The sequence below is a fragment of the Pinus tabuliformis genome, chromosome 6 (assembly GCF_031772625.1).
Source record: "Pinus tabuliformis cultivar Carrire ecotype Pingquan chromosome 6, CPIR1, whole genome shotgun sequence".
NCBI lineage: Eukaryota > Viridiplantae > Streptophyta > Pinopsida > Pinales > Pinaceae > Pinus > Pinus tabuliformis.
Window position 1 is genome coordinate 270,392,520 of NC_142292.1, and position 144,179 is coordinate 270,536,698.

Sequence of the window (144,179 nt, forward strand, 5' to 3'; positions counted from 1 at the left end):
CATGATTTTCGCAGATGTTTTTGGACGCGATGGTTTTCGGTCCATGGTTTTGGACGTGATGGTTTTCGGTCCATGGTATTGGATGCTTCAGCATTTATAAATATGTATTATAAAATTGAAAGGAATATAATGAAAAAATCAAGTTGGTAGTCCCAGTTTTGGGATCTAGGGGAAAATCTCTGTGTATATGTGTTTTATGTGTGTGCTCTCGCATTGTTTATTTTATGTGTTTTATAATTCGTATGTAAGTAATTTCTGTACGGGTTTAAAACCTACACTGCCTCACTATAGTTGACTGAGGTTTCGGTCGCAAATTCAGTTACGAATCCTCCTATGGCGCGATCGAGCCAATGATCAACAGCATGGGCGATATTATCCTCCGATGCTTCCAACCTTCGCACTAGCTTCGAGGTCCACATAATATGACCATCAAGATTCCACCTTCCTTGGTTATCTACTAGCTTCACGATCCACTCATATAGCTCAATCGGAAAGGAGCAGAAGAAGATCTCATGGATCTCTGTATACAGGTACCTGTCTAGCCATTATTCCTTTGTCAATCGCGGGTTTCTATTCTCCTGTTCCGTGAATTCGTGGATCTTCCTATCAAACCAGTCTCCAATCTCTTTCCTAGTCAGATTCTAGTGATACGAAATCATACATCTCTTATGTGGATTCTAGCCCCAGCAACAGAACCATTTGTTGGCTTGAGGGGCCCTGACCTAGTTCAATGTTAATTAGCCAAACAAATCCCTACACTACTCGCCCTTTCGGCATCAACCCACGGAGCGCGAACTGAAGTCTCATCGAAGCAGTATGGGGGGATGCTGGAACCAAGTTTTCGCACCCTAAGATGGTTGTGATGTCTTTTTATTCCTTTTATTCCTACCTTCACGCAGGTCACTTCGCTCTAGAGCTTGGCAGACAAGCCCTCTATTCCGTTCTTCAATACCTCTGTGAAAGGGTGCGGGTGACCTTCGCGCAACCCTAACCCTTGATCTAGACACTTTCGCACTACTAAGGTAGTGTACCATGCAGATTCCTAAACAAGTCCAAGCATCTTACTTATCTTATTAGATACTCACAGTTAGCATCGCGTAAACAGATATTCTTATATGCATTCAATTATCCAACATAATCATACACATTCACGCATCATATAAGCATTATAAAGGAAATTCATACATAAAATGATAAGATGCATTAATTGGAAAAAAGACACAGAAATTGCAGAATACTTCTCTTTATTAATCTCTTTCAAGTGATTATAGACTCTATCCACCCTGCGCACACAGCTGCACGGGACTGCACACTTAGCTGCGGAATTCTACCCTAGGCCTCTGCGCACTCAGTTGTAGAGCCTCTACCTACGCTATGACCTGAAACTTAGACTTCTTACTTCAGATCTATCACTCTCTTATCTTGTGTCTCTCAAAAACAACTTAGAGCTTAGCTCTTTTTATACAATCCATGGTCCGCGGACCATGGGTAGATCTCTTTACAACCGTCTTTACTTGACAAAACTAAGGGCAGACAACCCTTTATGACTTATGACACTTACGCGCTCCACAACCACAAAATGCGGAGTCTTTACAAAATTTGACTCAAACATGGGCTTTTAGCCCCAAAACTACCCTTTGGGGGATCTCGCTCCCAACACCTAGTCTTCTTACCAAATTGACATGACTTGCAGATTGAATTAACAGACCTTGACAGTCTTGGAAAACCTCTCACATCTCCCAGCTTGCTGACTCTTATCAGACTATCAAAATTCATATGACCAAGTCTCCTGTCCCATAGTTTTTCTCCATTTGTCTTGCTCAAATAGAATTTTACTCTGGAGTCACCAAACACATATACATTATTGTGAGTTTTGACTACATTTCCCACCAACTTTCCATTTTTCTCACTTCAGATCTCACAGTCCTTGGATCGAAAGGTCACAATATATCCATTATCACACATATGGCTTACAGTAAGCAAGTTATTCTTAAGACCTTCCATATACAACACATTTTGGGCTTTTGTCTTTTGATCAAGACTAACTATGCCCTTATCCTTAATTCTTGTTGGGGCATTATTTCCAAAAGTGACATTGTTCCCTCTGTCTTTTTATTTTAGCAATAGAAATTTTCTCTTATCCCCAGTCATATGCTTGGAACAACCACTATTCACATACCATTTGTTCTCTTTAATTTGTGTTGATAGAGCAAGTCCATATTTCATGCCCTTTTCAGCTTTTTGTTTCCAATTCTCCTTATCCTTTTGAAAAGTTAGATGCCAAGTGTTCTGGGACTTAGATGGGTACTCAAACCTGCATCCACACTCACTTTCCTTGTGCCCAAAATTATTACATTTGAAACATTCAACATCACTTATTAGGGGAGAGAAGGCATTTCGATCTCTGAGAGGAGAGTTTTGAGATCTAAAATTCTAATACTTATTGTACTTAGGATTTCCATCATCCTTCTACAATCAGTAGCCTTATGTCCAAAGATGTGACATTATAACAATAACCATAAAATAAATAAGTGTACCTATTGTTAGAAGGTTCATGAGTTTGTGCATGATGGTACTTATGTCGTATGGCTTATTGATTCATTCTTTATTGGTGTGGCTCCTTGGGGTGGATAGAGTTATTATTCGAGTGATGATCTCCTCTTTTCCTTGCTACCCTTTTGTCTTCATTTATTCTTTATTGATACATATGTGCATAGATTTGTAGTTCATCAATTCATGTGGACCTGAAGTTTATCTTTCCTATAGAAGTTTCATGTGGTCTAAAGTATCCCAGGCCTATTTTATTTCCTAAAGACCTTTGACTGTTTAGAATCTGATCTAGCTTTCTTGTTCCTTCTGTAAATTTTTCATTTATACCTTTCTCAGTCTCCACTCTCTCAAGATCTGTTCTCAGGGAGATGACCTTTACCTCGAGACTATGACAGTTTTCTTCCCATTCATGGATCAAATCATGAAGAACTTCTTCCTTTCGCTTAGTTTCTTCTAATTTGATTTTCAAGGACAGAATTTCATATTTTCATGTTTTTTAGATTGTTTCTTTCTTTACCTTGAACAACTCTTGTTTTAAATTATTGTTCTCTTCTTCTAGTTTCTCACATGTTCTCTATTTTGCTTCTAGTAGAAGGGCTAAATCTCTTCTTTTAATGGCTTCTTCATGTTTTTCTTTTTTATAAACAAACTCCTAAATGTTTGAGTTGCACATACCTTCTTTATCATGTTGTAGTTGTTCTTTTAGTTTCCTGTTCTTTTTCCTGCCCTTCTTTAACTCATCAAGAGCACTAATGAGTTCCCCTTCAAATTCCACTACTCCTACTTCTTCTTCTTCCTCTTCAGAGTCAGTAATATTTTGTTTCTTGGAGTCTGCTCCAAATTCCATGAGTAAATACTCAATTGAATTATTTTATGAAGAGTTCTCGCAGTCTGATTCTAGTGTTGAGCTATTTTTTTGGAGTAGAGCCCTTTTTTCTTAAAGAACTTCTTCTTCTGATGTTTTTGAGATTTGTTTCTAAATTTTTTATCATCTTCCTTTTCTGTCCTTTCCTTGTAAGGGAATTTGGACGAAAAATGTCCAACTCTTCCACAGTAAAATAATTTAAAGGGAAACTTCCATTTATACTTTCTTGGGCAACAATTTAGTTTCCTGTAAAATTGAGCTAGCTCTTGATCAGATTCGTAGTTGGAGAAATCTTGATGGTCTTTGTGCTCCTTGGCCTTCTTGGACACTTTGAACATTATTTCCATGGGTTCATAATTCTCTTTTCCTGCTCTCATCTCATCGGTTGTGAGAGTACCAAGCAGTTGGTCCATCTTGATATTCTTTAAGTCAACCATCTCTTCAATGGCAGAGATTTTGGCATTAAATCTCATGGGTAGAGATCTTAAGACCTTTTGAACAATTATATCTTATTTGACCTCTTCACTGATTCCTTTAATCATATTTGTTACTTCATCAACTTTGAGGAAATTTTCTGCTATACTTTCTTATCCATTCATTTTTAAGCATTCAAACCTCATTCTAAAGGTTTTAAGTTTGTCCTTCTTGACTTTATCATATCCTTCGTGACTCTAATTGAGCTTCACCCACACTTCCTTGGAAAACTTGCAGTGCATAACCTTTACAAGTTCGGATTGACTAAGGCCAAAGAGAATGGAATTTTTGTCTCTAGCATTATTTCCATACAATTTTATATCATTTTCATCAGTGGGAGAAACATCAATGACATCATAATCTACTAGTACGAAGATACAAACATCTACTCCTAGGGACATAAGATAATCTTCCATCCTTACTTTCCAAAAGGCGTAATTTGTCCCATCAAATACTGGTATTTTTCATGAGTAAGCCTCTTGACTCTCTTCCATAGACATAATTCCTTATGGATCTATCTTCTAGTGGTTAGATTGTTCATAAAGGAACCATATCCGATAACAATTATTGGAATAAGGAATTACTGAGAGGGGGGTTGAATCAGTAATAGTGAGGTTCTTAACACTTTTAAGAATAACTCTTCAATTCTTTCCTCTACTGTCAATTACTTGTGAGATCATTCATACACGATACAAATTAATAGCAAGACAAGGAATTTGTAGAAATTCCCACTGTAGATCAACAGATTATGCAATATACTAAAACACAATACAAGATCTACTTCTACAACACTTTTCGGAAGCTTAATCAAATTGAGCAAGATCTAGAGAACACATATAACTGAGAATGAGAAATCAATCACACATAACACAGAAGAAATATCACAAGGAAAGCCTCAGCCTAAAACCCCAACTCTGTATTATCATGCAAGTGGAAAATAGTCATAGAATTACACAAAGCCTTAGCTTTGAAGCCAACCAGCTCTCAGTATAATCCCTCTGTTGCTCATAGATAGTAAAAGACCTCTCACAAACCTTCTCCTCTGCCCTCCAAGCCTCCTATTTCCTTGTGCAGTTTTTCTTGGGGTCCTGTGCTTCCACACATGTGAATTCCCACCTCACACTGCTCACTTGGCCCAGTAGTAACTGCGCAATCCTGAAGGAGATAAATCCTTATGCATAGATGAGTTTCCTTTATAGGAAAAATCCATCCAACTGATAGTACATTGTCCCTCCTCTGATCTCAACTGGGTCTCTATCTGAACTGACATACGTGAGTTATTTATGAGAGAATATTCAGTTATCTAAAGTGCAGCAGTTACATGCATGGAAGCATTAACTAACTGAACTCACAATTAATTCAAAAAAATGTTTGAATTAATCTAAATGGACTTGACTTAGTTAACTAAGTCAACTAATTACAACTCATCCTTATCTCTTTAACTGATGGATAAATTCCTCAATTAATGGAGAAACCATTGCATGTCCCCACATAGACTTCATGTTTCATTTTCTACAACTAATTAACTCAAGATGAATTAATTAATTATTTTACAAACTGTTGCTAAGATCAAATTCAAATTTTACTTCACTATTTTAGTATAGGGACTGACTAGAAAACTAATATATCCCGAACTGCTAAAAATAACAATGCTATTTTTAGCAATTCCATTTTTCATTCCTTGTTGCTTAGTTCAGCACTGGTAACTGAACTGCTATTTATAGCAGTGCTATTTTTAGCATTTCTTGTTGTCATTTTCAACACTCCCTCTCAACAAGAAAGGCTTCAACTCGAACCTGATCCTGAACCTTTGGAATGTTCTGCATGCAACACTTCTTCCAAGTGTGGACGCTCTAGCAACTCTAGAAACAAAAAAAACTCCCAACTGACCTCTCTGTTCATCTAGAAACATACTCAGATGCTGAAGCTCCCTCAGTTGTTGACAAGTTCTCTCTCTCTGACCTTTGAGCTGCTGCAACATCTCCATGCATCTCGCACCATTTCACACCTCTTTGTGACATCCTGCACTGGTGCAACACTCCTGTGCCTCTCGCATTGTTGCACCCTGCTAGCTCTGCACTGTATTGGGATTCTTGCACTGTAGCTCTCTCTGCCACTCCATTCGCATCTCCCTATACCCACTTAGCCAGTCCTGCTACTCCTCATTGGGGCTGTCATAGCAAAGTCAAATCAAATAGGTTGGGTACCTCAAGGATCTTGCCCCTATTCCAGCCTTCTTAGGACTGTCACTCCACATCGCCCCACCTCCTACCTGGAGGTATGGATGCATATGATCCCTCTGCGCACTTGGCTCGAAATTTCCCCCTACTAGAGATCTCTGCATGAGTGGATGCCTCCACTCTATCTCCTCTCTGCTTCCCCAGTTGTGGCCGCTCCACAACCTCCTGAAGCTGCTTCACCAATCGTGGCTCCTCCACAATCGTCTGAGACTTCTCCTGTGGCTGCATGTTGAGAGGTAATGTACTCTCCCTCTCAACCACCAAGTCTCCATCAGTTGCCTTGCTCCTCAACACTTTGCATGCATCTTGAACCTCAAGAGCATACATGTTCTTGACCTGTGAACCGATATGCTTCACCTGTCTCGTGATGATGTGTCTAAGGAAAAACTTTACCATACTAAAGACTATATCATAGCCTCTGTCTTCCAGTATCGCGATCGACACCAAGTTTTTCTTCAGTCCTGGTACATACTTAACATCAGTCAAGGTAATGCGAGCTCCATGCTCCCTCTTAAAAACAACTATGCCTACACCTGAGACACCATACTTTTCATCATTACCCATCACGATCCGCATCTAGATATCCTTCTCCTCCAAGGTATTCAACAAACTCTTGTCGCCAGTCATGTGGAAAGAAGCTCCACTGTCAAGAAACCAACCACTTCCCACCATGGATGAAACGATGCATGCAAAAAGTGTGAAATCCAACTCGAACTGTGAGGCCAGTGCCTCACCTTCTGATCCTTCCACAGATCCCTTCTTGGATTTCCTCAGTGGAAAATTTGTAGCAAAATGGCCCACCTCATGACAACGAAAGCATCGCACTTTCGATTTGTCAAACTTCTTCCCACCATGGGAATAACTCGAATTGGAATGAGAATCCTTCTCCTTCCCTTTCTTTGCCTTACTCGCTAAGGCACAATTTTCTTCATCCTCCTTAGATGAAGAAGATCCATCTCTGGTGCTTATTCTTATCACCTCGTGCATCAGATCCGACCAAAGTCATTCCCAATCTGGTAGTTTTTCTCTTGCATTAACTGAGACTTGGTAGCTATGCCAGCTCTTAGGAAGATCAAGGAGTGCAAGACTCACCATGTCATCATCAGTAGTTGTGATCCCTACACTTCCAAGCTCATCCTTGTAGGTTGTGAGCTTGTTCAGATATGTAGAGATCATGTTTCCCTTTTCACACTTGATCTTTCGAAGCTTTTCTTTCAGTGCCAACTTCCTCTGATCACTACTATTCTAATATAGATCTTTCAATGTTTTCCACATCGAAAATGATGTCTCCTTCCCATGGAGGCTCGAGACAATGTGGTCACGAACTTCCTCCAGGAGGATTCTCCTTTCTCTAGCCACACATTCCTTCCATTCCACCAGTTGAGTAGCATCAGTCGGCTTGGGGACTTCTTGATCAATGAAGTCCTTTAGACCGTTATCCTCTAATACTGCCTCCATGCGATCCTTCCAGGCTATATAATTTGAGCTACCATCAAGGGCATACTCGAGTCTCAAACCATTGAACACCATTGGTGAAATTGAGATGTGATAAGAACTCGATTTCTATATTCAGGAACCACAAACTTCAAACTTCTCCCTTCTTGTATATTGTTCTTCTCCTTTGATCACCTTTGCTCTGATACCATGTAGAAATTCCCACTGTAGATCAACAGATTATGCAATATACTAAAACACAATACAAGATCTACTTCTACAACACTTTGCGAAAGCTTAATCGAATTGAGCAAGATCAAGAGAACACATATAACTGAGAATGAGAAATCAATCACACATAACACAGAAGAAATATCACGGGGAAAGCCTCAGCCTAAAACCCCAACTCTGTATTATCATACAAGTGGAAAATAGTCATAGAATTACACAAAGCCTTAGCTTGGAAGCCAACCAGCTCTCAATATAATCCCTCTGTTGCTCATAGATAGTAAAAGGCCTCTCAAAAACCTTCTCCTTTGCCCTCCAAGCCTCTTATTTCCTTGTGCAGTTTTTCTTGGGGTCCAGTGCTTCCACACATGTGAATTCCCACCTCACACTGCTCACTTGGCCCAGTAGTAACTGCACAATCCTGAAGGATATAAATCCTTCTGCATAGATGAGTTTCCTTTAAAAGAAAAATCCATCCAACTGATAGTACATTGTCCCTCCTCTAATCTCAACTGGGTCTCTGTCTGAACTGACATGCATGAGTTATTTATGAGATAATATTCAGTTATCCAAAGTGCAGCAGTTACATGCATGGAAGCATTAACTAACTGAACTCACAATTAATTCAAAAAATTGTTTGAATTAATCTAATTGGACTTGACTCAGTTAACTAAGTCAACTAATTACAACTCAATATTACAACTCATCCTTATCTCTTTAATTGATGGATAAATTCCTCAATTAATGGAGAAACTGTTGCATGTCCCCACATAGACTTCATGTTTCATTTTCTACAACTAATTAACTCAAGATGAATTAATTAATTATTTTACAAACTACTGCTAAGATCAAATTCGAATTTTACTTCACTATTTTAGTAAGGGGACTGACTAAAATAGGAATCTATCTCGAACTACTAAAAGTAGCAATGTTATTTTTAGCACATCCATTTTTCATTCCTTGTTTCTTAGTCCAGCACTAGTACCTAAACTGCTATTTATAGCAGTTCTATTTTTAGCACTTCTATTTTTAGCATTTCTTGTTGCAATTTTCAATAGAATTCACATGTACATACAATCCATCACAAAAGCATCATACACATATTGACACAAGTATTTTTTCTGTGGAAACCCAAACGAGAAAAAACACCAATATGTTTGTTGTTATGATGCGAATTAAGAACCTACTTAATTACATTGATTTGTTTTTTAGCACCCACTCATAGGAGGCACCAACCCCCTTAAGATAGTAAGCCCCTAATTTCCAAGAGGCACCATCCTCTTATGGATGCAAGTCACCACCTATTCTAGCTATTGTTCTTCCTTTCATATAATTTTCAAACTAAAAACAGGGGCAAATACATATACAAAGAGGTATAAATCTGATTCACTGCAATACCAACCTCTTCCCTTTAACATTGTAGATCTCCTCTAAACTGTGCTCCTTGCTACTCCTTCATCTCTAATCACAACCCTCTAAAAAACTATGTCTCAATTTAACACTTGGGCCATTTGCACAACTTTCGCATACTCCACTCCACACTCTTAATCTCACACACAAATATTGTATTCCCTTGATTTTCTCTTCTGAAATCACAGGTTTTGTTCCCCTATCACATAGTGAATGATGCAGTCCTTGACAACCATCAACCTGCTATACACGTAGCCTGAGTGTGTACTCTATGAATGGCTCTCCATACTATTATAGTGTCTGAATTCATTCTACTGCAATCATCTTAAATGCAAAGCATGGGATTCTGAGCATTTTATCCTTCTTAGCTACTCAACAACTATAGTTGCAGCATAATCAATTTAGAGAATGCATCACTATGTGATTCTCCATGCTGAGAATTAAATCTCAGCCAGTTTGTACTCCTAGGAGGTTCTTCCATGCTTATTATTTTGTCACAAAGATTGAAATGTACTTTACATGGCTTCTTTGAACTGTGATCATACCTCGAGTCCCTAAGGCTTTGTTCTTCATTTAATTCAATGAAGCATGAATGAGAGATTAGAGGTATATTATTTCAACTCAAGACAGGCCCAACACTCTTCTTTGAAAATTGTGGTTCTCATCGCCCTTGACTTAGCGATCTTGACAGTCGTTATTTATTCTAGTGACCAACTCTTATGCGCATATTCACTCATAGTTGTTGACTCATTCATCCTCCATACACCTCTGTGTTGCAATCTCAGAGCCCCACATTTTGTAACTTTATTAAGGTGACTATGTTCCATGATATTACGAGATCATGAGATTATGAGCCTAGTCTTTAGCCCCTTTTGCTTCGCCTCTTATTTTTTTTCCACCAAATGACTGGGTGTTGTGACCAGGGCCATAGCACTTAGGTGATAATCCCTTCAGGATCCTATCAGGGGCCTATCTCCTTGTGTTCTTTCTCTACATCCCTGGTTCTTTGGGATCCACGAACAAACGCCAACAACATCGAAAGATCCCTGGTATTGGAACTTTCTCAAAGTGAAATTATAAAGGAGTTACGAAATCTCTAACCTCTGAAATTTACTTCTAGGATGCCATCATGCTCTTGTCATCAACCCCATGTGGCGTCTCCATAGTAATTAGGTGCTAAGCGCTTCAGTATCCTTTCGGGGGCCTATCTCCTTGTGTTCTTTCTCTATGCCCTTGGTTCTTTTGGCTCCACGACCAAATGCCAACAACATTGAAAGCTTCCTAGTATCAGAACTTTCTCAAAGTGAAATTATATAGGAACTACAAAATCTCTTACCTCTGAAATATACCTCCAGGGTGACATCATGCTCTTCTCATCAACCCCACGTGGCGTCTCCTTAGTGGTGACATGTGTCACCAAGATTTTCCCCATTAGGCCACTCAATAATGTTGAATCTGACTGCTATGTTTCCTCTGTACAACCATGTCATGTTGATGTCATCTGCCATCATCAGATCCTGAGGGCCAATCAACTGAAGCTATGTGTCTTGTCTGAGGAGGGAGAAAGGGTCCCTCGATCCTTTTTTTTGCAAACGATTTACTTTGTAAATCCATTCTCCTTGCAACCCTTAGTGCTTTTAAAATAATTCATTAATAAGTTACGAGGTTTCGAGGTTTTGAAATTCAGGGTTCCAATATTCTGACCTTCTGTCATCTAGAGATTCTGACCCACCAAGTTCCTGAGACTTTGAACCTCCGAAGTTCTAGAGTTCCAAAATTTGGGGTTTCGATATTCACCCTACTTCCGATATTTTACCTTCCCTAGTTTTGAGGTTCTTAGGTTCTGAAATTCAGGGTTTCGAAATTCGGGCTTCTAACATTCTGACCTTCAGATGTATTGAGATTCCAACCCTCTGAGGTCCTATGGCTCTGACCCTCCAAATTTCCAAAGTTTTGAAATTTTAGGTTCCAAAATTTGGCCTACTTCCCTGGTTCTGAGGTTCTAAAATTCATCTTGCTCTTAAGGACTTCAAGATCCTTACTTCGGCTATCAATAAATTTTGATCTCGAGATCCATTTATGGACTTCCATATACTGTTGGAAATATTTTTCAAAGAAATTTCCAGTGGAGAAGGTCTGATGCAGTCCTTGAGCCCATTTTCTACCTGAAACATGGCTGCAAACTCTCTTCCATTCTTTGCACCTTGACTCTTCTTCTTGTGCCTGGAATCCTGGACTCCCCGGCCAGCACAATCATCTTTTTATGGCTTTTCCAATAAGCCTTCTACTATGATGATTCTCTACTAGAGACTACAACAAACATGAGACTCCCCCCAGAACAAACGTGCTCGTATCAATTGATCTGAAATCGCCCGTAAATGACCTCAAAAAAATAATGAAGTTATTACAGACTCAAGTGTTGGGGTGTGCCTATGTTATTTTATGCAACAGATCGATAAGATTGTGAAATACACAGACACTAAAACAGTAAGAGAACACAGTAAGCAAACACATAAACACAACAAATTTAATAAGGAGTTCACCCAATCCTTCTGGGCTACGTCTCCTGGTCCAGCCTTCAGTGGTGGCCTTTCTATTGTGTCTTAAAGTAGAGTTTTTACAATAAGGATCTCAATTTGATCTCACTTTAACAGATGATGATCAGTAGGATTGTACTTGGATTCCCCAAGTCTCTAGAGTACATAGACTCCCCTTACTGAATCTTGACCTCAACTAGTCTCAGTGCTATGAGTCCAATTTGGTACTGCACACCTGACAGGTATACACAAATGAGTTGCTTGAACCTCCCAAGCCTTCTCTGGAGTTCACAGACTCTCGGACTCTCTTTGTCTTTATCTGCTCGACGTTGCCTTTGCTCTACAGGTCAGCTCGGCTTCTCTCTTCTCTGCAATTCACTTCTTTCTTGCCTTTCAGCTTTCTGCTTCTCTTTCTCTGCTCCCTTTACTCTTTGTCTGTTCGTGACTTAAAGCCAATCTGCTCCCTAACTATTCGTTTCCGCTTCCTAGCTCTCTAGATCTCTTGCCTCTGTCCGCTTGAATTCTCTTGCTCTGCATCATCATCATTGTGTAACGCTTCATAGAGAGGTGGCCACTTGTTTTCTCACAAACTGAGTGTCAGTTCTCTTTGAACAATCGTTATTTCCATTGCTTCAAGATTTCCCGCAAAACAGATTCCTCTGCCAACTCATCGGTCATGTTGGACCTCAAATCTTATATGGCTCAACCTATTTCCCCATCGAATCTGGTCATTCATCGGATCATTTCTCCGCCATTGATCTGGAGCCTCCAGATCCTACCGTCTTCGTTCATATCACACAAGTAGCATGACCTTTACCTACGCGATGTGAGCGATTTTCTCTCTCATCCATTGGACGCGTGTCATCCAGTGTATGGCATCGGGCAAGACTCAGTCGAACCTGCTTACCGCTTGAAGCCCTTCCGATATCTTGCCAATTTTAGCGCGGGACCCGCCTTCTGATGGAATTAGTGATTACGGTTTTATGCTTTTTCTCGTGACCGAGCACTTGGGGGCTTTCCTTCACTGAGGGGGACACCCTGTGATACACAATTAGCACTATCAGAAACTACCTCTGTTTTTGTATTTGACCTCCCGTTTGTCAATTTGTGCTAGTGCGTGGTCACCATGGGCCAACGGTCTGCGTGCTTTGATCGAGGGTCCTCATTGTTCTGTGCTGACAACAAATTTCCATTGTTCAGAGGTAATTTCTGATAAGCTTCGACATCCATAATACTTTGAAACTTCGGTATGAGTTTTACAGAGTTCAGGGAACTTTAAGAGTGTTTAAGGATCCAATTTGGATCACGACCTTCCCACTGAAAAAGCTTTTGGACCACCAAAAGTTGGTTTTCAAGCATCGACTAAGTGAGGGTATAGTTATCTCACTTGTCCAATCTCCATCCATTTTGCAATGCTTGGCTTTGAACCCTTGAGTCCAATCCTGAGGTACCCAACATCTCCCTTGCCCTAACCCTCCTGTCCAGAACTATGTCTTCCTGCAATTCATTGAGATATTCAGGTAACAGATCATCAATAGAAGGCAATTGACTCTTCTCTTCAGGATCTTCAATTAATGAAGGTTCAAATAGTCTCAAGTTGTCTGCATTAACGACTGAGTAGATGTGCATGTAAGCTAGTAAATCAAGGTGAAAAGCATTCTCACCAATTTTCTCAAGTATCTTGAAAGGTCCATACCTTATTGGCTTTAGCTTTTTACCTTCACCTTGCATTTTATCTTTGCTGATATACAGCCAAACTTGATCACCAACTTGGAAACTATGCTCCGTCCGATGCTTGGTATGCCTTGCCTTGTATTTGGCTTGGCTCTTTCCCAGCTATTCCTGTACTGCCTGGTGAATCTCTTGGATTTGATCAATGAACTTGGTTGCCTCATCCACATCACTGTGTCCATCAACTGTTATGTCTTTACCAAAGACAAAATCCAAGGGAGACCTTGGTGTGAAACCAAAACAAGTCTCAAAAGGAGATCTTTGTGTAGAAGAATGTTTTTCTTGGTTGTAAGCATGTTGCACATAACACTAATGTTCATCCCAAAGTTTGGGATGCTTGCTGCAATAGCCTCTGAGCAACTGGATCACTATCCCGTTGACCACTTCTTTCTGGCCATCTATTTGTGGATGAAAGGTTGTGCTTTTCTTCAGTTTGGTGTCCATCAGTTCTCACAAACTCGACCAAAACTTCCCAACAAATTGGGTGTCTCGATCAGATATAATGTAAGTGGGTAATCCAAAATGAACCCATACATGCTGAAAGAACAACTTTGCAGTTTGTTCAGCTGTAATTTGTTTGTTACAAGGTATCAAAACACACATTTTTCTAAACCTATCCACAACAACATATAAATAGTCATGACCTTTCCTAGATTTAGGCAGTCCTCTAACAAAGTCCATGGAAATACTTTCCCAAGGATGAGAAGGAACTGGTAGTGGAGTGTACAAGCCTAGTTTTCTATTGTTGGGCTTGCTTTTACCACACATGGTACACCCTCTTACATATCTAGAAAATTTCTCATTAATTTTTGGCCAATAACAAAATCTTTGTAGCTGTGCAACAGTTTTACTTACCCCAAAGTGACCTGATATTATAGAAGTGTGTGCTTCTCGAATTATCTTTACTCTTTCAGTTTGTGGAATGCATAGCTTCCCACAGTGATACAGGAGTTGGTCCTTAATGTGATAATCTAATTTTTCTACTCATTTGCCTTGACTTAAAGTTTCATATACATATTTAAAATCTATATCTTGAGCATATTTTTCAATGTAGCTCTCATGCAATACTAAGTTATGCTTAAGTATAGTAGGTGCATTTATAATTGGTCTCGATAACATATCTGCAACTTTATTGTGTATTCCATTTTTATATCTGATGACTAAATGAAATTGTTGTAGAAAACCCATCCATCTATAGTGTCTTGATTGCTGCAACTTAGTTTGGGAGTGTAGATATTGAAGTGGTTGATGATCAGTATGTATAACTGTCTCTTTGCCCATTAAGTAATGTTTCCACTTTTTCACAATCTGTACTAATGCATACAATTCTTTATCATATGTGGGATAGTTAACTACTACAGAATTAAATGTCTCAGAATGATAACATATGGGTTTACCGTGTTGTATCAACACTGCTCCCATGGCATAGTCACTGGCATTCATTTGGATCTCAAATGGTCTTTGAAGATTGGGAAGTGCTAGTACTGGTGTTGTACAAATCTTATCTTTCAAGGTGTTGAAGGCTTTTTTTTTGTTTGCCTCCCCACTGAAATACCTTGTTCAATCCTGTTAAATCATGTAAGGGAACTGCAATTAAGGAAAAGTTAGAAATGAACTTTCTCCAATATTGTGTTGCTCCTAAGAAGCTTCTAACTTCTGTAGCAGATTTGGGTTTAGGCCAGTTTACAATGACTGCCACCTTAGAGGGATCTATCTTGAATTCACCACCCCCGACTATATGTCCCAAATAATTAAAAGATGTTTTGCCGAATTCACATTTTGAGAGTTTAACATAAAGTTTTTCTCTTTTAAAAACATCTAGTGTCTGCTTAACATGCTTTAAATGTTCTTCCCATGTTTTGCTAAATATAAGAATGTCATCCAGATATACAATAACAAAATCATCAAGAAAAGGTCTGAGTACATCATTCATTATTCTCATGAAAGTAGCAAGAGCATTAGTTAAGCCAAAAGGCATAACCAGCCACTCATACAATCCCTGCTTTGTTTTGAAAGCAGTCTTCCATGCATCTTGTTCTGCAACTCTGACCTGATGATATCCACTATGCAAGTCTAACTTGGAAAAATAAACAGCTTCCTTTAACTGATCTAATAGATCATCTATGCGAGGAAGGGGATAACGATTTTTTATTGTTATCTTATTCAGTGCTCGGTAATCAATGCACATTCTCCACGAGCCATATTTCTTTTTCACCAAAACGATTGGAGACCCACATGGTGATGTGCTAGGTCTAATGAACCCCTTCTCGAACAACTCCTACACCTGATTCTTGATTTCTGCATTCTCTAAAGCAGACAACCTGTACATTCCAATGTTAGGCAATGGAGCATCTTGCTGCAAATTAATATCATGCACTATTTCCTTTTTGGGTGGTAGACCTTTAGGTTCTTGAAACAAGATATCATATTCTGAAACAACTTTTTCTAAATCAGCTTGCTGTTTAGCATCACATCCCTCAAATACATTGGTTTTATCAGGTTTCTTTTCCTTTACAACCATCAGTAAAAATTGTTTGCATGAATTTACAGTTCGTTTCATCTACCCTAAGTTTATGAGAGTGTAATTATTCTTTAGCTTATGAGCTCTTACAATATATTCGATTCCATCTTTAACGAGGAGATACTTGTTCTTAGCTCTATAGAAAATAGCTTTTCTGTCATACAAGTAGGGACTTCCCAAAACAATTCCACATATATCCAAAGGAACTATATCTAACTGAACCTCATCTACAAATGTTGACCTGAAAGAAAACTTAAGTTTACATTGTCTAGTCACTTGTGGTTGTGCTTTATCACTTAACCAACCTAATGGGTATGGTTTCTTGTGAGGTGTAGTCAGTAATCCCAACTTCTTTACAATTGCGTCAGAAATTAAATTTACTTGTGAACCACTATCAAACAAAGTATCAATCTTTTGATGCTTGGAAATAACTCGAATATGGAAAAGCTTATGTCTTTTTCTCTAATTTTCTTCATTATTAGTAGATTGTGTAGAATTACTAGTAGATGCTTCAGAATTTTTACCTGTTATACCTGTGGCTACAATGGTTGTTTCATATCCTGAGTCTGACCCCAAATCTTTCTGAATAGTTGCAGCAGTCTTCTTCTTCGTGCCCTCGAACTTCTTAGGTCTCAACTCCGGATGTAGAATCCAACAGTGCTCATCATCATGCCCATCCTTCTTACAGTGAGTGCATGAAGACTTTCTTTTCTATGCAGTCTTGGCCTTCCTCTCTTTCCATTTCTGTTTTCTTTTCTCCTTATTCTTGCTTGCAATGGGCTTGGATGATCCTCCAACTTTTGGGTTCCCATTCTTTCCTCTAGCTTCTAGATGCATAGCTTGAACAGATACCTCATCTATACTAGTGGGATTAAACATGAGGATAGTGTGCCTCATGTAGCTGTGTAGACCACCTATGTACTTCAATAGAGTCTCAAGTGAGTCTAATGAAATTCCTATAATCAAAGCTCTTTTCCTAAATTCTTGGGTGTAGCCTTGTACACTTTGCCCTTTCAATTGGCGAAGAGTTTTCCAACTCATTGTGGCTTGCTGCATGTAAGCTAGTGGATAGAAATTTGATTGTAGAAACAAATTCACTCCAGATAGAAAGAACTTACCATGTTTCTTCATGTCAGCTTGTGTCCTGTCTTCCCACTGTACCAAGGCAGTGCCTCCGAATCGTAGGCTGGCCAGTTGAATCTTACTCTTGTCTGAGTCAATATTCTGCACTCTGCAATAAACATCAATTTTTCTAATCCAATTATCCAGCTTCTTTGCATTCAACTCTCCATCCTATATTGGTAAATCAAATTTAACATCTAATTTAATCAAATATGTCTTCTTTTGTGTTTAGGGCTATTAGGAGGTGTGAGAAAGTTTTCTTCTTTCCCTTTGCTTTTTGAGTGGTCATGGAGGAGAGATTATTCTTCTCCTTTATCTTGCTTGGAGGCTGATGAATCTTCATCTTTATGTTTCCTAAAGTCCCTATACATTTCCTCTACCATGGACCTCATGGCCAGGAAACTATCTATAAATTGGGGGTCTAGTCCCAAGGGACTTTCTTCTGACATTTTCTTCTAAGGATAGACTCTTCCAATTTCAGGGTTAGTTTCGACCAACTCTCCTTCTCCTAATTTAAGCTTTGATCTAGTTAGCATTCAATAACAAAATCCAGCGCAAGCTTGTATAACCTTAACAACCTAGAGCTCTGATACCACTTGATCTGAAATCACCTGTAAATGACCTCGGAAAAATAATGAAGGTATTAAAGACTCAAGTGCTGGGGTCTACTTATGTTATTTTATGCAATGGATCGATAAGATTGTGAAATACACAGACACTGAAACAGTAATAGAACACAGTAACCAAACACATAAACACAACAAATTTAATGAGTTCACCCAATCCTCCTGGGCTACGTCTCCTAGTCCAGCCTTCAATGGTGGCCTTTCTATTGTGTCTTAAAGAAGAATTTTTACAATAAGGAGCTTAATTTGAGTATCACTTTAACAGATGATGATCAGTAGAATTGTACTTGGATTCCCCAAGTCTCTAGAGTACACAGAACCCCTTACTGAATCTTGACCTCAACCGGTCTTCGTGGTATGAATCCAATTTGGTACTCCATACCTGATAGGTATACACAGAAGAGTTGCTTGAACCTCTCAAGCCTTCTCTGGAGTTCACGGACTCTCAAACTCTCTCTGTCTCTGTCTACTTGATGTTGCCTTTACTCTACAGGTCAGCGCGGCTTCTCTGTTCTCTGCAATTCACTTATTTCTTGCCTTTCGGCTTTCGGCTTTCTGCTTCTCTTTCTCTGCTCCCTTTACTCTTTGTCTATTCATGGCTTAAAGCCAATCTGCTCCCTGACTGTTCATTTCCGCTTCCCAACTCTCTGGATCTCTTGCCTCTGTCCGCTTGAATTCCCCTGCTCTGCGTCATCATCACTATGTAACACTTCATAGAGAGGTGGCCACTTGTTTTCTCACGAACTGAGTGTCAGTTCTCTTTGAACAGTCATTATTTCGGTTGCTCCAAGGTTGCTCGCGAAACTAATTCCTCTGCCAACTAATCGGTCATGCCAGACCTCAAATCTTATATGACTCAACCTATTTCCCCATCGAATCTGGTCATCCATGGATCATTTCTCCATCGTTGATTTGGAGCCTCCAGATCCTATGGTCTCCATTCATATCGCGCATGTAAGTAGCATGACCTTTACCTGCGTGATGTGAGCAGTTTTCTCTCTCATCCACTGGACGCGTGTCACCCAGTGTATGGCATCAGTCGGGACTCAGTTTGTTAGTGTCAGCCTTTGAAACCTTCCTCCAGTGATCAAACATGCTCTTACAAAGTGATTTTAAGGTGTCAAGGTCAAATTTTGTCATTTCAGTGAGTCTTCAAGCAAAATTTAGTCACTAGGTATTAGGTCTAGGGTTTGTTTTCACTCCTCTCAAAGTTGTCCAAATTTCAGTCCATGTCACCATTCAATTGAGTGTACCATCATTTAGAGGGTTTTCATCATCATGTCAGGTTCCAATGGGTCATTTTACACCTTGTCCATGCTTCAGTTGTCCCTAGGTAAGGTTCATTTCCCTCTCCTAGGGTTTTGAAGGTAATTTCTCTTGGATGGTCAAATCATCAACAAAACTTGTATCCTGATCTTCATACACATTCCCCTATCCTTAATTTACCTTATTAAACACTTCCCATCACTAATATCCCTCAAATTCCTCATTTTCGCACAAACCCTAGTTCCTTGCTACAATTTGACAATTTTCTAGGCTAGGCATGTCTTTTTCCCTTTTGGACCCCTTCCCCTTACTCAATATTTGAAATTCCACTTTCCCCTACTTCCTAACATCCCTCCCTACTTCCAAAAATTTTCTCAAGAATTTAGAAGCCCCTTATCCCCTTCATTTCACTTCATTTCGACAAATCCCCTGTTCCACACATCGGGATAGGTTTTAGTCCAATGATGTTTCTAAGCAAGAAAAGATGAATTTGGGAAAACTAAGAGAGGTTTTTGTCCACATATGCCAAGGAAAAAAAAATATCCTTCACTTTTTATACATATTTCATGGTTTTAGAGAAATGTCAAAAATACGGTTGCCTCAGGAGAATTGATGCACCTCTGAAGTGACCTTGGGAAAATCAAGATTTCTCCTAGCTTGGTTGGAAAAATTACTTGCTTCATAAGTCAAATGATAACTAGACACAAAAATATTTCCATTGAGCTATCATGACCTCAATTTGGTCTTGAGGAATACCTTCAAAAGTTTACTGCAACAGCACTCTGCCTTTAGGTAGCCTCATTTTGCACATTTTGACCAGTCTTGGGATATTTGACTTTTGACTAGGCAAATGAACTCCAAATTGAAAAATTAAAGTTTTGTTGGAATGTAGACTCAATAATATTTCCAACTAGCTATCCCATGCCTAATTTGGACACCGGGAAAGCCTCCAAAACTGGTCTGCAAAAAGGCACAACACACCTGGGTTGAGGCGTGGCGCACAGGGACTCAAAAAATACATTAAAACTTCAACTCACGCAGCGCACCTGTCTTTCAAGCTTGAAATTCATCCAAACGACCTCATCAACTTTACCAAGCTCCAAATCTTCCAAACTTCATCCTTTCAAGTAAGTGGAAACTCCCATATTTCCATTGCAAGGGATTTTCTTCTCTTTCATAGTGTGTAAATTGGTGAAAATTGAAACCCTAGTTTGTTGCATAGTGTATTGAAAAATTGCCTAGGGTTTTCAAGAGTTGTCATTATTGCTGTTATTCCCCTGCATCATTTTTACATTCCCCTCCACTCCATTTCCCAATTCTCATTTCCCTTTCCCTCTCTCATTTCCACTCATCCTACCCGCCTATCCCTAAAACCCTAATACCTAACAAATTTCCACTATTCCCAAACCCTAATTTGCATCTTTAAACCCTATCACTCCATAAAAACCCTACAACTAGCATCAAATCCTCCCCTCATCAGTCCCACTCATCCATGGAGCTGCAAAACATAAGAAAAAAACTGGCAAGCATCCAAGAGGAGGAAAATCAAGTTGACACCACTAGAGCAAGAGATTGAAGCTGATCGAGAATCTTGGCTTGAAAGGGAAAACATGCACTTGGAGAAGCTTTTGTAAAAGGCCAACAAGGAGAAAAATATGTTGAGGCACATGGCCTATCACTACTTGGCAAGAAACAAAATTTGCAAAACAAGAATAAGGACCTTGAAGGCCAAGTTGAGGAAAACTTTGAGGAGGAAGAAAGAGCAAGACAAGCTCAAGATTTTGGCTGAGGATTCCTTAGCCCAACATAGCACTTGATGCAGGAAACTCAGCCCAAATTTCAAGAAATTTGGGATACTTTTGTCAATTTTGAATTTTTGGAGCAAAACACAGGTTTTTCTGCCTGGTGCATCGCGCCACCTAGCGCGTGCTTTTGCTAGGGACCTCCTTTGGAGGAAAACTCAACATTTTTGGATTCCTCAGGCAAAAATATGAATGCCCACAAATGGCCAAGAAATTTTGTCAAGTTTTGAGCTTCCAAAAGGGTCAAAAACACCTCAAAAATGCCCTTTCTGCCCCTTTTTGGCCACACAGGAAGCAGTGTTAGGAGAACTCACCTTTGGAGCGGCAAATAGACACCAATTTCAGAAATTCCACCTGTTATGGAATGTAGACAAATAGACCTTTCCAAAAAGCCCACTTGGAGAAAATTTTATTCACAAGAAGGCCTCCAAAATAAGCTTCAAAAAGGTGCTATGCACAGGGATAGTGGCATGGCGCACAGGATGGAAAATTGTCATTTTTGCCAAAAAACTCTGTTTTTCGCCTAGTTTTTTCTCAATTTGACTTTTATCTCTCTCGTGGTCGAACTCATGATGTAAATGGATGTAACTTGAAGGAATTTGATGTAAAAATGTTAAAAATTCACTCATGGAGGTAGATACATCATGAAAAGGTAGTTTTGAACTAAATGAATCAATTTCCTAGGTTTTAGAGGCAAGTTGTTCCACTGCCTATTTTTCAGTTCTTAGTTTAGATCTTCTTGAAACAGCTCCTAAATTCATGAATTCAACCCCTAAAGCATAGCATGAGTTGTTTTTTGCCTATATCTAGTAGTTTTTCATTCATTTGTAAAGGTTGGACTCTTGTGAATGCTTTGAGCATTATTGTACATTCATCTCTACAATTTGGAAAAGGAATAGACTAGGGTTTGCAGCACTTTATGGTATTCTTGTGGAAATTTGATTTGGTATTGTTTTTCCTTCTGTAATTCAAGTTTGCATGTGTTTATGTATGCCATCATCTCTTTTTGTTCAACTTAACTAAATAAATCAAGGATAAAGGTAGAATTCATTAATGTTGCAGTGCTCTACCTAGGGTTTGTTTAGTTATTTATGTTTTCAGTTGTTTGAAGAGGATCCCTGAGAATTTCATGCCCTCTCCAACTCCTCACCAGTCTTAAAGCTCTCCATCTCACTCAATTTGAAGTACTAAGCCATTTTCCTACCTTGCCCCATAGAGATCTTTGCAAGACTGTGTCCATTCCCCGGACGCAAATCTGCCTTTCACATTTGAGCCAGTAAACCAAAATTAAATTCAATAAAACTCCTTTGAGCATCTTAAGCCTTAATGATCATATTCTTCTGAGATTTACAAGGAGAGAGCCCTCTCCCGACCTGGTAGGGCTAGCTACCAGGTTAAGCGTGGTTTGATGTCACCCTAGATCCTGCCTTTCTTAGCCTGAGGTAGATTTAGGCCATAACACAGTTGAACCCGCTTACTGCTTGAACCCCTTCCGATATCCTACCGGTTTTAGCGCGGGACACACCTTCTGACAGAATCTGATATTTCCATACGGTTTTATGTTTTTCCTCGTGACTAAGCACTTGGGGGCTTTCCTTCACTAAGGGGGATGCCCTGCGATACGCGATTAGCGCTTCAGCGCTAATCGCGTATCAGAAACTGCCTCTTTTTTTGGATTTGACCTCCCATTTTTCAATTTGTGCCAGTGCGCAGTCACCATGGGCCAATAGTCTACGCACTTTGACCGAGGGTCTTCGTTGTTCTGTGCTAACAACAAATTTCCATTGTTCAGAGGTAATTTCTGATAAGCTTCGACATCCATAATACTTTGAAACTTCGGTATGATTTTTATAGAGTTCAGGGAACTTTAAGAGTGTTTAAGGATCCAATTCAGATCATTAATGCTAACATCTTCTACTTCTAACCTTTATCCTATTCTAGTTGACATCAATGCCAACATACCAAATGCCACCAATCAATTAGACAATGTCAATTGTCCAACATTCGTTTGAGCAAATTTCTTCTCATTTCTATCTTTTCCATTGGAAGATTTCCTGTTTGTGGTCTTGATACCATTTGTTAGTTGTAAAATACCCACTCCTTTTTTTTGTGCCTCTATAGCTTGTGAAGCATTGTAAAAGTTTTTGACCTTATCTTCTTCCTCATCAATGGTCAGGGTGTATGGACGTTTGTACTTTATTTTCCTGTACTGCTCTGTAATGAGATCCCTAGAATAATATCTATGGAAGCTCAATTCACCAAACTTAAAGCAGTCTAGATCACTAGCTTTTGCCTTTTCGTCTCTAAAACTTCATATACCATAAGTTCCAACATATGTCGTAGTGCATATTGTAACCTACTCTACATTTCTTTGCATTCATGCTTAAGAGACCCTATTTTTACAAAGGCAAGGCACCATGTTTCATGTTTGAAAAGGGGGACCTAAGAAGAGCTTAAAAACAGAATGCAAGGGAGCAGACTGCAAATCGAAGGCAAAACACGAGCTCTCAAAGACCCGAGAGTCTTCCTTTCCCCCCCCCCGCCCCCCGGTTGTGACACGTGGTGGAAAGTGGTAGGCTCCTAAATCTCTTACCAGACCTAGGGACCTTGGAATAAATTCACAATTAAAAATTGTGCAACTTCTGGGCAAATCGTTGCTCCTCCGCCTTGTCGCTTTCCAGGAGCAGTTTGGAGGGGCAACTTGCTTGAACAATAAACTTCTTCGCCCCTCCAGATTTGACTAGTCAAATTTTGATCCGACGGCGGAGATTAATTCCAGGGGGGTTGAAGAGATGTTTGTCTTGTTGTTTTTCAACCCCCAGAAAAAGGTGGGGACCATGCCAGCTGGCAGGTTTCACCCATTGGCACTATGATTCATAGAAAAAGTGAAATTTGAAATTTTTAACAGTAACCCAAGTCCCCCCACCCCTGCTCTTGTTCACTGCCTCGCCCGCCATCGTTGAATCCTATCATGATGTTTGTCCACTTTCTATGATTTCATTATGATGTCACCCGACCGGTGGCCCCACTATTTATAAAAATGCTTCCCCTTGCTCGAATTTTTTATTTTTCTTCACTGCTTCTCAGTGTTCCTCCCACATGCAACCTTCTCAGAACGTAGTTTTCACACCTAGTTGTCTCCGCAGCTCATCCCAGTGTCATTTTCATCCTCCTCTATGGTGACCCGGGAACTTGCTCACCTGTACTCCATGTTTTTCATAGGATATCAGTTTAAAATCAGGAAGTGACAACCTCGAGGTGCTCCAAAGCCCCAAAGGCACCAAAAACCTATGAGCCCAATCCCTCGTCAAGCCTTGACGCCCTCATGAACATGGAAGCACAAATAGATGACCCAACCTACTCCTACAACCTAGCCAACCTCTGAGCTAACATGTTTGACAAGTATGTTAGGGGAGAAGACCCTTTCCGAGTGGTGGACTCGGGGTTGTACTACTAGATTTTACCCTCCATGTATTACTTCCCATAGTTTTTCTCCTAGCTAGCAGTGACCTATGTCGACAAAAACAACTACTTCATTACCTCTAATGCAATCAAAATCCTAGAAATCACCCGAGTACTGATTCAGAGAGCATTGATGTACCCTTATCCCCTTGACCTTCTACAGTTCAGTGACACCACCTTGATGTATTATTATTCTACTCTCCTAGCCACTAAGTAGCAACCTTTCTTGCAAATGTTCCTATCTCCTAGGCTAGATACATTTCCTGTTGCTGACAGTTTCCCCATCGCCCTCTATGTAGAGCCTATCCAACCTATCTTGTCCATTATTACTCATGTACTGGGAGAATAAGATGCCAACTTAGCCAACAAAGCCACATTGGGCTTCCTCAAGAAAATGTTACAACCTGTGTGCTTCACATTCTAGCTTACTTGGATGAAGCTATCAGGTTCCATATGCATCACTTCTCCACCACTTCATAATTTAGATACTACTCCTTGTTTTTTTATCTTTTTGTATACTCTCGTGTTGAAGGATTTGAAATTATGGGCCTAAACTTGGTCTCTAGGGACAATAAAAGGAACTTAGTTTTCGATTGGAATGTGGCTATTAGAAAAAGGCCAGAGTCTTAGAACTATTCATAATTAATTTCCACCTATATGGCCATTTCCTATACGACCATTCATTGTGTACCTCCTCCCATAGTTCTCCCCTAGCAAAAAGAACTCCTTCAGCTCAGAAAGAACACCAGGGTAGGGGGCTGGTATTTGTTTGAAGACCACACAGAGATTAGAATCTATGGGTCTGAACTGCCCCCCTACCACCTACTTCATTTCATGCCTATGAGGATATTTGCTTTATAATTCATTAGGAAGAGTCTATCTACAAACCAACTTCACTTTTTCCACGCAAAGAAGGTGTTGGGTCCCTATAATACTAGTGATTACCCCATTACTATTGTAGTTATACCCCTTATTTATATTGTTGTGTCCCTATTACCCCCATATTGTTATTTCTGTGCCCCATAGAATCCCTCTATTGTTATTTTTGTGGCTTTATATTATTATTGTTAGGTCGGCTGGATTATATTGTGACTCCTTAGACTCCTATATATAGAAAGGAGGTTTTGTCATTTGAATCATCCAAGAATTGTTCATTTATGTAATGTAAAGGAGGTTTCCCCCTCGAAGAGGCTGAATTCTAAGGCGTTGATCTATCTTTTCTATCTTTTCTTGAGCTGGTTTCATAACATTTGGTATCAGAGCTTTGGATTCTAGGGTTTCGCTGCTCCAAACAGGTCATCGTGGAATTTTCGCTATAACTTTTTTTCTGTGACGTTTCAGAAGTCACAAAAAAAACCCATTTGAGAAGCAATCGCGTTGAACCTTGGGTCCAAATTTCAGAGCTTTTCACGCGATATTTACAGAGATATGATCTGAGGAAGTTGGTCTTTTTGCAGACTCCTGAATTACATTCAAAACAGTTGACCTGGGGAAAATCGTCATAACTTTCTCTCTGGGGATCGGATTGAAATTTCGTAAGAAGGTACAGAAATAGGACGGACTGTAGTTTCTTGTATGCATTTTTTAGATCCAAAGATTGAAACAGTGACTCGTGGCATGTCGTACAAGTTCAATCTACTGAACTAGTCTATAATCAAGTCATTGTGGGAGATTTCGCATAACTCTTCCTTGGAGAATCCAATTTGGGTCAGACTTGTGGCATTGGAAAGAGGACGCAGGGGGCTACTGTAGATCACAAATTCAGAACTAGATGATCGAAAAGTACAGAGATACATCAGAGGCAATATTGAGCTCCTACAAAGTGAAAAAATGTGTGTAGATTTTCTTAAATTTTTGCTTAAGATTGGTTTGAAAATTTATTTTGAAGGAATTCAAAGGGCATAATAGAGCATTATTATCGGTAACTGATGCCCCGAGGAAAGAAAATGCAAACACCTAGTAAGGAAACTAAAAGCTCTAGCATGACTCATGAAGAAGAAGAAGAAATGTTATATGATATATCAAAATTACAAGAACAAGTGCAACGAGTGTCACTTGCACAAAAAGCAACAGAATCTAAAATGGATGGTTTAAGGAAAGATGTAGAAGCTAAGATGGATGGTTTAAAGAAAGGTGTAGAAGCTAAGATGGATGTCATGGAAGCTAAGGTGAATGGCATGGACGCTAAAATTGATGGCATGGATGATAAGATGGAAGAATTGAAGATAAATATGAATAAGTTGCTACAAGAAATGGTCACTAAGGGTGAAAGGGTACTAAAGGAAACTCATGATGAGAACAAAAGAAATGTTAATCATGATTCCATAGACTCTAATGTTGGATCAAAGAGTCACCATGTTCCAAAAATCGATATGTGGAAGTTTTATGGCAAGGATCCCGCCACATGGATATTACAGATGGAGCAATTCTTCAATCTCAATAATGTGCAAAACGCACAAAAGGTACGTATGGCAACTGTATATTTGGAACCAAATCAGTTTGTACGGTATCAATGGCTTTGTTCTCGTAAACAATTTATCACTTGGGCAATTTTTACGGAAGAATTGATAGCACATTATGAGGATACAAAAAGCAACACTTTTTTTAGCCAATTGATAAGTCTCAAACAAAAGGGTTCAATAATGGAGCACATTGAGGAGTTCCAAAAATTGAACATAAGGGTAAAAGATATTCCAGAGGAGCATAGGATTGATGTGTTCATAGGGTCTTTAAAGGATAATATCCAACATGATGTTCGCCTTTGGGAACCTGATTCATTAGAGAAGGCATTCAGGTTAGCAAGAAAAATGGAAAGCAAAATTATGGCAACTAGGAAGCATACCACTCACAACTATAAAGACGGAAGTGTTGTTGCCCCTAGTCTTCCACAACCTACAAGGTTGACACCACAACAATTGGAAGAAAAAAGAGCAAAATGGGCTTTGTTACAGTTGTGATAGCAAATACACAAAAGGTCATAAGTGTGCTGAGAAGAAATTATTCTACATAGATTGTGAAGAGGAAGAAGAAAAGGAGCAAGAAAGGTCAAAAGAAGAGGATATACTCCAAGAACAAAGCCTAGATGAAGAACAAATAAATCTGACCATATCTTGTAATGCATTGGCAGGAATTACCACTCCTCAAACCATCAAGATAGAAGGACAAATCAAGAAGAAAAAGGTAATAGTGTTGATTGATTCGGGAAGCACCCACAATTTTATTCATTGTAGGGTAGCAAAAGAATTGAATTGCTTCCTATATCTACCACCAGAGTGTCAAGTGATGATTGCAAATGGAGGAACAATAAATTTCTCTGGAAAGTGCCATAATATCAAGCTATCCATGGGAGAATATGTATTGACTAGCCCAATGCTTTCCATTCCAATGGGAGGTGCTGATGTTGTACTAGGAGTCCAATGGCTACAATCCTTGGGTACAATAGCTTTTAATTTTCAAGAACTTTTCATCAAATTTTCTACGGAAGGAAAGGAAGTTGAATTAAGGGGTATTGCAGGGAAACCAGGAAAGATAATCAGCTCTAATGGCATGACTAAGCTTCTAAAAAAGGAGCAAAGAGATGTAATTGCACAATTATGTTCGCTAGATGTTTCCACATTGGAATCATCTATTTCTCCAGATCTCCAAAAAGTCCTGGACAATCATTCCAAAGTATTTGAGACTCCCAAAGGTCTCCCACCTATGCGTGATCATGATCATGCTATTCATCTGATTCCAGGAAGTGTTCCTCAAAACATCAGGCCGTACAGATATCCCTATGTCCAAAAAAGTGAAATTGAATGTATGGTTGCAGAAATGCTAGAGGCTGGTATAATTCAACCGAGTCAAAGTTCTTTCTCAGCTCTAGTAGTATTGGTGCACAAGAAGGATGGATCATGGCGCATGTGTCCGGATTATAGGGAGCTCAACAAGCTCACTATTAAAGATAAGTTCCCCATTCCTGTCATTGATGAATTACTGGATGAATTGCATGGATCAATTTACTTCACCAAGTTGGATCTTCGTTCGGGATATCATCAAATCAGAATGAAGATTGAAGACATTCCAAAAATGGCATTTAGAACTCATGAGGGTCATTATGAATTTTTGGTCATGCCTTTTGGCCTTACCAATGCACCTTCAACATTTCAAGGTTTGATGAATTCAATTTTCAAACCTTTCCTTAGAAAATTTGTGTTAGTATTTTTTGATGATATACTAATCTACAGCAAGTCTTGGAAGGATCATGTTGAACATGTTGACAGGGTGCTACAACTATTGGAGGAGAAACAATTATATGCAAAAAGATCCAAATGTTTCTTTGGAGTCTAGGAGGTGGAATATTTGGGTCATATTGTATCTCATGAAGGAGTTAAGGTAGACCCTAGCAAAATTAAAGCCATTAAGGAATGGAAAATCCCCACATCCATAAAGCATCTGCGAGGATTTCTTGGGTTGACAGGGTATTATCGCAAGTTTGTTAAGAATTATGGGAGAATAGCAGCACCTCTAACAACATTATTGAAGAAAGATTCATTTTCATGGACTCCGAAAGCAACAAAGGCCTTTGAACATCTTAAAGAGGCAATGTGCCAAGCACCGGTCTTAGCTACACCGGACTTCACAAAAACCTTTATTGTGGAATGTGATGCTTCAAGAAATGGAATTGGTGTTGTTCTAATGCAAGATGAAAGACCCATTGCTTTTGAAAGTCGTCCAATCAAGGGAAAGTTTTTAAGCAAAGCTATTTATGAGAAGGAAATGTTGGCAATACTCCATGCACTTAAGAAATGGCAACCCTACCTAATGGGAAGGCACTTCAAGGTAAAAACGGATCATGATAGCCTTAAATACTTTTTAGAACAAAGATTATCCTCTGAAGAGCAACAAAAGTGGGTCACAAAGATGTTGGGTTATGACTTTGAAATCATCTACAAAAAAGGGAAGCAAAATGTGGTGGCAGATGCACTCTCAAGAAAGGATGAGGATGTGGAAGCATTGTTGTGTGCCATTTCTATTATCCAACCAAATTGGATAAACGAAGCAAGGGAGGAATGGAAGAATGACAAAGAAGTGTGGGCACTTATTCAAAAGCTACAACAAGATTCCAGTACTTCTGATACATTTAGCTGGCAAAATGATTCGTTATGGTACAAAGATCGCTTATACCTCTGTAAGAATTCCCAGCTAAAACAAAAGATTCTTATGGAATTGCACACTTCTCCCTTAGGAGGGCACTCAGGATTTTTAAAAACTTACCACAGGGTTAAGAAGGAATTTTTTTGGGATGGCCTTAAATCAGATATTCAAAAGTTTGTGGCGGAATGTTTGGTTTTCCAACAAAATAAAGTTGAAACAATTAAGACACTGGGTCTATTACAACCTTTATCCATTCCAAGCCAACGTTGGGAGGAGGTTTCAATGGATTTTATCACAGGCTTACCCAATTCTGAGGAAAGAGTGTCATCATGGTGGTAGTTGACAGACTTACCAAGTATGCACACTTTTGTGCATTATCACATCCATTTAAAGCCAGTACATTTTCTACTGCATTTATGGAAACAGTTCAAAAACTACATGGAAACCCAAAGATTATTGTAAGTGACAGAGATCCCATTTTCACTGGAAATTTTTGGACAGAATTATTTTCTTGTCTTGGTACTTAGTTAGCTCATAGCTAATCTTATCATCCTCAATCGGATGGGCAAACTGAGATAGTAAACAAATGTTTGGAAGAATATCTTCGTTGCTTTGTATCTGATAAACAAACACAATGGGTCAAATGGTTGCCTCTGGCTGAATGGTGGTATAACACTTCCTTCCATACAGCAACAAAAATGACCCCATTTATGGCACTTTATGGGTATCAACCACCATCCATCACATCATATTTAAGAGAAAATTCTAAGGTTCAGGCAATGGAACATCACATCGAACATCAACAACAAGTCCTCCAACTCTTAAAGGATAACCTCGTGTTGGCACAAAATAGAATGAAACAACAGGCAGATCAACATCGTAGTGAAAGAAGTTTTGATATAGGTGATTGGGTATTCCTACGGCTACAACCATATAAGAAAATGTCCCTAAAGTAATCTAAGAAGGATAATAAATTATCACCAAAGTATTATGGTCCGTACAAGTTGTTGCAAAAGATTGGTACTATGGCATACAAATTGGAGCTTCCTGCAGCTTCTCGATTGCACCCAGTTTTCCATGTTTCATGTTTAAACAAGGTTATAGGCGACAAGCTCCCAATTCAAACAATATTGCCAGAACTTGACGAGGAAGGAAAAATTATATTGGAACCGGAAGCAGTCACAGAAACAAGAACTCGACAGCTACGAAATCGATCAATTTCAGAGTATCTTATCAAGTGGAAGAACTTATCCGCTGAAGATTCCACATGGGAGGATGAGAATTTTATGCAAAAGTATCCAGAACTACTCAAGCGTTGATGACAACACTTTTTTGAAGGAGAGGGGCATGTTGGGTCCCTATAATACTAGTGATTACCCCATTACTATTGTAGTTATACCCCTTATTTATATTGTTGTGCCCCTATTACCCCCATATTGTTATTTCTGTGCCCCATAGAATCCCTCTATTGTTATTTTTGTGGCTTTATATTATTATTGTTAGGTCGGCTGGATTATATTGTGACTCCTTAGACTCCTATATATAGAAAGGAGGTTTTGTCATTTGAATCATCCAAGAATTGTTCATTTGTGTAATGTAAAGGATGTTGCCCCCTCGAAGAGGCTGAATTCTAAGGCGTTGATCTATCTTTTCTATATTTTCTTGAGCTGGTTTCATAACAAAAGGGGCATCTATTAAAATTGGGAATGCATGTGGGACCGTTTTTTGTGAATGTCAGGCAGGCCTTCAAGACAATTGAGGCCTTGCTCGAAGAGATGAAATTTGTCTTGGGAGAGATCTGGCACTATGACTCTCATGGTGTCATTTCTCAAAGGAGATAAAATAGAAATTATTCGAATTATTTGCATGAGTCTAAACCTGAGGTAGAATGGAAAGCTAACATTGAATTGTGGCCTCTTGAAAAAAGGATGGAGACTAATGCTCTGACCGATAAAAGAAAAGTACAACTGAGGCCCATGGGTCATATTGGAGATATAGAGATCGTAAAGGCATCCTCATCTAAAAAGGCTAAGACTCAGGAGGCAAAGGAAGAAGAGTTGGATACAAGGATAGTGGAGGAAGGTCCAAACCAACTAGGTTTTCATGTCTCATTGGAATATCTAACACAGTGCACTACCTCATCTTCTTCATAGATAGTTGTTTTAGTTGCAAATGCTAGCACATCAGTCACAAGATCAATCTGGTCTGCATTCCAAGCCATTGAAGAAAGCAATAATAAAGTGAGAGAGGAGGTGCAGCAGTAGGTGGCATCTCATTCAAACCCCTATCACACCAGGCTACTGGCTACAATGGATTTGGAGAGGAACAAAATGATATTCTCCTTGCAACATCGTTGAGCCCAGTATTTTCCCTCAGGTTCACAATTCAAAACTACAAAATGGCTAATTATTTCTTAAAAAAGACAAAAAATTTCATATAAATGACCATTTTTCAGTTGTTGACCAGTAGTAGCTAATTTACAATATCTTATAACGCGACCAACTTTTATTCGTTTGTAACTTAGTCATCAAGTAGTTATCTCAATTTAATCATCTAGTAGTATATTTAGTCATAAATTTGGTCATTAATTTAGTCATTTATTTAGTCATTAATTGTCAAAGTTAATGACCAAATAAACAACAAAATATATTACTATATGATCATCTAAGAAAACCAATTACTAACCAAATAAATATGATCAAAATGTTGGTCATGTCATAAGATACTGTAAATTAGCTACTAATATTCATATATATGCAAATTATAGTCATCATTTGAAACCAATCAATGACCAAAGAAATATGACTAATTTTTTGTCGTGTTATAAGATACTGTAAATTAGCTATTAATAGTTGTATATATGAAAAAATTAATCATCATTTGTAATCACAAATTTATTATTTGTAGTATTCATTTATATTTTTTTTTGTAGTTTCATATTCATTGTATAAACGACTAATTTATTCATATATTCATTTTATTTGTATTCATCATTAATCAAAATGAACTATTAATTTAGTAGTTTTAGATTGATTTTATGTGTTCATTATTAGTCAACATAAATTAATTAGTATGATTTTGTGACTAAAATAAAATAAAATAAAAATATCATACAATGCACATGTTCATCTAATGTAAAAACACAAAGTTACATATGTTTATTACAATACTACATAATATCAAATAGAACTATAAATATTTTCAATCACACAAATTATATTATATGAAATTTCAAATAATACAATACGAGTTTTCAACTTAATATTGGTTGGACTACAATTCACACATGAAATCGTGTTTCATCACTTCAAAACATTATCATTATTTTGCCAAGAAAATGTAGGTGAATTCACCAACTCTAAAAAGTTGACCATCAGTCTGTATGTGTGTGTCTCATGCCAAATATTGGCTTTAAGGGCATCACTAGACTAGTTCTCTTCTCTCTCTTTTTGCATTTTTCACTCTAGTGTTATTGTTCTCTTTCTTTAATTCCTGCTTCTTACCATCAATATTGAGTTCATCTTCTGAAAATGAGAGAAGATACAATGCAGAGTATAATACATCAAATACGATGAACATTGAAATATAAACTAAAGTAGAGTATAGAGGATTTATACGACATATACCTCAACGCCAATAATGTCAATACCATTTTTTCCATAGAAAAGTAAGAAACTCAAACAAGTTTTCTTTAGTTGGGCAATAGTTTTTAGTTGGGCGATAGTGGCCACTATGCAGCTAGATGACATGTATAAGCAAAGAAAATAAAATGTTACCATAGAAAATAACATCTTAGGAACTTAGTATTCAACCTTCAAAAAAATATTAGGCACAATCATACCAACTAAGTTACATGCTAAGAATATCAGAGAGTAGATAACTTGTGAAAAAAAAAATCAGTGTAAAAAATCTCCTTATTGCTTGTCCTAAAAGAGTCATGTTCCTTAAATTCAGAGATGCTTTTTCCCACAGTAAAAGTTCTTATCAATTATGACCTATGTTTTTAAGATCATGAGATTGATACAACATCATATTTGATTGTGGAGAAAAAAATGATTCAACTTTCCAAGATGAGTACTTCACTTAGCTGAATGAAGGTGCTAGCTATGAGCAGTGTCAAAACCTTAGGGAAGCATAACACTAAGGCCCAAGAAAATATATCACCACAGTCCACTAAAAGAAAAAATTTCAATCCCACAATGGCCTCTGGTAGTACATTTCGTTGGATGGATATCACACTCTGAGATATTATTGTCTAATATAATGAGAAGTGTACATATATTGTCATAATGCCCCTCACAGTCAGACCCTATAGTTGTGTCCTATAATATTAATCATATTATACTATTTAATTATAAAATTATGACTATCAGATAATTATTAGTTTGAATAATTATTTTGAAATTGCATTTTGAGTATTTATGTATACATGAAAATATTCGAAAAAAAAGTACTTTTGTGACTAGTTAATTTCGAGTGAATCTAAATACACAAGAAATTATGGTGCCTCAATGTTTCTCTAGTGGTTATCCACTCATTGTACCAATTTCTCCCATGTCCTCTACTGCTTTTGGTGAAGTCCTCTTTGATGATTTCCAATGCCAATGCAATGGACATTTATCCTAGATGTTTTTCTAAGCCAAAGGGAAGCTCCAAAAGTAACAAACAATAAGTAGCCTCAAATATATTATTGGGGGCCAAAATGGAGTAATTATATGACAAGCTAAGAAACACTACACGTTAATCATCTTCCCTTTAATATTTATTAATAGTTTCTTTGCTTGATCATGTAATACTAAAGTGTCAAGTAGGGACATTTAAAGTTATTCATCCATCAATATCACCTTTGAGAGTGCTTAATAGTCAATACTTCCTATTACACACACAGATTATCACCAACTTCAAGGATAGAAATATAAACATGACAAAAATGAAATTAAATGGAATGCCAGGAAGTCAAATGAGAATAATCTTGAGTCAATAAAATACCAAGCCCTTCACATTAGCAGGGCATTCTTAGGCACTAAAACAGAAAATCCTTCCATTGCACCATTTTCACCTTTTCTTTAATTTCCTTAATTCAGAACACAACTTTCATAATTAAAAATAAATAAATAAATAAAAATCATTGAAAAAGGTCTCAAAATCCTAACAAATGTTAGAGTGATTGTCATATCAATTAAATAGAAAGGAAATTGTTTGATATGCTTTTAACTTGCGAAAGAGATCGAATAATATGAAGCTTTCTCATCCCTTGGTCCTAATCAAATTGTAATTTGTGGGTTCCAATCAAGTAATCACTTTCCCTCCAAGATAGTTAAGAGATCACTTTGGAGAAGGGCTTCTAGAAACACTGGGATAGTAGAAATGGAATTAACTAGGAGGAAAATGAAGCACTTTAGTGGGTGCTCCAAAATATTTGAAGGCAACTAAAAATTATTTTATACTCCCTCCACATATTTTAAAACAGAAACCCTTCAGTTGCATCTCATTTATTTTCCACCTTTTCTGTAATATGTAATTCTTTGAGAAAGAATAGAGAATTCATAAATATTTTCATGAAAGAGGACTCTTCATAATCCTAATGTTAGGATATTCCGACACATAGGAAATAGTTAAGTATAACTTGTTATAGTATAGAGTTAGGTAAAGTGTGTTTCTTTACTATGTACATTTTGTAACTTACAATCTGACGGTCACGATATGTAGTGATCCGACGGTTCATTCTCTCCTCGGTATTACCGACACTTGATCCGTGGCTTACCACCCGATTGGTCCATGATCTCTATTTAAAGAGCATGGAGGGTCATTTGTAGGTTAACTGTTCATGAGAGAAGCTTATGTAAAATTTCATTCTTTTATTAATAAATTGCCTGAAGTGGCCGCATTGGCTCAGGCAGTGGACTGTTTCCCTCTTTGAGGGTTTTAACCACGTCAAAATATTGGTGTATTGATCTGTGATCTGTGTGTGAGCAGTGTCCTTTGGTGTTCTGTCTGAGGAACTTACCCTGTAAATTCCTACATGGTATCAGAGCTATTTGAGGGCCGCGTCCGTTGGTGATCCAAATCTGAAGCCGGTAGAACTGCATCTGACTGTTGTTTCCTAGATCTACTGATTCTGACTACTTTCGGGCCGAGAGGACTACTCTATTGTGTTGGGAGCATCTGTTCCAGTGAGGAACCCCTTTCGTTTCGTGCAAAAAGGTTTCCGGTAGCCCTAGCTACGTCATTTTTAAGATCTGGAGGTATACAATGTTTATTTGCAGTTTACAATTATTTTCTCTCTGTTTATTTCGATTTCAGTTTATTTAGCCTTTTTTATTACCGGATCTATACCTTTCATTTCTGTGTATGCTCTTTGCCCCGCGACTCTCTGCAATCTGGGAAAATCAGAAACAGAAAGGAAGGATTTTTCTCATGTGTATGCTCTTTTCCGCTGCGCCTTAGTGTGATCTCGGAAAATCAGAAACATTGAGGAAAATATTTAGTTTCCAGCTAAAGCTAACTTCGAGCTGCAAGGTTCATTTTTTTGTATGTCTGCGTTGGGTTTTGTGTTTTTTGTTTTGTAGGGAAAAAGAGCTCTCTCTCTCTCTCTCAAACTTTTTTTATCTCTCTCTCTCTCTCTCTCTCTCTCTCACTTTTTATATAGCTCACTTGGTCCAAAGCTAATTTATGAGAGTAGAGGTCTTGAGTTCAAGTCTCTTTTTGTGGGGGCGGATTTTTCATTTCCGCACATTCCCGCACTTCGTTGGCATCTTCATCAAATTCTCTCTCTCTCTCTCTCAAACTTTTTGTATAGCTCACTTGGTCCAAAGCTAATTTATGAGAGTAGAGGTCTTGAGTTCAAGTCTCTTTTTTGTGGGTGCAGATTTTTCATTTCCGCACATTCCCACACTTTATCGGCATCTTCGTCAAATTTTCTTCAAAAAGCCATAACTTCTTCATCTGGAAGCCGTTTTCAGAACCGTTTTTTTGAAACAGCCTAATTTTTCGAGATCTTTCCATTGCAACACTTAGTTTTAGCATCTATGGCTTCATTTTCTGTTAAAATGGAAAGTCCATGCCAAGTTATTCTTGACAGCACCAACTACTTCCAATGGTGGTCCTACATTGTGGATTTACTTAGAAGTAAAGGTCTCTACAGAATAGCCTCAGGCCAAGAAACCAAACCGAAAGATGAAGATAAGGCAGCTAAATGGGAAAATAGGCAAGATCAAGCACGTGGGTTGATAGGGATTTCTATTTCTCCAGATCTTAGATTCCATATTGCAGAATTTGATACTCCTGAAGAAGCAATGAAATAGATCACTAAAGTTTTTGGAATTAAAAATGAACTTAAAGCCCATCAACTCGAAAATGAGTTGCTTACATTGGACCCCAATAATTTTTCTTGCATTGAAGATTTTTTGTCCAAGTTCAAGACCCTTAGACTTCTCTTGGAAGGTGTTAAGGTTAAGAAAGAAGATAGTAGCCTTATCTACTCCATTCTTACTAAGTTGGGACCAGCCTATTCTGTGTTTGTTTCCACCTTCCATTCTACAAGAGAAGCCTTCATTTCTCAAGAACAAGCCTACAAGTCCCCTTCCTTTGATTCCTTTTGTGATTCTTTAATAAGAGAACAAGAAAAACTCTTACACCTTGGTCTTCTTCATCTTGGAAACTCTTCTAAGAAAGTGTTAGCCGCCCAGCAGCAACCCAATTCAAAGAATCCTAAGAAGTTGTATCCTAAAAGGAATGGTCCTAAACCAAACAAGGGTCCTAAGCAATTTCAGCCTCAAAATGAAAAATCATTTCAACAAAATGATAAGACAAATAAAAACAAAGGGAAGAAGACTGATGGACATTGCAACTTTTGTAATCAAGATGGCCACTTAGAATCCAAATGCTTTAAGAAGATGGAAGCCTTGGAAGCAGCAATGAAGAAGCATAATATCCATTTGGAGCACTCTTCAACTTCAACTTCATCTTCAGGAATGGCACTTTTTGCATGTGGTTGTCAAGCATCTCGATCTGGCTATGCACTAAATGTATCTTCTTCTTCTCATTCTCATGAGTGGCTCATTGATTCTGGAGCTTCTTATCACATGGCCCAAAACAAAGCCATGTTTTCTTCTTTAAATGATTGTAACACCAAAAATATATATGTTGGTGATGATAGATCTCTTAGTGTTGTAGGGACTGGAACTGTTCATATAGACAATGGTCAATTTAATGATGTATTATGTGTTCCAACCTTATCCTGCAACCTTCTATCTGTATATCAGATAACTCATTCAGGTGAAGGTAAAATCGTTGAATTTTCACCTCACGATGTTGTAATTAAGGACCTAAGAGATCCTAGACAGATTTTAGCTACAGGCATTGCTGATGATTCTACAAGGTTGTATAAGTTTCACAACTTTGGGTCATCAAATCTTCCCTCAGTATTTGTTGCTCATAATGATGAAGTGAGCAAACTTTGGCATGAGCGATTTGGTCACTTAAACTATCGCTCCCTTCAGAATCTATGTAAAGAAAATATGGTGACAGGTCTTCCAATGGTATCTTGCAGATATGGTGTTTGTTCCGGATGTGTACTCGAAAAACATCATCGGGATAGTTTTGAAAAACATGCCTCTTGGCACGCCTCAGCCCCTTTACAGCTCGTGCATAGTGATTTATGTGGTCCACTTCCAGTTGTTTCATTCTCTGGCTACAAGTATTTCTTAACTTTCATTTATGATTTCTCCAGACGCACTTGGGTATACTTCTTAAAACTCAAGAGTGAAGTATTTAACATGTTCTTGGCCTTTAAGGCCTTTATTGAAAAACAATCTGGACATCAAATTCTTAAGCTAAGATCTGATAATGGCGGAAAATATGTTAACAACAAATTCATCAACTTTTGCACTGAGAATGGCATTCAAATGCAACATACTGTTCCATATACTCCACAACGAAATGGTGTAGCTGAAAGGAAGAATCGCACCTTAAAGGAAATGGCTAATTGTATGCTTCAATCTAAAGGACTTAGTCTTAATTATTGGGCAGAAGTAATTAACTGTGCAAATTACATAATAAATTGCACTCCTACTAAGGTTTTAAAGAATATCACTCCAGAAGAAGCATGGAGCTCAATTAAACCAGATGTAAGTCACTTTCGTGTTTTTGGAAGTGAAGCATGGGCCCATATTCCAGATGAGAAACATAAAGCTTTAGAACCTAAGAGTGAAAAATGTATTTTTGTTGGATATTCTGAAGATGTCAAAGGATATAGACTTATTCCACTTAAGTCCAAGAATGTTATCATTAGAAGAGATGTAAAGTTTGTTGAAAATATATCGGCCTACGAGCCTAGTTCGGCGGATGTGCCACCTCTTCCTATCTCTTCTACTTTTGAAAACATTTCTTCTTCAGATGATGAAAGTGAGGATGACAATCCTCCCCCACCTTCTCAGGATCCTCCTTCAGCTCCTCAGCTTCCAAAATGGGTCCGTGCTACTCGGGATGCAGCAGGTGATCTTGCTGGTGATCCTACAAATCAGCGACGTACACGTTCTCAGTTCGATAGAGCCTCTTCTTTACTGGCTCAAGCTTTAGTGAATTATGATCCTGACACCTTTGCAGAAGCTTCAGGCCATTCAGATTGGGAAGCAGCTATGAATGAAGAATATCATTCATTATTGGCAAATGATACATGGGATCTTGTTCCTCTACCAAAGGGACGAAAACTTGTTAGATGCAAATGGGTTTACAGAACCAAGTATGTACCAGATGGGAAAGTTGATAAACGTAAAGCTCGTCTTGTTTCTAAGGGTTTTTCACAAGTTGAAGGCATTGACTACATTGAAACCTTCTCCCCTGTTGCCAAAATGAACTCTATCCACCTTGTTCTTTCCCTTGCTGCCTCTTCCAAATGGGAAGTCCATCAGATGGATGTTAAATCTGCCTTCTTGCATGGGGACTTGCATGAAGAAATCTATATGGAACAACCTATTGGCTTTATACAAACAGACTCCAGCCTTGTATGTCGGCTTAAGAAATCCCTTTATGGTCTCAAGCAAGCTCCTCAAGCTTGGTATGCCAAAATGGATAACTTTCTTTTAGAAAATGGCTTTTCTAAGTGTCATTCTGATAATACTGTCTACACCAAGAAAGTGCGCAAGTATCTTATCATTCTTTTTCTTTATGTTGATGATCTTATCCTGACTGATAGTGATCCCAACCTTATAAACCATGTGAAGTCTAGCCTTAAAAGGAAGTTTGAAATGACAGACTTAGGACACTTACATTATTTTCTTGGTCTTCAAGTCTTGCAATCCAAGGAAGCCCTTTCCTAGTCCAAGTATGCTTGTGATATTTTACGCCATTTTCACATGGAAGATTGTAGCCAGCCCCTTCTCCCTTTCAGTCTGGAGTCAAACTTTCAGTCACTTGTACTTCTCCTGAAGTTGATGCTACCTTATACCATCAACTTGTAGGAAAACGTTTGTATCTAACCGATACTCATCCTGACCTTTCCTTTGTTGTTGGCCTTGTTGCTTGGTTTATGCAAAACCCACATGAAAATCATTGGAAAGCAGCTAAAATAATACTTCGTTATGTTCGAGGTATAGTTCAGTTTGGGATTCATTACAGTGGCAAAGCAGCTCCTCTATTGGTTGGTTTCACTGATTCCGATTGGGCTGGTGACCCTGATGATTGGAAGTCTACTGCAGGTTATGTGTTCACTCTTGGTTCAGGACCTATTACATGGGCTTGCAAGAAACAAGGTGCCATTTCTCTTTCTTCAATAGAAGCAGAGTATCGTGGTGCCGTAGAAGCTAGTAAGGAAGCCTTGTGGCTTCGTCAGATCCTGTCAGAGTTTGGCTTTTAGCAGCAACATCCGACTACACTTTGGTGTGATAATCAAAGTGCCATTCAACTATGCAAAGATCCAGTCCAACATCAGCGCAGCAAACACATTGAACTGCACATGCACTTCATCAGAAAGCTCATTCACGACCATGTTCTTAAAGTGCAATATTGTTCAACAGATGATCAAGTTGCAGACATCTTTACAAAGGCTCTCACAGAGGCAAAGTTCACTAAACTTCGATTTATGGTTGGAGTTCAGGAAGTTGTCACTAAGGGGGGATAGGCTCTAGTGCCTCCTTCCTTCTCCTATTGTGTCATATTTGTAAATCCTTCAATCCTATCCCAAGCTGTTCTTAAGGGGGGATGTTAGGATATTCCGACACATAGGAAATAGTTAAGTATAACTTGGTCTAGTGTAGAGTCAGGTAAAGTCTGTTTCTTTACTATGTACATTTTGTAACTTACAATCCGACGGTCACGATATGTAGTGATCCGACGGTTCATTCTCTCCTCGGTATTACCGACACTTGATTCGTGGCTTAACACCTGATTGGTCCATGATCTCTATTTAAAGAGCATGGAGGGTCATTTGTAGGTTAACTGTTCATTGGAGAAGCTTATGTAAAATTTCATTCTTCTATTAACAAATTTCCTGAAGTGGTCACGTTGGCTCAGGCCGTGGACTGTTTCCCTCTTTGGCGGTTTTAACCACGTCAAAATATTGGTGTATTGATCTGTGATCTGTGTGTGAGCGGTGTCCTTTGGTGTTCTGTCTGAGGAACTTACCCTGTAAATTCCTACACCTAATAATTTGGGCTCTAACAACATGTAGTAAAGAAAACTTGCATGATAGATCCCAATTCTTTGTAATGAAAAATTTATTCTTTATCTTATTACAACATAGATAAATTTAAGAGTACATACATATTTCCTTATCTTAGACAAACTTTGAACACATTTCGAGATTTCATACAAAATATAATGATACGATTTACCTATAGGAAATGAGAAAGCTATCTACATCTACAACCCGACACTGGAGAATAGTGTTATTGAGACACCATATCATGGTATTAGAACCATGAATATAGATAGTGTTATAGAGAGTCCTTGCAACACCTATTTAACACTACCTTCAAGCTTCAAACTCATCAATTGATTTACCTCAGTAGCAAATTCTAGTGAGATCGCATTAAATACAACCCCTCAAAAGCCATTTATGATAGTTGTCACTACCTTCTCTGGATCCATCCCCCTCTGGAAATAGAATAACTAATCTTCCCCAATTTTTGAGGTAGTTTTTTCATGTTCAACATGGGATGTTGGCTTATTCACCTGGAAAAAGTTGCAAATATTAGATGCATAATGGAAACAAGCATGCAATTCAAGATTGCTCCTAAAGTATCTTGCTTGAATTATAAAATACCATCCAGTTAAAACTACCTAGCCAAGATCCCACATAAGAATTCAAAATGTTGCAAATAGGAAATTTCTTAAACAATATTGACTATTTAAATGCATAATCACACTAAACTGGGCAAACCTCTAAAATATTGAAAAGTGTGGAAAAAATGAACTTGGAATATTATAGTTATGTCAGGGTAGATATAACTACCTAAAATTTAGCTTCTATATAACATTTGAAATAGCCTTTTTCAATCATTTAAGAGACTAATATTTTTTATATTGGGTTAATAACTTAATACTCCACCAAAAATAGCAATAGTTCTCAATTGGTTCTATTCACCAACCAAGGGGAAATTTTAAACCAACGTGAAAATGATTACTCATTCCCCTGCCGTATTTATGATATTTTATTTGTGTGTGGATCTAATCTACTTGTAAAGTAACTTCTACATATTTGACAGTTTTAAATGTAAAAAATTACCCACGATAAAGTTATGATTAACATATGCACAATATGGTACAATATGCATCAGTTGTAACTAATATGAAGTTTATATAAATTCTACGTATTTGACAATTTATAAATGTAAATCATTAACAAGACTGAAGTTATATGATTAACATATGCAAAATAAGATACAAGAAGTTATATGATTAACATATGTAGAATAAGATACAATATGCATCAGCTGTAAGTAATATGAAGTTTACATGCTATATTAAGAGGAACGTAATGCAACTTCTACATATTTGACAATTTATTTTTGTGTTAGAGCCTAAATTAAAAAGAAGAAGAAGAAGTTAAAAGTTAAAAGTGATATTGGGGATGACTGTAAACATTTAAATACTGACTCAATTAATAATAAAAAGTTAAATTAATAAAAATAATAAAATTCAACTTGTTATATTTTGATTTTGTTATTAACTTGTGAATAGGCTTTGTTATAATACCATGGGTCATCAATCAAATCATAACATATTTCACAACCAAAATTTTTCTTAACCATGGATATTCACCCCCACATTACCATAGATATTATTAACTTGTAAAAAATAGGCTTTGTTACAATACCATGGGTCATCAATACCACATGCCCAAAAACATAAATTATTTCACAATCAAAATATTTTATAACAATATGACAAGATTTTTAACCATGGATATTCACCCCCACTATTCCATTGATATTATGAGCTTGTGAGTAAGCTTTGTTACAATTCCATAGCTTATCAATGCCACATGCCCAAAAATCAAAACGTTTTTTACAATCAAAATATTTTATAACAATATGACAAGATTGTTAACCATAGATATTCACCCTCACTTTATCATGGATATTAACTTGTAAATAGGCTTTGTTACAATACCATGTACCAATACCATGGATTATTAATACCACATGCCAAAAAACCATAACTTATTTCATAGTAAAAATATTTTATTTTAATTTAATTTTATAACATTTTTTTAATTGAATCTAGAAGAGAAAATGTTACAATTCGAGATATATCTAAACCCTCTATCCTGACGACTACTAAAAAGATTCCCATAGAAATTACATTAAGGTTTTAATAAAATTAAGCTAAGATTGATCTATGTTGGTTAAAGAACCATATAGATCCATCTTAGCTAAATATATATAAAGAACCAGCATGTATCCATCTTAGCTAAGGATCCAAGGGATGAGAGCAAGAAAAGTGAGTAGCAATAATAGATTAAATATAGTGCATGATTTTTTAAATTTTTTCATTATTTTATTTTCTTTGATATGATTGATCCAAAATATAGGTTTAATATTTTACAACCAATTATTTTTTTTTAATTTAGATAATTTCTTAAACACAATACAATGTGATCAAATTTAAGAGAGAGATTAGGGTTGGGCAGAGGGGGAGAGAGGGAGGGAGAGTGAAAAAATTGGAGGGAAGAGAGAGAGAGAGAGAGAGAGAGAGAGAGAGAGAGAGAGTGATGGGGGAGAGAGAGAGTGAGGTGGGAGACAGGGAGAGAGAGGAAGGAAGAGAGAGAAGGATCAAGGGAGAGACACAGAACGAGAGATGGAGTTGGAGGCGGAGAGAGAGGGAGGAAACAACAAAGACATAGAGGGATAGAGGTGAATATAGAGAGATAGGGAGTGAGAAGGGAAAGATGGAGAGACAGTGAGTGAGAGAGGAGACGAGGGAAGAGAGAGAAGAGGAGAGGAGAGAGATAGGGAGAGAAGAGGAAGGGAGAGAGATAGAGGTGTTAGAGTCAATATTTACATACTACCATTAGTGATCAAAGCTCCTCTTTTATATCATATTAGTGTCCCATGTTGAAATTTTTATCATTCCACCTAGGTCATCATGTAAAAATTTACTTGTTGATGGTAGCCCAAGTTGAAACCCCATCCCCTCTCAAAAATCAAAATTTGTTGGCAAACCTTCATGTGTCTTGTTGAGCATATATTGACTATAAAAGCTCATTTCATCATGTTTTGTGTCAGTCAAGTCCACCTAGATTTCAGTCATTAAAGGTCCCATTAGGTCACTATGTTTCATTTTCCAAGGTCCAATAAAACACCATTTCACTGCATAAGGCCAACAAAGTATGAGAGAGAAGCAAATAATATCCCCTTTCCAAATAAATAAGGGTTTACAAGCATGTAACCATGGTTGCTAAAATTCCAATTTTGATTTTAAGCAAGAAATTCATTCCAGTTTGTAATTTTTATTTCAAAAGAGAGATGTAATAATTTTTATTTATTTATGTAATTTTATGTTTATCATATGTAATAAGTCACTATTTTTAGCTTTTTACTCAAATTCCATTGCCAATATCATCCAAATAAAAGTCAAAAGTGAATATTGCCAAAGCTTTAGCATCATCCACCTCCAAAGAAAAAATCAGAAAGCAAATTAGCAAAGAGGTTAAAAAAGGGGTCAAATGAAACATTAGAAAGTGGGTTTGAAAAGCAAAAGATCAAATTCACTCACCTATAAAGGAATTCTTGGCTTCGGACTTAGCTTCATTTTCTTCCTAACACTCATTGAGCAAACCCCAAGAGAGCCTTTCACAGTTCTGGGTGAAATCAGCAGAAACATGGCAGGGGTTGCATGTTTCCTTATGGCACTACATGTTCTCTTTTGGTGCTACGCATTTACCTGCGTTGCACGTTTCCTTAAGGCATTGTGCGTTCCATTAAGGCGACGCGCGTTCCCTTAAGGCGATGCACGTTTGCCTAAGGCATTGCATACTCTGCATTGGTGTTGTGCGTTTGTCCAACAACGCTCCAGTCACCTCCTCAGCTCCTCCAAAACACTTTCAACCTCAATGCAAGTAAGTAGCAGCTAAGGGGTATTCTTTCCCCCTCCTCAAGACAATTCCTAAGTGTTTGAAAGGTTTTACTGAATATTTAGCTTAATTGTTACATATAAACCCTAGATTTCCCCCAAAAACTACCTTCCACTCTCATTCCCTTTTATACACTTCCCTCCACCCTCCTTCCCTTTCCCTAAATCTTTATATCCCAGATACCCTCTAACCCTTTGTTCCAAAACCTTAAGTCGTAGGTGATACAACACTACCGAGGCTCCCAAACCCCTGTATTGTAAACAAATTTCCCCATCCCCAAACTATCATATTACTAACCTATACCCCTCTCCAATACACATATCCCTTCAGCCATCATCTTCATATTTTCCCTTCCCCATTTACTATTCCCTAAAAAACTACATTCCCCCTACCTTACACCTCCCTATGGTTTGATACTAAACACCATGGCAGAGGAGGAATACAGACCACATAGTGAGGAAGAGGAAACAGATAGAGAAGAAGATGGGGAACAGAGGAGGCCACACAAGGAGGCTAGATACACAGGTTTGAGCCCACAGATCTCAGGGAACTCTTAGCATCCCCTATGACTGTGACATCCTTCAAATGGCTAGGCTGTTATGATTTCTGTGAGCAAGTGCAGGCAGTCCAACATCATCCTGAGTTGACTAGGCTCTTCATTTCTAAACTCCAAGACAACCAGGTCACTCTAGTAGGTATAACTTTCACTTTATCTACTGCCAATATATCAACTGGCACCGAGATTCCAAATGTTGGGGAAAAATGGTTTAAACAAGGTGATTTGGAGAGGCATTATTATGAGCCTTACATGAAACCAAGGTATAGAAATGAAAGAAGGGGTTATTTTCCTTTTTCACACCTCCTTGACAGATATGCCCCAATGATGAAGATTATTATGAAATATTTTTCATGTGAAGGTAGATTCTCTAGGGTCTATTCTTATCATATATGGCTCTTAATGCATTTCACTAGGGTAAAAATGCTCAATATACCCTACTATCTTTTCTGGAGTGTTGAGAAGATGGCCTACATTGCCCAAAAGAGGGAGTACAAAGATCAAATGAAGAGCCTATTTCATCATTCCCTCATTAAAATCATAGTCATTTACCATCTCAAGGAACTCAACATTGCATGGAGTACCTTCATAGCTAATCCCATATTCACTCGTGCATCTAATCATAATATTCAAAGCATCCCTTCATCATCTCATCCATCCACCTCCATTCCTCCATCTCAGCCCATACATCATTCATTCTCACCTGATGAGTTAGCCTCACCATCACCTCTAGCATCACCATTCATAAGCCTATTCATTCACATATCAGAGATGAAGGCAAAGAGCAAGAGCACATTGAACATGGTGACATTAGCAAACCTAAAAGGGTTGGTTTGGGTACCTTGATACATACCTATCAGAGAAGGCATAGGAAAGTGTTTGCCCCATATATTTTGGGAGGGGCCTTTCCTTCTTCATCAAAAAAGCAGGTACAGAAGGGCTAGGGAAAAGTGACAGAGCCAAAAATCCAGCAGCAGCAGGAAGACCTCCATGAGACAAAGCAAGATTTTCACTTGGTTGACCTAAGTGAAAATGATGACAGTGTCAACACAACCATTTCCCTCAAAGAGAAAGAAGCACTCATATGGGAACTCCAAGTCAATTTGTAGAGGGAAAAATATACCATCACATACTATGAGCAGGAAAACAAACAGTTAGAGACCAAACATGAGCTCATGGAGATTCAGATCATCAAGGCAAAGAGGGAGGCTGAAAAGGCTAAAGCCTTACTTGATGAAGCATATGGAGAGTAAAGTGATATGTTGGAGGAACAGGTTCCAAGAAAAAGGCCAAGGACTAGAGGCATAAAGAGAGCTTTGGAGCTAGAAAAACAAAAGGAGGTTGAACTAGCTAATGAGCTCACCCTAAATGAGCAATTTGCCAAAATAGTAAATGAGAACTAGGAGAATTGGCTTGAGAGGGTGAACACACATCTTGAAAGCCTCTTAGACAAGGCCAAAAGAGACATTGACATTTAAAGAAGGATGGAAAAATATTACTGTCGAAGAAACTAAATAGCAAGGGCAAAGCTCAAAGCTGCTAGGGCAAGAATTGAAGCCCTAACTCACCATGAGGAGAAGAAGAAGCTTGATATACTTGCAGAAGCTTCACTCCATGCCTAGCCACCTTAGAAATCAGCCTCTTGAACAATTTTGAAGACCCTTGACTCAATTTTTGTCATCTTGCTTTTCCTATTTTTTTAAGGCAATTTGTATATCAACAGTTTGGTCAAACATGCAGCGCCTTAGACGTTGCGCACTTTTTGGAGGAACGGCCACCACCATTGGATTCATAAGGACCAATACATCCAGGAAAACCATGTTTCCAGCCTTGGAAAACAAAATTTTTGGGTGAAAAAGGAAAAAACCACCTAAAAATCATGTTTATGCCTCATTTCTGGACCAGGCGCTGCGCGTTTGAGTAGTCTTGGGAGAAAGGAATTTTGGAGAGGAAAATCAAGTCCATTTTAAAAAATAAGTGTGTTTTTGGAAACTAGATAGGATAATATTTCCAATGAGCTATCATGGGCTAGATTTGACATCAAGAAGGTAGGTAAAAGTCATCTTGAATATGGCATTGCGTGTTTGACAGCTAGCCCACATTTTCACTATTTCTCTCCAAATTGATTTTTACCTATGTGAAATTAGTGTTTTACTGATGTAATTGATAAGGATGATGTAATTATTATGTTTTTACTATTACCTAAGGTAAATACATTAGTTAAATGGCCTTTATGACTTGTAATGGATCGAATTTCTTAAGTTAGGGATGAGTCACTTTGACCACCCTACACTCTAGCTATCAATTCAATCTTTGTTGCAATTGTTCCTCCTCTCATGGATTCAACCCTTGAGGCTAGGATGAGTTGTTTTGAGGCCTATATTATGCAATTTCTCAGTCATTCTACTGGTTGGACTCCACTGGATATTATATTAGTGTTTCAGACTTTGGCATGGAATATATTGGATGAGTTGCAGTTGTTTTGGTGGGATTCCTGTGGCATCGTATTTTGATATAGTTTCTTCTTCAATTTCATATGTATGAATGTTTTTTACTCTAAGTATGTTTGATTTTCATGGTGTGATAATCAAAATTCATCTTGTATTCTTTTTTTTGGCAAAATCATCATAGATTGTTTCATTTCTTCAGTTTAAAAAGAATTCATGATCTCATTCTCACCTCACTAGTCTAAACCATCTCATCACTATACTAAAAATTGTTAAAGTAACTTACCTACCTTGCCCCATCAAATGTATGCAATTTTGATTCTCTTTTGCCCTGACCTAGTACACTCTCTGACCTAATTCACGCATCCAGTGACTACCCCAACCAAATCAAATCAAACAAACATTGAGCTACTATAGCTAGCCTAAAACCATAATCTATCCAGCCCTCTTGGCTGTGATCCTTTGGAGAGAGCCCTCTCCGGCTTGGTAGGGCTAGCTACCAAGTCAAAATATTGGTCTGTGGTTACCTCAGCTGGACTCTTCCTCAGCCTTGGAGATTCGGAGGAGTGATAACATATTGGTGCCATTGTCGGGGAATGAAAGGTTCATTTTCCCTGGGTGTACGACTAGTTTTCATTGGAGTTTGGTCCTTTGGATGATGGGACTAAGCTTCATAAAGGTTGATTCAGTAATTGCAGTGTCAAGATTGTAGAGCTGGCCTCAAGGAGACAAACAAGACAAATTCTGCATCCTGATCCAGTTGATTCAGTCAAAGACAATCAGAGTTTGTTCAAAAATCAAAGAAGGTTACAAATCACAAGTTCGATCAGACATCCTTCCATTAGTAAGCTCTCAATCATTACCAATTTAAGATTTTCTATTGAAGACTTTCCTTTGAAAATATCTCTATTCAACTCAAAGCCTTAGGTCTTTTACTTCATATAGTTTGTGACCCTATTAAGATACTGGCTCCGAAAAGATATACCAGGTCAAACCCTGACCCAAATCCTCCTTCTCCGGTTGATAATCCTGAAAGATTACTAAGAAAGACTAAAGTCCCTTTCCTCAAGACTGAAACCACAAAATTGGAAAGGACCACTTCCTTGCCAGATCAAATACATAGTATTGAGGATATACTTTCGACATTAAATTTGAGCTATCCCTATTCCGTTCAAAATCTAAGTCTTGTCTTATAGAAGAAGCTTTTGATCCCATAATGTTTGACTCATACCTTCCTACCTCAAAGTCTTTGTTTAACCAACCTTCTACTGCTTCTCAGTCTTCAAAACTTGAGCATGAGGTTTGGTCTAATTTTGAGAAACTTCAAAGCCTAGCTGATCAATTAAAAATCACTGCTGAATAGGCCTATATTTAGTATCAACTTTAAATCTTAACTTCTTCCATACCCTCTACTACACCTCCAAAAAAATCCACATCACCTCCTCCATCTTCATCTCAACCAACACAACCCATTGCAATTCCCATTCACCATTCTCCAGGAGTTATGGTGAGGTTTTCACCCTTAGTATTACCTGGTCAGTTGGCAGCTTTACCTCAGACCTATGGCTAGAGACTTCCTTTGTTTGATGGCAGCCTAGGAGTCACAACGTAGCAACATATTGATAAGATGGCTGATTTCATTGACTTAGAGGAAGTCGATGAAGATGATGCTAAAATGAGACTAATGGCTCAAAGTTTTTTTGGAGATGTCAAAAAATGGTTTTGTGGTTTGGCAGCTCACTCCATTGATACTCCTCAGAGGTTGAATGAGTTGTTCTTAACCAGATGACGGGAAAAGAAGAATCCATTGCAGATCTTAGTGGAATACAGCACATTGAAAAGGAATCCTAACGAGACAGTTCAAGAATTCACTATAAGGTTCAATCAGATCTACAATTCCATTCCGGATAACATAAAGCCTCCACCTGATTTGGCACTTCAGCATTACCTGGATGCATTTGATCCAGAGATGGATTATCAATTGAGAGAAAGAGATCCCACAACTTTGGAAGACATGCAGAACAATGTGGTAAGTGTGGAAGCAAACTTGATGATTAAAAATTCTCAGTTGAAACATGATAAACCAAAAAAGAGAGTAACCATCAAAGAAGAGCCTTCTTCTTCCACCAATCTTAAGCTAGATGCACTGATCAAAACCATGGAGAGAATGGCCGACTGGATGATAAATTTAGATAGACCTCAGGAGCCCCAATTTAGAAATCCTAACTTTAGGAATTAGCAGAAACCTCTGTACAGAATAAAACAAAGAGAGAAGAAAGCTTGTGAAGCATCGACATCTCAGCAGCCAATTCGGACACCCTTGTAGAAGAATTATGCTCAAGGACAATTTGATGATGAAACGGACCCGATTGTTGAGGAAAATCACTTCTTTAGGGAAGATTACCATCCCATTTTCTTTACTGAAGATGAGAAGTATGTCGAGAAGGTGGAGTATCCTAAAGATGAGGACTACATACTGGCAAGTGACAATGCATTGGAGACCCAAACCAACGATTATTAAAGAGGATATTTGAACACACTTAGTTCTCAGCAAAAGCAATATTCTTTGAGGAATAGAGATGTCCCAATCACTCCTATTCAGAAAATGACATCAAAGCAGGAAGATACCCAACAGAAATCAAATCCTCAAGGTAATCAAAGAAAAGGTAAAGAGATGGCAGCAACCGATCAAAGCAGAGCAAAACAGCCATCTACAAGCAGTCCAAACAAGGATCATGACAGTCAAAAGAAGGATCATATACCAAGAGATCTGCCCGAGAAGAGAGACAATGTCCAAAGAGAGGTAGATAAATCTAGTTCTTTCAATCTAGAAACTAAAATTTCAAAGTTGAAAGTATCAATCCCTCTTACTGAACTAGTCAAAAATAGCCATTACAAGTCTAATATAATTAAAATACTCAAAGTTGATCCTATGTCTGACATGGTTAATATTGAATATGACCAACCTGAATTGATTTTTGGTCCATCCATAGATGGTCAGTTAGGAGATGGTGATGTTCCTCCATTTTATCTTAGTTTAAGGATCCACCAATTCATTCTTCACAACTCCATGCTTGACTCCAGAGCCTCTCATAATTTAATGCCAAAAGCCATCATGGAAAGGTTGGGTCTAGATATAACTCGTGAGTACCATCACTTGTATTATTTTGATTCCGGTAAAGTCCATTGTCTTGGTCTAATCAAAGATTTGGTAGTATCCCTGAATCAAATCCCTGCAAATAATGTTTTAATGGATGTGGTGGTAGCTGATATAACACCACGTTTTGGCATGCTATTGTCGAGATCCTGGGAAGCAAAAATAAGAGGCACACTGCAGTTAGACTTCTCCTATGCCACCATCCCGGTTTTCGGTCAATTGAGAAAGTTGTATCAAGAAACAAAATTAAGTTCATGATAACTAGCCAGGAGAAGCCCAATAATCATCCTATAAATGTTGTACATACAGATTTAGAGTCATTTATTTTATATAATGATGGTGGATTAAACGATGTAGATAGTCATCTTGTAGAAATTAAAGATGTACCCAATATTTTCAACACTATAAGGATTGTTTCAGATCAAGAAAAAGAAGAGTTGCCAAGTTCATCTGCACATCCATCAGACAAGGCAAAAAAAGGTTCAGAACATCCATCAGAGAAGGTAATGGAACCTTCAAAAAAATCCAAAGAGAAAGTTCTGAAAATTGACCCAAAACAGAAAAAAGATAAACAACTCTTGGAAGAGGAACATGACCTTTGGACGATGGACTTTGATGGTGCTCTTGGGAAAGACGGAGCACATATTGGCATTTGGATTCGAAGTCCACATCATCAGCAAGGTGAGCTCCCTCAGCATGTTAGATTATGCTCATACAAGTTAGCTTTTGATTGCACTAACAATGAGGCGGAGTACGAAGCGCTAATCATAGGTTTAAAGATCTTGAAGAGGTTAGGTCCATGAAGAGTTTCTATGTATGGTGATTTAGAAATGGTGATCAAGCAAGTTAAAGGTGAATATCAAGCTCACCATCTGCGAATGAAACAATATAGAAATGTGGTTTTAGATATTCTTAGGATGTTTCTTGAGTATAAACTTTCAGTTGTACCAAGGACTCAGAATCTTATGGTGGATTCATTAGCTATAGCTGCAAGTAATTTTAAAATTCCCATTTTTTCAAACAAAAAATTTGAGATTCATGTGAAGCATTGGCCCTCTATTCCTGATAACTTGTGATATTGGCAAGTATTCTGGGATGACAAACAGGTGAATAACTTTCTTCAGAGTGAATTAGAGTTTAAAAATTGTTCTATGGATGATGTTTATGATGAAGATGATCAATTCATCGAGGCAACTCAAGTTGATATACTATAGCTGAAAGATAACAATATTCCAAAAGGTCTTGTACCTTTGGAAAACTTGTTTGATCAGGATGATGTAGCAAGGAAGCCTACATTGGTTCCTACAAAGAAAGGTGTCAAACACGTGCACATCAGAACAGGAGACAAACCAAAAATGATCAAGTTTTGTAATCATTATCTATCGAGGTAAAATAAAAATACATTCATTTATTGTCTGAATTTTCTGATGTTTTCACTTGGGATTATGCAGATTTAAAGGAGTATGACAAGAAGATAATTCAGAATACCATCCCAATCAAGCCTGATCAAAAGCCCTTTAGACAAAAGCTAATAAGGATCAATCCAAGATTGTTGTCATCTATAGAGAAATAAGTTAACATACTTTACAAGGCGGGAATAATTGTTCCTATCATATTTTCTGATTGGATATCAAATCTAGTCCCAACAAGAAAGAATACCGAGGAGATTAGGCTCTGCGTAGAATTTAGAAACTTGAACAAAGTATCTCTAAAAGATAATTATCCACTTCCCAAAATGGACCATATCCTTTAGAGAGTTGTGGGTGCTTCCCGGATGTCACTTTTGGATGGCTACTCAAGTTACAATCAAGTTTTAGTGCATGAAGATGATCAGGAAAAGACGACATTCACCACACCTTGGGGCACATTCAAATATGCAAAGATGTCATTTGGTCTCAAAAATGCAAGGGCCACTTTTCAGCGTGCCATGGACATAGCCTTTTCAGATGAAAAAGATGTTTTCTTGGTTGTATACGTAGATGATGTAACCGTATTTTCACATTCAGATGACGAACATTTGCATCATTTAAGAGTCATTTTTCAAAAGTGTAGAAAGTTTGGAATCTCTCTTAATCCAAAGAAAATTTTGTTTGCTATAGAGGAAGGCAAACTTCTCGACCATATCATTTCGAAAAACGGCATCCGGATTGACCCTTCACGAGTAGAATCCATTCAGAAAATTGGTTTCCCTCACAACAAGAAAGAAATCCAAGCATTCAATGGTAAGATGAATTTCTTACGCATATCTATTCCTAATTTGGCTGAACATCTTAGAAAAATGACCAATATGTTTGAAAAGGATAATGAGGTGAAGTGGTTCGAAGAATCCTGAAAGTCCTTTCATGCAGTAAATCTTACCTTAACCACTCCCCCTATTTTAATTAGTCTGGATTACTCTGATGGTTTTGCTATATTTTCATTTGCTTCTGAGCATACCATGGTAGCATTACTAATGCAAAAAGGGATGAAACCGAGCTGCCAATAGCATTTTTCAGTTGCAATATCAGGGATGCAGCCCTTAAGTACAACATCATTGAGGAACAGGCCTTGGCTTTGGTAAAGGCGATCAAATATTTTAGAGTTTACATTTTACATTTGCATACTCTTGCTTATGTACCTAATGTAGCAGTAAAAGAAGTCCTTATGCAGAATGACCCAGAAGTAAGAAGAGGTAGATGGATAGCAACATTATTAGAATATGATCTTGAGATCAATCCAACCAAGTTGATCAAGGGTCAATGATTAGCCAAACTCATCGCCGAGTCAAACCTTCATGCTCTAGACATAAACCTTGTAGTAGCATTGTCTGACAATCAAGAAGACGTGGATATTATTCATGTATATGAAATCTTTCTATCATCTCCACGATATTCTGATATTATTTATGTGCTACAGCATCTAAATCCCCCTCCAAATATGTCTAAGGCTAAGAGCAGGTCATTGAAGTTGAAGGCTTCCAAATAATGTATCATGGACAGTGAACTTTATTGGAAAGATCATGGAGGTGTGTTGTTGAACTGTTTAACCGAAAATGAGTCCAAAGAAGTAATAAATGACTCCCACAAAGGAGATTTTGGAGGCCACTTGTACTGGAAGACCACTGCCAACAAAGTACTGAGAGTGGGTTACTATTTGCCTACACGTTTTGCAGATATCTACAAGGAAGTGATGAGTTGTCATGAATGTCAAGTTTTCCAAGGCAAAATAAAGCTTCTTCCTTTGCCTCTACAACCAATATCAGTTAATGCACCTTTTCAGTAGTGGGACCTACATTTCATAGGTGAGATCAATCCATCATCGTCCGCACAACACAAGTGGATATTGACAGCTACGGACTACTTTACTAAATGGATCGAAGCAATCCAAACCGGGCAAGCAACAGATTCAGTTATCATTCAGTTTTTAGAAACTAATATCTTGTCCCGTTTTGGTTGTCCTAATAATATTATCACAGACAACATGGCAACATTCAAGTCCAAAAAGATGACTGAGTTTTGTGACAAATACAACATAAATTTCGGGCATTCTACAACATACTATCCGCAAGGAAATGGTTTTGCGGAGTCCTCCAATAAATCCTTAATCAACATCATCAAGAAAATATTAGAGGCCAACAAAAATAATTGGCACAAAAAGTTGATCAATGCATTGTGGGAAAATCGGGTGAGTAGTAAGAAATCTCTTGGGATTTCTCCTTTTCAGATTGTGTATGGAGTAGATACTACTTTTCCTTCATCATTAGCAGTCCTGGTCATGAAATTGTTACAAGAAGAGGGAAGTGAAGAGAAAGATATTTAGCACCGGATCAATCAAATGGTTCACTTAGAAGAGATATGAGATGAGGTATTTAAGAACACCTCCAAGATTCATGAGAGGATAAAGAGGATCTATGATCAGAAAACAAAGGAAGATGATTTCAAAATAGGAGATGTGGTGCTTTTTTGGGATGCCAGAAACAAAGACAAGGATAAGCATGGTAAATTTGAGAACCTATGGAAAGGCCCTTATCAGATTTCAGCTTTCCGAGAGAAAAATACTTTCTTGTTGGATGAGATGAATGGAGAACCATGCTTAAGAGGACCAGTCAATGGTAGGCTCTTGAAGCATTATCTTTTTTTAATTGTCCTGGTTTCATTGTACATACATTTTAAATTTTCTGCAAGTGTGAATGTTGGGTCCCTATAATACTAGTGATTACCCCATTACTATTGTATTTATACCCCTTATTTATATTGTTGTGCCCCCATTGCCCCCATATTGTTATTAATGTGCCCATAGAATCCCTCTATTGTTATTTTTGTGGCTTTATATTATTATTGTTAGGTCGGCTGGATTATATTGTGACTCCTTAGACTCCTATATATAGAAAGGAGGTTTTGTCATTTGAATCATCGAAGAATTGTTCATTTATGTAATGTAAAGGAGGTTGCCCCCTCAAAGAGGCTGAATTCTAAGGCGTTGATCTATCTTTTCTATCTTTTCTTGAGCTGGTTTCATAACATTTGGTATCAGAGCTTTGGATTCTAGGGTTTCGCTGCTCCAAACAGGTCATCGTGGCATTTTCACTATAACTTTTTTCTGTGAAATTTCAGAAGTCGCAAAAAAAACCCATTTGAGAAGAAATCACGCTGAACCTTGGGTCCGAATGTCAGAGCTTTTTGCGCAATATTTTCGGAGAAATAATCTGAGGAAGTTAGTCTTTTTGCAGACTCCTGAATTACATTCAAAACAGGGGACCTGGGGAAAATCGTCATAACTTTCTCTCTGAGGATCGGATTGAAATTTCGTAAGAAGGCACAGAAAGAGGACGGATTGTAGTTTTCTTTTATGCATTTTTTAGATCTATAGGTCGAAACAATGACTCGTGGAACGTCGTACAAGTTTTCTCTACTAAACTAGTCTATAAGAAAGTCATTGTGGGAGATTTTGCATAACTCTTCCTTGGAGAAGCCAATTTGGGTCAGACTTGTGGCATTGGAAAGAGGACTCATAAGGCTACTACAGGTCAAAATTTCAGAACTAGTTGATCCGAAATTACAGAGATACATCAGATTCAATATCAGGCTTCTACAAAGTGAAAAAAGGTGTGTAGTTTCTTTTTTAATTTTTGCATAAGCTTGGTTTGAAGGAATTCAAAGGGCATAGTAAAGCATTATTATCAGTAATTGATGCCTCGAGGAAAGAAAATTCAAACACCTAGTAAGGAACCTGAAAGCTCTAGCATGACTCATGAAGAAGAGGAAGAAATGCTACATGATATATCAAAATTACAAGAACAAGTGCAACAAATGTCACGCTCACAAAAGCTAACAGAATCTAAGATAAATGGCGTGGAATCTAAGATAAATGGCATGGAATCTAAGATAAAGGGCATGGAAGCTAAGATGGATGATTTGAAGACAGATTTGAAGACAGACATGGCAAATTTGAAGACAGATTTGACAAATTTTCTACAAGAAATACTTACTAATGGTGAAAAGGTTGTAAAGGAAACTCACGATGTGAACAAAAGAAATGTTAATCATGATTCCATAGACTCTAATGTTGGATCGAAGACCCACCATATTCCAAAAATCGATATGAGGAAGTTTGATGGCAAGGATCCCGCCACATGGATATTACAGATGGAGTAGTTCTTCGATCTCAATAATGTACAAAACACACAAAAGGTACGTATGGAAACTTTATATTTGGAACCAAATCAATTTGTATTGTATCAATGGCTTTGCTCTCATAAACAATTTATCACTTGAGCAATTTTTACAGAAGAATTGATAGCACATTATGAGGATACAAAAAGCAACACTTTTTTTAGCCAATTGATAAGTCTCAAACAAAAGGGTTTAATAATGGAGCACATTGAGGAGTTCCAAAAATTGAACATAAGGGTAAAAGATATTCCAGAGGAGCATAGGATTGATGTGTTCATAGGGTCTTTAAAGGATAATATCCAACATGATGTTCGCCTTTGGGAACCTGATTCATTAGAGAAGGCATTCAGATTAGCAAGAAAAATGGAAAGAAAAATTATGGCAACCAGGAAGCATACCACTCACAACTATAAAGACGGAAGTGCAGTTGCCCCTAGTCTTCCACAACCTATAAGGTTGACACCACAACAATTGGAAGAAAAAAGAGCAAAAGGGCTTTGTTACAGTTGTGATAGCAAATACACTAAAGGTCATAAGTGTGCTGAGAAGAAATTATTCTACATAGATTGTGAAGAGGAAGAAGAAAAGGAACAAGAAAGGTCAAAAGAAGAGGATATGCTCCAGGAACAAAGCCTAGATGAAGAACAAATAAATCCTACCATATCTTGTAATGCATTGGCGGGAATTACCACTCCTCAAAACATCAAGATAGAAGGACAAATCAAGAAGAAAAAGGTAATAGTGTTGATTGATTCGGGAAGCACCCACAATTTTATTCACTGTAGGGTAGCAAAAGAATTGAATTGCTTCCTATATCCAGCACCAGAGTGTCAAGTGATGATTGCAAATGGAGGAACAATAAATTTCTCTGGAAAGTGCCATAATATCAAGCTATCCATGGGAGAATATGTATTGACTAGCCCAATGCTTTCCATTCCAATGGGAGGTGTTGATGTTGTACTAAGAGTCCAATGGCTACAATCCTTGGGTACAATAGCTTTTAATTTTCAAGAACTTTTCATCAAATTTTCTACGGAAGGAAAGGAAGTTCAATTAAGGGGTATTGCAGGGAAACCAGGAAAGATAATCAGCTCTAATGGTATGACAAAGCTTCTAAAAAAGGAGCAAAGGGGTGTAATTGCACAATTATGTTCGCTAGATGTTTCCACATTAGAATCATCTATTTCTCCAGATCTCCAAAAAGTCTTGGACAATCATTCCAAGGTATTTGAGACTCCCAAAGGTCTCCCACCTATGCATGATCATGATCATGCTATTCATATGATTCCAGGAAGTGTTCCTCCAAACATCAGGATGTACAGATATCCCTATGTCCAAAAAAGTGAAATTGAACGTATGGTTGCAGAAATGCTAGAGGCTGGTATAATTCAACCGAGTCAAAGTTCTTTCTCTGCTCCAGTAGTATTGGTGCACAAGAAGGATGGATCATGGCGCATGTGTCTGGATTATAGGGAGCTCAACAAGCTCACTATTAAAGATAAGTTCCCCATTCCTGTCATTGATGAATTACTGGATGAATTGCATGGATCAATTTACTTCACCAAGTTGGATCTTCATTCAGGATATCATCAAATCAGAATGAAGATTGAAGACATTCTGAAAACGGCATTTAGAACTCATGAGGGTCATTATGAATTTTTGGTCATGCCTTTTGGCCTTACCAATGCACCTTCAACATTTCAAGGGTGCTACAACTATTGGAGGAGAAACAATTATATGCAAAAAGATCCAAATGTTTCTTTGGAGTCCAGGAGGTGGAATATTTTGGTCATATTGTATCTCATGAAGGAGTTAAGGTAGACCCTAGCAAAATTAAAGCCATTAAGGAATGGAAAATCCCCACATCCATAAAGCAATCTGCGCGGATTTCTTGGGTTGACAGGGTATTATCACAAGTTTGTTAAGAATTATGGGAGAATAGTAGCACCTCTAACGAAATTATTAAAGAAAGATGCATTTTCATGGACTCCGGAAGCAACAAAGGCCTTCGAACATCTTAAAGAGGCAATGTGCCAAGCACCGGTCTTAGCTACACCGGACTTCACAAAAACATTTATTGTGGAATGTGATGCTTCAGGAAATGGAATTGGTGCTGTTCTAATGCAAGATGAAAGACCCATTGCTTTTGAAAGTCATCCAATCAAGGGAAATTTTTTAAGCAAAGCTATTTATGACAAAGAAATGTTGGCAATACTCCATGCACTTAAGAAATAGCGACCCTAGCTAATGGGAAGACACTTCAAGGTAAAAACGGATCATGATAGCCTTAAATACCTTTTAGAACAAAGATTATCCTCTGAAGAGCAACAAAAGTGGGTCACAAAGATGTTGGGTTATGACTTTGAAATCATCTACAAAAAAGGGAAGCAAAATGTGGTGGCAGATGCACTCTCAAGAAAGGATGAGGATGTGGAAGCATTGTTGTGCGCTATTTCTATCATCCAACCAGATTGGATAAATGAAGCAAGGGAGGAATGGAAGAATGACGAAGAAGTGTGGGCACTTATTCGAAAGCTACAAAAAGATTCCAGTACATCTGATACATTTAGCTGGCAAAATGATTCATTGTGGTACAAAGATCGCTTATACCTCTGTAAGAATTCCCAGCTAAAACAAAAGATTCTTATGGAATTGCACACTTCTCCCTTAGGAGGGCACTCAGGATTTTTAAAAACTTACCACAGGGTTAAGAAGGAATTTTTTTGGGATGGCCTTAAATCAGATATTCAAAATTTTGTGGCAGAATGTTTGGTTTCCCAACAAAATAAAGTTGAAACAATTAAGACACCGGGTCTATTACAACCTTTATCCATTCCAAGCCAACGTTGGGAGGAGGTATCAATGGATTTTATCACAGGTTTACCCAAGTCTGAGGGAAAGAGTGTCATCATGGTGGTAGTTGACAGACTTACCAAGTATGCACAATTTTGTGCATTATCACATCCATTTAAAGCCAGTACAGTTTCTACTGCATTTATGGAAACAATTCAAAAGCTACATGGAAACCCAAAGATTATTGTAAGTGACAGAGATCCCATTTTCACTGGAAATTTTTGGACAGAATTATTTTCTTGTCTTGGTACTCAGTTAGCTCATAGATCATCTTATCATCCTCAATCTGATGGGCAAACTGAGATAGTAAACAAATGTTTGGAAGGATATCTTCATTGCTTTGTATCTGATAAACAGACACAATGGGTCAAATGGTTGCCTCTGGCTAAATGGTGGTATAACACTTCCTTTCATACAGCAACAAAAATGACCCCATTTATGGCACTTTATGGGTATCAACCACCATCCATCACATCATATTTAAGAGAAAATTCTAAGGTTCAGGCAGTGGAACATCACATCGAACATCAACAACAAGTCCTCCAACTCTTAAAGGATAACCTCGTGTTGGCACAGAATAGAATGAAACAACAGGCAGATCAGCATCGCAGTGAAAGAAGTTTTGATGTAGGTGATTGGGTATTCCTACAGCTACAACCATATAAGCAAATCTCCCTCAAGCAAGCTAAGAAGGATAATAAATTATCACCAAAGTATTATGGTCCGTACAAGGTGTTGCAAAAGATTGGTACTATGGCATACAAATTGGAGCTTCCTACAGCTTCTCGATTGCACCCAGTTTTCCATGTTTCATGCTTAAAGAAGGTTATAGGTGAGAAGCTCCCAGTTCAAACAATATTGCTAGAACTTGACGAGGAAGGAAAAATTATATTGGAACCGGAAGCAGTTATAGAAACAAGAACTCGACAGCTACGAAATCGATCAATTTCAGAGTACCTTATCAAGTGGAAGAACTTATCCGCTGAAGATTCCACATGGGAGGATGAGAATTTTATGCAGAAGTATCCAGAACTACTCAAGCATTGAGGACAACACTTTTTTGAAGGCGAGGGGCATGTTGGGTCCCATTGATACTAGTGATTACCCCATTACTATTGTAGTTATACCCCTTATTTATATTTTTGTGCCCCCATTGCCCCCATATTGTTATTAATGTGCCCATAGAATCCCTCTATTGTTATTTTTGTGGCTTTATATTATTATTGTTAGGTCAGCTAGATTATATTGTGACTTCTTAGACTCCTATATATAGAAAGGAGGTTTTGTCATTTGAATCATCGAAGAATTGTTCATTTATGTAATGTAAAGGAGGTTGCCCCCTCGAAGAGGCTAAATTTTGAGGCATTGATCTATCTTTTCTATCTTTTCTTGAGTTGGTTTCATAATAGTGAACCAAATATCATTGGAGTTCGGAGCCCGAATTGAAGGTCATGGAGCTTCACTGGTTTTTTTCCATTTTTAGTATTCATCCCTTAGTCATGTAAGTCAGTTTTGAGTCAGTTTTGAGTTAGTATGAATTATTTGAGTTGTCAACATTTACTCATGCATTCCAGTTTGTGTTTTTGACCCTATTGGCCCATATGGTTAGGCATTTGGTCTACAGTGTTCTTGGCACCTCCAAGGAGCTTCCATCCCCAAATAAGGCCGATGTTAGAGTCATTATTTGCATACTACCATGAGTGATCAAAACTCCTCTTTTATATCATATTCGTGTCCCATGTTGAAATTTTTATCATTCCACCTAGGTCATCATGTAAAACTTTACTTGTTGATGGTATCCCAAGTTGAAACCCCATCCCCTCTCAAAAATCAAAATTTGTTGGCCCACCTTCATGTGTCTTGCTGAGAATATATTGACTATAAAATCTCATTTCATCATGTTTTTTGTCAGTCAAGTCCACCTGGAGTTCAGTCATTCAAGTTCCTATTAGGTCACTATGTTTCATTTTCCAAGGTCCAATAAAACACCATTTCACTTCATAAGGCCAGAAAAGTATGGGAGAGAAGTAAATAATATCCCCTTTTCAGTTAAATAAGGGTTAAGAAGCATGTAACCATGGTTGCCAAAATTCCAATTTTTATTTTTAAGCAAGAAATTCATTCCAGTTTGTAATTTTTATTTCAAAAGAGAGATGTAATAATTTTTATTTATTTATGTATTATGAGAAGGTTACTCCAGGAATGGAAGTATCTGGATAGCAGGTTCATACCTGAAAAACAAAAACAGCTGTATAAGGAAGTTTTCAAGAAATATAAAGAGAAAAAAGGAGAGCCTCCGGATAACCCAACCATGACAGAAAGCGAACAGGGGAATGAGGATAAAGGAATGGCCAACTCTGGCAAAAACAGCAGGAAAAGAGGCCGAAAACCAATGAGTGAGACCATCCAGACGGTGGGGGAAATTTTGATAAACTCAGGAAAGGTGATACCTCTGTCGGAGGTATTCTTCCCCTCTTACAAAAAGTTTTAAATGATAGTGATCAGTTGGAATATTAGGGGTTTGCACAGTAAAGGCAAACAGAGGTATCTGAAGGATAAGTTGAAAAAGGAGAAACCTAGTGTTATGATCTTACAGGAAACAAAGATTTTGATCCAGCAGCTCGAAGAAATAATAGAAAAAAGTAGGTTACAGTATCAAGTGATTGGACAAGATGCAATGGGTTCTGCATGAGGTATTGCAGTCCTGTGGAACCCCAATGAAATCATCATAGAAAACTGGTCCAGTATGAGTGGCATCCTCACTGGGCTAGGCAGGATAGTCGGAACCAATCACCAGGTGGTCATCTCAGGAGTCTACGGCCCTCCGACCCCTGGGAAAAAAGAGCAGTTCATAAACAGTTTCAGATCGGTCCGCAGACTTTACCCTGAAGCTGCTTGGATCACCGGGGGAGACTTTAACCTGATCAGATCCTTGGAAGAGAAGAAAGGAGGGACTAGGAAGAGGGATCACTTCATGGATAATTTCAATGATATGATAGCAGAACTTAGGCTTGTTGACGTCCAGACCATCAATGGGGTCTACACGTGGAACAATAGAAGGGGAGGTAAGAATCAAATTGCTTCCAGATTAGATAGATTTCTGGTATCTGAAGACATCATGAACAAAGATGTTTTCGTGGAGGCCAAAATCATTCCATCTCTGGGATCAGACCATTGGCCGATTAGATTAGAGGTAGATATCAAGAAGATTCAGGGGAAAAGACCTTTTAGATTTGAAGCCTTTTGGTTGAGGGACCCTGATTTCATCAAGAAAGTAGAGGAGTGGTGGAATCAATGTAATAGTCAAGGCAGATGTAGAATGCATACGTTCCAGCTTAAATTGAAAGAGCTGAAAAACAAAATAAAAAAATGGAACAAAGAGGAATTTGGCAATATTTTGGAAGATAAACAAAAGCTGGAAGGGGAAATGGCAGATCTGCAGCAGAAGATAATTTTGGAAGGCAGAACAGAGGAAAGCATCAACAGGGAGGGGGTAATCCTTGGCAGACTGGAAGAGAGACGAAAGCAAGAGGAGATCCTATGGCGCCAGAAATCTAGGATAAAATGGTTAAGAGAGGGGGAGAAAAACACAAAATTCTTCCACCAGTCAATGATCAAACACAGGCAGGGAAACAGAATCCTTTCGATTAAGGACAAGAATGAGAAAAGGGTGGTAGAGCAGAATGAGATAGAACAGGTTCTGATGGATTACCACAAAGAGATGCTAACAGAACCCCAAGTGGATAGATCGGGAGCCATTCAAGAGATCTGCTCAGCCATTCCTAGTCTGGTCACTGAGGAACAAAACAAAGCGCTTATGAGGGCCGTGACCTTAGAAGAGTTGGAGGAAGTTGTGAAGACTATGAAAAAAGGGACTGCTCCTGGGCCGGATGGCTTCACAGTGGACTTCTACCAGGCAGGCTGGCACTTCTTGGGAAGAGAGATACTGGATCTAGTAGAAGAATCAAGAATAAATCAAAAGGTATGGCCTGCTCTTAACTCTACCTTTTTTGCCCTCATACCTAAGGGAGACAACTTAGAAGAGGCTAGTGGCTTCAGACCTATAGCTCTTTGTAATGTCATTTACAAAATGATAACATCCCTGATTGCCAAGAGACTAAAACCTCTCTTGGACAATCTAATCTCGGCTGAACAAACTGGTTTCGTGGAAGGAAGGCAGATACTTGATGGGCTGGTGGTAACACAGGAGGTGATCCACTCTCTAAAGGTTAAAAAACAAAAAGGAATGCTGATCAAATTAGATTTATCCAAAGCATATGATAGGCTTAACTGGAAGTATCTAGAAACTGTCCTGGAGAGATTTGGTTTTCACCAAAGATGGATTGCTTGGATTCATAACCTGATCTCCTCTCCCCACTTTTCTATTCTGGTAAACGGAAGTCCCTCAAAAACTTTCAATGCCTCTAGAGGCATTCGACAGGGTGACCCATTGTCTCCTTTTCTATTCATTCTAGCCGCTGAAGGACTAGGTCGATTTATTAAACAGGAAAGAGCAGCAAACAGAATCAAAGGGTTGCAACTTTGGGGAAACAACCTGCCTCTAACACATCAACAATTTGTTGATGACATTATGCTGTTCGGGGAACCAACGGTAAGAGAAGTTCGACATCTTAAGAGAATCCTAGACTTATTTGCCAAGGCTTCTGGGTTAGAAATTAATAGGGACAAATCATGCATCTTCATCTTCAATACAATGGATCAGGTCAAATCCCATCTAATTAGAATTCTTGGATTCAAGAGGGGAGAATTACCTACTAAATATTTAGGTAATATTCTGGACCTCACCTCAAAAAAGGTGAGAAACTGGCAAGGGGTTCTTGACAAACTAAATAACAAGGTCTCAAATTGGGCTTTCAGAGTTCTGAATATTGCTGGCAGAGTTGTTCTTGCCAAGTCGGTCCTTCAGGCTATTCCTATATACCCATTAGCGATTATGGCTGCCCCAGCAGGGGTTTGTGCTAAAATCAGGGAAATCATAAGGAAATTTATTTGGAGTGGTTCTGATCAGAAGAAAAAATGGGCCCTGGTCTCGTGGAGTCAGCTAATAGAGCGAAAAGAAAAAGGAGGTTTAGGTCTAAGGGACCCGGAAATTCTTAATAGGGTTTTGGGAGCTAAACTGTGGTGGAGGTGGCTCAGTGGTGGAAATGATCTCTGGAAAAACATATGGAGGACTAAATACAGAATGCCAAATTCTCCGGCCGATATCCTAAGACAGCAGGAAATCCCCAAAGGCTCCTCTATCTGGGAACTTGCCTCCCAAAACAGAGATCTAATTAGCAAACATACTTTCTGGGAAATTAGAGGAGGCAGTGAAGCCAACTTCTGGGAAGATAGGTGGCAACAACGAGAAAGGCTAAATAACAGTCAGGACCTCCTGCAGATCCGAGGTAGAATTGAAGGAAACAGATCCAGTGTTAAGGATTATTGGAAAACAAATGAACTGTCGGAGGGATGGAGAGTCTGGGAGGACCCGACAGAGTGGGATCGCGAACTTACCCCAGAGCTCCAGGATCATTACAGAAAAGAAATGGGATCAAGGAAAATCAGAGAACGACATGGGAAAGACATCCTCCGATGGGGATACTCTATGAAGGGAATATTTACAACGAAAGAGGCTTATTACTTAATGGATTCTGAAGACAGAGGTGACAGGAATGTGGAATGGAAAACAATCTGGGAAAGCAACTGGTGGCCTAAGGTGTCCATCTTTGTTTGGCTAGCTTCAAAAAATAAAATTCTGACCTGGGATCGAATTCAGAAGAAGGGATTCATTGGCCCCTCCCGATGCTATCTATGCAACAACGATACTGAGACTAGAGATCATCTGTTGGTCAAATGTTCCTACACAGAGCAGCTTTGGAGGACGACTAAACGACTGTTCAACAAATCAGGATTTAATACCAGAGAATTTACTGAATTGGTTTTCCAGTGGAGCAAGGAAACCTTTCAATGCAAGGTTGTCCAGAGGGCATGGAACCTTATCTCTCCCTTCATACTCTGGATGGTCTGGAAGGAACGAAATAGGAGGGTATTTCAGAATTCTGCGAAAGGTCCAGAGGTTATTTGGGATCGGGTGATCGAGAGTATGCGAGAGACTATCCTTGTCGAGAAGTGGGAGAAGAATGATTGGAAAACTAACTCGGAAGAACAGGAAATTTTAAACACGTTAAATCTTAAAATGGAGATGGTTCACTTTAAATGTTCGACCAGCCAGGACATGCGAACTCAAAGTCCAGACAAGTTCAGGTATCCGCGAGATCATTTTATCAAGCTCAACTTCGACGGGGCCTCGAAGGGGAACCCGGGCGAAGCTGGCTTCGGGGGAATCTTCAGAGACAGCAACCACCAAGTAAGATGGATTTTTGCGGACTGGGGAGGGCAGATGACCAATAATGAGGCCGAGTTCTGGGCCCTGCATCAAGGTTTACGTATTGCCATTAGGAACGGCTATACCAACCTGGAAATTACAGGGGATTCGAAGATTGCTGTGGACATGTTGAGGAGGCTCAGTAATGGGCAGGGATGGGAGAAAGTCACCAAAAGCTGGCGCACTGCGGGCATTATTCAAGAAATTGCAGGCTTCATTAAGCGCATCGATTATAGACTCATTAGCCATGTTCGTCGAAAAGGGAACCAGCCTGCGGACTGGCTAGCTAATTGGGGCTGCCGAGGACGTGGCAACATCATGGATAGCCAATGGAGAGCTGTGGAGGGTAATCAGGAATGGAAAGAGCTGGCAGATTTAATTAAGGCCGATCATGATCATGCCACACATGACAATGAGCGGATCAGTGAGCTGGACAAATAAGGGGAGGCGGAGGCCTCGTTTCAAGGAAAGGGTTCAAGTAGGATTTTCAAAAATCATCATTGCAGATTGCAGGGTGAGGGATCAAGACCTCGGTGGCAGTACAGCGACGGCGGATGGAGCGGTTGGGCAACAGTACACACAAGGTAAGTTAATTAATGTTCGAACTATGAGAGGTGAAGGCTGCGGTACGCCGGACCTCACAGCAGAGGGGATTAATAAGGATATGATGGCAGAGTGTAGTGGTTCACCGGCGTGCTACCGGCGGCATTTGACAACCGGAACAAGCGGTTTCCCCAAGGAAAAGATTTTGATATATACCCAAAGCTGGATGAATGCCAAAGCACTGTGCGTGTTTCCAATTTGGGTAAGTGCGGAGGTTCCCATCGAGCACCACCAGAGAGCAGTGAACACACCAAGTAACCAGAGAACGAGGTGCGTCCGACCGTCGGATATTATGGAAACCAGACAGAAGCTAAGGAAGATGGAAGAGAAACAGAGTGACGGGGAGGATGGCAGAAGCCGTAAAGGCAAAGTTATTATGCAGCAGGACCCACCTTTTTCAGTTTTGGAAATTGAGGATGATTCGGAAGAAGACACAGCCCTGGACGCAGGAAGTGAGCGCAGGTACCACCACAAAAACTCGGCGGAGGAAGGAAAGGAGCAGACGAAGGCAGATTTGACTGATTTACAGGACTCGAAGGTCCGTCGCTACGGCATGAGGAAGCGTAGCTCGTCAACTGACAAGGAAACAGACCGGGACGGAAAACGAACCAGAAGCCAAAAAGGTCAAGACAAGGTGGAAGGGGAGACTTCCAGGCGTGACCAGGGGAATAGAAGAAAACAAAAAGAGACTGTCATCCATAGAATCCGCAGGGCCGAAAAGGCCTTCATCCGCAATTCCAAACCTGCAGTCCGCAGACTCATGCAACATCTGGAAGAGGAATCGATTCAGGAGCAATCTGACGAGGAGATGGAGGAATGGGATTTTCTTATCCCCGACCCGGGTCACACTAGAGGGCGCATGTCTTTATTTAAACAGTCGCTCCACATCTACTGGGTCATGAAGGGGCTCATGGCCAAAGCGATGGAGCAGGTGGCAAAAGAAATGGTCACTCTGGCTAAGGGGGGTCCAGACATTCGCTGCGAATTGGCCTTCCTTCGCGTAGCAATGGTCAAACAAGACGAGAAGCTGGAGGCTATCCAGCAGATGCTGAATCGAGTTCACCCAGCGCCAGCGGAAGCAGCAACTCAGCAACCTGATGGCGGCAAAGAATGATATGAGATATGTTTAGTAACTGTAGCAATTTTTTTGGTTTTAGCTTTGTACCTGTTATAGATAGTAAAAAGCATACAGCACAGAGCAGTAGTTTTAGGCATAGTTTTAGTAAGGCTCAAGACTGTATAGTTTATCTAGCTCAGACAACCAGACTGCGGGCCTTCTATTTTTGGGCTGCTTTTAAAAATTATAGATGGAGTTATGACCCGGTTTCCCCTAGAGGGCGAGCAAAGACTGATTCTGATATGATGTAATGTTCTTTTGATCGAGTAATAGAAAGAGTACCACCCTAGCTTACAAAAAAAAAAAAAAATTATTTATTTATGTAATTTTATGTTTATCATATGTAATAAGTCACTATTTTTAGTTTTTTACTCAAACTCCATTGCCAATATCATCGAAACAAAAGTTAAAAGTGAAGATTTCCAAAGCTTCGGCATCATCCACCTCCAAAGAAAAAATCAGAAAGAAAATTAGAAAAGAGGTTAAAAAGGGGGTCAAATGAAACATTAGAAAGTGGGTTTGAAAATAAAAAGATCAAATTCACTCACCTATAAAGGACTTCTTGGCTTCAGACTTAGCTTCATTTGCTTCCTAGCACTCATTGAGCAAACCCCAAGAGAGCCTTTTCACAGTTCTGGGCAAAATCAGCAAAAACAAGGCAGATGATGCGCGTTTCCTTCTGGCATTGTGCATTCTCTTATGGCGCTGCACATTTACCTGGTGCTACATGTTTCCTTAAGGAGTTGTGCGTTCCCTTAAGGCATTGCGCATTTGCGTGAGGCGTTGCGCACTCTTCACTGGCACTGCGCATTTGTCCAGCAACGCTCCAATCACCTCCTCAGCTCCTCCAAAATTCTTTCAACCTCAATGCAAGTAAGTAGCAGCTAAGGGATGTCCTTTTTCCCCTCCTCAAGTCAATTCCTAAGTGTTTGAAAGGTTTTATTGAAGATTTATCCTAATTGTTACATCTAAACCCTAGATTTCCCCCAAAAACTACCTTCCACTCTCATTCCCTTTTATACACCTCCCTCCACCCCCCTTCCCTTTCCCTAAATCTTTATATCCCAGATACCCTCTAACCCTTTGTCCCAAAACCCTAAGTCCTACGTGATACAACACTACCTAGGCTCCCAAACCCCTATATTGTAAACAAATTTCCACATCCCCAAATATCATACTACTACCCTCTACCCCTCTCCAATACACATATCCCTTCACCCATCATCTTCATATTTTCCCTTCCCCATTTACTATTCCCTAAAAAACTACATTCCCCCTACGTTACACCTCCCTAGGGTTTGATACTAAACACCATGGAAGAGGAGGAATGCATACCACATTGTGAGGAAGAAGAAATAGATAGAGAAGAAGACAGGGAACAAAGGAGCCCAGATACACAGGTTTGAGCCCACAGATCTCAGGGGATTCTTAGCATCCCCTATGACTGTGACATCCTTCAAATGGCTAAGTTGTTATGATTTTTGTGAGCAAGTGCAGGCAGTCCAACATCATCCTGAGTTTACTAGGCTCTTCATTTATAAACTCCAAGACATCCAGGTCACTCTGGCATGTATAACTTTCACTTTATCCACTGCCAATATATCAGCTACTACCAGGATTCCATATGTTGGGTAAAAATGGTTTAAACAGGGTGATTTGGAGAGGCATTATTATGAGCCTTACATGAAACAAAGGTATAGAAATGAAAGAAGGGGATATTTTCCATTTTCACACCTCCTTGACAGATATGCCCCAATTTTGAAGATTATTATGAAATCTTTTTCATGTGAAAGTAGACTCTCCAGGGTCTATTCTTATCATATCCGGCTCTTAATGCATTTCACTGGGGTAAAAATGCTCAATATACCCTACTATAGTTTCCGGAGTGTTGAGAAGATGGCCTACATTGCCCAAAAGAGGGAGTACAAAGATCAAATGAAGAGCTTATTTCATCATTCCCTCATTAAAATCATAGTCCTTTACCATCTCAAGGAACTCAACATTGCATGGAGTACCTTCATAGCTAATCCCATATTCACTCATGCATCTACTCAAAATATTCAAAGAATCCCTTCATCATCTCATCGATCCACCTCCATTCCTCCATCTCATCCCATACATCATTCATCCTCACCTGACGAGTCAGGCTCACCATCACCCCCATCATCACCATTTCATGAGCCTATTCATTCACCTAGCAAAGATAAAGGCAAAGAGAAAGAGCACATTGGACATTGTGAGATCAGTAAGCCTAAAAGGGCTTGTGTACCTTGATACATACCTATCAGAGAGGGCATAGGCAAGTGTTTGCCCCACAGATTTTGGGAGGGGCCTTGCCTTCTTCATCAACAAAGCAGGTACAGAAGGGCAAGGGGAAAGTGACAGAGTCAGAGAACCAGTAGTAGGAGGAGGACCTCCATGAGACAGAGCAAGACTTTCACTTAGTTGACCTAAGTGAAAATGATGATAGTGAGAGCACAACCATTTCCCTTAAATAGTAAGATGCACTCATAGGGGAACTCTAGGTCAATTTGCAGAGGGAATAATATATCATCACATAGTATGAGCAGGAAAACAAGCAGTTAGAGACAAAACATGAGCTCATGGAGATTCAGCTCATAAAGGCAAAGAGGGAGGCTGAAAAGGCTAAAGCCTTACTTGATGAAGCATGTTATGAAACTAGCACACAAAAAGATAGAAAAGATAGATCAACGCCTTAGAATTCAGCCTCTTCAAGGGGGCAACCTCCTTTATATTACACAAATGAATGATTCTTTGATGATTCAAATGACAAAACATTCTTTCTATATATAGGAGTCTAAGGATTCACAATATAACCCAGCCGACCTAACAATAATAATATAAAGGCACAAAAATAACAATAGAGGGATTCTATGGGGCACAGTAATAACAATATGGGGACAATAGGGGCACAACAATATTAATAAGGGATACACCTACAATAATAATGGGGTAATCACTAGTATTATAGGGACCTAACATGCCCCTCTCCTTCAAAAAATTGTTGTCCTCAATGCTTGAGTAGTTCTGGATGCTTTTGTATAAAATTCTCATCCTCCCATGTGGAATCTTCAGTGGATAAGTTATTCCACTTGATGAGATACTCCGAAATTGATCGATTTCGTAGCTGTCGAGTTCTTCTTTCTGTGACTACTTCTGGTTCCAATATAATTTCTTCTCAGCACACTTATGACCTTTAGTGTATTTGCTATCACAACTATAACAAAGACCTTTTTCTCCTTTTTCTTATAATTGTTATGGTGTCAACCTTATAGGTTATGGAAGACTAGGGGCAACAACACTTCCCTCTTTATAGTTGTGAGTGGTATGCTTCCTGGTTGCCATAATTTTGCTTTCCATTTTTCTTGCTAACATGAATGCCTTCTCTAATGAATCAGGTTCCCAAAGGTGAACACCATGTTGGATATTATCCTTTAAAGTCCCTATGAACACATCAATCCTATGCTCCTCTAGAATTTTTTTTACCCTTATGTTCAATTTTTGGAACTCCTCAATGTACTCCATTATTGAACCCTTTTGTTTGAGACTTATCAATTGGCTAAAAAAAGTGTTGCTTTTTGTATCCTCATAATGTGCTATCAATTCTTCCGTAAAAATTGTCCAAGTGATAATTTGTTTATGAGAGCAAAGCCATTGATACCATACAAACTGATTTGGTTCCAAATATAAAGTTGCAATACGTACCTTTTGTGTGTTTTGCACATTATTGAGATCGAAAAATTGCTCCATCTGTAATATCCATGTTGCGGGATCCTTGCCATCAAACTTCCTCTTATCGATTTTTGGAATATGGTGGGTCTTTGATCCAACATTAGAGTCTATGAAATCATGATTAACATTTCTTTTGTTCGCATCATGAGTTTTCTTTACTACCCTTTCACCATTAGTAAGTATTTCTTGTAGAAAATTTGTCAAATCTGTCTTCAAATCTGCCATGTCTGTCTTCGAATCTATCTTCAAATCGTCCATCTTAGTTTCCATGCCATTCATCTTATCTTCCATGCCCTTTATCTTATATTCCACGCCATTTATCTTAGCTTCTATCAGCTTTTGTGAGAGTGACATTTGTTGCACTTGGTCTTGTAATTTTGATATATCAGGTAGCATTTCTTCCTCTTCTTCATGAGTCATGCTAGAGCTTTCAAGTTGCTTACTAGTTGTTTGCATTTTCTTTTCTCAAGGCATCAGTTACTGATAATAATGCGTTACTATGCCCTTTTAATTCCTTCAAAATAATTTTTCAAACCAAGCTTAAGCAAAAATTTAAAAAAATCTACACACCTTTTTTTCCACTTTGTAGGAGCTCGATATTGCCTCTGATGTATCTTTGTAATTTTGGATCAGCCAGTTCTAAAATTGTGACTTGCAGTAGTCTTCTATGTCCTCTTTCCAATGCCACTAGTCAGATCCAAATTGGATTCTCCATGAAAGAGTTATGCCAAATCTCCCACAGTGACCTGATTATAGACTAGTTCAGTAGAGTGAACTTGTACGACGTGCCACATGTCCATGTTTCGACCTTTGGCTCTGAAAAATATATACAAGAAACTAAATTCTATCCTCTTTCTATAACTTCTTACAAAATTTCATTCTAATGCTCAGAGAGAAATTTATGACGATTTTCCCCAAGTCACCTGTTTGGAACGTAATTCAGGAGTCTGCAAAAAGACCAACTTCCTCAGATCATATCTCCGCAAATATAGCGCGAAAAGATCTGAAATTTGGACCCAAGGTTCAGTGTGATTTCATCTCAAATGGCTTTTTTTTTTCACTTCTGAAACGTCGCAGAAAAAAATTTATAGTGAAAATGCCACGATGACCTATTTGGAGCAGTGAAACCCTAGAATCCAAAGCTCTGATACCAAATGTTATGAAACCAGCTCACAAAAAGATAGAAAAGATAGATCAACGTCTTAGAATTCAGCCTCTTCGAGGGGGAAACCTCCTTTACATTACACAAATGAATTATTCTTTGATGATTCAAATGAAAAAACCTCCTTTCTATATGTAGGAATCTAAGGATTCACAATATAACCCAGCTAACCTAACAATAATAATATAAAGGCACAAAAATAACAATAAAGCGATTCTATGGGGCACAGTAATAACAATATGGGGACAATAGGGGCACAACAATATTAATAAGGGATACACCTACAATAGTAATGGGGTAATCACTAGTATTATAGGGACCTAAAAAAGCATATTGAGAATACAGTGATCAGCTGGAGGAATAGGTGCCATGAAAAAGGCCAAGGACTAGAGGCCTAAAGAGAGCTTTGGATCTAGAAAAACAAGAGGCTAAACTAGCTAATGAGCTCACCCTAAATGAGAAATTTTCCAAAATGGTAAATTAGAATCGGGAGCATTGGCTTGAGAGGGTGAACACCCATCTTGAAAGCCTCTCCAGGCCAAAAGAGACACTAACATTCAAAGAAGGATGCCAAAATATTATTGCCGAAGAAACCAAATAGCAAGGGCAAAGCTCAAAGCTGCTAGGGCAAGAATTGAAGCCCTAACTCACCATAAGGAGAAGAAGAAGCTTGATATACTTGCAAAGGCTTCATTCCATGCCTATCCACCGCAGACATCATCTTCTTGAACAATTTTGAATACCCTTGACTCAATTTTTTTCATCTTGCTTTTCCTGTTTTTTTAAGGCAATTTTTATATCAGCGGTTTGGTCAAACACGCAGTGCCTTAGACGTTGCGCACTTTTTGGAGGCACTTTTTGGAGGAATGGCCACCACCATTGGATTCAGATGGACCAAGACATCCAAGAAAACCATGTTTCCAGCCCTGGAAAGCAAAACTGGTGGGTGAAAAAGGAAAAAAGCCACCTAAAAAGCATGTTTTTGCCTCATTTCTGGACTAGGCGTTGTGCGTTTGAGTAGTGTTGGGAGAAAGGAATTTTGGAGAGGCACATCAAGCCCATTTTGAAAACCAAGTGCAGTTTTGGAAACTAGATTGGATAAGATTTCCAATGAGCTATCCTGGGATAGATTTGGAAATCAAGAAGGTAGGTAAAAGTCAGCTTGAAGATGGTGCTACATGTTTGACATTGGCACTACGTGTTTGACAGTCAGCCCAGATTTTCATTGTTTCTCTCCAAATTGATTTTTACTTATGGGAAATTAGTGTTTTACTGATGTAATTGATAAGGATGATGTAATTATTATGTTTTTACTATTACCTAGGGTAAATAAATTAGGTAAATGGCCTCTATGACTTGTAATGAATCAGTTTGCTTAAGTTAGGGATGAGTCACTTTGACCACCCTACACTCTAGCTATCAGTTCAATCTTTGTTGCAACTGCTCCTCTCATGGATTCGACCCTTGAGGCTAGGATGAGTTGGTTTGAGGCTTATATTATGCAATTTCTCAGTGATTCTACTGGTTGGACTCCATTGGATATTGTAATAGTGTTTCAGACTTTGGCATGGAATATATTGGATGAGTTGCAGCTATTTTGGTGGGATTCTCGTGGCATGTTATTTTGATATAGTTCTTCTTCAATTTCATATGTATGAATGTTTTGTACCTCTCATGATTCATTTCACTCTAAGTATGTTTGATTTTCAAGGTGTGATAAGTAGAATTCATCTTGTATGCTTTGTTTTTGGAAAATCATCATAAATTGTTTCATTTCTTCAGTTTAAAAAGAATTCACAATCTCATGCTCTTTTTAGCACCTCATTAGTCCAAACCATCTCATCATTATACTACAAATTGTTAAAGTAACTTGCCTACCTTGCCCCATCAGATGTCTCCAATTCTAATTCTCTTTTTCCCTAACCTAGTTCACTCTCTGACCTAATTCACACATCCAATGACTACCCCAACCAAATAAAATCAGACAAGCCTTGAGCTACTATATCTAGCCTAAAACCCTAATCTATCCAGCCCTCCTAGCTGTGATCCTTTGGAGAGAGCCCTCTCCGACTTGGTAGGGATAGCTACCAAGTCAAAAGATTGGTCTATGGTTACCTCAGCTAGACTCTTCCTCGGCCTTGGAGATCTGGAGGAGTGATAACAAGAGGCATAGAGATGAAGATGAGAGAGAGAAGGAGAGGGGGAGGGAGATAGTGATAGAGATCGACAAAAGAGAGAGAGGGGGGGGAGAGTGATTAGGGGGAGGAGATAGAGGGAGGTGGAAGAGAAGGGAGAGAGAGATGGAATTGAAGGAGGCAGGAGAGGGAGGGAACAATAAAAACATAGAGGGAGAAAAGTGGAGAGAGAGGGGGGTGACAAAGGAGCCATGGAGAGAGGGAGGGAGAGAGGAGAGCGGGAGGCAATAGAGAGAGGGGGAGAGAATGGGAAGAGAGAGAGTGAGAGAGAAGGGGAAGAGTGGGAGAGGGAGAGTGTGTATGTTTGGGGGGTGAGATAGAGAGAGGGAATAAAAAAGAGACACAAATACAAATATAGATATTATATAGTATTATATAACCAATCTAGATCCATCTTAACCCCAGATCTATCAAGTGCCGAGAGGGATCCAATATCTTGAGGTGCAAACCTTTCCTCAAGTTTTTCACTAAAAAATGAAGTTTGCACCTCGAGATATTGGATCCCTCTTGGTGCTTGATATATTTGGGGTTAAGATGGATCTAGGCTGGTTAATATGAAATTAAAGTAGTTTTTATTTGATATTATAGTCTTAAAAGTTAAAATTTCTCTTCAAATTAATTTCAAATTCGAAGTAGATCCAATTAGATTCAATGAATAGATTTTTAAAAAATACATAAAACAATTAATTTTTTATTAAAAAATATAGTTTTAAAATTACAAACTATTAGAGATAAATATTGCAAAGTTGGCTCAGCTATACGCCATTTGAGGATGAAGAAGTATTTAAGGAATGATAACCTTTAAGACAATATTTAACAACCTTTCAATCCTCTATCACTTGTCAGTTTAAATTGCTTGACACAATTAAAATAACTAACATAAAAAATTGATTCATATTATTGTAGTACTTGTTAGGTAGTCATATTTTTGTTCCTAGACTAAATTAGTCATTCATGTTAGTCATTTTTAGTTGTATTAGTTATTAGCTAGTCATATATTTTAACCCACGACTAAATTAGTGATTTATGTTAGTCGTTTTTAGTTGGGTCACTTAAGATTTCTCATTTTTGGCAGTATTTCACTTGGAAAAGTTGTGGTGACTAACCTTTTTAGTCACCTAGTCACTAAAATATCATTTTCTACTAGTGGCTGGATGTGTCTTTGGATATGGAAAGTATTCCTCTCCCAAACAAAATCAATTTCCATAGGCAGGTTGGGGAAATGCTATATAGCGAGCTGAATAAGAATGCCTTGACCATCAACAAGGCAGAAACGCTACTGGAGAAAGTTGCACACATGTTGAAGTAAGAGAAAGCCAACTCCCATGCTCTTCACATACAGAATGAAAAATTCAAGGATCTGGTGGTGAAGCTTGGGGTAAATCCTGAGGATAGGTCAGCTATTGAGAATCTACTTAAGGGTTCTCAAACATAGATTCAAGAGCTAAGGCATAAGGTAAATATGTTAGGCAGCGAACATGCCTAGTCTAAGGAGCTAGCATAGGTAGAAGTAGAAAAACAGATCTTGGCAAATGAGATCATTGACAGGAACAATGAGGTCATATCCCTCAAGCGGCAGATATTTGAGCTACAACAGAAGATTGACTCGCATATATGTGCATTCATCATCCTTGAGGATCCCCAAACCCTTACTGAACTTCAGCTTTCATAAGGGGAACTGGAAAAGGTATAAAGATATCTAGAATTTTCCCAAAAAAACTTAGCCTAGAAGGAGGAACAAGACTAATGTTGAGATCCTTAGTAGAGATCTATAGGAAGCTAAAAAAGGATCTCGAAATTAAAGTGTAAGTTGAAAGGGAGTATGTCATTGTTGTAGGCTAAACAACTGGTGTGGGATGAGATCATTGAAGAAATGGAGAAGAGATGGGAATTCATAAGTATGATGCATGAGTAGAAAATAAAAGTTAAAGACTTTGAGCACTACATCATGTTAGCTAAGGACGATGGGTAAAGAAATCCCAGATTGCCCAAAAGTTCATCAGGTTCATGAATGAGAGGCCACTCAATGAGTTGAGGCCTATTGATGTGGTAGATAGAGTGGGGGGCATCATGGAGATCATTAAGATGACCCAAAAGGAGGAATCCAGAGTCAAAGTTGAAGAATTCTTGGGGGTAGTGAAAAAAAAGGTAGATGCTTTCAATTAGGAGTTTGAAGAACTGATAAGGGAAGGGTTTCCTAGTTGTTGGGAACTGGGTGACTTAAGCCCTTTGGATTAATACAAACAATGACTGGTATTATCTCAAGTAAGCCCTCCCATAAGAAGACTTCCACTTTAAAGGGAAGAACAATGGTCAATCATCTCAAGAAAGACTTCTAGTTTCTTGGATTGATAAAAATGTTACTCAGGGTTAGGCTGGGTTATTCAGACCTAACCAATTTGAAGATCTAACATCATTTTTTCTTCCAATCTCCTCTCTCAAACTCGGTATTGTGGTAGAGGTGTTAGAAATTCATTGATCCACCCATGCTCCAGATCATCGACCCCATGATGCAGCCTCCACCACCTTCCCATAAACATTGAAGATATTGCATATTATGTCAATCATGACACTTTTACTTTTACTTCTATGTAAATATTTTATTTCCGAGTCAGTTATATTTTTTGTTGCAAATAGTTGTGCTATGAGGCATGCTTAATTTTGACATGATGACTCTCTGTAACAAAATCAAGAAGGAATATTTTTTGTAACGGGTTCTCCTTAAGAGGCCCTATAAAGACAATGAGAATATATTTTAAGAGGGTTCAGAACTTTTGTGAAATTTTTCTTTCCAATAGAGAAACATTGTGCATTGTTGACGTATCATTGCTCTGTTGAAGATTAATACATTTTTTTGGCAATTCTGACTCACCTGAGTTTATAGTATGTGTTATGGTTATGTTACCTTCATATGTGTTCCATTTTCTTCTCAAAATATATCATAAGTAGTGTTGGATGTTTTATCATGAATGTATGGATTCGCTGAAGTCAAATATTGATGTATAATGTCTATATGGACATGGAAATAAAATCATTAAAGTGCATACTATGTATCTTTGCACCCCGTTCACTATATTTGCTTCATTTGTTTCACTTTGATATTTACTACATAGGATTCTTAAATATAATCCCTGTGTATTGAATTTCCTTCTAGTTTAATTCTTTTATTCCATATACTACAATGGTTTATTGAACTCCAGACCCAGGTGATGAAGGTCATCGTATGGTTGCATTGATGTTTATGTGAGTTAATGTTTCATCTAATGGTTATATGTTTCCTCTGGAGGAGGATTCTAAATTACTTCTTTTCTGTGACATATTAATTACTGAGTGTGTGTGATAGCTCTTGCAAATTTTCAAGTACTCGTCTAGGATGTCCTAGGCACTGGTCTTTCCTCCAACTCGGGGGTTGTCTATAGGAGGCTGATTCAAGCCGCAATAGTGCCTTCTTTGCATGAACTAGAATTTTGTAAGCCCTATTGTGACCTAGTATGAAACTTCCTATAATACTATTTTATCTATAAAAAAAAATTAGAAAGATGGTGAGGAGGCCTGCAAGCTATAAATACCCTGATATACATTTAATTTATGGGTGTCAACCAATCAATGATATACTTTAAATTTTCTCTAGCTCTATCTGACATCCATGGAGATTTCGTGTCAAAAAGTATGAGTTATAAGGTGAAATAAAATTATCGACAATTTGATGGTACAATCCCCTATAGCGAGTGTCCCATAGAATCATGCAATAGATGTGGACAGATATTATGTCTAGAGAAAAGTTCCACCTCCATCCTAATTAGTTGAATTGACATCTTACACATATGGCATCCAACATGTATGATTCCATGTAAAACTTTGGTTGTTGAACCTCTGGTGGCTTTTGGGCTCATTTTAATTTTTTTCTTCATGGAGGCTGCTAGAATCTTTGCCTATCTAAATATACTCCCATCTTAAGAAAAAAATGTATATCATTGGTACCCAATTATATTTGAATAATTTTGAATGTTTCCTAACATACCATTTTCAACACGTTACTTCCACCATCTGATATGCCTTTCTTGGTAATTTGGTCTTGTAGATCCCATTGGAATGGTGTCAAAAATTACTGGGCTCTTGCCACCAAGTCTTAAGGATATCCTTACTAGCTAGAGGAAAAGTACAAAACTATTTAACTATAAGGGATAACTAGTAGCTTGGAAACTTGTAATATTCGACGATGCAGGGATATATGTATGTTGCTACATCTAAACCATGGTTATCCTAGACAATCATATATTTTGTATCTAACCGCTTAATTATCCATTCAATAGTTTCAACACATGGTAAGATGACAGTATGTGTTGCTACCTTGTGGAGCCAAGAGTTCTTGACATTATGATACATTTCATTGCCATCTACATATTTGGGTACCTCCTTTTGAGCAAAATATTGATAGATACTAAATCAATTCATTGGTATTTATTTGTCTATGTACGAGGTTATGTCTGCATACATGGAAACTAAGATTATAATAATTTCCACTACCCCTTCTGCAATCTCCTTGCCCTATCTTTTATTTATGGGTGGAGTCATATCTCCTATTGATGAGAATATATTGAGCCACTCCAAGTCTATGGTGCCGGAAATATCAAAAATATTCATGATGACAAAGAATGTTAGAAGAAAACAAATTAAATAATTACATTGTGTTGCACAAATAAAAGTTAGTTATAACACTATTATGCAATCTATGGGGAAAATCTACTCTAAGGAAACATGTGCTACAGTGGCACGGGTTATGATTTGATGGATATGAGATAAGTTGCAACAAGGGAATTGTGATGTTGCACAAAGGAAGGGTAGGTAGTCAGGGACTTAATTTCATGTCATAGCACATAGAGTGGAAGCAGAATGCATGGCAACACAGATGGAAGAACATTAACGGAGGGAGAAAATGTAAGAACAATGAGGCTTGACATTGCCATTTCATGGGAAAGGGAGGTTAAATACATAGAATTTCTAGGCTAATGTTCATAAGATTGTGAGGGAATTCCATTAAAATCCATGTTGTTGCATAAGATTTGGGTAGAGGGGGCATTGTTTCCCAAGTATTTGCATGATACTGCACTATGTGGATCAAGAAAAGAAGAAAAGTTTACTGAGTGTTGAAGTGAGAAAGGAGAAAAGAGATAGCTAAGGGAAAGAGAATGAAATGTTTGAACAACATAGAGTTAGGCATATATAAAACAACAAAGGGAATCATAAGGTCAAGGGTAAGCAGGTGGAGGGTTGTGGAAGATGAAGCAATAAAGTTAACAAAAGGTTAGGCATGATCACCTACCTAGTACTTAGTAGGTCTCGACAGTGACGGGATCTCCAGCAGTAAAGGATGATCTACTAAGCTTTCTTGAGCCGATAAGCTGAAGGCTTTAGCGATAAGAGAGGAGAGTAACAATGAAATGGGTTCCTGCCCTTATATGTAATTATCACAAGTGTGAGAGATACAGATCACAATAAATGCATCTACATAAGAATTTTTTCACTAACACTTAAGGTGGTGTGACGGTACTCAAAAGGAATGCCTCGTAGAGGAGGTTGCATTTGTGGGATTTTATTTATGCTAGGGAATAGTGTTGTGTTTCATTGTGTTGAGGATGAGCCTAATGTGCCAGACCATAGAAAGATGCATTAGGATTATTTCATAAAATTAGCAAGTGAAAACATTTGTCTCTTAGCTGAATTAGGGAAAACACGGGATTTTTATCGCTTGAAGATTCAAAGTAGAGGGGTGTTACAGGTCTATTTGGGCGCATCACTCCCAAAATTCAGATCAGTACTATTATGGCTCATCAAACCCTAAATCAATTGCTACATGCCCTAAACAAGTCATCACATTGAATGCCATCATTCCTAAGAGTTTCCTGGCCTGCAGACATCCTGAAATGACTCCTTAAGGGACTAGCGCAACCTTGTTCAGGGGTAAATGCACTACAGAGCACTTAGGCCCATTCAACCCTGCTCTGCAAAGCACCTAGGCCCACTTTGACCTGTGTTGGGCGAGATTGAGCAAAATCTTCATAGGGTTCTAGGAATATTCCTACATTCTAGACCATTCTAGAATATTCCCACCTCTTATCCTCTCCTATGAGCTCAAAATTGGATAGGGAATTAATCAAATAACCTCCTATCCTCTCATCCCTTTCTCCATGGAAACTAACTCCAAAATTGGAAAGCCATTCAATTCCCAATTTATGACAAAACCACCTCCATTTACCTATAAATTGAGCACTCATCATAGTGATCAGGGGGTTGGACTTTGAAGAATTGTAAGGAAATATTGTTGGTTTGAGGTTTGAGATCATAAGCAAGTATTGTTATGCTGTTAGAGTGTTGTACTTTTGGTGTGATGAAGGATGGAACTCAAGCTAGATGAGTGACATGGGATCAGACTTCTTTGGTTGTAACTCTTCCTTCTACTTAATAAAGTTGTTTACACCTTTTCCCATATTCTTGTCTTTATGTATGATAATTATATGTGTAAATGTTTTCGATTTCATTTTCTTATAGTAGATAGATCTCTTGCTTTTATTGGTTTTTTGTCCTCTATTTATGATTTCAGGTACTGATCGAGCAGATTCAGTTCGAGAAGGAGTGACGAGAGCTATTCAAAGGAGACAAAGGGAAGCAAAAGATAACAAGTAGGTCCCTTGTCTTATTTATCTTCTATGGGAAAAGGTTAAACTCTTTAATTCTATTTTTCTAAGTGTAGCTACCCACTTAGGGAAGTTGTTTTTATCCGTAGATGCAAAATTCCACATAAAAAATTAGCGACCATACTAGGGAAAGACCATCATTCCGAGTAGTTTATCCTCATCCTAGTACACCTTAGTAGACTTGACTTGCCTCCATTGATCTCATTTCAGTCTTTTTGAAGTGTTTTTTGGTCAAAAATTGTGCTTAGATGTCTTTTGATCGGCCTCTCTGGCACCAGCGTAGGCTTGGTCAGAGGACAATGCATTGCAGAGCAGCCTTGAGTGAGAGACAGTGCTCTACAGTGAAGTCTCTCCCACTCTGACCTGCGCTGGTCCTCCTTTGGTCAAAAAACCCACTTTTTACTTGGATTTTTCCAAATTTGCTTCTGAAGTTGTTTGCGGAAAGATCAATGATTGTTATGGTTTTGAAATCAATATGAATTTCCTCTTCTAGCCATACTTGTTGAAAATATCAACAAGAAATGCTAAAAATAGAAGTGTTAAAAATAGAATTTCTATAAATAATAGTTCGGGTACCAATGTTGGACATAGCAACAAAGAATGAAAAATGGAAGTGCTAAAAATAGCATTGCTATAAATAGTATTTCAGGATAGATTCCAATTTTAGTTAGTCCCTGAACTAAAATTGAGAAGTACAATTCGAATTTGTTCTTAGCAGTTGTTTGATTAATAATTAATTAATTCATCTTGAGTTAATCAGTTGTAGAAAATCAAACATGAAGTCTATGTGGGGACATGCAATAGCTATCCCATTGATTGAGGAATTTATCCCTCAGTTAAAGAGATAAGGATGAGTTGTAATATTGAGTTGTAATTACCTAGCTCAGTTAACTGAGTTAAGTCCAGTTAGATTAGTTCAAATAGTTTGTTGAAATAATTGTGAGTTCAGTTAGTTAATGCTTGCATGCATGTAACTGTTGCTCTCTAGATAACTGAATATTCTCTCATAAATAACTCATGCATGTCAATTCAAACAGAGACCCAATTGAGATCAGAGGAAGGGACAGTGTACTATCAGTTGGAGGATTTTTCCTATATAGGAAACTCATCCATGCAAAAGGAATTATCTCCTTCAGGTTTGTGCAGTTATTTCAGAGGTCAGAGTAGTGTGTGAGGGATTATTACACAGAAGTGGCAGTTTGTGGACCCGGGAGAAACTGCGCAAGGAAATAGGAGGCTTGGAAGGTAGAGGAGAAGGTTTGTGAGAAGCCTTTGACTGTCTATGAGCAGCAGAGGGATTGTACTGAGAGCTAGATAGCTTTGAGCTAAGCTTTGTGTAATTCAAACATATTTCCACTTGTATGATAATATAGATATTAGGGTTTTAGGCTTAGGCTTTCCCCGGGTTATTCTTCTGTGTTATGTGTGATTGATTTCTCATTCTCAGTTATATGTGTTCTAATTGATTAAGCTTCAACAAATTTTGATTGTAGAAGTAGATATAGTATTTTTCTTTAGTCTATTGCATTATCAAGTGATCTACAATGGAATTTCTACATGGTATCAGAGCAAAGGTGATCAAAGTGAAGAATATTATACAAGAAGGAAGAAGTTTGAAGTTTGAGGTTCCTAAATATAGAAATCGAGTTCTTATCACATCTCAATTTCACCAATGGCGTTCAACGGTTTAAGACTCTAGTATGCCTTGATGGCAACTCGAATTATATATCCTAGAAGGATTGCATGGAAGCAGTATCAGAGGATAACGATCTAAAGGAATTCATTGAACAAGAAGTCCCCAAGCCGACAACAGTTGATGTTATAGAATTGGCGGAATGGAAGAAATGTGTGGCTAGAGCAAGGAGAATCTTCCTGGAGGGAGTTCGAGACCACATTGTCTCGAGCCTCCATGGGAAGGAGACACCATTTTCAATGTGGAAAACATTGAAAGATCTATATCAGAACAGCAGCGATTAGAGGAAGCTGGCGCTAAAAGACAAGCTTTGGAAAATCAAGTGTGAAAAGGGCGACACGATCTTTACATATCTGAACAAGCTCACCACCTGCAGGGATGAGCTTGGAAGTGTAGGGATCACAACAGCCGATGATGACATGGTGAGTCTTGCTCTCCTTGGTCTTCCTAAGAGATGGCATAGCTACCAAGACTCGGTAAATGGAAGAGAGAAACTGCCAAATTGGGAACGACTTTGGTCGGACCTGATGCAGGAGAAGATAAGGAGAAGCACCAGAGATGGATCTTCGTCATCCAAGGAGAATGAAGAAAATTGCGCCTTAGAAAGTAAGGCAAAGAAATGGAAGGAGAAGGATTCTCATCCCAAATTGAGTTTTTCCCATGGTGGGAAGAAGTTTGACAAATCGAAAGTGTGATGTTGTCATTGTCATGAGGTGGGCCATTTTGCTACAAATTGTCCACTAAAGAAATCCAAGATGGGATCCAAGGAAGGATCTGAAGGTGAGGCATTGGCCTCACAGTTCGAGTTGGATTTCACCCTCTTCGCATGCATGGTTTCAACCATGGTGGGATGTTGTTGGTTTCTTGATAGTGGACCTTCTTTCCACATGACCGGCAACAAGAGTTTGTTCAGTACCTTGGAGGAGAAACATCTCCAAATACTCATAGCGATGGGTAATGATGAAAAGTATAGTGTCTCAGGTGTAGGCACGGTTGTTTTTCAAAGGGAGTGTGGAGCTCACATTACCTTGACCGATGTCAAGTATGTACCAGTACTGAAGAAAATTTTGGTGTCGATCACTATGCTGGAAGACAAAGGCTATGATGTAGTCTTTAGTAAGGGAAAGGTTTTCCTTAGACATGTCACCACAAGATAGGTGAAGCAGATCAGTTCACGAGTCAAGAACCTGTATGCTCTTGAGGTTCAAGATGCATGCAAAGCCTTGAGGAGCAAGGAAACTGTTGGAGACTTGGTGGTTGAGAGGGAGAGTACATTACCTCTCAACATGCAGCGCCAGAAAAAGTCTTAGGCAATTGTGGAGGAGCCACAATTAGTGAAGCAGCTTCAGGAGGTTGTGGAGTAGCCACAACTAGAGAAGTCGAGAGGAGATCGAGTGGAGGCATCCACTCATGCAGAGACCTCCATTAGGGGGTAAATTTTGAGACAAGTGGGTAGAGGGAGCACATGCATCCATACCTCCAGGTAGGAGGTGGGGCGATGTGGAGTGACAGTCCCAAGAAGGCTGGAATAGGGGCAGGATCATTGAGGTTTCAACCCCTTTGATTAGAACTTGCTACGGGAGCCCTGACGAGGAGTAGTAGGACTCGCTATGTGGGTAGAGGCAGATGCGAATGGAGTGGCAGAGAGAGCTATAGTGCAGGAATCCCAAGACAGTGCAGAGTTAGCAGGCTGCAACAATGCGAGAGGCGAGTGTTGCACCAGTGCAGGATGGCACAAAGAGGTGTGCAATGGTGTGAGATGCATGGAGTGTTTCAGAAGCTTAGAGGTCACAGAGGGAGCACTTGTCAGCAGCAGAGGAAGCTTCAGCATCAAAGGGTGTTTCTAGCCCAACAGAGAGCTCAGTTGGGAGGTTTTTTTGTTTCTAGAGTTGTTGGAGCAATAACACTTGGGACAAGTGTTGCATACAGAACATTCCAAAGGTTCAGGATTGGGTTTGAGTTGAATGCCTTTCTTGTTAAGAGGGAGTGTTGAAAATAGCAACAATAAATGCTAAAAATAGAAGTGCTAAAAATATCATTGCTATAAATAGAAGTTCGGGTACCTGTGTTGGACATAGAACCAAGGAATGAAAAATGGAAGTGCTAAAAATAACATTGCTATAAATAGTATTTCGGGATAGATTCCAATTTTAGTTAGTCCCTGAACTAAAATTGAGAATTAAAATTAGAATTTGTTCTTAGCAGTTGTTTGATTAATAATTAATTAATTCATCTTGAGTTAATTAGTTGTAGAAAATCAAACATGAAGTCTATGTGGGGACATGCAACAGTTATCCCATTGATTGAGGAATTTATCCCTTAGTTAAAGAGATAAGGATGAGTTGTAATATTGAGTTGTAATTAGTTAGCTCAGTTAACTGAGTTAAGTCCAGTTAGATTAGTTCAAATAGTTTGTTGAACTAATTGTGAGTTCAGTTAGTTAATGCTTGCATGCATGTAACTGCTGCTCTCCAGATAACTGAATATTCTCTCATAAATAACTCATGCATGTCAATTCAGACAGAGACCCAGTTGAGATTAGAGGTAGGGACAGTGTACTATCAGTTGGAGGATTTTTCCTATATAGGAAACTCTTCCATGCAGAAGGAATTATCTCCTTCAGGTTTGTGCAGTTATTTCAGAGGTCAGAGCAGTGTGTGAGGGATTATTACACACAGGTGGAAGCTTGTGGACCCAGGAGAAACTGCGCAAAGAAATAGGAGGCTTGGAGGGCAGAGGAGAAGGTTTGTGAGAAGCCTTTGACTGTCTATGAGCAGCAGAGGGATTGTACTGAGAGCTAGATAGCTTTGAGCTAAGCTTTGTGTAATTCAAACATATTTCCACTTGTATGATAATACAGATATTAGGGTTTTAGGCTTAGGCTTTCCCCAGGTTATTCTTCTGTGTTATGTGTGATTGATTTCTCATTCTCAGTTATATGTGTTCTAATTGATTAAGCTTCAGCAAATTTTGATTGTAGAAGTAGATCTAGTATTTTTCTTTAGTCTATTGCATTATCAAGTGATCTACAATGGGAATTTCTACATGGTATCAGAGCAAAGGTGATCAAAGTGAAGAATATTATACAAGAAGGAGGAAGTTCGAAGTTTGAAGTTCCTAAATATAGAAATCGAGTTCTTATCACATCTCAATTTCACCAATGGTGTTCAACGGTTTAAGACTCGAGTATGCCCTTGATGGCAACTCGAATTATATAGCCTAGAAGGATTGCATGGAAGCAGTATCAAAGGATAACGATCTAAAGGAATTCATTGAACAAAAGTCCCCAAGCCGACAACAGTTGATGCTATAGAATTGGCGGAATGGAAGAAATGTGTGGCTAGAGCAAGGAGAATCTTCCTGGAGGGAGTTCGAGACCACATTGTCTCGAGCCTCCATGGGAAGGAGACACCATTTTCGATGTGGAAAACATTGAAAGATCTATATCAGAACAGCAGTGATTAGAGGAAGCTGGCGCTAAAAGACAAGCTTTGGAAAATCAAGTGTGAAAAGGGCGACACGATCTTTACATATCTGAACAAGCTCACCACCTGCAGGGATGAGCTTGGAAGTGTAGGGATCACAACAGCCGATGATGACATAGTGAGTCTTGCTCTCCTTGGTCTTCCTAAGAGATGGCATAGCTACCAAGACTCGGTAAATGGAAGAGAGAAACTGCCAAATTGGGAACGACTTTGGTTGGACCTGATGCAGGAGGAGATAAGGAGAAGCACCAGAGATGCATCTTCGTCATCCAAGGAGAATGAAGAAAATTGCGCCTTATAAAGTAAGGCAAAGAAACGGAAGGAAAAGGATTCTCATCCCAAATCGAGTTTTTCCCATGGTGGGAAAAAGTTTGACAAATTGAAAGTGTGATGCTTTCATTTCATGAGGTGGACCATTTTGCTACAAATTGTCCACTAAAGAAATCCAAGATGGGATCCAAGGAAGGATCTGAAGGTGAGGCATTGGCCTCACAGTTCGAGTTGGATTTCACCCTCTTCGCATGCACGGTTTCAACTATGGTGGGATGTTGTTGGTTTCTTGATAGTGGACCTTCTTTCCACATGACCGGCAACAAGAGTTTGTTCAGTACCTTGGAGGAGAAAGATCTCCAGATACTCATAGCGATGGGTAATGATGAAAACTATAGTGTCTCAGGTGTAGGCACGGTTGTTTTTCAGAGGGAGCGTGGAGCTCACATTACCTTGACCGATGTCAAGTATGTACCAGTACTGAAGAAAATTTTGGTGTCGATCACTATGCTGGAAGACAAAGGCTATGATGTAGTCTTTAGTAAGGGAAAGGTTTTCCTTAGACATGTCACCACAAGATAGGTGAAGCATATCAGTTCATGAGTGAAGAACCTGTATGCTCTTGAGGTTCAAGATGCATGCAAAGCCTTGAGGAGCAAGGGACCTGTTGGAGACTTGGTGGTTGAGAGGGAGAGTACATTACCTCTCAACATGCAGCGCCAGAAAAAGTCTTAGGAAATTGTGGAGGAGCCACAATTAATGAAGCAGCTTCAAGAGGTTGTGGAGTAGCCACCACTAGAGAAGTCGAGAGGAGATCGAGTGGAGGCATCCACTCATGCAGAGACCTCCATTAGGGGGTAAATTTTGAGACAAGTGGGTAGAGGGAGCACATGCATCCATACCTCCAGGTAGGAGGTGAGGCGATGTGGAGTGACAGTCCCAAGAAGGCTGGAATAGGGGCAGGATCATTGAGGTTTCAACCCCTTTGATTAGAACTTGCTACGGGAGCCCTGACGAGGAGTAGTAGGACTCTCTATGTGGGTAGAGGCAGATGCGAATGGAGTGGCAGAGAGAGCTATAGTGCAGGAATCCCAAGACAGTGCAGAGTTAGCAGGCTGCAACAATGCGAGAGGCAAGGAGTGTTGCACCAGTGCAGGATGGCACAAAGAGGTGTGCAATGGTGCGAGATGCATGGAGTGTTTCAGAAGCTCAGAGGTCACAGAGGGAGTACTTGTCAGCAGCAGAGGAAGCTTCAACATCAGAGGGTGTTTCTAGCCCAACAGAGAGCTCGGTTGGGAGGTTTTTTTGTTTCTAGAGTTGTTGGAGCAATAACACTTGGGACAAGTGTTGCATACAGAACATTCCAAAGGTTCAGGATTGGGTTTGAGTTGAATGCCTTTCTTGTTAAGAGGGAGTGTTGAAAATAGCAACAAGAAATGCTAAAAATAGAAGTGCTAGAAATATCATTGCTATAAATAGAAGTTCGGGTACCTGTGTTGGACATAGCAACAAGGAATGAAAAATGGAAGTGCTAAAAATAACATTGCTATAAATAGTATTTCGGGACAGATTCCAATTTTAGTTAGTCACTGAACTAAAATTGAGAATTAAAATTAGAATTTGTTCTTAGCGGTTGTTTGATTAATAATTAATTAATTCATCTTGATTTAATTAGTTGTAGAAAATCGAACATGAAGTCTATGTGGGGACATGCAACAGTTATCCCATTGATTGAGGAATTTATCCCTTAGTTAAAGAGATAAGGATGAGTTGTAATATTGAGTTGTAATTAGTTAGCTCAGTTAACTGAGTTAAGTCCAGTTAGATTAGTTCAAATAGTTTGTTGAACTAATTGTGAGTTCAGTTAGTTAATGCTTGCATGCATGTAACTGCTGCTCTCCAGATAACTGAATATTCTCTCATAAATAACTCATGCATGTAAATTCAGACAGAGACCCAGTTGAGATTAGAGGTAGGGACAGTATACTATCAGTTAGAGGGTTTTTCCTATATAGGAAACTCATCCATGCAGAAGGAATTATCTCCTTCAGGTTTGTGTAGTTATTTCAGAGGTCAGAGCAGTGTGTGAGGGATTATTACACACAGGTGGAAGCTTGTGGACCCAAGAGAAACTGCGCAAGGAAACAGGAGGCTTGGAGGGCAGAGGAGAAGGTTTGTGAGAAGCCTTTGACTGTCTATGAGCAGCAGAGGGATTGTACTAAGAGCTAGATAGATTGTGAGCTAAATCTTTGTGTAATCCGGACATATTTCCACTTGTATGTTAATACAAAGATTGGGGTTTTAGGCTGAGGCTTTCCCCAGGTTATTCTTCTGTGTTATGTGTGATTGATGTCTCATTCTCAGTTATATGTGTTCTAACTGATCATGCTCAAATTGATTAAGCTTTCGCAAAGTTTGATTGTAGAAGTAGATCTAGTATTTTGCTTTAGTATATTTCATTATCAAGTGATCTACAATGGGAATTTCTACAATACTTTGACCTTGATTGTTTAGTGTTTATTAAGAGATTTTTTTATCATTTTCAAAGTTAGTTTATATCGATTAGTCTTTTCTGAAAAGAAAGTGTCGTAAAGTCTTCATTTCTTTGAAAACGAGATTGTCGTAAAGTCTTTGTTTCCTACGAAAAGTATTGATTGATTGTTTGTGCATCTAGTTCCTTTTTGTTCATCTAAACACTAAAGGGACTAAAAAAAAAAACTTGCATCGTGCATATTGTAGTTTGTGAATTCTTGATAGCAATAGCTAGGGAAATTGCACTAGGTGTGCTCTTTGCTCTTTGTCAAAGATATGATTTCTTTATCCCTTACTAGCTACAGTTTTCATTGTTAATTAAATGAAAGAATGTTTCTCATGTTAGTTGCATTCTAGGAATTGCAAACATACATCACGTGGTGAACCTTGAAAGGAAAATTCTTAAGAAGGTCAACTTAAAAGTTATCGCAATTAACCTAATGGAGCATTGTAACTTAACGCATAACATTTAGAGGTCTAGGCTAGAGACGTGCTCCGGCGTCATTAAACATAGCAGCTATCATAAATTGTCTGCAATACATTCTGAGTGTGATATCTTATTGCACGTATGTAAGTACATCGCAGCTCGTCCACATGCCTTCAGGTATATAGGGTGGTGTGTAGTACGAAAAGTATAAAGGAATGCTATCATTGTGCAATTTTGCGTTAGACAACGCTAACACGGATTAGGCCTCCACGTACTTTTGGGTATATATGGGAGGACTACATTAGGTTTCTATCCATCCATAGGTAACCAAGTCAGCCATCTTGTACATTGTAATACACCAAACATATCATTTGGGGAGATTTCCTACACGTATGTTAAATCCTTGGTTTACTAAGGGAGTATATTGTAGTTCATAGTTACTTGGTAATTCTTTTGCCTAGATTAACCCTCTTTTGTTTTGTTATGTTATTTTGATTAAAATCAAATTAATTGAACACGGATAACATTCTCCACACTCACTCCTTAGTTGATCTTAGGTTGAGACATATGGAAACAACTTCGGAGTCTGTCGATCATGGAATTCCTTTTGATTGGAATCGTAGTCCTTTTCCTCCTTTCAGAAATATTGGTGCTCATTGTATGGCTTCATTGTCCCTTCCGGGATTTACCATTGGCTTTCCAGTATGGTTGTTTTCAACCTCCTTGGTTCAAAATGTCGTGATTTCTCTGCAATCGAGTACTCCTCCAACTGGACAAAATCAACCTCCAGTTGATCCTAAAGTTGACCCTTTGCCTTCTTCCTTGGTTTTTTCTTCCTCCCCTTCTTCCTCTTTGCCTGGTGAAAGTATGGAAACTAGTAACTAGGTGGTTAAGAAGAAGAAGAAGAAGAATAAAATTCAGCAAGGGGCAACCAAGCAACCATTGCTTTGAATGCAACTTCTCATGAGAAACCATCCAATATGTCTCACAAAGTTCAATATCCATGAAAACTTTGTATGGGAGACCATCTTCTTTGAAATTGTCCTGATATTCCTCAGATCTTAGAAGAATGGTCTTCTCGTTCATATCGTCCTGTGCCATCAACTTCTGAAGATCATGCTGGTGACACACCATCAACTAGTGGTAGTAAAGTTCATGGAAAGAAGGGTAAAGTTAAGTTTCCCTGTAGCTTATGTGAAGGGAATCACCCCATTCACCTTTGTCCCTATCTGGATGAAGCCAAGAAAGTGTTGGATAACTGTCATGCTTCTCCGCAGCGACTTCCATCTAGTTACAGGAGACTCTCCCTTAATCCTTCACCAGGTGATGAAGTGACCGACCCAAATCAACCGTCGGTCAAACCCACTCTCTTTGAATGTGAATCCCATGAGTCTATAGCTGACCCATCATAGGGAGAGGTAACATTTGACCCGATTTCACCTTTAGTTAATCGTACCTTTCCCATAGAGAGTGAGTATGATACCACTTAGGTTCTTTTCATTTCTTTAGATTCCAATCAGCTTGGAGGAAACCCTCCTGTTCCACCAAGACAGGAGGAAAATCCTCCCAATCTCGTAACTCAAAGGGATAATTCTCCCGTTCTTACGGTAACCCCCCCCCCCCAAGTAGTCTAGTCATTTCCTTTGATTGGAATCAACTGGAAAGATGTCGTCTTCCTTCTTATGTGCCTTTCCAAATCATAGTATAGGTTTGTAATATGCTTGTACCTGACACTATTATAGATGAAGGTGCAACTGTGAGTATCCTTTCCTCCATTGCTTGGAAAGCACTCGGGTCGCCGCTGCTTGTTCCTGTTACCCAGAATCTATTGGATTTTAACAGAGGAACCAGTCAACCATTAGGGATCCTTCCTCAGTTGCCTATTACTTTGGGAGGAAAATTTGTTTATCTCAATGTGATGGTAGTACCAGGCCCTTTAGATTACAATTTACTTCTTGGGCGCCACTATGTTTATGACATGGGAACTATTGTTTCAACACTCTTTCAAGTGATGTGTTTCCTGCATGAAAGAAAAATTGTCACTGTTGACCAGCTTTCATTTCCCAGTCCTGTTGAAATATGGCAGCAAGAATATTCCAATTTAATTTGTCCTTGAATTAAATTTTGAATTAAAATCGAATTTAGTCTTAAAAGCTACTTGGAAATAATTAATTTATTTATTTTAAATTAATTAGTTGGAGAAATTCAAGTTAGAAGTCTTTCTGAAGTCATGCAAGAGTTATCCCTTAAATTAAGGAGATAAGATTGAGTTATATTTGAGTTGTAATTAGTTAACTTAGTTTATTGAGTTAAGTCCAGTTAAATTAGTTCCAAAATATTTGAAGAACTAATAGTGAGTTAATAGTCAGTTGATGCATTAATGCACTCAACTAGTGCTACTCTAGTTAACTGATGATTCCCTCATCAGAAACTCATGCATGTCTATTTTGAGAAAGGCCCAATTGAGATTAAAGTTCAAGGACAGTGTACTATCAGTTGCATGTGTTTTCTCATGGAGAAAACTCATGCATGTAGTCAAGGATTTATCCTTGATGATTGCGTAGTTTTGAGGGATTGGTTTTCCACTTGGTAAAGGCAAATCATCCACAAGGAATAGTGCAAGGAAGTAGGAGCTTGGAGGGCAGAGAGGAAGGCTGGAGAGAAGCCAAGATTACCTGTGAGCATCTGTTAGGATTGTATTGAGAGCTAAGGCTTTGTATAATTCCTATGTATTTCCACCATGTATGATAATACAATAGTGTGGGGTTTTTAGCTGAGGCTTTCCCCAAAGTATTTCCATGTGTAATGTGCTATTGACTCTTCTTCTTCTGGTTATATTGTTCAGCTCGATCTTTAAGCTTCTGCAAATTGATAGTAGAAGTAGGTTATAATATTCTGCTTTGATTTATATTGCATTATCAGGTTAACCTTTCACATATTTTCTACATGGTATCAGAGTTGGATTTGTAGAAATTTTCTACATGGTATCAGAGCTATGAATAGTATACTGAGAAGAGAATTCGAAGTTTGAAGTTCAGGGTTGCAGGTGCAATTCAAATTCATATCATACTTCAAGGTTGGCCAATGGCGTTCTATGGCTTGAGACACGAGTATGCCTTGGAAGGTAGCTCGAATTACATAGCATGGAAAGATAGAATGGAGGTTGTATTATAAGACAATGGCTTGAAGGAATTCATTGATCAAGAAATCCCAAAGCCAGCTTCAACTAATGCACAAGACTTGGCTGAGTGGAAGAAGTGTGTGGAAAAGGCGACACGGATCATCCTTGAGGGAGTTTGAGACCATATTGTCTTGAGTCCCCATGGGAAGGATACTCCATTTTCAATGTGGAAGACATTGAAGGACCTCTACCAGAACAATAGCAACCAGAGGAAATTGGCGCTCAAGGATAAGCTTCGAAGAATCAAGATGGAGAAGGGTGATACTATTTCCACATATCTGAACAAGCTCACCACCTACAGAGATGAGCTTGGAAGTGTGGGAATAACTACTGCCGATGATGATATGGTGAGCCTCGCTCTCCTTGGCCTTCCAAAGAGTTGGAATAGATACCAGGACTCTGTGAATGGAAGGGAGAAACTGTCGGATTTGGAACGACTTGGGAATGACTGTGATCGGACCTTATGCAGGAGGAGATCGGGAGGAGCACACAAGATGGTTCTTCATCCAAGAATGATGATGAATAAAATCTAGCCTCAGTAAGTAAGGCAAGGAAAGGGAAGGGGAAGGCTTCCCATTTCAAATCAAATTTTTCTCATGGAGGGAAGAAGGGTGAAATGTCTAAAGTATGATGGTTTAATTGTCACAATATGGGACATTATATGACTAATTTCCCATCGAAGAAGTCCAAGAAGGGATCCTCGGAAGGATCAAAAGGTGGGGCATTAGCCTCTCAGTTCGAAATGGACTTTACCCTCATCGCATGCATGGTGTCATCAATGATAGGTTTTGTCTGGTATCTTGACAATGGAGCCTCATTCCACATGACCGGTGATAAAAATTTATTCAGTGCCTTGGATGAGAAAGCCCTCAAGATTCACAAAGAGATGGGTGACAACGGAAGGTATAGTGTTTCCGGAGTGGGCATAGTTGCTTTTCAAAGGGAGCATGGACCTCCTCTCACCTTGAAAGATGTGATGTATGTGCCTGGACTGAAGAAGAACTTGGTATTGGTCGCAATTTTGGAGGACAAAGGCTACGATGTTGTCTTCAGTAAAGGAAAGGTGTTCCTAAGACACATAGACATGGGTCAGACCAAGAGGATAGCTATTCGAGTGAAGAATCTCGATAAACTAGAGGTAGATGATTGTGCAGCAATGAGTACGAAAGCAGAATTGGTGCAAAGCCAAGACATTGGCTAGTTGTGGCACAGGTGTGTTATCGGGAAAACTAGTGTCTATGCAGAGCTGCTAGTCCCACTAAGGCTAGTAGCTACCTTAGAAACAAACAAACTAAAACCACTTTCGTTTTCCTTTATGAGAAGTAGATGAGAGAAGAATAAAGGAGACCAACCTCAGTCTTGCGCTTGGTTCCTTTCCCTTCTGACAGGTCCTTGCCACTTGCTTCCTTGTCTACCCAGGTTCAAAGAGCACCTGTAGAATCAAAGCAGCATAACACTATCCAAGAACAGAGATCTACTATCATAAACAATATAGGACCATATATATATTGACCACACAAATGCATAAATCATCAATCATACAAGAATGTGGAGGAAAACTTGAATAGCTTTATTAATAATCAAGAAAGAGCAAAGAGGATTACAACCAATTGTTCTGACCCAGCATCATCCTCTTAGCAAGAAAGCCCTTCTTCACCTCATGAAAAGCTTAGATCACCCAACACTATGATATTGCACCAAGAAACCAATAGCACTTCCTTACAAGATACAAAATTCCAGCCTCTGGATCTCTGGGATGAGGGATCCATATATAGATATCTGCAAGGGAGGTGAGTCAGCTTCTGAGATTTGATTAGTGTCCTCTCTCTAATAGTTCTTGATTCCACTTGGAGATTGATGATCTCTTACTCATCCCTGGGCGAATGCAGAGAGGCAAGTGTCACAGGAGAAGTTTCTCGAAGATCTCATGATCCTCCACCTTGGGGATTGACCCTGCCATTTGTCCACTCTCACCCATCGCAGCCCATAGAAGAGCTTTTCAACATGCATCGCACCTACTATGTGTATTCAGGTGGGATGCAACGCACTTTGACCATGGAGCAGGTGAAATGGTCCAATTTTGACCAGTTCTGAGTAGTTTTTCATGGAGAACTTCTGGGAGATGCTATAATCAGTTGACCTTGTTCTTTTAGGGGTTGGAACAACACTTTTAGGGACTTAGGAGCCCTTGGTTTATGGACATTTATGATTGCATTTGCAGTGCCAAAAAATGTCTATAACATTTCCCCCCTAAAGCATGAGGTCGTTAATCTTTTGATGTCGGGTGAAATGCTTTATCATGAGGATCCGAAGTTTTTTCAAGCTGGAAGGCGACCTGTAATAAGATACAATACAATACATTATCTTCATAATATTTTCATGATCTAGCTGAGGCGGGCATTCCCATGCTCAGCTTTATAAATTCATTTTCATGTACATGAGACAGACAATCGTCTGAGTGTAGACTGATGATTCTGGTAGAGTCATCATCCCTTAGATTGGATGACTATCTGTGCAGAAATGATGTACATTTGATGTCTTTATTTTCCTGAATATATATCGCAACCCGGATGGATGAAACTAGATTCGAGGTCTTCAATCTCGTTCGATATTCACACAAAGTACAAGTCGATCCATGTGAGAGATGTTCTGGAGTCGAACATGCAAATACATTGCCTGATTACCAGCCAATGATGTAAGCTATTAACAGGCGCGAGAGGAATCACCGATAATGATGATGATCCTCAAGGTACTACAGTACAATTCACGTGGTGTGAATAAGTGACTTGGCGTTGAACACCACACGAAATCTTTTGGTCAAAGGCCATTGATGTAAACCTGTCGCCGAAAGTGAGAAACTTGCCATTGAGGAATGCAAGCTTCAAAGTACTGAAAGGGTTGTTCCTAGATCGACTTCTTGGATAATGAGCTTATGTCGACAAGAAGCGATCCGTCATAGGAGGGCCTTAGTGAATCCCACATCAATGACATGGAATGGAGCAAATGATTTTAATGGAGGTGAAAACGATCTGGTGATATAAGGTTCAGGGTGGCGGTCATGAAATAATGGAGCGTAAATGTATTGCAGTGGGTGAGACACAGGTGAATTCTCTGAGCGACTTCTCTTGAACATACTGGCGACACTGACATCATGGATCGGTAGCATTAACCCCAAATATGGATGGTGTGACGGAACCATGGTGATGTGACCAGTGAATGGAACAACCCAACCCGACTCAGATGCGGAGTGAGAGTGTCATGTTCAAGAGTGACTTGCTACCAACAAAGTTTCTTCAAGTTTTCTTCCAAATTTTACCCCAGTCATTGCTGACCAGTACCTCTTTATTTTTTTCAATCATGAGGAGGATAACATATGCTTGTTCTATAATTTTCCCTTCGGGCAAACCCATCGCTATGTTTTAATGAGCCTAGCGATAGTGAAACTCGTTCTTGTCTGTTATGGGCAAGTTTGTCGCTATTCGGTTTTAACGAGTTTAACGACAAAGATAACTCGGCCCTTTTCAATTTTAGAGAGTCTGAAAAGGGACGTAAAGAAGACTCCAACAAGCCTTTTTCGTCACATAATCCCTTGAGTCCGAAAAAGTATAAAACAATACAAAAGGGATGAATTTTCGGTACTTTTAACGAGCCGAACAAAACAAACGCTCGATCTTTTTGTGTAATAATCCCTCAAGTCCAAAAAAGATTAAAATCTAAAGGAGGGATAGCACTTCCAGTCACTTTAACGAGCTGGAGAGGCCAATGGCTCGGCAATCTTTTCATATTTTACGAGTCAGTTGAAAAGAGCTTAAAGGAGACTCGTTTTTTGAGGAACGAGTGATAGATTCGGGTAGCAGCTGATTCCAGGTAAGGTTTGGAATTTTCCAATCACGGCAGTGTCACAAGGATGGCTAACAGGATCACTCTTCGCGACTGTTCCTCAAAATGGTAAACAATCAAATGGGGGTGAATGATCGTCCAATACAGAGTGGAGGTGATGATGAGAACATGACCAAGGCTTCAAAGGCTGATGATAATACATTCACGATGGTTATTTACCGGAAATTGGTTCATTTTTTAATGAGCTTAAACTTTGGAGGAACATTTGCTCATTGCTTATGTTTATTTTTTAACGAGCTTGAATTCCGCATTAAAACTGCTCGATTATCCAGTCCTATAATAAGGATGTCTCATATATAAATGACATCTTTTCAAAGCTTTGCCCCGCATCCTTTCTTTATGCAAGTTAGGAAACAACCAATCCTACAAGTTTAAAGGGTTAGAGGACCTATAAATTTAAAAAAAAAAAAATGGTCGCTCTTCGCTTGCACGCCAAAAGGTTTGCATGCCCCCAGGTATAGCGAAGTAGAGTTTCCAGGTTACCCCTCAATTTGTAGACAAAACATTTGTTTTATCGGGAAAGGCCTACCTTTTCAAGTTACCCCTCAATTTGCAGACAAAACATTTGTTATATCAGGAAAGGCCTACCTTAACAGAGGTATCTTATTCCAATCTAATCCCATTTTCCAAAATGGATGGGTGTGTCAGACCAGTCATATACTCTCCGCGGAAACCCACCCTATACCTAAGGTTTTCCTGTCGAAACAGGCCAGGGTGCATGCCCCCTAGGTTTCAGTCATATCCTCCGAATCACTCGCACTCATCAGGAGGATGGAATGGGGACTGATGAGACATTCCTTGCATGAAAAGACCATTCAGGGTTGGTATATGACTATTTGCTATGTGTGAACTGGGAAATGAAAGCTAGTCTACGAGCTTGACCACTCTTCCTTCGTGTGGAAAACACATTACTCTAAAGAGTGAGGAGACAATGGCTCCCATGCAATAAATATAGTCTCATCCAAGGAGTAGAGTATAATCCAGGGGTCCTTGGACTACCATTATGTTCATGTGCACGGTTTTCCCTCTCAATGTTATCGGCACATTGGGAAGGATCCCTAATGGTCGACTGGTTCCTTTGTCAAAGCCTGTAAGATTTCTCATCTCAGGCAAAAGCAATGGTGAACCAAGCGCTTTCCAAGAAGTTGAGGAAAGGATACTCACAGAAGCCCCTTAATCTATGATGGTACCGGCCATGACCATTCTATATATTTGAGCAATGATTCGAAATGGTACACTAGCCGGTAAACGGGGTCTGCCTAGTAGATTCCAGTCAAAGGAAACAACCAGGTTGCTTGGAGGTGGGACCGAATAAACAGCCGGATATGACTCTGACGAACTTCCTTCCTGCGATAAAGGAATGGGTAGACTGCCCCCATGTTCATTGGAGTCTGTGCTTACGAAGAGAATTTGAACGACGTCATTCTTGTTCTCTTTGGCGATTGTATCATCTGAAGTGTTAACACTCAGGTTGTTCCCTTTGACTCCAAAGGGAATACGGCCGAGGTAACCACTAACCAATCTTTTAGCCACAGGTCCTAGCCTACCTGCAACCAGAGAGGGCTCTCTCTTTCTGATTTAGCTTTGTTTTGGTGTAATTTTAGGCTAGTTATGATGCACAGGATTTTGTTTTGAATTTGTTGGGATGATGATTTCAGTCAGAACTGGTACGTTGTTTCAGAATAATCTAGGCCATTGGGCATGGAGTCAATGATGGTGTACTGCTAGAAATGTTTATTGAGGAAAAAGGTTATGCTACAGAGCCAGATAGGCATCCATGGAACAATTCTTCAAATCTGTAATATGATGGCATGAAATCAGGAAATGAAAGGCAGCTAAGGATCTTTCACTATACTGATAGAGGGAAAAAGTGGGAACATTATCTAGGAGCATTTAAGAATTCCTGAATAACATTCATAATGATAGAATGAATACAAACATGAGCAGTTAAGAATTCATGTTTATGATTAATTCTGAAGAAAACATAGTTAACAACAGAGATTGAGCAGAGGGTGCATTCGAACAAGTCCTCAGCTATTCTTTTTCTCTTTTGCTAAGTTAATGAAACATATATTTGAATTAAGCAAACATAGAAAGACAAAACATGGTTTAGAATAACTTATTGCTCCATCAAACAACACAGGAATTCTGTAGCAAAACGCAGATCATCACTTTGACATCAAATAGTGCAGAGATCATGAACTTTCCCAGCCATTTGTATTAGATAGTCTGAAAATTTACAAGACAATGTCTTAGAGAGAAAATCACCAACCCCAAATACGTTCTGTGGGGAGGTATATATACAAAAATAAGATACAAAATATCTAGCTGATGAGTTAATAGCTCATAAATTCTATGCCAACTCTTGAGGAATTATAGCTGAAAGAGTAAATGCTGCAGTAAATATTTAATGCATTAGCTGTCCATTTTGTCAGAGAGTTTTGACTTTTGTGACCAACTGAGTCGGTTGGGGCTACGCTGTCTAAAATCTGCGTTTTTTCCTTTTTGGGCTTGTTGTCCCAGTATTTTGCTGAGTCACTGTTCTCACCTGCTCTGCCTGTTGTCTCCATGTTGTGCCTGGTGCCTGCGTATTCAATTCCGTTGACCTGAGGTTGACCAAAAAGAGACAGGACCGAGATCATTTTGGCAAAATTTGCAGCATTGCTTGCCACCAATCTTCTTTAGGCAGTTGGTGTCTTCGTATTTTTATTAAAGTCTCATCTGCCTCTGTGTATCTGTAAAAATTGGGTGGGACCTCAAACAAGTGATTAATTTCATGTTCAATGTAAAATAAATTTTCCAGCTTATCATACAGGCTCTGTCCTGATGGAGGTCCTGTTTCTTCTGAGGTACTTGTGGATGTTGTGATCTGATTTGAAATGAAATTACTCATCCTGGTGGCATACTGCTCACGGGTCAGCAGTCTTCTAGTGCCGGTCAGTAGGCTAGGCAATCCTTTACCTTGCAATGCTCCCATTCTCAGCTTGTAATCATCTACCTCTGCCTGCATTTCCTGACATTTTCTCTCCAAACTTTGCACAAAATTTCTAAGGGTCGACACCTTTTTTGCTGTTAAAACAGTTTATGTTCTGTTACTGATGTCTAAGGCTGCCAACTCCTCTTTAGTGTGAGTGTTCAGGAAGTGTATCATCTTGCTAGCCTGCTTAGGCATATTTCCTAGTGCTGCTCTGGCCTTTTGGCTTTCAATTTGGGCTTGGCCTATTAATTCGATCTCCTCATGCACAGTTCGGATTGATTTCCACTGTCTAGTGATAGAGTGGTCAAACCTGGTCCATAAAATCTTCTTTATTTCCACCGAAGTCTTTTCTAAATTTAGCTCCTTCTCCAAGGCCTTTATTCTATCCTTCAGGGCCTTAATTTCTCTGGTCTGTTCAGCCACTGTCATTTTGGATTTATCATATTTTGCTTCTAGGTCAGCCAATTTTTCTTTGGTCTGTTTAATCTCTGTTGCCTGAAGCTCTAGCTCCTTGACAGCTTTTGTCAATTCATCCATGCTTATGCTAGACTCAAGAGCTGTTGTTGTTGCCACTGCAGCATCTATATTTGTTGTAGTTGCTATAGTAATAGGAGGGGTCACTGCTGCTTGTGCAGCTGCAGCAGTAGTTGGGGTAGTTTGAGGTGGCTGGGAGGTTGACTCTCCCTGCTTGTCTTGCAGTGCTCTCTCCAATTCTCCCTCCATTTGAACTATTCTCTGGTTCATTTGCATTAGAAGGTCCAATGTATCCTCAGCTTCTTTCTCTTTCACCAGCTCTCCCGTTTTTGGGTGCATAGTCGAGGAGAGCCTCATTTGCTTTTTCAGAGCAGCAATATCGTCCTCCTTTTTCTTCATTAGGGCCTTGATAGCTTTGGGTTTCTTAGGATCATGCCCCAGGTCCACAATAATGTCCTCCAATGTTTTAATTCTGTTGTCTTTGGCTGTGGAGGACATTATTTCTAAATCAAGCTGAGTATTTATGTTTCTCATAGATTCCTTTAACTCATGGGCCAATGTGGCCTTGTCTACAAGTGTGGCATAGACCATTTCCCCTGTTTGCTTATGTAACTCTATTTGATCCATGGGGTGAATGTCCTTTGCCATAACCTCTAACTTTGTCCTGACATAGTCTGCAGCTAACTGAGGCTGCTGAACCTTGGGTTTAAAATGGCTGAGAATCATTTTTTCTTCTTTGATGTCATATGCTGCCATCAACCTTTCCTGCTTGGCAGGTGTTGCCTTAAGAAATTGGTCATATAATTGTACTCTTAACAGTTCATTTTGTGCCTTAATTTCTTTAAAGGTGGCCTTGATGCTAGCTGGCCTCTTGCTTTGCTGTGTGGAGGAGGACACCTCCATGCCATGTTGTCTATCTTGCTTTTGTTGGAAATAGCTTGTAGCTGTTTGTTGACTGTCTTCTCTATCTTTCCTTGGACTTCCAAGGATTTATTCACTGACTTCCTCCACAATTGGAGAATCAACCTTTTGCCTCTTGGCTTCGGGCTGCTGAGTGGACCCACTAGCAGGTGCGGAGTCTTCTCGGTCTCATTTTCTGCCTCTTTCCTCATGGGCAGGAGTCTGTAAGGCAAGCACTGTTGGTGCTTCTGTTTGTGGTAGAGGAGCCTGTACTTGAGGTTGCTCCATTGAAGATGCAGGTTGTTCTGTAATCACTTCTTTCTCTACATCCATTATCTCCTTCCCTTTTGCCATACCTGTTGCTGATGTAGATGGTCCCTGGGCGGCTTGTGTGGCTGCAGCAGTGGATGTGCCTTCTCCAATTTGATGTGGCAACTTGAATGTTACCTGCTGCAAAGAATCCAAGTCAAGAGTTTTTTCTAAATCCTTGACATTTTTCTCCATTATTTCCTCTTGAGTCAATTCCTCAGCTAATGTGCCTTTCAACCACTCATCTTGGTTGGCATATTGTTCAATTTGTGGATATTTACAATGGTCATAACCTAGCAACCTGTATTTAACTCTTCTGTCACTGATAAAACCTTCCGGGTCATAAGGGACCCACCAGAAGCTCCTCTTTAACTTATATTTCTCCCTGAGAATTTGATCAGCATCTTGCCAACCTTCTTTCTTGTTCATAATGAAGGGGCCTAGATGGTCTTTGAATTTGAGGTGAGCTTTCTTTTTGGCACTATGAAAATGGGTAAGATCAAAACTAATGAGTTGCCTATAGTATTCCAAGGCAAACAATCTCATTGGTACATACCTTGGAAGCCTGTAAGGGCAGAGCTCACAGCCATAGATTCTAATGACAGTGTGATTTTGATATAGGTACCAATCACCTATTTTGTAACTCTTGGACAACTGCAAGGTCTTCTGTATGTCAAATGACAATCTAGGAGGAGGGGATCTCATTAGGAGACAAGAGACTGGGTATACAAATTGGTCAATGAACTCACAGTAGGAAAATGGAGAGTTTTGAACCTCATGGAAAACAGATGACCAAAAGATGACAGACCTCTTTTCACCCCTAGAATCCAATTTCTTGATGGGGCATTGGAAGCTTTCAGACTGGTAATACATGAACAAGTGGTAGATATATGATGAATATTTGAATACTCCCTCCCTATCCACTTTCAATAGCTGATCATGTATTTTATTGGCTATGAACTTGGCATAGTTATACTTGTAAGCAGGGGGTTGTCCTGGACTATATGCAGCTAATAACACCAACATTGTTTCATCAATGTGCTCACTTGTTTTAAAACCCAGCACATAAGAGATCATATCAACTAGTAGCTTGCCCACCTCATTGAAATGGACATATAGGAAAGGAGGTGGTCCTGTAGGCTGGCGGTCTGCCCTCATGAATGTCTTGGTAATTTTTTCAATTTCAGAACTGGAGAGTTTGGAGCCTGCATCCAGCAAATAGTTCATGGAAAAGGGAAACAATAGCTGAGTCTATTTGAAGTTGAGCATTTGGTTGATGGAGTCAGGAGTAATGTGAAAAATTATGCTCCCAGATGGAGACTTAACAGCTCTCTGAGTTGGCTCATAGTTCTCGGCACATAAGCGGATGATCTCAGGAAAAATATTCACAGATGGGAGGAAGTAATAAGGTAAATTGGACTCCCATATACCATACATGTCATAGTTGCTTTGATAGCTGTTTCTCAACTGGAAGAAGGTCTGCAAGTGATTTCTATCATCAACTAGATCTTGAATAAGGTAATCTCTATCAGCAAGAGGCATGGCTTCAAGCTCTTTGTTTGGTGGATTCATAGGAGTGACACTAAGAGCTGATGGAGTAGCCATTATAGAAATTTTCAGATGTTATCTTTAGAGTGAAGTTTTTGAATAGAAACAGACTGAGGATAACTGCTTGTGAGGATTTGTAGAGGGGTGGCAGAATGATTTCAGCTGAACCAAAAGTCTTCAATATTTGTGACTATGGTGAAAAGAACAAACTTTGCAGAGTTTGACTTATGCTTTGGTTTCTTTTCAGCAAACTCTCTGAATTTAGAGACTATGAGGGCCAAATGCAGAGGGGAAAGGGATTATCACAGCTCAATGCACTGAGGTTTTGTAGTGAAACGCGGCAAAAGGGAACAATGACGAGCAGGTATAAAATTATATCGGGAATTCAAGCTCGAAAATGGATTTTTGCACGATGAAATCGTGAATGAACCATGGTTCTCTTAAACAGGGGGTGTATCAGTGAATTTAGGCCAAATTTATGAGGGACAGAACCATTAACTTAGGAGATTGCAGGGAATTATGTGAACAAATTCGAGAAAACGGGAAGAATAGGGGCGAACATATGGAATTCGGCAAATACCTGGTTTGGCTAGCGCCGAGGGTGGTTGAGCTGATTGAATGGCAAGTGCCGACGTCGAATTTACAGGTGGCCGCATCCGAATTGTTCAAATTTGAAATATGGAGGTAATATGGCGTGAACAGCAAAACGGCGCTCTCCAAACTTTCCAATGAAAATGACCGAAAACGGTCACTTTGCGCATTTTTAATAACAAATTTGACACATATGCACTTTTGGCGCTTTTCCGCGATGACGTCAGCATGATGTCATCAGCGGGTCCCAGGTACGGCAAGGTGACATGGACGCTAACTCGGATGAAGACGTGGCGGAACACGGTGGCACAACGTGGACGCGGGCGGACAAAGTGGCGAGTGACGTGGGGCAGCGGCGAGGACACGGTGGTGACGTCATAGCCGACGTGATTGCTAACGTCAGGGGACGAAAGGTGGTATCCGGTTTCCCCGCACCACCTTTGAGCAGAGGCGGTTTTGGGGGAGGGGCCTCCAAACACCCCGGGCGGTCGACACGTGGCGGGGGTATGACAGGGAAACCGCCCATCCCCCAAACGTTAACCCCGGCGTGTTGTGGGCTGAAAACACCCGCCCACTGTTGGATCTGGCGCGGCGGGAAACGGACGGCTGGCGGGTTGTTTTGGAGCGGCGTGCAGCTTTGGAGCGGGTCCCTCCCATATATTAAATAATATTGCACTGCGGTGGGTTGAAACTTTGGTTTAGGTGGGTTTTGTGGGTTGGGTTAGTGTGGGGTAATATAGCTTAATGTTTTAATTTAAAAAAATTTAACATTAAACGTTGGGATTTGACTGCGGGGGCAGAATTGCAAGGTTTAGATGGGTGGGGGTTTAGGCATAGGTTATTAATCCTAACCAGAGGTTAGATTAATTCTGGGGTTAGGACGCAGAAGGGTTGATAATAGCCCCAAATGGACTAATATCTCCCATAACTATGTTACCTAGCTATAATGCTAGGGGGTGGGATAGTTAATATGTTTTTTGGGAATTTTATATAGTTTTTTGTAGAAAATAGGGGTGGGGATGTAACTAGGGAGCTATATAATAGAGTTAGGAGTTAATATGGGTATGTGAGGTGAAGTGTGAGGGAGAGGTTAAGCTTGTGAACTGAAAACTTAGATACAAGAAATGGATGGAATATGAAATGAGGGTTTTACACAAGAAATGTGGCTTCTTTTTATTGAAGAAGGTCAAAACTTGACATGATTTTCTCAGGGGGGAAATGCAAGTAGGACTGGTTAGGTAGATCCTAAAGTCCTCAAGGGGATATTAGTAAGAAACATTTTAAGGGGAGTGAGGGGAGTTAGACATGCTTTGATAGTTCTGCCATTTAGACCATTGCTCTGACCCTTCTCTTATTGATGAGATAAGATATGATTTTCAATATATCAGGTGGTCAGACCTTGCTTCTGCAACCTCAACCTACCTACCCAGCCTAGTACACCTAACATTTTTTCTTCTTTTTGAATGGGTGCACTTAGCCTTACAAACCCTGATTATCCTCTTTTCTTTTGACTGCCCTCCTATCTAAATCTACCCTTATCTCTTCCAAGTGCCCAAATTAAGCAGTTGGGCTCCTTCATTTCTCTATCTAGCTACTCATCTGCCAAGCTTGAACTATTTAGGCAGATATTTATTCTCTAGTCTAGAACAAGCAATTTAAAACATGGCATGGTCCAGCTTGAACTGTTGGGCCATCCAGCAAGCTAGCAGTGGCCTTTTGGTTAGCCACTTTCCTGGTCTTTCTTTGGGGTTCATTTCAATTATTTTTCTGAGCAATTCATTTTCTTGCCTTTTGATCATTCTTTTAAGGCATACCCTCTTTACATTTTTTAACTCTCTTTTCTTTTCACAAAATATGGAACCTTTGTAGCATCAAAGATGAACATTTTTGGCACTTCCACTGTCAATCATGAAAAATGAAACCTATTGGTATAGGAGGCTAACATGAAGATTGATCCTCTAAAGGCAAGACCAGGTCAACTGCTGCCTCGACCTTTTGACTTTCGTCTGGTGTGGATTCAGATGGTTTATCTTCAATGATAGATGCTTCGGTCGACCACAAGGGCATCTCAGTCGGATTTTCAACTAGTGACGGACTCGGCAAGAGTTTCTTATATCCAGGAGGAAGCCGTAACAGTGAAACCGGATAGTCGTTCAAGACTTTTTTAGCTTCATTGAAGAAGGGACAACGGTGGACGGCGTGATTGCCTTCACACGATTTACAAGGAAATTTATATTTTCCTTTTTGTCCAGGGGCTTCACTTTCACTAGTTGACGGTGTACTTCCATCATGATCATCAGAGGTTGATGACACCGGATTGTGCAAACGAGGAGACCAGTCCCTTAAGATCCAAGGGATGCAAGGACAATCTCGATGATAGTGGTATCCTTTGCAAATGACACATGGTGATTTAGGCCTGGATGGTGCAGTGTGTAGATTTTCGCTAGACGATGCCTGGTCGCCCCTTTTTGCCTTTGGCTCCTTCTTCTTCTTCTCTTTCTTCTTCTTCTCCTTCTTCTTCTCGGTTACTTGATTTTTGGCTTTACCAGCTTCATCAAGTGAAGAGGAAGGAGGAGAGGAAGAATTGGACGAACTAGAGGGTTGGGGGTTGACTCTGGTATCGTTTAGTTGCTAACTTGATTGTTCAGGAATCACGGAGTTCTGAACGACAGAAGTTGAGAAGAGCCATACAGGCAAGTCGATTGTCAATATTGGAAGAGACAATGTGGCCATATGGGGTGCACCAACATCTCCCCAAGAGGAGAAGGGACTAGGATTTCCTCCAAGGGGAACTCCTTGGTTGGTGGACTCCATTTTTCTCAACCTAAGACCAACGTAGGAAAGGTGATGTTTATTCCGATTAAAATAAATTTTAGACGCTTTGACACAACTTGTTTTTTCAATTTTTAAGAGTCGAGAAAAAACAAAAGATGACTCTAGTCACCTTCGATTTTTAATGAGCTTGAAGTGACAAGTGCTCAGATGGACCTTTTCCGTTAATGAGTCTGAAAAGGAACAAAAGTGACTGCTCTGGAAATCTAGACAGAGGGATTACCAAACCAATCGCAAAACTGCAGAATACTTTTTACGGTACGACAGTCAATCTTCCCGAATGTTGTGTTCAGTGCATTGCGATCGATAGGGCGGCAGACACGGCTTCCTATGGATAAAGGATATAGCCTATTGTGGTCTCCCAAAATATACTCGACGGTACGTGGGAGCACAAGTCCGTACTGGCACTTATCGTCTCAAAGTGGAGGAATCACCCAACCAACAGTGAAAACAACAGTTACCAGGCTTTACGACGCCGGAATACGTCTCTAGCCTAGACTTCTAGATGTTGTGCGTTAGGTTCCAAAGCATTTTTAGATTCATTAAATTTATTTTACAGTTGATCTTGCTTAAGAAATTTTCTTTTCAGGTTCACCGCGTGATGTAGATGTACAATTCCTAAAATGCAATCTAAGATGATAAACAGTCGTTTAATCTTCTTTTTGCAATGAAAATCCTAGCTACTAAGGAAAGAGAGATGGCGTTCTTTCAACAAAGAGCAGAGAGCACACACTATATGCACTGTCCTAAATCAAACCAACAAACAGTCTAAATGAAAATGCACATGCATGTATTTGTTTTCAGCCTTCTTAATGTGTGAATAATAAAAACAAAGCTAAGCACAAATCTGAATTATTTTTCAAAGCGACATTACTAACAAGTTTCTTTTCAAGACAAAATGAGGACAATGACGACACTTTGCTATTCGGAATTGAAAACTTGCTTTCGACACTTGAAAAACTACTAATTCAAATCAAATACAAGAGTAACAGTGTAATCGACTATCAAGAACAATCAGATTCTCTTCTATGACTGAAAATGACACTTGTGACACCTTCAAATCAAGAAATGACAGTATAATTACGCTACTTCTTTGTAAAGGAGAACTGAAAATGACTCAAAATACATAAAAACATTTACAATTCTTTGCACAATGGAGGCGAAATAACGGCAAGGAAGGGGGTTTCAACAGAGGTGTACTGACTACAGGCAGCAAAACTCCTGAATAGAGCTGAAAAGAGTGAACACAGAAGCTAAAATCTAAGAACAGAAGAGGTCTGATCAGCGCACCTGTAGCATAGGGAAACTGAAATGCAACGCACCTACTACACTCGGGAAGTGCGATGCATTCAGGTTTCAAAGAAGAGACAGTGCGATGGACCAGGGACGAGACTTTAGCTGGGTTCCGGGTCACAGTTTGCAGCTCAGTTCAGGGATTTAGGCCGAGCAAGTGGTAATCAGTAAATGAATCACAGGGGTAGATCTAAGGAGGTTACTAGAGCCACCACAAGGGCAATTAGAGAGCTTGTAAATCAACTGTTTAATTCATAAACAAAACCCGGAGATAGACTGAAGCAGCATTGATCTACTTTGCACTTGCATAGAAAATGCAGTTCGAAGGCTGGCTGGCTTGACTTCAGGCTCCGTCTGTAAGTTTATAAGTAAAAAAATGTAGATAAACAAACAATCTATTCGCTCCCCAGCGGAGTTGCCATTTTGTTATCGGGAAAACTAGTGTCTATGCAGAGCTGCTAGTCCTACTAAGGCTAGTAGCTACCTTAGAAACAAACAAACTAAAACCACTTTCGTTCTCCTTTATGAGAAGTAGATGAGAGAAGAATAAAGGAGACCAACCTCAGTCTCGCGCTTGGTTCCTTACTCGATTCCTTTCCCTTCTGACAGGTCTTTGCCACTTGCTTCCTTGTCTACCCAGGTTCAAAGAGCACCTGTAGAATCAAAGCAGCATAACACTATCCAAGAACAGAGATCTACTATCATAAACAATATAGGACCATATATATATTGACCACACAAATGCATAAATCATCAATCATACAAGAATGTGGAGGAAAACTTGAATAGCTTTATTAATAATCAAGAAAGAGAAAAGAGGATTACAACCAATTGTTCTGACCCAGCATAATCCTCTCAGCAGGAAAGCCCTTCTTCACCTCATGAAAATCTTAGATCACCCAACACTATGATATTGGACCAAGAAACCAACAGCACTTCCTTACAAGATACAAAATTCCAGCCTCTGTATCTCTGGGATGAGGGATCCATATATAGATGTCTGCAAGGGAGGTGAGTCAGCTTCTAAGATTTGATTAGTGTCCTCTCTCTGATAGTTCTTGATTCCACTTGGAGATTGATGATCTCTTACTCATCCCTGGGCGAATGCAGAGAGGCAAGTGTCACAGGAGAAGTTTCTAGAAGATTTCATGATCCTCCACCTTGCGAATTGACCTTGCCATTTGTCCACTCTCGCCCATCGCACCCCATAAAAGGGCTTTTCAACATGCATTGCACCTACTGTGTGTATTCAGGTGGGATGCAATGCACTTTGACCATGGAGCAGGAGAAATGGTCCAGTTTTGACCAGTTCTGAGTAGTTTTTCATGGAGAATTTCTGGGAGATGTTGTAATCAGTTGACCTTGTTCTTTTAGGGGTTGGAACAACACTTTTAGGGACATAGGAGCCCTTGGTTTATGGACATTTATGATTGGGGTTGCAGTGCCCAAAAATGTCTATAACAAGGTGGTTGGGCCATTTGCATCATGGGTCTTTGAAGATAATGCAGCAGATATCTACAGGACTTCCAAACGTAAACTTGAGCAAGTTGACACATGTAAAGGTTGTACCTTGGGAAAGTACACCAAGTCTTCCTTTCATGATCGAGATAGTCAATCAGAGGCTATCTTAAAGCGAGTTCATATTGACTTGTGTGGACCATTCTCAACGGCATCCACAGCGAAGCAAAGGTATTATGTGATTTTTATTGATGACTATTCTCGTAAATGCTGGATTTATTTCATGCAGAAGAAGGACCAAACCTTCACAAAATTTTGTGAGTTCAAAGCTTTGGTCGAGAAAGGGTCAGGGAGGAAGATCAAGGCCTTGAGAAGCGACAATGGTGGAGAATATGTCTCTCAAGAGTTTAAGGACTTCTGTGCAGCGGAAGGAATTAAACGAGAGTTGTCGGCACCTCATAACCCACAGCAGAATGGGGTGGCCAAGAGGAAGAATAGAACTATTGCAGGGGCAGTACGGGCAATGTTGCATGACCAAGGCCTACCACTTCACTTGTGGGATGAGGCATGCAATACAGCGGTCTATTTGTAGAATAGAATCCCGTATCGCATACTTGGGATGAAGACACCAGAGGAAGATTTCTTCGATAAGAGACCAAATGTGGGTCACTTCAGGATCTTTGGCTCATCGGTATATTACGATGTGACAAAGGATGCATGGAAGAATCTTGAGCTGACAATAGAGTTGGGGATATTTGTGGGGTACACTGATACACCTCACAACTATCGGGTGTACTTTCCTACCAGTTGAAGGACAGTGGTTCACAGAGATCTCAAGTTTGATGAGCAAAAGTCCATGCAAGTTTCCCTTGAGAGGGAGCTCTAACTACAGTTGTGGAGGAACTGTTGGTTCCTAAGGAGGAGGAGCCTCAGACTGATGTAGAGTAGCTGCATGCAGAGGTTCCAGGAGTGGAGACATCCACTCAAGCAGAGTCTTCTAGATATGGACGGAAACGCACAAGAGAAGCTGATAGATTGTTGGAGGATGCAAGAGAGAATGTGGGAGCACCATCTTCTGAGTGCAAACACGAGGTCACCTAAGAGGTACACTGGATACATGGCCCTTGCTGGGAAATGTGCTGAGACCGAGCCATCTTCCTTTGAGGAAGCAGTGCAGCAGCCGATTTGGGTTGATGCTATGATGGAGGAGTATGACTCCATAGTTCATAACAGTGTTTGGGACGTGGTTCTGAGACCATAGAACAAGTCATTTTGAGTTACCGTTGGCTTTAAAAAGTAAAGCAAGTTGATGATTCTAGTGTGGAGAAGCATAAGGCAAGATTTGTTTCCTATGGATTTTCACAGATTGAGGGGATCATGTTGCTACAGTATATTTCGACAGAGGAGCAAAATGCTAACATTTTGACAAAGGCATTGTCAAAGTGTAAATTCGAGTTCCATAGAGATAGGATCGGGGTGGCAGATAATCCCTTTCTTGTTGAGAGGGAGTGTTGAAATATGGAAACAAGAATATTCCAATTTAATTTGTCCTTGAATTAAATTGTGAATTAAAATCGAATTTAGTTGTAACAGCTACTTGGAAATAATTAATTAATTTATTTTAAATTAATTAGTTGGAGAAATTCAAGTTAGAAGTATTTCTAAAGTCATGCAAGAGTTATCCTTTAAATTAAGGAGATAATATTGAGTTTTAATTAGTTAACTCAGTTTACTGAGTTAAGTCCAGTTAAATTTAGTTCCAAATTGTTTGAGGAACTAATAGTGAGTTAACAGTCAGTTGATGTATTAATGCACTCAACTAGTGCTACTCTAGTTAACTGAAGATTTCCTCATCAGAAACTCATGCATGTCTATTCTGAGAAAGACCCAGTTGAGATTAAAGTTCAAGGACAATTTACTATCAGTTGCATGTGTTTTCTCATGGAGAAAAATCATGCATGCTGTCAAGGATTTATCCTTGAGGATTGCGCAGTTTTAAGGGATTGGTTTTCCACTTGGTAAAGGAAAATCATCCACAAGGAACAGCGCAAGGAAATAGGAGCTTGGAGGGCAGAGAGGAAGGCTAGGGAGAAGCCAAGATTGCCTGTGAGCATCTGTGAGGATTGTACTGAGAGCTAGCTAGCTGTAAGAGCTAAGGCTTTGTATAATTCCTATGTATTTCCACCATGCATGATAATACAATAGTGTGGGGTTTTTAGCTGAGGATTTCCCCAAAGTGTTTTCAAGTGTATTGTGCTATTTATTCTTCTTCTTCTGGTTATATTGTTCACCTCGATCTTTAAGCTTCCACAAATTGATAGTAGAAGTAGTTTTATAGTATTCTGCTTTGATTTATATTGTATTATCGGTTTAACCTATCATAGATTTTCTACAGGTCCAAATATAGCTTCCAGTCAACCATCTTCCCTAAATGGTCCTTTTGTCCCAATTGTATCTTCCCCGCCACAGGTCAATTATGTGGCAACCCTTTCCATGCCTACATCAAGTGACGATCAATTCCATGATGTTGTATATTATGCCTGGGGGCATTGGAACCAGATCTCTCTAATGGATTCCTGGTTATGTATCCCTTCCAGAGCATTGTTCTCCCATATGATGAGAACCTCTTGGAAGTCATGACCTCTTATGGGTCATGAACAAGGAATATGAGCATAATTCCTTGTCTTGTGTCAAGCTCGTTAGGAAATAAAACATGGAATACAAGCATAGTTCCTTGTCTTGTGTCAATCTCATTAAAAAATGAAACAAGGAATATGAGGATAGTTTTTTTACTGTGTCAACCTCATTAAAAAATAAAACAGGTCCCAGAGCATAGTTCCTTGTCTTGTGTCAAGTGCATTAAAAAATGAAACAAGGAATCTGAGAAGAGTTCCTTGTCTTGTGTCAAGCTCATTAAAAAATGAAACAAGGTCCCCTGGAGAAAAGTTCCAATTCGAGTATTTGATTAGATCTTGTAAAATCCCAGTCGAGTCTTTCACTTGATCTCGTAAATGAACCTTCATTCCATCCACCTGATAGCCACGAGTAGTCTACTTAGGTGAATGCAATGAAGCTTGGGGAGCATGCACCTAGAATCGAGTCATCATGCTAGGGGCATGTAAACCAATCTCAAGCATAGTTTTTCATTTCAAGCTTGTGTAAAAATGAAACTGAATCCAAGCATAGTTTTTCATTTCAAGCTTGTGTAAACATGAAACTAAATCCAAGCATAGTTCCCTATGGTTCAAGCTTGTGTAAAAATGAACCCATCTCCATTTTAACCCTTGTGATTGCCATTCTATCAGCCTCTTCCATCAGATAAGCCTTGGTTTTTCTCCTTCCATCGTCACTATCTGCTTGGTCAAACATACGCTTTCACTTGGTTGTTTTACCATTTTTGAGGAACAGTTGCAATGAGTGGTCTTATTAGCCAACCTCTTTACATAAATAAACATGTTTTAAGAAGTTCCAACATCACCAGAACCAGTTGCTATCCTAGACACCACTTGTTCCTCTAACTGGAGTCCTCTTTAAGCACTTTTCAAACTCTCGAAATATGAAAAGATTGTTGACCGTTTGTCCTTTTTAGCTCGTTAACGGATTGGAAACGACATATACTCAGTACAAGTTTAACCCTTTTCCAGACTAAGATAGATCATTTACGAAAAAGGAATACATTGATCGAACATGGTCAATAGGTTCTCTCTCGTATTATTTTACGCTTTTTCGGACGTGAGAGACAAATTTACGAAAAAGAACTTGTGTAGTTGTATTTTTGTCCCTTTTCAAACTCTCTAAACATGAAAAGGACCGAGTTATCATTGTTGTTAAACTCGTTAAAACATCAAATAGTGACAAACTTGTCCATCATGACAAGACCGAGTTTCACCTTTGCTAGACTTGTTAAAACATCACATAGCGATGGATTTACCCGAAGGGTGGAATTATACAACAAGCATATGTTATCCTCCTCAAGCTTGATAAAAAAATAAATAGGTACTGGTTAGCAATGACTGGGGAAAATGGGAAAATGCGTAAACCACTTTATGGTAGCAGGTCGCTCTTGAACATGACACTTTCACTTCATCTCTATGACTACTTGGTTGGGTTATCTGCTTGATGGTTATCATACCTATGGTCTATCATAGCATCCATTACTTTGTTTTTGGGCCAATGCTACCAATTCATTCAGTGTCGTTGACATGTGCAAGAGAAGTCACTCAGTTAAATTCATCCTTTGCAATACTCATAAACCTTCATTTTCATGACTGCCATTCCTGAACCTTGTGTTGTCAGTCACATTCTGTCTCCAAAAATCATTACACTCATTTCGTGTCGTTGTTGTGGAATACATCAAGGCCCTCCTATGACGAGTCACTTCTTGTTGACGTCAACACATTATCCAAGAAGTTGATTTAGAAACACCCTTCCAGTACCTTGAGGCTTGCATACATCAATGGCAAGTTTCTCACTTTTGGCGATAAGTTGACATCACTGGCCTTCGATCGAAATACTTTGTATGGTGTTCGACATCAAAACATTCATTCACACCATGCAGAATATACTGCAGTACCTTGAGGATCATTATCATTATCAGTGATTTCTCTCACATCTGTTAACAGCTTACATTATTGGCTGGTAATCATACGATGTATTCCCATGTTCGACTCCAGATCACATATTCACATGGTTAGACTCATACTCGAGCGAATGATTAAATGATATAGAAGACCCTGGATCTAGTTTCATCCATCCGGGCTACGATTGTAGGAGAGTACTAAATCATATGTACGATGGCTTTACACAGATGGTCCTCCTATCATGGGTCTATATCTGTAGACGACTATCCGATTTATATACATGTAATGAAAAGTTTATATGCTAAGCATGGGTATGCCTTCCGTTAGCAATTCATGAAAAATCCAAAATATTATGATATTATGTATTGTAATTGATGCAGGTCACCATCCGCTTCTGAACCTCCTCATCACATCGTAAAGCATATCACTCGACATTATCATTTTCGACTTCATGCTTTAGGGGGAAGTTGTTATAGGTATATTTGGGCACATCACTCCAAACATTCAGATTAGTACTATTAGGGCTCATCAAACCCTAATTCAGTTGCTACATGCCCTAGACAAGTCATCACAAGGAATTTCATCATTCCTGAGAGTTTCCTGGCCTGAAGACATCCTGAAATGACTCCTTGAGGGACCAGCGTGGCCTTAGTCAAGGATAAATGCACTTCAGAGCACTTAGGCCCATTCAAGCCTACTCTCTAGAGCACCTAGGCCCACTTTGACCTACGCTGGGTGAGATTGAGCGGAATCTTCAGAGGGTTCTAGAAATATTCCTACATTCTAGACAATTCTATTATATTCCCACCTCTTATCCTCTCCTATGAGCTCAAAATTGGATAGGGAATGAATCAAATAACCTCCTATCCTCTCATCCCTTCCTCCATGGAAACTAACTCCCAAATTGGAAAGCCATTCAATGCCAAATTTATGAAAAAACCACCTTCATTTCTCTATAAATTGAGCACTCATCATAGTGATCAAGGGGCTGGACTTTGAAGAATTGTAAGGAGATATTGTTGGTTTGAGGTTTGAGATCATGAGCAAGTATTGTTATGTTGTCGGAGTGTTGTGCTTTTGGTGTGATGAAGGATGGAACTCAAGCTAGATGAGTGACATTGGATCGGACTTCTTTGGTTGTAACTCTTCCTTCTACTTAATAAAGTTGTTTACACCTTTTCCCATATTCTTGTCTTTATTTATGATGATTATATGTGTAAATTATTTTGATTACATTTTCTTATATTAGATAGATCTCTTGCTTTGATTGGTTTTTTTTCCTCTGTTTATGATTGCAGGTACTGATCGAGTGGATTTAGTTTGAGAAGGAGCGATGGGAGTTATTCAAAGGAGACAAAGGGAAGTGAAAGATAACAAGTAGGTCCCTTGTCTTATTTATCTTCTATAGGAAAAGGTTAAACTCTTTAATGATGTTGTTCTAAGTGTAGCTACCCACTTAGGGAAGTTGTGTTTATCCATAGATGCAAAATTCCACATAACAAGGGGTCACTCCAAATTTTAGAATATGTCGAAAATTTGGGGCTTTTGTAGCATCTAAAACAGTTTCTTGAACCATGGGTAGGTTTGAACATGTAATCTCAAGAAACATAGCACTTCATCATCAAATTGATTGTCATTTGAGTTAACCCCCGTGGGAAAATACATACTTAAACACATGAAAGAAATAAAAACACAAATTTTTAACCTTCGAGACAATAGAAACCATTTTGTAAAACCTTTGGGCCCTTTGGGCTTCCAATATCCAAAAGTATGGTTTCACATATTTTTCTTTTCGACTCCTCTTTATGTCCCTCATTATTGTTTGACACATCATTGGGAAAAAAATAACTTTCAAAGGGGTGAAATATTTGGTTTGGCATTTTTGAAGTTCATTCCATATCATCCAATATGTGCATCAAATATATTGTTATTACAATCAGTTGTTGAAGTTCATAATGCACGCAGGCAGAATAGAGATATAAATTATTCTCATTGCCTAGAAGAAATTAAAAAAAGTATTATATATACATATGAGTACTTTGATATTGTTGATTCAGTTTGGTGGGAGTCTTTTTTCAATAACCAAAGTGATATCATCTCAAGAACAACAAATGAAGTTATACCTTTGAAAAATCCATTTATTTTTCCACAAAACGTGTCAAATGAACATGAGGAAAAAATTGTTGAACAGCAACAATCTCAAGGTATTATTAATTCGTCACAGGTAGAGGAAATAGAAATTTATATTGGTTCCAGAAGATCTCATGCACAACATGAATCCATGGAAGACCTTTATAGGGGTTCAGTACAGGATATTAAGGAGGGTTGCATGATCACAATGCTAGCAGATGGAGATCCCAATGGCTATCCATTCTATGTTGCTAAGGTTATAAAGGTCATTATAGAAAATGAAGATGTTGCAGGTGTTGAAGTACATTGGTATGCCACAAATACACACCCATTCAATGGTGTGTATAAGCCAGAGATGGTAGTAGATAAAAAAATTGGCAAAAGGAGAAAAAGAAAGGGTACAAATATAAATTGTTGTCGCACAGACTTCTTAAAATTGGAGGATGTTGACATACTTGTTTATGACTGCAATTTAACAAAGAGAGTAACTCTTCAATTCAAGACAATAGAGATTCTGAAGAGGTTTTTACCAGAAGGAACAATGTTGAGATGGGAGTCTGTTGAAACCAGTCGTAGATCGAGAAGAATTTTGAAACCTGAAATGGTGGGCATGCATGTGGAATCAGATGGGGCACTAGTTGATGAAAGAGAAGAATATGGAACATCTTCATCCGCATCCATCCATTCATCTGAAGATGTGAATTCTGATGGTGTGCAAGAAAATATGAGTGATTTTGAATAATTGTTTAAGATAGTTTATATAACTGATGTTTGCATCGTATCTTGAAATAAAATTTTTGATTCCCATATGGTGTTAAAAGAAGTTATGAGTCATTTTTATGTTTGTTGGATTATATGTTTTCATTATGATGATTTTTATTGTTTAGAATATCTACAATGCAACAATAACTTAGAGATATATTTATGTTTCATTCAATCTACAACTATTGACATTTTGATTAATTTATTCATGCAATTTGTTCATAATGTGTTGAGAGCATTTTAATTCTATGCTTGAAAATTTTCCGATTTTTTTTGTATCTTTAATGTTATGGTTGAAAACAATTAGAATTTTAGAGATCTTAGTGTCATTTTATTATATGTTTAACAACATGGATGAAAATTAATGGCATTTTAATGTGTTTCGGATCCCATTATTTTATTTTTATCGTCATTACTAAAAAACGTTGAAATTATACCTGGAAAAGAAAAATGTTATTCTACCAAAAACATTAGTGTGCTTTTTTCCTCAAAATCAAATGTTTTTTGCACACACAAAAAATCGGTTTTATTGCCATTCTTTAAAAATGTTGAAAATTAACCCTAAAAAAAAACATTGTTCCAATATACACACTTTTTGTTTTTAGCACTGTTTTTATGCTTTTCTGGGGTTTTTTTTGTTAGAGTTCCCATTTTGAGTTTATAGTTCCTGTTTCAAAGTTTACATTGTTATTTCGTGACATAGTAGACATTATACCACCTAAAAATAGCATATGCAAATCCTGCCAATTTGGTAAGAAAACAGTAGTTTAGTTCAAGGCTAAAGAATGCACTTCAATTAAGCCTCTTGAACTAGTTCATACATATTTATGTGGACCTATGAGAAATAAATCTCCTCGTGGGGAGAAATACTTCATGTTACTAATTGATGACTTCAGTAGGATGTGTTGGTTTAGTTTACTTAAATTTAAGGATGAAGCATTTCAAAAGTTTAAAATATTAAAGGTTATGGTGGAAAATGAATTAGATTTGAAAATAAAATGTCTTGTATCAGATAGAGGAGAAGAGTTTATTTCAGATGAATTTTTCAATTTTTGTGAGCAACATGGCGTCAAAAGACGATTCTCCGTAGCCAAAACTCCTCAACAAGTCTCATGTTCAAGTCAACAATGAAAAAACGCATCATAAACTCTGGTATGGCAAGCTTGCAACTGTTAAATACTTTAAAATATTTTAAATTAAAAGTTTTATAAAGAGAAATGATGATAACCTCATAAATTTTGAACCTAGAACTGATAAAGGATTCCTTCTAGGTTACTCTTCCAGAAGTAAAGCATACAAATGCTATAATAAAAGGCTTCATAAAATTGTTGAAATCATAGATGTTGTTGATGAATAATCTACAGGTACTAAAAGAGAAATTCAAACATATGATGAACAAATTCCCACCAAGATAAAATAATTAATCAGTGAAGAAGAAGGAGATGCACCTTATCAAAATGTAAGTATGCTAGAAAAGACTCCATCAAGGTACGTGCAAAAGAATCATCCAGAATCCCAAATTTTAGGAGATATAGTGGTTAGAATACAAACCAGGAGAACATTTGTTGGATCATCTTGTCTCCTAACCTTATTTTCCACTTTTGAACCTCAAAATTTAAATCAAGCAAGCAAAGATTAGTGTTGGATTAAGGAAATGAATGAAGAACTCGACCAAATAGAAAACAATCATACATGGGAACTTGTTTTGAGACCTCATAATAAAAATCTAATTAGAAGAAAATGTGTATTTGAAAACAAATTGAATGAAAATGGAGAAGTATTCTGAAACAATGAAAGACTTGTATGTAAAGGTTATGCTCATTAGGAAGGAAAAGACTTTGAGGAAATATTTTCTCTTATAGTTCAACTTGAAGCCATTAGAATGTTCCTTTCATTTGCTAGCTTTCATAATTTTAAATCATATCAAATGGATGATAAATCTACATTTCTAAATGGGGATTTGGAAGAAGAAGTTTATATTGAACAACCTGAATGTTTCATACTTGAAAATGATAAAAAAAAAAAAATTGCAAACTTAAGAAGGCATTATATGGGTTAAAACAAGCTCCTCGAGCTTGGTATTATCACCTTGACATGTACCTATAGCAGAAAGGATTCAAGAAAGGGTATGTCGATAGTATTCTATATATAAAACAAGACAAAGATAAACTAGTAGTGGTAGTAGTTTATGTTGATGAAATCATATTTGGGAGCAATGTTGACACGATGAGCGAAGGGTTTTCTTTAGCCATGCAACAAGAATTTGAGATTACTTTGCTTGGTGAGATAAAATTATTTCTTAGTTTACAAGTAAAACAAACTAAAAATGGTATCGTCCTTTCACAAACCAAAAATCTTGAGTTTGGAACAGGATGTAGCCTCAACCAAGAAGATGATTGTACAACTGTTAACCAATCCCAATACAGTTCCATGGTTGGTAGCTTACCTTATCTTACAGGTACAAGACCATACATTATGCATGCAGTTGGCATAGTTGGACGATTTCATGCAAATCCTAAATATCAAGGAAGTCAAGAGGATATTCAAATATATGTAGGGAACTCAAGATATTGGACTATGGTACCCCAAGAACACATATTTTGCACTACATGATTATACAGATGCATATTGGGTAGGTATTGTTGATGATCACAAAAGTACTAGTGGAGTAGCATTCTATTTGGGCCCACATCTAGTTTCTTGGTTCAGTAAGAAACAAAGTTCTATTACTTTATCAACACCTGAAGCAGAATATGTTGTCGTTTCTACTTGTTGCACTAAAATTCTATGGATGGTTCAAACATTACAATATATTCAAGTCATTTGTCCTAAACCTGTATCTATTCTCTGTGATAACATAAGTGACATTATTATCTCTAAAAATCTTGTCATGCACTCTAAGAAAAAACACATTCCGATAAGATACCACTTTCTTGGAGAGAAAATCCTAGAACAGAATATCAAATTGGAAACCTCTTCCTCATGAAACATTTGAATCTTTACCAAATATTAGGCATGATCTCTGCCTCTTCCATCTCCTAAATTAAATCAAGGATATGATCTCATGGGGAGCTCTGTATTTGATGACAAATTTTATGATTTCTTAAGTTGGTGTGATAGGTTCAAGGGGAGCATCACCTATGCTTCCAACAGATAATTGTTGGCATTATGATTATGATTGTTGCATCTGATATTGGAAATGGCATAGGTTTAGGGGGAGCATCAGCTATATGGTTCATTATTGGCTCATGATCCTGAATGGTCAAGGAAATGTTGTTGTCATTATGTCATTGTTGTTGATTGATATTCTTGCATCTCTTTATAATGATTGACAAAAGGGATTGTTTCTTGATATCGATTCTATATTTGATAAATGCATTTATTGTTACTATTTTTGTTATCGTTGATGATAGATGGTTACTAATAATGAATTTTGTCTAGCACTTTCTTTATTCGGGACAATATTACTTGTTGATTGGTAAATGGGTTGATTCACCATGGACTTAGTTATTCTAGTGTTGCATCTCTTGATATGTTGATGAACATTATGATGAATTTAGTCACTACTTGTGATAGATATATTGTCATTCTATTTTGGGAAATGATGTATGCTTAATTCATCCTTGTCTTTTTTGCATCCAGTAGATGCACAAGGGACACATGGTAAGTCAAACTTTTTTGCTTCATATTTGAAAATCATAATTATCATATTGCGCCTATCGAGGGGAGTTCTTCTCTTGGTTCCAGACATTCCTTTTCACTTGATGTCAAAGGGGGAGAAATATTTGGTGTGTTGCATAATTTTGCCATCAAGTCCAAAGGGGGGGATTGTTGGCATTATGGTTATGCGTTGTCCTTGTTGGAAACCAAGACTAGTAATTACAGGGATTCTATTAACACTGAAAAATCTTACACGCATTGGTACAATCCAGATGACACCCAAATTCATCTAGCAGAATGTACAAGTGAATACTTTCCAGCTGAAAACATCAATAAATATAAAATAAAAAAATTTCCAAAGGTTCTAATTATAAATTCTATCTACGCGGCTCATAAAAAGGTAGAAATTAGTGATCATGCAGTTGTTTCTTCAATAGCCGCATGGTCAAACAAAAGTTTGAATCAGTAGTTTGGTACCACTTCACACACTTGGAATAAGGGTTCCCTTACATGTACCACTCCAAGGACATATGATTTCGAGTCAACTTGGAGATATCCAACCCCCAAGGGATCCTCTTGTCCTACACATAATTCATTTTCTCATTAATGAACTAAAGGATGGAAGAGGAGTTCAAAATTATATATAAAAAGAACATTGGAAGACCATGTTGTGGCCAGCAACAACCCCCCCCCCCTCAGTTCATTTAAGTGTTAACCAAAATACTTAAATGAATGGGGACCCTTAGTTAATTTTTAGAAAAAACATGAGTTTCCTTCCCTCAAGATAAGGTTACCCTCATGGGCTTAGGTAAGTCTTTTGAAACATTTTAAAACCTAAGTCTATGATAAAGAGAAAATCTTTAAAGTTGCATTGCAAAAGATAGGAAATACCTCCATTTCTCTTTAAATATCGATATGCGCAAAATCCTCGTGTTAAGAATGTCATCGCGTCGTAACAAAGCGATCCTCATAAAGAAAAACTTAAAGATTCGTCGATCTGCGATCACGCCGATCGCAAGATCGCATATCGCAGAAATGAACCGACATGATTTGGCAAACATCAAAGTTCTGCGATCTGCGATGTTGCGATCGCTGCGATATTACACCCGTGCGATTTGCGATGGTGCGACTTGCGATGGTGCGCTATGCGAGCTTACTTAAGCAAATCATAAATCACTTAATTACGAATCCTTCGGGCATGCCATTCAAAGAAAAACCACTTACCATAATATGACTCGAAATCATGCGCTTTTAATGATAGTAAATGAATTAGTTGTCAGTTATTAAGTGAATTAAAGACGCGTGCCTTTGTAAAGATTTACTTCACGTAAGGTGGCATATTCGATACATCTGTTGCATTTAAAACTCTCCCATCACCTTTCTGGATCAGTCATTTCCATTTCACTCGTAATCTGCAAGAACGAAGAGCTAAGACGATTCAAACACAGACGCAGGAAGAAATGGGAAAGAAACACAAAGCTCAAAGCTCCGAAGCAAAGGAAAAGACGAAGGAGATGGCGCCTTTGTATACAGACACAGCCTGTAACAAAGACGCGGGAATATCAACATGGGAAAGCATGTACAGGCTGTTGGAAGAGGAAAATCCTAGAATAATGAAGGTTGCTGCTTCCGCGGGCTCGCACCGCTCTTCTGAGGCGTCCTTAGAGGACCTAGCATGTTCATTTCTTCACAGAATAGCGGCAAGACCCAAAATCCTACCATATACGGATATGATCAAATGGATACTAGATGATGCAGACATGAACAACAGAAAATTCAAAGTTCAAGGACACGGGCTCATCGGATCGTTTGCTGCGCAAGACTTGAAGCTTATGTATCATCTTCCTGAACCACAAACGACCTATAATGCTCAATTAGTTAAGAAGTTCGTGGTGGAGAACCCAGACCTATCAAACACCACCAAAGATTGGTCTAGGAAAGAGGAGCCACTCAAAAAGGACAAAAACGGTATGTACAGCACTGGTTCCCTCACCTCTCCATATTGTTTTGCTGCGTCCATGCTCTGTAGGTTATTTGGGATGCCGGATATCAACAAGTTTTCATCTGAATGGCTACCATTAACTGATGCTGCCACAAGCGCCGATATTGTAGATTGGGCCAAAATTCTTTCTGATAATCTTTACACGGCTGTTATCAATTACCGGTCTAAAAGATCCTTGTCTCAAAGGGTCTATCCTCCTTTTTATTTGTCTGCATATGTTATGGATTCTATTTGTCTTGTGTCTAAATTCCCTATTATGGGTTGGAAGTGGACTACCCAAGACCCATTGCCTATCCATGTTTATCATAAGGTGTTATGGGATTCTTAGTTTGCCCCTCACTTCTATCAGATCTGCCACGGGCTTATTTTGCCCTTGTATAGAATAATGTATGATAAAGACCCCCCGAGGTGCTCTCCCGAGGCATAAATCGACATCATCCCCATCGCGAGATGGTTCGGGGAAGAATGGTTTACTTATGTTAGAGTTTTTGGAAGCACTGTACCTCCACATGTCCTACCTCTATATATCCCTGATAAACTTTTGGCTCGGGAAATTGCTTATCAAACTTGTTCAGAAGGCGGCCTGACCAAAGACCTAAAAGACAAAAAGAAGGCCATATGGCCTCAATTTCCTATAGCTTGTGGGGCCTTCTCATTGTTCGATGTAGGACACGCTTTCGGCGAAGTGGAGAATGTGACGTGTCTTCAATTATTTAAATTCCCAGCAAGGCCATTTGACCCAAATGATATTGCCCAAGAGTTCACAACGAACATCAAAATAAGAGTGTTCTCTGGGAAGAAAGATTTGTTTGATAATCTATTTCAGAATAAAAGTTCGCTCCAAGAAATTTTGCGAGAAGCTCGGTCGAGGTTGTCTCCAGATGACCTCCAAAGATTCATGTTATACATGGAAAGAAGGCTAGCCAGTATTCCGCTAGAGAAGCTGCGACTGCCTGCTAGAGAACCAACTCCGAGCATTAGCCTCAGCGAAAACTCTAACACTTCCAGATCTAAATCCAACACTGCACAAGAAGTGCCTGAAAATCCTAAAGGGTCTGGATACGACCAAGGAAAAAGCGAAGAAACAACTAAAGATACAGCTCAGTCAAGTGCAATGTCTCAACAACAAGTTATCACCTCCCCGCCAAGAGATGTCCCCCCTCCTGTCATCGAAGCACCGCTCGTCACAACAGAACTGGACAAAGAATGGGAAACCTTCAATGAATTGATCAATCTTGAAGGGAAAGCCCCGAAAACACCTATGAACAATACACAGGTAGTGTAAGAAGTGGTCTCGACCATAGTCAGCAGTATCACAGAAACGGAGCATATTCCTATCGCTCCACCTTCTGAGCTTCTACTTAGTGTAGAAGAAATTCCCCCACTGGATGTATTATATAGTCCCCAACACAAATCAGTTGTAAGGAGGCAGAGGAAGAAAAGAAAACTAGAAAATACACTGCCACAGGATGCCGAACAGTTGGATGTCTTATGGAAAGACCCCAATAATAACCCAACTGAAAACCTCACTAAGCTGTCTCAGATCGCAGGAGCATATGCTTCTGCAACTATTGATAAGGCATCAGAAGTCCAGCAACTATTGAAAGAACAAGAAGATCAGATACAATTGTTACAACAACAGTTGCAACAAGCCAATGCTAACACTGAAGCTTCCAAACAGCTCGAGAAGCTGCAGGAAGACTTTCAACAGATGCAGATAGGCTATCAAAGAAGTCTCGACGAAAAAGGAAAACAATTGCAGACTTTACAAGAAATGCATAAAGATGAGCCTAAGCTGGCAGAATTTGTTTCAGAAACTATTGGCTTAAATGAGCAACTACTGCAGCAACAGGAAGAGTTGGGACGTAAAATATCACAGTGGAGTCACTATTGCGAGCTGAGCGATAAAATCACCAATCAGGTGGTAGATTTGCGGAGTGACTATGATCAGAGTGACAGAAGGGTGACGGAATATTTAACTTGGCAGGATGATGATGAAGGAAGAAGAGCAGGTGCACCCAGGATAAACGAAAACCATAAAGAACTGCTCTTTAATAAATGGGACGATCAAATCAGGCAGGCGGAGCAAGCAGCGGAGACAGCGGCTACACAGGCAAGCATTCTCATCGACTGTGTAAATGAAAATTTACACAGGGCCAATTTAATCGCAGAGACCACCCCGGGGTATCTACCAAAGAGGTTACAACTGGAAGCAGAATGGAAGCAGAAAGCGCAGGCAAAGGAGAGAGCAATCCGCGCATTAGCGAGGTTGAATTGGGAATGTTACTAGACGTACTTAGTCAAGCCGCACAGCCAATGGATGACGGTGAAATGCATCACAAACGCGGCCGAAAAAATAGCGCCAACTCTCATGGATGTTGTTTTCGCAGCACAGCTCAGCGCCGAAATCAGTCAACCGACTCTTCTTAAGCCTATGCTGGATACTTGCAACTTTAAGGACCAAGTTCAGAAGTAGCCTTACTTAGAATGTTGTTTTTTCTTTTTAACTAGATTAGAAAAAGGACGGTCATTTGAAAACCGCATCCTAAATTTTGTAATAATACTATTATTAGAATTAGGAAGTAGTATTTTAACCCTTCTCATGCATTTAGAGAAGGGTCCAGAAATTTGTCAAAAACTTGTCCTCAGAACATGCACTTCTGCACCCTCAGAGGAGGTTTTGATGAATGGATGGATCGAGATTTATTAATGTTTGCATTTAATGTCTGCTACTGATGTTGCACTTTTGTACTCTTAGTAGATATTAGAACAAGTAGAGATAAATCGTTATTGCTTGAAGCTTATGAGTGGAACCAGTCATAAATGGTACTTTTATCTCTTGACCTGTTTCTGTTCATATTCTTAGAGTGATATGCAGTTTTTAGTTATTTATATGTTAATGCATGAATGTGTGGGTTACCATTTGGCACTTCTGTACGGTGGAGTCATTTATTTGTGCTTGATATATGAATAACTTATTATGCGATATGATGTTCACAACTGTTTTGCCTAACTTTTTATGCAGAATGGTTTATCTTAATTGATTTCTATTCTTATGATAGCTGAATGATCTTTATTACCAGTTATTGTTTGAAATCTTTTTAGATCGCATAATAGAAGAAATACACCCCGGGTTAGTGTAGATTAGATGTGTTGTTTTTCCTTTATTTAGATTACAATAGCATAGAGTTAGCTTAGAAGTTTGAATTAAATTAGCTTAAAATACTCCTAGATCAGCATCATTCAACTCTACACACACACACACCCCTTAGATTGGGAAACTGGTCCCATTATCCCCAGTCGGACCCGCTATACCAAACGGATAAGGAGCTGCCAACCAAGGTCCGGACCGGGTGGGTATCCCCCTTGTTCTCGACCCGATTTTCGGGGCTTCAACAGACCAAAAACAAGAAGAAGTAAAGCATTGTTATGCTATCAAAATTGCTCCATAACAATCCAGCATTTCATAAAAAACAGGATTTCACCATTGAGAGAGTTTTCATACTTATTTGAGAGAGAGAGGAAGCTTGCAAGGATATTGAAGAAATAAAATATTTTTGTAAGGATGTTTTTAGCACCATTTCTTAAACTATTCTATCCAAGTGTTTGAAATTCATCTATTGTATCTCCTCTACTTTCAGCAGTCAATAAAGGGAGTCATTTTCCTAAAAAAAAAAATTGTTTGCTTCATTAAGCTTTGTTCTTTGTTTTATCAAGCATAGTTCTTTTATTTTACGTTTATGTATTCATTTCTTGCATTGTTTCAATGCTTTGTTATTTAAGTTGTCCACCAACAACAACCAATTGTCTGCTGACTTCTTGTATGTAACAACCAACTCCAAGGGAAGTGTTTTTGGTACTCCATAGCAGTAGAAACACAACAACAGAATGGAAACTCCACTAGTTTTCTTTCTTTGATCTAACAGTTGTTTTTGCAGGACCTTTCTCTCTGCATTTTTGCTCAATTGTGTCTCTGTCAGTTCTTTGGAATTTTTGCAAGCCCCCTGGGACCTATTTTCGAGAGGCGATAGTCAGTTATCTACTTTGTTTCGCTACTCTTGCAGCTTCTATCTCAGATAGAGGCACAGTCTACACGCCTATGCACAAAAAAACCCGTGCGGTTTACAGAGCACAAAAAACCATTGTAATTTTTCTTTCCTGAGCGATAAGTAGCCTTTAGTGAATTTCCTTCACCTCTACAATTGTTTTACAATTAGTTTAGATTGCCTAGTTTCCCTACTAACCATTATTAGTAGATTAATTACATAATATTTACTTTTAATTTTCATTCCTCACATAGCTTAATTAGTAAAGGAGTAAGTGGCCCATTATCCACATATCTTGTTTTACTAACCAAATCATTTTTATTTCATTAATTTTTAGGACCATGGACAAGTGTTACTAAAGAAAAGGAGTAGCCCCTGCTTCCCTTGCATCTTTCAAACAATCTTGGGCTTGCATCTGAAACCTTTCTTAACACACTTGGTTTTTCCATCTCCCTATATGCTCACATAGCATAATTAGGAAAGAAGTAAGTGGCCCATCATCCACACATGATTTCTTTTCTTGCAAGGAACAATCCAAACATAGCATAATTAGGAGATTTGTAAAGGACCATCGCATGTCCACATTGCCTCACATTTTATATGCTCACATGTTCACTTGCACACACTAAGCACCCCACACACTAAGCTTTTCTAAGAATTGTAAAAAGGGCATCCATTTTCAGGATATTTTGTACTTAGTTTATTTTCGCTTACATTTTCAAGCCATAAGTGAAGTAAGACTATTTAAAAGAAACCATAACATTGAACACATTAACATCCACACAGGGGCCACAAAAGAATTTATAGTTAAAGTTAGGACCATTGGGGGTAGGCATCCTGTAAGCCGCCAAGGTTATGTTACATTGAAACATAGAAGTTATATTTTAGGGTGCTTAAATGCCTTCACCATCTCACGAAAAAGACTACTCGGGCATGCCAGAGACCTGATTCAGATGAGGTTTGGCTTAGGTCTCAGTGTGTGGGGTGCAATGCGAGGCTAACCAACCTGCATAGTGCTTGGAACTGATGAATGTGTTGTCCTCTGAGATGATTCTAGGTCAATTAATCATGCTAGAGCATCTAAAATGTTTTGTTAGTTTTTAATTTTTTGGATGACCAATGTTATGAATAGTTTGAAAACAGGTGCTTAAACTTTAACACTTTCCAAATAGAATGAAAGGGTTGTTTATTTGCCTAAAATAGTTAATTGATGTTAATTGAGTGAATAGCATAATCTTAAAGAATTACAAGCTAAATATTCAAACAGAATATTTAATTGATTATAAGAAGGAAAGCAGGTAAACAATGTTTGCCTGGTCAACAGAATGTATTTAATCTAATGCAAATGGGTGTGACAATTTATTGATATAGAGGAGTTTATAATAACAAAAAGTTTTATAAACTAATCTCTAGTTATTGTTTATAACTTCACAGGGGATTTAAGATGGACTGATATTCAGTTTGATCTTACCCAGATTTCTCCATAAAGACTTAAATACATGAAGAAAAACATAATGAAATGAACACATAAGAAAAACTTACAAGAAGACAAACTATTTGAGGCAAATTCAGAATCCTTTCATTAATTTGAAGCAAATATCCAGCTTGATTACAATTCTGCTTTGAAATCTCATCCAAGGGTTCAACCCTTAATAACTCGAAGGAAGAGTTATTTATACAAAATGAAAGATCTTCTAGAGACATTTTAAAAAAAATACAAAAATAGTACAAAATTATAGGAATTCTAAAACTGCTGAGTGTTGGCACTATCTTTAAGGAATCTGTTGGTGATCTGGTCCCCAAAAAGTGTTGCCTATTTGTCTTTTAGTTGGTGTTGAAAGTTAATCAATAATTTCACATAGGTGATCCCGTCTATCTTCACTTGGTATAGAAATATTAATCAATTTCCTGTAGACTTCATCAACCTCGATATACTTTTCAAAAGTAGGCTTATTAATAAAAATGTGTTTAATTTCATGCTTGATTATTAAATCAAAATCCAAAGCTTCTAAGATTTCCCTCCTTGTAAGGTGACCCTTTATACCTGCAAAACTAGCTTTATCAGTGGCAATTGCATAAAGTTTTTGACAATATTCCTTCAAATTGATCAACCTGTCATTTGGTGCCACTAATCTTGGCAGTCCTCTTTGGTTGAGTAAGTTGAACTTGAAATGAAACCTTTGGACATTAGTTTTCAAGGCTTGGCACTTGGTCTCCAACTGAGTCATGAGATTCTTTTTCTACAAAACCTTATTAATCTCCAAAATGGTTTCAGTCTTGTCCAAAATCTGAATCTGCTCCAACATGGCACTAGTTTTTGAATTTAGAACTTTAATCATGTTTGTGGATTCACTTGGTTTATCCTTAAGAATTTCTCTAACTTCTTCAATATTTGTTTGGCACCTATCTATCATCTCTTCTTTTTCAAAAATAATCTGTATGGAGGACCAAACTTCAGGTATAGCCTGATTAATTTCTGCCTATATATTTTCCTTGGCTTGGGCCAACGTCTAAGTCATTAATGACTCATTTTCCAATTGTTCTATCCTTCTGGTCAATCCATGGGTCTTATGCATCTCTTCAACATAAATAGTGTCATTTTTAATCCTCTGAGTCTCCAAATTCTTAAATTTCTTATGAAGCTTTTCATTCTCTTGTCTCTGGAGAGACAACTCATGTATGACTGTTTAAATCTATTGTTGTTGATGTAGACTCTGCTGATGTTGATGTATATTCCCCTGTTGTCCTTAACACTCCAATACGTATAGTTGTAATTGGAGCTATGGCTACTTGAGCAAATTCCTCTTTTTCTTTAAGCAAATTCTCAATTTTCCCTTCCATTTTCTTTATCTATGCATTTTGCTCAATGATCAACTTGAGCATTTCTTCTTTGTGCTTCTCACTTTCTATTATCTCCTTGGTTTGAGGACCCTCTATATAAGGTAGTTTGAGCTGCTTCCTTAATGCTAAAATGTATGCATTCTTCCTTTTAATAATGTCCTCTACAACTTTAACATCAGTGGGATCACACCCAATTTTGAGCACTAATTATTCTAGTGATTTACTCTATTATCCTTTGCCAAAGAGGATATCTTTTCTATCTTCAATTATGACTGTACATTTGAAAGAGTTGTCCTGAGTTTTGATAATTCCATAGCAGTGTTAGTCATGGTAGGGAAAATCATCTAACCAGAATTCCTATGCATATCCATCTGATTGATTAGATGTATTTGGTTGGCATCAAAAAAAAATGTAGTATTCTTGTAGTCTGAAGAAGCCTTTGGAAAAGGAACTTGGGCTTGTAGGAATTCCATTTGCATCCTGCATTTTTCACAATCAAAAGTTGTCAATAACCTATGTTGTGAAGTTGATGTCTATTTCCAAAACTGAGAATATACATTTGCCTTCAAAGATTCATTCTTCTGTTTAATTTCAAGGAAATTAGTGAAGATGTTTGGCTCCTCTTGTTCACTTACTCCTATGGACTGGGTGATCTCCAACAAATTTTGTGAAACTAAAGAGGAAGATGGAGAAGTGATTATAGTTTCTTGTGTCCCTGTAGAAACCTGTGAATCATCCAAATTGATGATTATAGGCTCTCTATGTCTTATAGTAGTAGTGCCTTTGGAGTTAGTCCTTGATTTCTTATGATAATGAATGAATTCCTTTTCACATTTTGCTGATGATGAAGATTCTTCTCTGGGCCTCTTGTCCTGCCTGCTTTGAGAAGTGGGAGTCTGGAGGGTAGAAGGAGGTAAAGTCTATTATTCTACTTACTGGAGTGTATTCTCTTCCCACTGTTATTGATTTATATACTTTACAATCTCTGGTCTTGGAGTATGATTGTAAGGTGTGGTTTTGAGTTCCACCCTTAAGTTGGAGATTACACTGAATGGGTCATAAGACTAGGTGAAACTTGGTTGGAATCCCATTTGTTTGAGGATTGAATCTGCTTCAATACATGTTGATTTGGTATTGCAAATAAATGATCCTACTTGTGACTTGATTTTGAACTGAGATTTCCTCTTCCCTGAAATGAAATGTAGTTCATCCATATTAATCATTTGCCTAATATATTCTAGAGAGAAAATTCTCATTAGAACATATTTGGGCAATTTGTATGGAGCTAGTTCACAGCCATACACTCTAATCTTTGTATAATTCTGGTAAAGATACCAATCCCCTGTCTTGGCTTGGTCACTCAGTTGCATGATCCTTTTGATTTCTATACTGATACTAGGCTCCATCTAGCTACTGAGAATCTGCACAACTGGATGAATAAAATAGGCAATGAAATCTGAAAACTTGAACTCGGTCGAGTTCCTCCTGATCAATGAAGTCCACTATGTGATTGCTTGAATCACTTGTTGATTATCATGCTTGTGTAAAGTTATAGGCAACATGTCTCCCTGTTGAAAAAGAATCATATGCACTAGCATAGAGGAATATTTAAATACTCCTTCAGTAGTAATTTTCATCAATTGTTCATGCATACTTTCAGCCAAAAATTGACTGTAATTATACATGAAAGCAGGTTTGTTTTCTTTGGAGAATATGGATAGATAACCTAGGATAGATTCATCTACCCATTGATTTGTTTTGTAACATAACAAGCAAGAAATTAAGGAAATAATGTGTTTATCTCTCTTAGGGAACATGGATGTTGGATAAGGAGGGTCCTTTTTAGGAAGTTTAGCAACTTTTGGAAGAAAGATCTCAAAAATTTGAGCTCTTTGGGGGGAAGTGAGCTTATGGTATATATCCATTAAGAAATTCGTGGAGAAAAAGCTAAGGGAATTATTTTCAGGGATAAGAAGCATCTTATTGATAGTTTCGAGGGTGATGGATATCAGAATGTATCAATTATGATCTACCACAGTTCTCTGTAGGGGATTGTACTTAGTTTGACACCACATGACTAAATCAGGAAAAATATGGGTCTAAGGAAACATGTACATGTGCAATAAATATTCCCATAACTTGATTTCATCTTCAGAGTCCTGATAAGTCCGCTTTAACCAATGGTGTAGTTCAAACATGTTGAATTTGCACTCTGTGTCTGTAATTTTTAAGAACTGGTCAGTTAAGGGAATGTGATCAAGGTCTTGGGTATCAGAGACTTTGGAATTTTCCTATGATGAAGTTTGACTAGCAGAGGGCTAGTATTTTCTTTTAGGATCCATTATTTGCAGAATAAGAGGAAATAACAAAAGGTTATGGATGAAAATACTTGACAGAGAAGAGGTTTTGTTATGAAGGTAAATTCAATTATGCTGCAGAGCAGAAACAAGAAATAGTCGCACTTTAGGAAACCTAAATAAAATAAAAATCAAGGGAAAATCGTGTAATGGGATAAGGGGCTTATTTATAACAAATAATGCATTACTGTTAAAGGGAAACCATTACTGAATGGGAGGATGTTCATTTATGGCCAATGGGAGAATCTAACGGTTGGAGGAAATGGATAGGCGAATAGAACGCAATGGATATGGACACATGGAATTAAATGGTTGGGGAATGGAAGGTGTGGGAAAGGGAATGAGGTTGGTGGGATGACGTACGCGTGAAGTGGATAAGCGGATTTCGGGGGGGTAGTGGTAAGTGGTAATGAACGGGGGGTGAAAAGTGAGGAGGGAATGACGCGTTATGAGGGGTCCACATGAAGGAAAACCGCTTTTCGGACCCCCCCTGCCATTATCGTGTAATGGTGGAAGGGGGTGTGAAATGGCTTCCCCGTCGTTGATCTAGGCAGGGAAGTGGATCACCGTCCAAAATTGTCGACTTCTTAGTGTTTCGTGACAAAGTTGATTTGTTGTTTATGACTTTGGATTAAGACATAATAAAAATTTAAATTAATACAAAAATTAATCACCCTTAAGAGGTAATTATCTACTAATCAATCCAATCCTTAATCTAATATATATCTTGGCCAAATTTTGAGAATGTTAGGCTAGATTTTATTCTATTCTATCCTATCTAATAATGTTCTACCAAGATTAAACAATTTGGTGAACTTATTCTCTATTCTAAAACATAAATTTAAATCATTTGATCATGATTAAACAATATGATTCAAATCAAAACAATAGGTCATGGCATTTAAACAAGATGCAAACAAAACCTTGATTTATTGCAATGCAATTTATTTCTTTGAAGTGGCATTTAAACAGTCTCACTTATACAAATTTTGATTTTCTTTTGATGGGGTTTCATGTCATCTCTTTTTATTTTCTATTTTTTCATTTTCATTTTTTTCATACCCTCTTTTATAAATAAAAACTAACTTATCAAATATAAAGGATGTTACAACAGAATCATTACCAAGAATCTAAAGACTCGACTTCCCTTTTGAGACAAAGGTATCCTAGTGGCCAATATCTAGGGCATCTTTCCCTATAGGTGGATTTGTGGGAAGCACTAAAGCCTCATCATTACCTTGAATGATATTTTGGTTGTTGGAAAGCATCGCCTGATCTTTCGGGATGTTTCCCCAGTACCCATCAAAAGCTATATCCACAAGGACCAGTTACTATGAGAGAATAAAGGACGTATAGTACTTGTAGGATTTTTATCATACGCAAACAAACAAGAAACCTTTTTGATTGATTGATCACAAAGGATAACTTAAAGAAAAAGTAACCATCTATTTTTCTCTTTGGTTTATGTATGAAATTCAATTGCTTTGATACATATCCTCCTCTCACCCATTAGTATCATTTACTAACATCATAGGGGACACCACGACACCTCGTCGCTCTAGGCACTTCCAAAACCTCCCCCCATTACTAGGAGGTGTACCAGGTCTCTCACCATTTAGGTGAAGAAGACATCACACAACCATTGTCATTGGTTCATATTTCATTAGATAAACTTTGATTGGGACTCCTCCCCCTCAAAGTATTCCTTTCACTACCCCACAAGGGAGTCCCCACAACACCCCTTTGGAGATCCCACTCACTACCCCTTCAGGGAGTCCACATGTTACCCCTACAAGGATCCCATCTTGCATAGACTCGCAGGGCACTCCTTTATACATCCATCGAAACAAACATAACTCAACAGTCTCTCATAGCTATAGCATATTCGATGACTTAGCCAAATCCCCATTGTCCATGTCAGCATTGGAATTTTTACAAACTTGCCCAACTCAAGGGAAATCCCTTCTTTCCACAGTAAGATCCATTCAATTCTCATTTGATGGTGTTCGACATGGATAATACTACCCCATGCCTTTCGTCGATAGTCGCCTTCTAGATTCTTGTCACCATCCAGAATATCAACATCCATCATTGCATTGTTGACGAGGGGGCATCTACTTGTGTCATTTCAAAGGTATTTTGGCAGAAGTTGGCTTATTTTGAACTAAAACCATCACCCATTACACTTAAAGCCTACGACCTCATATTCCCCCATTGGCCTTTCTCAGGATGTACCAATGGAGCTTGGCGGAAAAACTGTGCTCATCGACATAGGGGTCCCTGATGCCCAACTTGATTACAACATCTTGTTGGGCTACATGTATGTTATGACTGTGGTGGCATATTTTTTATTTGGTATCATTATGTTCCCTCATGACGGGAAAATCTTTATGATTTATCAACTCACATACTACGAGAAAAATAACATAAATTCTCTCGAGGGGGTGTTACCTTTCCTGGGATCCCACAGGGAGTTGATTACCACTTTTACGGAAATGGCCCCAGGGATGTTCAAACCATCATCATTTCTTGGCACATACCCAGGATACCTTCCTATAATAGAGGTCCCCCTCTAGCCCATGTGTGTGTGATGAGCTCGTCAAACACACCCCAACACCAAGAACTAGTTCCTAATGCCCCTTGTGTTGGGTTACTGACTCAACGTTCCTATCCTACGCTATCACTTAGACACCCTTCTTATACCCTCCAACTGGTTTTGTCTCGCACTAATTCATGGCAACACATACATTTCCGAATATGACTCTCATGATACTTGTCTAATATCTGGCCCCATAGGCCATGTCTACAAACTCAGGCATCACCTCGATAGACATCATTCTTGTATTCCCCCTAGGAAACTACCCAAAATCGAGTTACATCAATGTCAACACTAGCAGGTGCTAGCAAGAGGGATAAGAAAAAGGTCATGAAGGTGGAAGCCACAAACTCTCCCTCACCTAGGGTACCACCACCTTGTGATTTATGCAAAGTTGTAGGAAACCCTACCAACTTATGCCCAGATTTAGAAGAGTTAAAAGCCCTTCCTCATGCCCCAACATTGTTAGTCGACCCACCTCCACCCTCAAGAGAAAAGGCCACCCCAATAAGAAATAAGGCATTACGCACTAACCATTCATGCAATATATGCATGAAATACGAACATTACACTCACCATTATCTCGAAATTCCTCGTTATCGAGATGCATTAGGAGCCCTTCCTCAAACCAATATTGTGCCCCAATCGCTTCCTGCCACATCAGTAACTGATGATGGGTCCAAAACCATTTTATGTGTCTTTGAGGAAGAATCCTTATGTTTATATTCCACATATACCTATGGCCACATAACCTTCCACCACACAAGGAGGCAACTAGAATTAGTGACACCTCAACCTGCCTCCATCTGTGCCTTCTGTGATGAACCTGGACATATGATTAACTAGTGTCCTGATTTACGAGAACTTAACAATAGGTACCAAGTTCCTAAAATTGTCCCTACAAACCTACAGGGGCACAAATCCCATAATTGTTGCATTTGTACATGGAATCATCATTCTCAATTTTTCCCAACCCTTCCTCAATTTCGCGAAGCGTTGGCTCATTTGCACAAATATAATGTTGGGACCTCAGCATCTGTCCAAGTAGATACACAAACCCAAAACAACCCATGGTATGCACCCCTCACCAACACCTTAATAAACCAATCGTCAGCATCTACTTGAGACACCACAACACAAACCATATATCACGTTAGTACCAGTGGCTACCCTCAAGAAACCATAACAGAAATATTACCACCGCCGAGTGTTGATGACACACCTCATCAGTTTTTGGTGCCAAGACTACGACACCCACCACAAAGGTTGTGACACCCCCGACTATGCAGACCCATGTAATCTACACATTATCAACATCATTGGGTTCTACAGCAGTGACCTCTGAGTCATTTTCTTGTTCATCAACTAGAACCGTTATATCCCAATCCCATCCTCACGACCTCCAGTAATATTTAACACCTATATGCCATCTTTTTTGCTTGGATGACGATATTTTGGAGGCGATGGTAGAAACATTATGCCCTTGGGATGCTACACATCACCACTCTTAAGGCACCTAGTCACAACATTTGTAGAGTAGAAACTAAAGACTTCCTACCCCTAGGAAAGGTAGATTGGTTCAAGAATATCATTCCTGCACTGGATGCATTTGAGGAAGGGAATATGTCCAATATATCACCCACTATCAAGGTAAATATTTCTGTCAAACCACGCATAGTCGAGGAAATATCGTTAGGGGCATCATGCTCCCCAAACCAAGTGGCCTCATGCAAGGCCCTCTTCCAAGAATATAGGGACATATTTGCTTGGTCTTACTCAAAAATTCCCATCATTAGTTCTACCATCGTAGAACACCACATTTACAAATGGATAGATTCCCACCCCATTAGCCAGAAACAACGTCAACTCCACCCTTCCAAAGCTAAAGTGATCAAGCTCAAAATTGACAAGCTTCATAAAGCTAGCTTCAACAACCTTATTGCTTACACCTCTTGAGATTTTAACCATGTACCTGTCATGAAAAAATAGGGTGGCCTTCAAGTTTGTACTGACTTCTGGGATATAAATAAGGCATGTCCCAAAGACAACTATCCAACCCCCTTCATTGATCAGGTCATCAATGCATTCATGGGACACGAAGCCTTGTCCTTCATGGATGGATTTTCTGGATATAATCAGATCCAAATACGCCACACGAAATAGTGAAAAACTACTTTTAGCACCCCATGGGGTACTTTTCCTACCATGTTATGCCCTTTGTCCTTAAAAATGTCAGAGCCACATTCTAGTGGGCCATGAATTATGTATTCCATAGTATGGCTTGTCTCATCTTAGTCTATTTGGATGACCTCACGTTTCACTCCAAAAAATGCTCTGAACATCTAGAGGATCTTCACTTTGTTTTTCATAAGTATTGATAATACAACCTACACTTGAACCCCCTCAAGTGTGTCTTATGAATTAGTGCAATAAGAATGTTGGGATTCATTATCTCCTATTAGGGTATGCGTGTATACCCCCTAAAATTCCAAGCCATATGTGAGATCCTACCACCGAAAAATTTAAGGTAGCTACAAATCCTACAAGGAAATTCCAACTTCTTGCACCACTTCATCCTGAATTATGCCACATGTGCGCACGATTTCTTGTGCCTCCTTCATTGGGACATTCCCTTCCACTGGGATGATGAAGCCCAAAAATCATTTGAGGCCATGAAGGACACACTATCACAAGAACCTCTGATTAGCCCCTCTGACTATACCAAGGACTATATCTTATACGTATCATCTTCTGAAGTAGCCATAGTTGGGGTATCGATCCAAGAAGGAGCTAACAATCATGAACATGTCATTTACTACATAAGCAAGAACCTCTCTGGTCCTACCTTAAAGTACAAGCTAGCAGAGAAAATTTCCTTGGCACTCATACATTCCATACAAAACCTTTGGCACTGCATCATCCTATGGACCACTACCGTAGTTGCAAATATCAACCCCATGTGATATTTTCTTACCCATCATATGATGAACCACAAATACGCCCATTGGGTCATTATTTTGCAATAATTTGACTTACACTTTTCCTCCCCCAAAAGCAATAAAACCTTGATCCTTGTCGATTTCATTACAAACCTCCCCTCAAAATCCCAAGCGTCCCTGGTTAATGACTCTTTCCGAGATGAACATGTTTTCATCATATCTACATATGATCCTTGGTACGGTGATATTCTACACTTCCTCTGAACCAAAAATTTCAACCCACACCTCACTTGTGATGATCGTTGATGCATTCTCCACCATGCCCCACGTTACCTCCTCATGTGGGACATATTCTACCAGTGCAGCATCGACACCATCCTTCATCGATACCTTACCACTAACGAAGTAGGACAAGTACTAAACAACTACCATAGCGAAGCTTGCGATGGCCATCTATCTGGAATGGCCATAGCCCAAAAAATCCTTCGCACAGGTTATTTTTGGCCCACTTTGTCTCACAATTATATCCAAGTAGTCAAACAGTGTGAACATTTCCAACGATAAGCTCACAAAGCGTAGGCTCCCCCATCTCCCCTCCACCCAGTAATTGTTTCAGGCCCATTTTGAAAATGGCTTATCAAATTCATGACTTTCAATTCGTAGTCTCAAGACATCCATAAGTACATTATCATCGCAATAGGCTACTTCACCAAATGGGCAGAAGCTATGCCCACTTACAATAACACCACAGAAATTGTTGTCTAGTTTTTCTTCAACCATGTCATAACACAATTCGGATTTCCCAAGGAGTTGGTCTCAAATCATGGAAATCACTTCAAGGATGAGATATTTTAGGAACTATACCAATGCCTTGGTTTCTCTCACAAGTTCGCTTCCCCATACTACATGTAGTCCAATGGTTGGGTAGAAGTTGTCAACAAAGTCCTCAAAACATTGTTGCAACGTATGGTGAACATCCACAACACCAATTGGCACCACATGATCTTTTCAGCCCTATGGGCATACCGCACAGCTGTCAAATCATCCACAGGATTCACACGTTTCTAGTTAGTGTATGTGGTTGAATTCATACTCCCCATCGAATGTGAGATCCCCACTTTACACTCAGCCATCAAACTCCTCCCAGATAACTCACCTTTGGATCAAAGGCTAGACAGTTGGAACACGTCGACGAAATTTGGCGGGAATCACTCCAACACAATGAAGCCCACAAAAATAGGACTAAATCCTCCTTTGACCACAATGTCACCCCTCGTTCATTCACAGAAGGGGAGTTAGTCCTTCGCTATGATGTTTCCAAAGAAACATTAGGACCAGGGAAATTCAAAACTTTATGGAAAGGCACATACATCATTAAACATTGTCTCCTCAATGGAGTCTACATGTTAGCAAAGTCGGATGGGACTTGCCTCAAAAATCTCGTCAACGGACTCTACCTTAAAAAATTATATCCCTAAAACACTCAAATTGGCCCTAGAGTATAAATGTATGCACCTTGACTTATTTTTATGATGATTTCCTCATCATGGATTAACACTAAAATCACGCTTTCATCATGTGTCGCAGATGGATCATTCGCCAGCCTATCATTACAGGTTCACTAATGGTGCTTCTTGATGGTCACAAAACCTCACTATAGCCACCTGGGCCATATATTCTCCTAACCTGACACCCTTCCACCCGAATGGACTGTATATTGGGTCAGACACCAATAATCAAGCCAAATACAATGTTGTCATAGGCCTCTTGGCTGATTCTTCCCACTTAAGTATCAGTCACCTGCATGTGTTCCTTGACACCTAGCTCATTGTATCGCGGTTGAACAGAACCTTCAAGATATGTGACCCTTGCCTTTTTTGGAAATATTTACATGCACAAAGGTTAGATCGTGGTTTTGATCATATCATATTTACACATACCAAGAAATAAAAATCAGGTAGTCGATCACATAGCTAATCAAATCCTAGACTGGCGTGCATCACATATAAATCATCGTCTCACATAAACACATGAACATCATATCCATCAAAGAAATGAAAAAATACATCACATGTATAAAATCATACACATAAACATATCATGAGAGCCGCAAAAAATGATCATCTCGTATATACATATCAAAAAATATGTGTACGAAAATACATCTGTCGGCACCATCCAGAAAAATAAGTCATCAGAAATGGGATCATCCTCATAATGGATGCCTTCCCTATTATTTACATCAAAATACATCTATGATCGAGGCACTGAACCCCCTACATGAGGCCCCATGGCCTCATCTGGTGCTGGATCCAAAATAGGACAAGAAGTCACCACTGTTACTGCAAGTCGACAAAGGAGAGGACGCCGCACCCTATCCCGAGCCATCACTATGCCCTTCTTTTCCTCCCCTATCATTTCCCAACCCTACTCAAGCATCCCCTAAAGTAGGGTAGCCACATGATCCCATGCATCCTCGACATTTCCTGCTTATGCCTCTGCAGTATCTACCCATGCCTCTGCAGTATCTGCTCATATCTCTGTGTGAGACTTAGCACGCTCATGCAGCCTATCCATTTGATCATAGATGGATGAACTCCCCCCCCCTTCTCCAAAGGTCCCACCTATCTCGAAATGACGATATTGAGCTAGTTTCTCAGGTTCCTCTAGCACCCTGGCATCCCTCCACCACTGTGGCACGCCCATCACACCAGCTCTACCCAGACGATGAGGATCGTTTCCCACCAAGTAAGCAATAAAACATATATGGTATCAGTGTAGTCATAAATATATATCATAAATACATGAAACTAAGCACAAATGCAGAACACACAAATCACATATCTGTTGAACCCCAAGTGTCGTGGGGGGATAACGCCATATCCGGATCCCCCCTGAAATCTACTTCAGTGTATGGATACTCCAAAATCATCTGAGAGTTGGACATAAACAAACCCTCTACCATAGGCATCTAGTATCACCCTACCTCACCCCCACTTGCACGAGGCGTCACAGGGGTCCACCGTCATATCCGTGGATCTCTGAGAGGCCATGGCGGAACTCTAGTATAAGACGTAGCATAATGAACCTCTCATAAAGAATGTTGCAAATTATGTTGGCATAACAATAGTTATGTGATTTCCCCCTGCATACATGTGAGATTTGTGTAGTCATCCCATTATGAACAAAACTGGCCCAGTCATAGAATATGCCTCCCTGAAGTCTCTGGAGGGTAGAAATCTAAGGTCCGAAATCACGGGGTGGTGATGCTAACCCAGCAAGTCGTACAACCATAACTAGAGTTTCTTGCTCAACTACATCCAAAACCATCTCAATACAAACACAACCCTAAACAATAGGGTCACGCCCGCAGTGGCCCCTCATCCTTGCATGCAGGTCCACTCAACGAGGCAATAGTCGCATCAGTAGTACCTCACCATGAGGCACCAATCCTGTAACAAAGCATACATCCACCGCAACCGTGAATGTAAAGATTGACCCCAGATCCTGAAAGCCTCTCGATCCGGCTCCCATCTTACAGCTCCAACCTTGGGCAGTTTACCGTATCCACCCATACTGTCAATTCTCATTATCATGACCCACCATACTACAATCATCCATGTTCCTTCACCATGATTCCCTGAATCATCATTTTGGGCGGTTGGCTCTTTTTTCCTGTCGAATTCAACACCCATCTTCTAGGATCGAATGTGTACCTTGGTTTCTCCCCCCCCTTACGGGACATCCTAGGGTGGTACAGTAGGAATCACTATTGCCCGTTGATGTCATTAGTCTCCCTGACATTCAACACCAACAAATTTTATAATGTCAAGGTATTACCATACATTCTGACCATTTTAATTCTCTCATTTATCAAAAGACGCATGGGAGGTACCCGGAGTCGAAGACCCATGCATCCTTCAACACCTCATTTAGCAGTACTTCACTATAGATGCACGGGGTACCTAGTTTAGTCCATTTGTCAAAGGCACCCTTGAGGGATTAAGAAGTTATCATCATCAGCCATCAGCACACCAGCCACATCAATGCTGACTTGGAAAGAACATTTCCTGTATGATTGTCATAGTCAATCATTAGTTATCATAATGAGCATGGGACATGCCCGCCTTGTACAGACATTATTTATATTACTTCCTCTAGAGCATGGTTATCTTTAATTCTCAATCAAGGATTTTCTCTATTAATCTCCATTGTAAGTTTCTCTCTCTCAAGAATTTTATAAGACTCTCATTCAGAATAGAAAATCGTGATGTATTTCAACTATATGCTTGCTCCTAACCTCATAGATCAGGGGGAAACTATTAACGCAGAAAAATCATATACACATTTGTACAATCAAGATGACACCTAGAGTCACCTAGCAGAATTCATAGGTGAAGACTTTCCAACTAAAAACATCATGAAATATAAAAATCAAAAGTTCTCCAAAGGTTTTAATTATAAAGTCTACCTACACAGCTCATATGAAGTCAGAAATTAGTGATCGCGCAGTTGTTTCTTCGATAGTTGCGCGATCAAACAAAATTTTGAATCAGTAATCTCGGACCACTTCACACACTTGGAATTGGGATTCCCTGACATGTACCACCCCAAGGACAGTTGATTTCGAGTTGACTTGGAGATATGCAGCCCCCAAGGGATCCTCTTGTCCTACTCATAAGTCATTTTCTCATTAATGAACTAAGGGAGGGAAGAGGAGTTCAAAATTATATATAAACAGGCCATTAGAAGACCAAACACAAGAATAAGTAAAGTGTTTTTTGTAGGTTTTCACCCCATACAGAAATTACCTACATACGAATTCTAAAACACAGAAAATAAACAATGTGAGAGCATAACACATAAAACACATATACATAGAGATTTTCCCCTGGATCCTAAAACCGGGACTACCAGCTTGATTTTTCATTATGTTCCTTTCAATATTACAATACATATTTATACATGCTGAAGCATCCAATACCATGGACCGAAAACCATCGCGTCCAAAACCATGTGCAAAAACCATGCACAAAACCATAGGTAGGTCCGCCCAACCTAATATAGGGTCCAAAAGAAATTTCCACGAGACGCTGCCCCGTCCCCCTCAAACCCCCTTGTGACCCCCCCGTTGCACAATCGGCGCAACGAAGGGGGGTGCTCCCCCCCCCCCCGTAAACTATGTAAGCTAGTCATGGAAAGAATATCACACAACCCAAGATTCTCCCACCTGTTGTTTTCTTTCCACGGGAGAGCTTAGTCATTTATCTAGCCCTAAAACACCCATTGTTTCTCTACACCAAGAGAACTTCTCAGAGCTCACAGATTTGTCAATACGTTTGCAGTATTCTTTAAAGTGTCCACCTTTACCAGCAACACCTTTTTGTCTTCTATCATATCCCTCACAAAGTGATACTGAACATCAATGTACCTTGTCTTTGAATGATAAGCAGGGTTCTTTGCCAAGAAAATTGCACTTTGGCTATCACAGTCTATCCTTATATCTCCCTGTACTAACCCCATACTTGAACACAATCTCTGCAACCAAATTGCTTCCTTGCTTGCATGAGTGGCTGCCATGTATTCTTCCTCTATAGTTGATAATTCCACTACAAATTGTTTCTTACTCATCCAGCTGATTGCACCTCCAAATAGGTTAAACACATACCCACTTGTAGATCTTCTCTAATCCAGATCTCCAGCCCAGTCTCCATCAACAAAGCCACGGATATCCAAAACATTGTCCAATGTTGGTCTTCCTTGGTAGCACAAACCATAATCACTAGTGCCACGCAAATACCTGGAAACCCCTTCACTGTTGTCCAATGCTTCTTTCCTGGTTTTAACATAAACTTGCTCAATACTCCCACTGCATGTGCAATGGTTGGTTTAGTATAGACCATCGCATACATCACGCTACTGACTTCACTTGCATATGGAACATGGGACATGTCCTCTTCCTCTTCTTGTGTCTTGGGACACTGTTCAACAGATAACTTTACACCTACAGGAATAGGAACCTTCACTGGTTTTGCTATCCTGCATATTAAACCTTTACAATATTGTCTCGACATACTTCCTCTGGTTTAACCAGAGCTTCCTCTTCGCCTGATCTCTTTTAATTTCCATGCGCAAAATATAGTCTGCAGAACCAAGCTCTTTCATGTCGAATTTGGAGGACAATTGGGTCTTAAAATCTTGGATAATTTCTTTTTCATTTCCAACCAGCAACATATCATCCACATACAAGACCAGATAAATAACACGGTCACCAATTAATTTAAAATATACAAAGTGGTTTGCTTTGCTTCTGGTGAAGCCAAGTCCCCGTATAAATGTATCAAATTTTTGATACCACATCCTTGGTGACTGTTTTAACCCATACAGAGACTTCTTTAACTTGCATACTAGTTCTTTCTTACCCTTCACCGCAAATCCTTAAGGTTGCTTCATGTAGATCTCCTCTTCCAAATATCTGTGAAGAAATGTTGTCTTCACATCCATCTGCTCTATCTCAAAACCAAAAGCAGTAGAAACAGATAAAAGTAATCTAATAGAACCTACCTTGGCAACAAGAGAAAAAATATCACCAAAATTAATTCCCAGCACCTAGGAATAACCTTTTGCTACCAACCGAGCTTTGTATTTCTCCACCTTTCCTTCTGCATTTGTCTTCTTCTTGAAAACCCATTTGCTGCCAATGGGTTTCCTTCTAGCCGAAAACTCAACCAGATCCCATACCTCATTTTTGTGCAAATATGCCATTTCATCAACCATGGCCTATTTCCACAGTTTTCCATCCTCTAAATCTACTGCTTCCTTCACAGTTTTGGGATCATCA

The 144,179-nt window shown here is 38.9% G+C and overlaps 1 protein-coding gene across 1 annotated transcript; it reads left to right on the top strand.

Moving 5' to 3' along the window:
* Positions 1–63,069: 63,069 nt before the first annotated feature.
* Positions 63,070–66,471, top strand: LOC149258404 (uncharacterized). The gene has a single exon (XM_089414799.1). It carries the CDS (start codon positions 63,070–63,072, stop codon positions 66,469–66,471), a length of 3,402 nt encoding a protein of 1,133 aa, XP_089270925.1.
* Positions 66,472–144,179: the final 77,708 nt, after the last annotated feature.

Excerpts from the sequence above, each read along its gene's own strand:
- LOC149258404 (XM_089414799.1), top strand. The coding sequence starts at position 63,070 with ATGGCAGATCTGCAGCAGAAGATAATTTTGGAAGGCAGAACAGAGGAA.